At 33.5% G+C, this 137,558-nt stretch overlaps 3 protein-coding genes and 1 long non-coding RNA gene across 5 annotated transcripts in view; all 4 read right to left on the bottom strand.

The window, feature by feature from the left end:
- Positions 1–30,888: 30,888 nt before the first annotated feature.
- Positions 30,889–70,842, bottom strand: LOC140441215 (UMP-CMP kinase 2, mitochondrial-like). The gene is made up of 6 exons (XM_072531798.1): positions 70,655–70,842; positions 49,188–49,261; positions 48,945–49,077; positions 44,106–44,304; positions 37,895–38,140; positions 30,889–31,107 (listed from the first exon to the last, which is right to left on the bottom strand). Exons 1-6 carry the CDS (start codon positions 70,743–70,745, stop codon positions 30,987–30,989), a joined length of 864 nt encoding a protein of 287 aa, XP_072387899.1. The 5' UTR covers positions 70,746–70,842; the 3' UTR covers positions 30,889–30,986.
- A 4,641-nt stretch (positions 70,843–75,483) lies between these two features.
- Positions 75,484–76,202, bottom strand: LOC140440581 (uncharacterized). The gene is made up of 3 exons (XR_011950872.1): positions 76,047–76,202; positions 75,943–75,990; positions 75,484–75,887 (listed from the first exon to the last, which is right to left on the bottom strand). It is a non-coding gene; the product is annotated as an uncharacterized lncRNA (long non-coding RNA).
- Positions 76,203–77,228: 1,026 nt separating this feature from the next.
- On the bottom strand, positions 77,229–107,757 carry LOC140441216 (UMP-CMP kinase 2, mitochondrial-like). Its single transcript, XM_072531799.1, has 6 exons — positions 107,595–107,757; positions 96,961–97,034; positions 96,710–96,842; positions 95,785–95,983; positions 86,638–86,883; positions 77,229–77,434 (listed from the first exon to the last, which is right to left on the bottom strand). The coding sequence occupies exons 1-6, from the start codon at positions 107,680–107,682 to the stop codon at positions 77,314–77,316; spliced, it is 861 nt and encodes a 286-aa protein (XP_072387900.1). The 5' UTR covers positions 107,683–107,757; the 3' UTR covers positions 77,229–77,313.
- An 11,008-nt stretch (positions 107,758–118,765) lies between these two features.
- Positions 118,766–137,558, bottom strand: part of LOC140440579 (outer dynein arm-docking complex subunit 4-like) — a 53,146-nt gene continuing 34,353 nt past the window's right edge. The window contains exons 6-8 of one of the 2 annotated variants that reach the window (XM_072530957.1): positions 137,171–137,486; positions 131,657–131,945; positions 118,766–118,886 (exon numbers count right to left, since the gene is read on the bottom strand). In XM_072530957.1, coding sequence (XP_072387058.1) covers positions 118,819–118,886; positions 131,657–131,945; positions 137,171–137,486 — 673 coding nt within the window. In that variant the 3' untranslated portion in view covers positions 118,766–118,818. Of the gene's footprint in view, positions 118,887–131,656; positions 131,946–134,237; positions 134,481–137,170; positions 137,487–137,558 lie in introns of those variants that run through there. The other variant, XR_011950871.1, reaches the window with a different exon arrangement.

Here is a 137,558-nt window from a genome sequence, read left to right as displayed (position 1 = left end):
GGAACTCCGTTTCAATTCCGACCCACAGAAAGCCGTAAAACTAGTTTTTGTCGAGCGAGTGCCCATCAACAATAGTTCATTTACATTGGCGTTTCTTAGGGTAGGGTATGTGTTGCATTTTGTGAATATATTTTATGCGATAAGTTTGTGTTATTGATAAAATGTGTTATTGATAATACGAGTGTTATAGTTTGTCGTTTTATAGTAAATTTTAAGTTATATTCTGTGATTATTTGGTTTGAGTTTTATTGGAGTTGGACGAAAAACCGAGTTGTTCCAAGAGAAGACAGCAAAATTCTGATGTTGATTCCAAAAATGAAAAGCCGCAACAGAGACGGAAAATGTTAACGTCCGAAGAGAAGGTAATGATACGAAACGTTTATGAAGGAATTGTCGGCAGAAAAATGGCATTAAATGTTAGCCAAGCGGTCGACATTTGTAGCAGTTTAACAAAAGTATCCGTTAGCTGTATTTATCGTGTACTTAAAAATACATCGGAAAATAAAAAGCAAGAAAAAGGTAAAACTAGATGTAGGAAAAGCATTGTTTTGGATGACGAGACAAGGAATATTATACGTCGAAAAATTCATTCATTTTATTTTCGGAGTGAAATTCCAACACTGAAAAATATTTCTCAAGAGCTCGAAAACGATGACTCCTTACCCAAGATATCTCGTAGAGTCTTAATCAAGACCATGCGCGAAATGAACTTTCGATATGTAAAATTCAACAGAAAAAGTATGCCATTAGAAAAAAATAAAATTATTGTGTGGAGAAAAAAATATTTAGAAGAAATACGCAAAATTCGCAGCACTGGACGCAAAATATGTTATTTGGATGAAACCTGGATTAACGAAGGTCATACAGTTGGAAAAGTTTGGCAAGATTTAAATGTCAAAAGTAAACGCAAAGCATTTATAAAAGGCTGATCTACAGGATTAAAAGCTCCATCAGGAAAGGGACGGCGTTTAATCATCACCCATATAGGAAGTGATACAGGGTTTCTTGATGATGGTTTTCTTCAATTTGAGTCAAAACAAACAGGTGATTATGAAAGAAATTGAAAGGAAGGATTCAAGAATAGCTTACAGAAAAGGGGATTGCATACGAAGAATCAATGCCCAAAATTTAGATACTTGACATTGCACGGTTAAGGAAAAGTGAATATCTTAAATATGCTGTAGATGAAACTGCAAAAGAATATAGTGTCAAAGTTCTGCGTCTACCACCTTATTATTGCGAACTTAATCCCATTGAACTTATATGGGTGCAAGTGAAAGGAGAAGTAGCACGCAATAACAAAACGTTCAAATTAAACGAAATTAAGAAACTTTTGATTCAAGCAATCCTCCATGTAACTCCAGAGAAATGAGCTAAATGTATAGGCCACATAATTAAAGAAGAACATCGTATGTGGGAACTTGACACTCATATCGAAGTTTTACTAGAGCCAATTATAATTACACCAGGTGGTGAAGATAATGACAGCGATAGCAGCACTGCATCTTCAGATTTAGACAGCGAATAATATTTTCTAATAGTTTAATAAGAACATCAGCATAAAAAAAACAAAAAACAAAAAAAAACGAGAAGAATATAGTAAGTGTGTATAGTGATTGTGTTTAAATAGAATAGTACAATGTTTTGTTACATCAAACATTATTTTTATTTTGTTTTTATAGAATTTTATTTTGTTTTATAGGATTTTATTTTGTTTTGTTTTATACTGTTTAAGTGTTTTGTTCATTTTATTTAATAAGACAATATGGCTCTTGGCGAACACCCATTTAAAAAAAGTAACGCACCACAAGACATACCTCTCCATTTTTTGTCTAAATAATATGTATATTAATTCACAACTAAATCGAACCGCAAATGCCGTTCAGGTTAACCGGTTCCATCACAATATTGCAAAATGACAAAAAATATTTGGTTTTTTATTATGTAAGTTATCAGAAAATTGTAATTGAATTTCGTATACATTGATTTGACAGCACTGATAAAATTAATGGTTTTTATAAAAAGGTAATAAAAAAGCAAGCACTAAAATCTTTTACGACGGCATTACGGTTGAATCCGGTTCTGCATACAATTTAGAGGGACAGGCACGTTTCACAACGGTTTTCCTCTTCCATATATAAAATAGAGGTCGAGCCAGCAGCAATTTCATCTAATCCTTCATATAATGAGGACGAAAGTTCTCGTACAGATATCGAACTGTTTGTCCTTTCGCCTTTTGACAGAAGGCGTATTACAGTTGAGGTATCAAAGACGATACAAGAAATATTTCTATAAAATAGAAAATGATCGCAGTAAAATATCAATTTAATATCTGTAACTGAAATCAGTAAAAAGTTTTCATCCTAAAACAAAACCAGCGCAAGTCTTGCAATCGTTTACGGAATACTAGGTATAACATAAACAAACTAAATATCTACTCGGTATGAATTGAAATTCTTTACGAACAAATAAAAATATAATATTAGAAACAAGAAGAAAAACAAATGTAATTGAGAAGTTTGCTGTAAGAAGGACGCAGCTCCATATTTGGTAATTGTTGGGAAATTGAAAAAAAAAAACTGTTTTTTAATAAAAGTATTTATTTTAACCCGAAACACATAATATCAATCGATGACAAACAGATTTAGTCATTACTTGAGACTATTTTCAAGTAGATAATTTTTGAAAAAATAAGAAAAAAAATTGAAAAAAAGTGGGATCTGCATCTTTCTTGCACTAAACACGTGAAATAATGCTCCTTTACCATCATTTTTGAGAAAAAAAAACAAATTCCCAACAAAAACTCTTATTCGGTTACAATAATCAAACGACTATGGTTTTCCTACACCACAAATACGAAAAAATCTGTAAAAAGAAACAGGTTGGCGTCAAAAAAATAGCATTCACAAAAAAAAAATAAAACATTAAACACACGGGCAAACACAACCTTCATTCATCTACCTGGTCGTCATTATCGGTTCCAGATGATTCGGTTTTCTGGTTCTCTGCCATGGCTACATCACTTGTGAGACGGGTGTAAAAAGCCATTTGGTCCATAGGAACGAATCGTGTTGCCAACTGCATTACATCTGCATATTTGGCTTTTTTGACAAGTATAGGATTGCAATAGACAGGAATATCAGAAGAAACTAGGAGGTCGCTGTCAAGGTTTCTCAAGATTTGGAATAAGTGAAAACTCGGAAGGCCAGTAGATATACTGACTTTAATACCATCTAAATGTTCATTGCTGTACTGGACAATTCGGTATTTGGAAATCTGGAATCTTTGCTTTTCCCGATCTGACATAACTTCTTTAAAATGTCCTTCATAGTAATCACTAAAGTTCAGGATCATCTTTTGTTTTACCAGAATGGACATAAACTGTTTGAATGATTGTTTAACAAAATCAGCATATTGTTGGGGGCTAAAAACGTAGTCCTTCTTCCTTAAAAACTTTTCAATTCTCCAAAGCAGCGATCACAGGGAAGAAAGCTATGTCCTGGATCAGGAAAGCGGTGCTTTATCTTGTCAATAGACCTAGTTCTCACCAGCAAATAAACAAACTGAATCATTACTGAGTTTTTGTTTTGCGCAGCAGCGTTATCGGGGAAAAGGTACAAAACTTTAACATTTTTAGGGAGTATATTTTTTATATAGTGGTACAAAAATGACACTACATCGTTTGGTGACATTCGAGGCATAGTTTCATCATACATATAAAAGTGTGCTTGATTTGTCTTACCAGAATGGACGCAGAAGTTGTATGTCCACAACTGGGGTTCGTCAGAACCTTCACTTCGTTGGTGTTCTTGTATAATGTGGTTTTCTCCTTCAGATCATTGAAAAACAAATCAGCCTTAATTTCATGCCACTTGTTTTCCGCTGATAAAACTTTTTGTTCTATTTCGTCGAGGGTCACATCTTTGAGTTTGTTATCTAAGACATCACATATTTTGCACGTATCTGATCGAGGTAAGCCAAACCTCTAGTTGAAGTTTTCTTTGAAGTATCGATAGTAGAAATCATAGGAAACTTTGGGGTTATATTTAGGATTGCTAACACTTTCTGGTTCGTAAAGTTCCAAACAGAGTTGATGCACCTTCTCTACATTTAGATCTGGAGATAAATAGAATCGACGGGATTTGTTTCTACTATAATGCAATTCACGCCTTGGAAAGCTCTGGATGTGCATGTTCACATTTTTGAGTGTTTCGATAGATTTTCGGTTGGGTCTATTTGTATGCTTTCCTTTGTTACTAGGTAGCGCTGCAATATCTCTGTCACGAAAAGTTTGAGCAATGAGATCTACACGTTTCATTGATATGCTATGGATTGAACCAAAAGCATGTCTACAAACTTATCCAGTTTTATTAAGTATTTGTGGGAACAAGTGCGGTCTTGCCTTTCATTAGTCTTTTTTCGAGTTCTTTGAATAGTAGTAGTTTGTATCAACCCTCCAAAATGGGTATTTTGCAAATCTTTGTCATCTATTTTGTTAAACTTTTGTAAGACAACTTTTTTCTTCGTCCACATTCTCAAAACACTTGTACCTGCAGTTGCAGTTCGATCCAGTTAATCTCGGTCCCTTCTGTATTCTTTTCTAGTTCGTATACATTTTTCCTTCTGCAATAGCTTGTTTTTCATATTTCTTTTCTAGAGAGTGGGGTTGGAACTTTTTCTATTTTTGGTTACAGGAACAACAGGCTCTTCATTGGGCTCCATGTTGACAACAGATTCAATGTGTTGTTTTTTTACAGAGGTACGTTTCTTCTTTGGATAATTTCTCTTAGCTGAAGGTCCTGCGACATCACTATTAAAACAAATTTAATCTGAACTTGTAGGTTCATAGTCTGACTCACTAGCGCTAAATGGATCTGACTAAATGATTGCAGCTAACAAGTCAAAACAAATCAGCTGCTCTGCTGGCCCAGCGCCAACAGAAGATGACCTTGCATTCCACGAAAATCACCGAGCATTCACCATCGTTTAGTGCAAAAAGGATGCAGGTCCGGAGCTGCACCCTTCTTGCACTAAATGAGTGAGGAGGCAGATCCATAAAGACGTATAATTCCTTTATTTATTATCGGATCTGCATCGTTCTTATACCAGTCAATTCGCCAATTTTTTTTTAATTATGGCATATTTTTTCACACAAAATGGTCTAAATATGGATCTGCATCCTTCTTACAGCAAACTAATTAATTGGAATGCAATATATGAAAAACAAACAAAATATACTGACAAAGATATAATTTTTTTACATTTTAAATTCGGGCTCGTCTGGAATTTAATATTTTCTGCCTTTCTTTTAAATTGTTCTGCTTATTAGCATATCTTCATGTTTTACAGGGATATTAGTTATAGACATCCTAGTTAGAAATCATTTTTCTATCGGTCCTCCAGATTTATTCATACGGCTCTCACTCCTCACTTAATTACTTAAAGATGCCAAGAAAATAGCTTCAAAACAATATCACTCCTTTAAGTGGAGAACTCACTCATCCCAGATACTTACGGTATCAAAAGGAGTGAGATCTATTAGGGCTCTTTTCATGTTATCCAGCCCTAGGTGACTTGGTGTGCTGAAGTGTCACCCAAAAATTTTCGTACACATCTGGACGTCGAGGGTAGCACAGCTTTCGGCATGGTCTTATAGAGATGTTCATTCAGACCCAGATTTTTTATGTTTTCTAGGTGGTTCTTCGGGATGACTCCCGTAAAAACAATATTAGGTGTCATCTGGGTAATTTTCATTCTCCATTGTTTCTTTTTTGTATTTCTAGATCTCTGTACTTGGCGATCTATTCGTTGGATTTAACACGCAGATTATTGTTGTTAGGTATTGCCACATCGTTTAGTGGTGTTTGCTTGTTAGTTTATTAATTATGACGAGATCTGGTCTATTGTGTACTAATGTTTGGTCTGTGAGCATAGTGTGGTCCCAGTATAGCTTAAAGTTGTCATTTTCCAGCAATCTCTCTGGGACGTATTGATAATATGGGAGAAGTTCCAGTTGATAGCTACTTCTCGATGAAAGATTTTTTTCTACTGAATCATGCCATATCGGCATTTGTTGTTTTGGACTTGAAAGACTTTGAAGATATATTTAAGGTAATTTTTTATTCATATGACCTGATCCCGATCGCATTAGGGAGCCACTTGTCTGTGGTTACTCAATAGTTCGACGCTATATTGTCAACATAGTCTTGACTGACTTGATTGGGATGTCGTCCTTGTAGAGGTATACCCATCCAGGTGCGCATTTTTTCATCCTTAGTAAGATGGTCTATGGACATTTCTGGTTTCCTCATTTTGATTGTTGTTGTATCATCTACTGCGCAAATCGCGTGATGTAGAGTAGATATCTTAGCCTGCATCCAAAAATAAGTTCTTAAATTAGTAATTCGTTTTTCTAATTGAGTACTTATATCCATAAGTACTTGTCCTATATACCGCGGTTATGTCGTTCTTTCTACTGCACTTTAAGGATGGTGTTTTTATGCCTTTAGTTTTTGCACTGACTTCAGGCCACGACTTTATGTAATTTGTCACTGCATTTGACACAAAGTTTTCAAAGAAAATAAAAAGTATATTATGAAATGAAAAAGACAGAAAAGATTTGATTTCACGTTCAAAGCGTCTATGTATCTATTGATACGTATTTCGACTTAATAAGTCTCATCAGAATAGATATTCATAGCCGTTCTTAACGTGAAAAATAATCTTCTCTGTCTTATTAGGCTATGAAGGATTTTTTTTAGCCCTTTTTCTATCCGAATTGTCGAATAAAGGCCTCTCCCATTTCTCGCCATTCATCCCTGTTGTGTGCTAGGCGTTTCCACATTGGTCCTGTGACTCTTTTGATATCGTCGCTCCAGCGCATTTGAGGTCTTCCTCTTGGTCTCTTCGCATCGTACGGTCGCCAGTTTCCGACTTCTTTGTTCCATCTACCATCTTCGAGACGTTCGTTGTGTCCAGCCCATTTCCATTATAATTTAGCTGCTTGTTTCGCGGCGTCCTTTATTTTTGTTTTGTTCCGGATTGCTTCGTTCGTTTGCCGATCTATTAGTAAGATACCAAGCATCTGTCGTTCCATGACTCGCTGAGTTTTTTTGAATCTTGTCCATGTTTTTTTTTGTGAATGTCCAGGTTTGAGCTCCGTAAGTGAGAACGGGAAGGATACAAGAATCGAACACTTTGGTTCGAAGGTTTTGGGGTATCTTTTTGTCTTTCAGTATGTATGAGATTTCCAAATGCGGCCCATCCCATTCTTACTCGTCTGCTTATTTCGGTAGTTTGGTTTTCTTTGTTTACTCTGTATGAGTACAAGAAACAAATTCGTTCAGGATTTCTGCTTAGTTGAATAGACATGTCGTGGAATGCAAATTTTAGATTCCCCATGTCTCTATTAACATCTTTATCAACGTCTGGCCATGCCTTGCAATTTTTAGAAGGCTCCAGATTAAAGCAGAAATCTGAATTTGTTTCGAAACTATCTTACCGAAAAAGTATATTCTTGAATAACTTGACCTTTGCCTCTTTTCTCGTGCTCTTTTCCAACTTTCAGATTCTTTTCTTTTCTTCCTGGCTGAGCCAGGACACTCTACATCCCTACATAAAGCTGACCCTCTGACACAGAACCGCAGCCAATGGAAACAGCAAGCTAACGGTATTTAGAGTGTCCTGACAAGGACTCAAGGAATAAGAAGAGATAGTATAATTTCATTTTATATTTTTGATATGTGATGTATATTATTACTATATAATCACATTTTATACTATAATTTCAATAATATTTTAAAATTGACTGTATAAAATTAATCTGTTTATTATTAAAACAATAATGTTTACATTTTACGAAAAATCTATTTGTCATTCATTGTCATATTGCATTCTCTAATTAATTTAAATGACAACAAACATATAATTTGGAACAACTGTTAAAATTAAAAATAATCATACATTATTGTAATCACCAGCACATTAATATCAAATAAAATTAAAATTAACTGAAAATAGTAATTTGTGTAAATAACACGATAATAACATCAGTGAAAAAAGCCACATTATGCATATGTTATACAGTGCGATCCATATTTATAAAAAATATCGTTTATTGTTTTTATTATTAACTATTGAGAAATATCCGTAGATTATATAAGTAGATTTTTTTATTTTTAAAAAGAAATTGTATGAATAAAATTCAACTCCATTTTGTTATAAAAATTACAGTATTTTTTCCTACCAATCTTTTCTAAGAAATATATCACTTACAATCATCATACAAACATCATAATACTTTAGTGATATAGTAGAGTAAATAGACTGGCAAAAGGCTTCTAGAATAGATTTTCGTGGGCACTTTGTTGCTAAAATGCAAAACCCTTTTTTTTGGTTTCTAATATTTTTGTAATGCAAAATCACTTGGTCGTCCAAAAATCATATTGGGAGGGGAGTGGTGGGGAGCCTTACAAAAAAAATGCAATTTTTTTTTCATCGTTTTTCGGATAAACAATATCCGAAAATTCATTCCTCAAATTTGCATACCTATCCGGACATTAGAAATATTCTTTTTTTATTTATAAAAATACGTTAAACCATTGTTGTATACGGAGCGCCTTCATGCAAAATCACTTGCCCTGAAAACCCATATTTTTAAAATCGTTTACCTCACTCTACCTCGAAAAATATTGGGTTTAGCAAAAAATGGCTTCCTATAAACGTTATACACCAAACATCAGAGAACATGTGGGTTTTTTTAAAATGTTGATTGGATAATTAGTTTAAAAAAAAATTAAATAAATCGATTCTCATTCCCTTCACAAAATTTATTTTGACAAATCAAAAAGAAAAGTACAATCCGAGGAAAATAAACTGAGCATCATAGAAAAGGATCAGAATCTTAATAATAACATAAGATATCGTAACGTGGCATGGTGCATTTGCAAAATGAGGGACTCTATTAGGGATGAAACCGTTATCCCACAGTGGTCAGGATTTCATAAACGGACTGTGGATAAATCACATATAACGACCTATGGCTACTTACCTGTGCTACCCCATGTCTCGTCAGAATATGATACCGTTTGGACTGTTATCATAAAGTGCAATGAAATTGCTAAGAAGCTAAATAACAGATACACCGTACTGACGTTGGATCAAGCGATATATTATAAAGATAAAGAGCTCCAATGGTCCCAGCCAGAAGACACAAAAAACGTAGTCATTCGTCTAGGTGGATTTCACATGGTTATGAACTTCCTCAAAATAATTGGTCAGTTCATGACAGATTCTGGACTTGCTGATGTATGGTTGGACAGTGGTCTCTATGCTCAGTCCACAATTGATGGTATTTTATCTGGCAAAAAATACAATAAAGCTATACGAGCCCATAAGTTAAAGTACGAAGCTCTGTCAAGATTATTAATAAATCTTTATAAGAAGTGGCTTTTAGAGTGTGGCAGTCCTTCTGTACATTATATTAACTTAATTCATCTTTGTACATCGGAAATCATCGATACTTTCAGGAGAAAAGAAGACGTTATGCAACTCTCCGATAAAATCTCAACTTTAACACGTGAACTTTTGACAAAGTTTCCAGAATTCATTACAGCTCAAACTGCCACAGGCAAATAGTGGAATGCATACTTGGAAATGGTAGATATTCTATTAGGATTTGCCATTTTAGATATGTATATCCCAAGCTTTTGAAATTTAACCACTTTACTACGTCCTTAGTAAGCTTTATAATAATAACAATAATCTGTAAGAACTTTTTTGGGGATACGGGATACTCCTACATACCAAGTCACCTAGGGCTCGATAACACGGAAAGAGTCCCACCAGAGCTCAATCCTTTTGATATCATAAGTATCTGAGATAAGTGAATTTTCCCCTTTGAGGGAGTGCGAGCCGTATGGCTAAATCTGGATAATATTAATAATTTAATAATAATAAGTATACAACCTTAAAGATATACAACAATACCTATTATGATAATATAAATACTCAAATACAGTATTTTAAAACTGTTAATAATCTGACAACAAAACGAGCCAAAGAAGTCACTATTTACGCTAGAGTATTCATCCTCCTTAAAATCAGCATCACAATGAAAAAACGACCATAACAACATCGCCATCAGTAGAGTCGATTTGCGGTTGACTATGGCATAGGAATCTCGCCCTTCCTCGCATCTCTGCGTTCAGCACTGTCCGTCGTGACATGCCGTTCGATTTATTTAATTTTTTCTTAAACTAATTATCCAATCAATATTCTAAAAAAACCAGCATGTTCTCTGATTTTTGGCCTATAACGTTTATAAAAAGCAATTTTTTGCTAAACCCAATATTTTTCGAGGTAAAGCGAGGTAAACGATTTTAAAAATATGGGTTTTCAGGACAAGTGATTTTGTATGAAGGCATTTTGTTCGTATACAATAATGGTATGACGTATTTTTAAAAATAAAAAAAATATATTTCTAATGTCTTGATGGGTATGCAAATTTGACGAATGAATTTTCGGATATTGTACATCCGAAAAACGATGAAAAAAAATTGCATTTTTTTTTGTAAGGCACCCCACCGCTCCCCTCCCACTACGATTTTTGGACGACCAAGTGATTTTGTCTTACAAAAATATTAGAAACCAAAAAAACTGGGTTTTACATTTTAGCAACAAAGTGCCCACGGGATAGCACAATAGGATCCTATTTAAACTATACTAATAATACCGTTATAAAATTTGAAGTAAAAAATAGTTTTGTATTTAGGTAACTATAAGGTTTAAGAAATATGTATTAAAAATTTTGTTAATAAAATGTATCAAAGTGCTTGCTTTATAAAAACAACATTATCCATTTACGCTGACCCTAGCTACAGTACATTCAACTAATTTACACCTCTAAACGATTAACGGGATTCTCAGATAACCTTCCGTTGTAGGAAAAGGCATGGTAAACTGCACTGGTGTTCTCCATAATGTTTAACACTTTACCAAATTTTAGGTATAAAATAAATGGGCGACCAGTAACTCCCCTACGCTACCTAGATTTTAATGGGTTCAGTTTTATAGTAGGAATGAAAGCGACTACGAACTGCCCCACGCTACCTAGGTACTTAGATAATATTTTTGTGAACATATATAGTTTTTATTTTACTTTATTGTATTCAAAAAGGAACCCAATTCCCAAAGCATGAGCGAAAATTTTAATTGATTAAATACTGAAACTATAACAATATAATCGAATTAAGTTTATTTATAAATCTACATTAACTTATATATAATAACAAAAACTACAGTTACACAATAACAATGCTTAATTCTAATGTCTGATTAGTGATAAAAATAAGTAAGAGTGAACACTATACTTTAAATTTTAAAAGTTAGCTGCAAACTGATCTAATGAAGTCTAATTTAGTAATGTTTTGATTAACGTAATATTCATTTAGCCTATTTTCAATGAAATCAACTTTTCTTTTTGCCGTTTTATCAAGTTTTTTTTTCGAATCTATGTGGAGTTCTAATTTTCACATAATATACTTCTTCTTGAAAATTTAACAAAATATCTGTAAATCTAGATATGTCAGGATGTGATTTATAAAAACATTCGTTAAATTTCGAGTGAAATGTTTCACATGCGTTTCTAGTAAATATAAGAGATAATGAATTTGAAGCCCATATGTAAGGTGGAAATGTTAAATCTTGCGTTAAATAATTATCAACTAGGTAATCACAAAATTGCAAATCTCTGTCATCTTCTGTTATAATATTAAAAAGTTCATCAGAAAAAAAGTCACCAACATCATTTGGATCTACATAAGGAATGCCGAAAAAGAATTTTAAAAAGTTTCCAATAACAGTTTGATTTTTATATTCCAAGGACTGTCGTCGTAGCTAGAGTGGACCTATGAACTTATCCACTCTGCTATACGCTCTGCTCTAGGATATTTCGTGAAGTCGGTGTGCAAAACACCCTGGGCACTTATCCCTTATTCAAGTTGGGACGTTGAATTGTTCTTTTCGAAGGATAAAATAAAACTAATCCGTAGAAAGCGAAGACAAAGCCTCAGAGTCTAAGGTAGGTGAAGCAGAGCCCCGCTAGTCGGCTCCCTAGAGTTTAGGGCTCTAGGAGAGACCGAGGTAGACTGTCCTTTGGTTTGGAAATCAATTAATATTTATACATAGTATTTTACAAGATTCCGAACTAAAAGACTAATGAAAAAATTGGAAAAGGAAGGAAGGCGGGGCGATGCGCGCCAAGAGTGCTCATTGGTCACTCTTGACCGAGCACTTGGCGACATCATCCCTCCTTTCGAGACTCTGAGGCTGTAAAAAATTTTATTGAAAATTTTAAAATATTACAAGTTTAAGAAATGCGAAAAAAATATATAGAAAAATGAATACAGTAATTTAAAAGTGTGCAAAATAAATTCAAAAAGTTCGTAACTCACATACAACACTTATCTTGAACCTAGGGGGTCCAGATGTTACTGCATCTCCCTCTGCGGCATGCTCCATCCACGGTCGGTGTACCATTCCTCCCAGCGGATTCGTCTTCTTCTCTGCTATCCGGCTTCCATCCGCTTATCCTGGGGTCTCGTAGGCTAGTTTGCCTGGGGCTCGGTGGTGACGCGGACCACATATCTGGAGAGCAGGCAGGGACTGTGGCTACTCCAGGATTTTCGTAGCTTCCGGGGCTTCAAAACGTCGAAGAAGGCTGGCTCGCTGAGACACCTGGTACACTGAAGGCATCAGGATTGCTGCAAAGCTCGATGGCGGAGTGTTAGAATATAACTTTCTAACACTCCGTGGCTCTCCCCACTGTTCACTTGACTTTAACCCATGTTAAAGTCAATGGAGTGTTGCCTTCTGTGGGTCAGGAACTGGGTCGTAGGTTCGGATTTTAATCCATTTGTTGGGCGCCATGTCGTCGTAGCTAGAGTGAACCTATGAACTTATCCACTCTGCTATATGCTCTGCTCTAGGATATTTCGTGAAGTCGGTGTGCAAAACACCCTAGGCACTTATCCCTTATTCAAGTTGGGACGTTGAATTGTTCTTTTCGAAGGATAAAATAAAACTAATTCGTAGAAAGCGAAGGCAAAGCCACAGAGTCTAAGGTAGGTGGAGCAGAGCCCCGCTAGTCGGCTCCCTAGAGTTTAGGGCTCTAAGAGTGACCGAGGTAGACTGTCCTTTGGTTTGGAAATCAATTAATATTTATACATAATATTTTACAAGATTCCGAACCAAAAGACTAATGAAAAAATTGGAAAAGGAAGGAAAGCAGGGCGATGCGCGCCAAGAGTGCTCATTGGTCACTCTTGACCGAGCACTTGGCGACAGGACAAACCTAAATTTTTAATTTTTCGGTACCAATTTTGTGTTAAATGAAATTTGCAACAAAAAATAATAATGTCGTGCCACACTAACATGGCTGCATTTTGAATTGCTATTTCAAAATCAGAAATTATTCGCTTCGGTTTGAAATTTAAATTCAAATCTGTACGTATTTGTACATCTGTACCTTTGTGTACACTTTTTGTTGACACCCTTTTTTAATGCATCGCCATCTAACTTTTCCATCTTTGGAGACATGGGCCTTTGAATATTTATTTTCATTTATTATTAATAAAACACCAGCTATCCGACTATCAAAAACAAAAGTAACTGAAGCTATGAAAAAACAAAGGGAGCTTAATTTCGGTTCACAAATAACGACAAGTTAAATCTACAAATAAATTTATAACATGAAATCGAGACTCAAGAAAATGACTGATGTTAATAGAACTGAAAATAAGAAAATTGCTCCAAAGTATTGGAAAAAGATTTTGTTGGAAATCAAGGAAGGCGATACAAATCCAGTACTTACAAAGATACCTGTAATATTTATAAATAAAACTATCGATTAACCTCTAGTTACCTTTGAAATTTTGTCAGAAAAGGACAACACCAAAAAGGTATGTGTATTCTTACATCATACTAAAGTAAGGTTATATTTATAATCATCGGCTAAGGATTCGGCTGTCGGTAATTGACACCTGGGGGAAGATTTTATGAAATATGTTAAAACATACGTAAAAATTGTTTTTAAAGCAACTAGAATGTAGTTCTAGTTGCTTTAAAATAAAAACATTTTTTTCTTGTAACGAACACATGATATAAATAATTAATGATATAAAAAGCTAGCCCAACTATATTTAATTTACAAAGTTACTTAGAACCAAAAGATATATTTCTGTTGAAGTCTAGGTCACTTTATGTTACAATTTTATTTTAGGAGCATTGTCTGTCGGTACAGAACAAACAGACCCAAGACAAGACAGTAGCATGAAGCTAAAATCCGACCTTCTGTTTGTGCAACGTGTTCCAGAAATGATGATATTACTATTGAAGTATATCCACTTAAAAAAAAACCTATTAATATTAGTCCTCTTGAAAAATACGGGACAAACGATACCAAACGACTTTCAAATACCGAACTACAAAGACTAGTTTTGTTAAAACAATTGAAAGTTTTGGAAATGAAGGAGCAAATACTATAGGGGGAGCTAAATCCTGATTTAAGTAAACAATCTACTTCAAATAATAATGATATTTTTGTTGACCGTGAAAACGGAAAACCTTACGTTAATATATAATATCTAGTTTTTTTTTAACTGTTGCATAATAAAACATGTTAGTTGTAAGAAAAAATATTAACGATAAAAATTATAAATGTTTTGTTTTGTATTTCGACTTTTACTTACCTCAAGTTAGAGCAAGAACTATTTCTATTAATTCAGATCGCCTTCGCTGCCCACATTGTCTAATGAAATTTTCATCTTCTACTGGACACGGATCTGGAATACCTTGTATTTGGAGCTCTTTTGGATCGACTTCATCATTTAAATATTTAGCTACATTGTGTAACATAAAACAACATATAACAAGTTTCGGAACATTGTCTATCGACACCCAAACTTTGTATTGAAGCATCGGAAATCATTGTTTAGTTGTACAAAACATCTTTCAATTATTGTTGTACACGCTCCTTTGTAAATAATTTGTTATAAGCAAGCTCTGCAGGAGTATTTGGATTTCTAAAGGGCACCACCATTATCTACGGTGCTACGCCATAACCTTCATCTCCCAAAATTATTGCATTTGACCTCCTAAACTCATTTTTAGCAATGTTACAAATTTGTGAGTTACTCCATATACGTGAATTATGGACAAATCCTGGCCATAATGCGTCTACGATTGTAAACCACTCATCTGCATTGCACGTGGCTTGAACGTTGATACTGTGATAACCTTTGCGATTGATATATTTATCATTATGATCTTTTTATTTTTATGTGGGTGTAATCGATCACACACATCAGGAGGAAGAACATGGAGAAAATATATATTTTGGCGTGGAACTACCGGCAGAGAACCAAAAATAGATGAAACATTGCAAGCAATTAACAATTTGAAGAACGAAAAAGCTCCAAGCTCTGACAATATACTGGCTGAATTCCTTAAGTACGGAGGAGAAACTCTACATAGACAAATACACAAACTAATAACACTTTTATGGAACGAAGAGAAAATACCAACAAAATGGCACAAAAGTGTAATAATCCCCATTCATAAAAAGGGAGACAAAAACTAAGTGCTATAATTATAGAGGCATCTCCTTACTTAATACAGCATATAAAATCTTATCGAACATCCTATTAAGTAGGCTGACACCGTTTGTAGAAAATTTCATGGGAGAATATCAAGCGGGCTTCAGAAAACATAGATTGACCATAGATCAGATCTTTACGCTAAGACAGCTGCTTGAAAAAGAATGGTAATCAATAGAACTAGCCATAATCTTTTCATAGATTTCCAGCAAGCGTACGACAGCATTAAACAGGATCAGGTGTGGAATACAATGGCAGAACTTTCAGTTCCAAAAAAACTTATCCAGCTTGTTAAGTAATGTGTGAATAGCTGTATATCCAGAGTACGAATAGATAACAAAGTCTAAGAACCTTTCGAAATAAGCAGTGGCCCGAAATAAGGAGATGCGCTGTCACTTCTCCTCTTCGATATCATCCTGGAGAAAGTAGTACGAGCAGCACAACTTAAAACAGACTTACTGACAGTAAATGGACCAAAATTACTACTAGCATACGCAGATGATATTGACATTGTGGAAAACACTGTCACCAATGTGAAGGAGACTTTTAATAAATTGGAGGCAGAGGCAAAGAAAACTGGTTTAAGGGTAAACGAAGAGAAAACCAAATACATGTGCATCAACGGACATAAGGGACGAGATATAATAGGGCAAAATGTTACAATAGACCCATATAACTTTGAAAGAGTGGAGAGTTTTAAATATCTCGGAGCAACAATCACTGCAGATAACGATATCGCGGAAGAGATTAAAGGAAGGATTCAGGTAGCAAACAGATATGTGTACAGCCTCTATAATACTATTAAATCTAAAAGCCTAACACGAACATATATAAAACGGTGATTAGACCGGTGTTCATGTATGGATGTGAGACATGGACCCTGACCAAAGAAACTGAAAGAAAACTTAGATGTTTTGAAAGGAAAATCCTCAGAAGAATCTTAGGGCCTTATTACGACATTAATAGCAACCAATACCGAATAAGAACAAATGCTGAGGTTAAGCAGATGTATCGAGCGAGCGATCAAGAGATAAAATCCCAACGTTTAAGATGGGCTGGCCATGTCCATAGACTCCCTAATAACCGCCTTGCCAAGTTAATATGGGAGAAAGCCCCCACAAGAAGAAGGCCCTTAGGACGTCCACGAATGCGATAGAGAGACAATATATGGTCAGATCTAAGAAAAATGGGGCTACCCACTGACCCAACTGTTATGAACGACCGTTCAAGATGAAAGCAAGTTGTGCAGTCAGCCAAAACCCACCCCGGGTTGTAGTGTTACGAGAAGAAGAAGAAGAAGAATGAATCACATCCACTGCACACGGAAAAGTCTACTTTGTTTGTCATCTTTCTTTAGTTTCTATTATATCCGCCAAAGTGTAAGGAAATGTTATCTAACGTGCACATTTTTCTATTATCTGGTCAGCAACTTGCGTCACAACCTTAAACACAGTAGTTTCATAAACACCGATATCTTCTTTTACTCCTGTTTGAAACCCCGGATCACCTACATATATTAAAAGTATTTTCATTTCATTGAAGTTACATATAGCCTCACGTCTTGTTTCTTCTGATTCTTTACTCAAAAAGTTATTTAAAAGTTACTTAACATTTTCTTTATTAAATTGATATAATACTATAAAGTTATGATCACATGTACTTTTTCTTCGTATATAATATTTTTTGAACGTAAATTAAACATGAACTCAGCCATAGCTTTGCCACAATGAAACTGAAGTCGGGTAACTATTAGACTTCAAATTTATGAAGTAGATTCTCATCCTAAAGAGTAGAAAAGATATTTTTATTTATATCAAAAATGAGAACATTCTTACAACAAACTGTACATAAGAGTACCTACTCAAGCCGGGTATCTACTTCTGTTTTTTATTTATTCCACGTGGAGTATTTACTACAAACTTTGTGGTATAAACTAAATTCTCATATTTATTCATAATCCCCAATATTTTATGATTATTCGTGTTAACACAGTAAAGGCGGTCGACTTCTGATCTATGCTTTCTAAATTGTAATATTAATTTCTCTGCATATTAAGATTTTTATCTAAATTACTTTTTTTATTACTTTTTCATAGAATCCAATAACAATAATGTTAAATATTTGTTCGAATTATTGTTCATTTTAACATTCCTTATCATTTCAATAGTCCTTCTGAAGTTTATGAATGAATGATTATTACGATAGACGTAGAAAGCAATGTAATAAACTGAACTAATATCTCTTTATTATTCGAACCGTATTACTAAAAGAAAAACACTGACATCTCGGTAGTGCTTGTAAATTTATACGGTAAGAAAATATTGCAAGCCGAGTATAGAAAAACAAACCTATACGATACTATTTATTGTAAAACTTGTGACAGTTATTGAATCCATAACATTTCTGACCAGAGGCAGAAGTTTAACTTTCTAATCCTTTTAGTTTTAGTTAAGGGATATACGAATATTGGGAAAACCTTATCTTGAAAATAAATGTCAACTTGAAAAAGAGCAGTAATTTCGGTGTTTTTACTTGACTCGATTCCTATAAACGAGAACTAAAAACAGAGTTGTTCTCCAAATACTACAACAAATAAATATTGCTCATTCAAATATATGATTTTATCATCTCGGTGAAATAATTCCTACAGGATAAAGTGGTTACTAACGCTTTTTATTATATTTTAATTTTATCAATTTTACAATTTTATTCTACACCTGAAACCGATTTTATAATTTATTTGTGCGATAAGACTACCAAAGAGATACCAATGTGTAACGATAAGACTACCAAAGAGAATTAAAATACTATTATAAAAATAATACCTCAATCAACCATGGGAGCTTATCGTCTATGCTTTGCCTAGCTCAGTATCTCAATTGTGAATTCGTCTTGTCTTAAACTAGGAATTAAAATATGAACCCTTAGCTGATAGCAAATAAAACAATTACTAAACTAATCATATTTATAAAAAATAAGAAATAATCAACCCTGCCAATGCTTTACAATAAATAGATTTGGCGATACTTATGACCTCGATGGGTGATTGTGTGGCCTCCCAATTGGATGGTTAGACCCTCCTGACAGTTGCAGTTATGTCCTCCAGAGCATGTTGTTCCATATATTTGTGTGGCCTCCCAATTAGGTGGTTAGGTCCTCCAATAAAGTCAATAAATTCTCCAATAATACAACCAATAAAATCTTGAAAACAACCAATAAAACAGCTAATAAACTAAAATATAAGGAACAGCTTGTATTAGAGACATATCAAAGGAGGTTTAATTTCTTTGCCATTTTACAAAATTACAATTAAACAAATAGCAGATGGCAAGGATAAAAGAAATATAATTATTATTAAACGCTAAATTGTGTTATGATTCCTACTGCACAAAATTGAAAAACGTGACTTTGAAAGAAGTAAAGGTTATGAATACTGAAAATGCTGTCAGAATTACAGAATATATATTGCAATGAAAGTATTCACCCTAAGAGAATTCCGCAGACCATAAAATGAAGCTTATAATAATTTTTGCCTTCTTTTATCAATTTCAGAAACAGGCAAAAAATTATATTCCCACTACGTTAGAAAAGTTGATTGACAGAAAGTAGGGAGCTAAAATGAAGTTTGCACAGATGACATAGGACGTATGCCTATGATGTAATTAGCTCTTCTGTCAACGTCGAACAGAATATTTACTCTACCAGATAGAAAGAGAAGGGAAATAATAATTCTACGGGACAGAAAGAGAAGGAAAAGAAAGACAGAGGGCGCCTACTACTTGTTGTAGAAAAAATAGTAAAAAAAAACTAAAGGTAAAGGAATTAAAAAAATAAAAAAGAAATTTAAATAAAATAATTATTTAAATATAAATTAATAAAAATGTGACGTTTATAACGTTACATATTAATAATAATTACAAAGCCAATAAACTGTTGCTGTCGATATAAAAATATATGTTTTTTTCGTTAAAAAACTTATTAGTGTGAAGAATATGGCAATTTCCAGTGACAAGAAAATAAAGGTGGGGATTCATAAAATAAGTTTCTTACAAAGATTTAATTCAACGATTTTTTTTGCTACCGTTTCGGCCTACTAAGGACGACGAATATTTGTTCATCTTTCTCATGACTGAGTTTTCCTTCTCTGCTAGTAGATTTCCATTTTAATGGAATGTTCCTTTTCCACTTGCTAGCTGAGCGAGGAGTTGGGATAGGGACAGGGATAATGTTTTTAGTGGATTTCACTTTATCTTAAAGACCTTGACGATCTTGGATCTTGTTACCAGGTGGAATTTTCACTCGTTGCAAATATTTTTCAACCTGGCTGGCCCATTTAAAATTAGATTATGATTGTTTACGCTAATAGTGTCTGAAGCAGCGACTAAGTGCGCGAGTGAAGCTCATGTGTTTTTTACTACTCTCTACTTTTCCTAGGGACTACCAGCAAAAGAGTTATAGAAAGCAGACATTCGAGTTCAAACTTTAAACGTTAATACACATAAACTTCTTATTTTTTTAACCTCTGTTAATTCTAAGTTTATTTTTGTACTCAATAAAGTTTAAATTTAAACTTATTAACGAGTGTAGTGATTACATAAACCCTATCTGCTGCATCATTATCATCAACCTATGCGTTCACTGCTGGACATAGGTCTCCCTCAACTCTTTCCATCTGTCACTGTCTTGTGTGGCTTGCATCCAGTTATTTCTAACATGCTTCAGGTCGTCAGTCCATTTAGTTGATGGGCGTCCTCTGCTCTATAATGCTTCTTGTCTTGGTCTCCATTCTAAAATACGTTTTATCCATCGGTTGACTGATAATCTGACGACGTGTCTTGTCTGATTCCAATTTAGCGACGCGATTTTTTTGCGTCTCTCAGAGAGACACCCAACATATGGCGCTCCATAGCCCTCTGAGTCAGGCGAATCTTATTCACTACCTTTTTCGTGAGTGTTAATGTTTCCGCTCCATAAGTGAGTACAGACAACACACATTGATCAATGATTTTCCTTTTGAGGCATATGGGTAGATCCAATTTAAATATATAGTTTAATTTACCAAACGCTGCCCAGGCTAATATTATGCGACGTAGGAGCTCCCATGTCTGGTTATCTCTGCTCAACCGAATTACATGTCCTTAGTACTTATACGATGTAGTCTGCACCATATTCCTTTCATTAACAGCAATATTTTGATTTAGCATCAGATTAATCAATATTTGCTTCTAGTTTATATTAACTTTTTAGTCCGAGCTCCAAGGAAGCGGGATATAATGTTTCAAACAATAATATTGCATCATCCATACAATCGGATATAAGAACGATGTCATCTGCAAATCTCAAATAATTGAGCTTCTCTTCATTTATGTTGTTGATAATATGCTCGTTCAGATGTATCTTCTAACAAGCATGTTCTAAAAGCGTCGTGAATAACTTTGGAAAGACGGTGTCTCCTTGCCGTACTTTTCGCTGTATACAGAATTTATTTGTTTCTTTATCTACTACTTACAACAATTATTATTTACCACTTTTTACACAGAAGAATAAAGTATCTATGACATACGACAAATAGTTTTGTATAGTGTCCAACGTAATTTATAGTAAGTGTTACATACTATAATTTACTTTTTATGTTGGTCAACGTAAACTATCGAAAGTGATTTTTCTCGAAAACAAGAAATAATTTTAGTTCAAGTACTACAGAGGATTATTACCCAACTATTTCGTAATTAATATGCAAATTTTCAAATATATTGATTGTTCCCTCACTTAACAATCATTAATAAACAATGAGAGAACCTATAAACAGCTGTACTGTAAAGTTGACCGAATGCACTTACGATATTATACGTAGGAGGTGTCGATGTCGATGAAAATAAAAAATGACGAAAAATTGACGTAGCTCAAATTGAGTAACGTAGTTGAAAGGCTTTTTATATGCACTTTTAATATTATTTTACCCTAAAATATTGATTTAATACAATAAAAATAAAAATATTTAAAAAACATCGTTTTTGCATTTTAAGGGCCATAAAAAAATTATAACGGTTTGGAGCTGTACGCACTTGGAGATTACTTCAGGCATTGCCTGCAATAAAGCTGGGCTTGTTTCAAAAAAATACTAATGAATGCACGTTTTTTTTTTCTAAAATATGGGCTATAACGAATGGAGAGGTTCGCTGAGGGAGCCCAGGTCTCGAAGAGAGAGAAAGAGAGAGAGAGAGAGAGAGAGAGAGAGAAATTTATTGTTTTTTAAAATAAGTTTACTTTTATAAAACACAACATGGTATAGTACAAACAAGGTACAAGATACATTAAAATACTAATTATAAAATTTCCATAATTAAAAAAATATATATTATATCAATTAGTGCAACTGTCCTCAAAAAATTCCTCTCTACTATAGTAACATTTAGATAATAAAAACTTCTTGATTGCTCTTCGGAATACAAAAATATTGCTTGAGGATCTTATATCGAGTGGTAGGTGATTAAGCACTTTCTTACCAGTGTAAATAAATGATTTTTTAATTAATGTAGAAGAGGGAATTGGAAGTGGAATAACATAAGAGGAATCTGCCCAAATATCCTCTTTATGTTTTTTAAAAATTAAGCACCCTAATTCAAGGATATACATGCAAGGAAGTATCAAGATACCATGTTTCCGGAACAGAGACCTGCATGATGTACCAAACTCGACCTTGCATAAATATCTGAGCGCTCTCTTTTATAGCATAAAATTTCTACTGAAATGATGAAGAGAACAGATATACCAAAAGGCAATACCGTATCTCAAATTAGATTCAATCAGGACCACATAAACACTTTTTGCAATCTAGAAATCTAAATGGTGAGCAACTGATTTGACCGCAAAGCAACCCGATGATACATTTTTGCTTAAACATACAGTGTGTTGCTCAAATTTAAGTTTATTGTCAATATAGAGACCTAAAAATTTGTTTACGGTGTCAGAACAAATGCCTTCATTGCCCAGAGTAATGTTGTTTAGATCATTCTTAAAAGAAATTAATTTGGTTTTTGAAAAATTAAATGTCAGATGATTAGCTTTGCACCACTCTAAGATTTTTAGCATATCACTACTAATAATCTGGTTTAGTACCTTAGAGTCCTGGTTTTCCCATAAAATTGTGGTGTCATCTGCAAATATAGTAAACCGGTCATTAATGTCGAGATCAGTTATGTCGTTAAAATATATCAAAAAAAAAATAGGACCCAAGACAGAGCCTTGAGGTACACCGCAATTAATAAAGATATTAGTAGATTAGCGCTCATTGACCGATACAGACTAGCATCTGTCTTCCAAGTATGAACTTAACCAGTTTAGGGCAGTGCCTCTAAAACCATACCTTTCCAGTTTATTCAGAAGTATTTGGTAATTAACACAGTCAAAGACTTTAGATAGATCACAGAAAACTGCGGCAGCAACATAATCGTTATTTAAGTCCAAGTATAGTTTTTCCATGAATTTGAAGATGGCATCATATGTACTTTTTAATGACTGAAAACTGAATTGGAAGGAAGAAAGTAAATTGTGTTTTTGTAAGAAAGTTATCATTTGGATTTTTACCAATTTTTCTACAACCTTTGACAGCGACGGTAACAAAGAGGTAGGACGATAATTAGCAGGTAAATCGTGGTCACTACCTTTATACAGAGGAATATCATCCAAGCCTGCAGCCATAGGATTTTTTATTTCAGTCGAGTTAGTGAGAAGAAAATAAAAGAAATTTGTAATGTTTACTCCATTTAAAAAATGCATTGGATCAGAAGAAGAATTAATTTTTCCAGCGAGTTCTAGACATACCTGGCAGTAATATTTATTCAGCTCACTAGGGTCTAAGACTATATCAGTACTTTGGGGAGCTTTAACTCTAAGATTATTAACTATACGCCAAGATTCCTTTTGTTTATTATTGTCATTTTCCATTCTAGATTTAAAAGATATACCTTTGTCTAATTTAGTAACCTTCCTATAAATGGACCTATATTTATAAAAATATATCAAAAATTCATTATTGCATATTATATATTTTTTAATGTAATTTAATGATCTTAAATTTTTGCAGGAAATTCTAATTCTTTAATGACCCAAGATTTCTTACTTTTCGATTTAAGAATTCTTTTTTAAAATGCTAAATTAAAAATCTTCATGAGAGTGTAATGAAATTGATGAAGCAAATCAGGAGAGCAAAAAATATTATTCCAATCTTCCTGATTACATAATTTGATAAACCTGTCAAAATTACTTTTGTTGAAAATCCTACCCCATCTAGCTGTATAAGGTGGATTCTTAAGGAGAAATTTACATAGAATGGGATCATGATCTGATGGAAAATTAGAAATCACTCTGCACACAGCCATATCTGGATGTAGATTAGTACAAATATGATCCAATATGCTGTTATCTCTGGTTGGATCGGTAACCCGCATTCTCATATTAAAACTATTAAGTAAATTTGTAATGGTAATAAAATGTCTGTGTCATGAATCCAGATAATCAATATTAAAGTCACCTGCCATATAATAAAAGCACTTTGTGGAATTTTTTCTAGCAAGGATTTAAATCTTTGAAAGAATAACTGAATAATATACTTAGGGGGTCTGTACACCTATGAAAGTAATAGAGAATTCAAATTCAGATTCAATGCAGAGGTGGTTAAATTTATTGTAGTCAACAAAATTGAATTTATACTGAAACGTTGTATTAATTACAAAAAACGTGCCTCCATGGATGCTTTCAGATCTGCAAAATTTGGATATTATGGAGTAATTATTAATACAGAGTATTTTCAGAGGATACAACCAGTGCTCAGTTAATGGCACAAGATCTGGCCAATCATTTTCGCTAAGAAATACTTCCAGTCCCTCAACTTTATTGCGTACAGAACATATGTTGTATTGTCATCGAATGCCATAGTCTGTGGACTATGGCCCCGCCTCGAATTTTCCCATTGGCTCTTGACCTGGAAATCCCTATTTATCGCTCGAACAGCGCATATAAATATTGGCGATTTTCAGGTCAGCCAGGTCAGTTCCTCACGGGCTCTCCGAGAGCTTAGTGCTCTCGGGGCTCTGCTCCTGTTCTATTTTCCATACTCTGTGGCTGAGAGTTATTTTCAACTTTAACTTGGTGTTTTTATTTCGACAATCCTTTGTCATGTAAGAAAATATCTTGTCTTTCTCAAGACAAGCCATCGGAAGACCACAACCTAATGTACCATTTTCGACGAGGAATTTGTTGTGTAAGAAATATCTTGCCTTTTTCAAGGCAAGACACCGAAATATTTACGGTTAAGTCCATAACCCGAAAATGGACTTAAAGTAGAGGAGCTCTCAACGTTAACTCCGAAGCACTCTACAGAGCACCCGGGGATTTCAGAAGGTGGTTAGACCCGTAATTGTTCCCCCGAGGTGACAGTATAAATAAATAGAAAATTTATTAACGATATTAGATTTAGATATACTGGTATCCAGTTTATCACCTACCACACTTACAATGTTATTTGTGTGCCCTGTATTGTCAAAGATTCTATTTGATCCTGATTGGGAGATACTAATTCCTTTCTTATCTGGGAAGGCCTTCAAAAATCCTTATTGTTACGTTGGTTGTGGAATTTTTTGAAGTCGAAATGTTTAAAACCGATTCGTTTGAGCCACTTAGATTGTTTGTAGATTTGATCTTCGTATTTTTCGCTAATCCCAAACATAAAAAATACTTATTACGATTTTCTTCAGTCGGCAGTTCCTTTACAAGAACATCCGCGTCGGAGAATCATTCGTGATTTTTTACGAACTCTTGGATATTTCCAGATGATACATGCCGCTTAATTCTATAAAGGTATAACCATGTAACTTAACGCTCGGCACCAAAATCACCAGACTCCTCATTTTGTCCAATATTCTTCTTCATAATTCTATTTCTTTCTCTTTTCTTATAATGCACTGTTGTGAAATCACTCAAATCCTGCACATATTGTTGGGCATCGGGACATTTAGAGTCCTGTCCCATAGGCAAAGCGAGATTAATTATTTCATCCATTTTATTATTTTGATATTCACTTTCCACCTGTAGCTTAGGTGTGTTTGTTGACAAGTTATTTGTTTTGTACACAAAATTTTCGACATCTGTTTGAATCGGTTGTTTATATTTATTTTCAATGTTTTTATTTTGTGGGTCATTAAGTTTAATTGGTATTTTATTTTTATCTTTGGTGTAATAGTTCTTTAACTCCGTCTTCAATAAATCGAGTTTTTCTTGCAGCAAATAGTTATTAGATTTTGAAAGTATTGTGAATCGCTAAAAAACTCCTTTCTGTCCTCTTTCTAATAAGAAGAAGAGAACTGACAGATAGATAGACAGAATGTTAATGTTAAGAGATGGGAATTTGAATTTGTACTTTGTAGTAATCTAATATAATCGGTGGAAATAAAACTTAAATATGAAAGCAGTTTATTTTATTATATAGCCAGACTGATGATTAAAGAAAACAAAAGGTTATGGGCGCAGTTCACGGATGAAAAATAATAATAAGGTATTAAAAAGCGAATATAGGTTATATACACATGTACACGATGGAACAAAGAAAAATGTATAATATTGAGGCCCTAACAGGTGAGAGTTACTTATCATGGAAGTTTCGGATGGAAATAATATTGGCAGAAAATGAAGTATTAGAGTGTGTAAAAGGCGAAACAATCACAACAGGTTTAAGCGAGAACGAGATGAAAAAATTCCAAAAAATGAACAATAAAGCCAAATCAATAATTGTTCAATGTGTTTCCGATGCACAATTAGAGATATTGCGGGACAAAGAACAGGCGTACCATATGTGGAAAAGTTTAGAAGAAAAATATGAGAAAAAGGGTCTACCAGGACAACTGTTCCTAAAAAGAAAGTTGCTGTCCATGAAATTGAAAGAAGGTGAGTCATTGGAACGATTTATTGGTGAATTTGAGGAAATCCTTAGACAGTTAAGAGCCACTGGGGTAAAAATTGAAGATCAAGATATAATATGTAATTTGCTGTTAACTTTGCCAAAATCCTATGAAACAGTAGTAACAGTTATCGAAAATTTAGCGTCTGGTGTACTATCATATGAAGAGGTAAAGAAAAGGTTATTGAGTGAAGAAGAAAAGAGGTGCCTGGGTGCAAGAGCAAGTCGAGTAGTTGGTGCTAAACAAGTTGCTTTCAATGTTGACACATCTTGTTATAGGTGTGGAAAAGGAGGCCATTATAAAAGAGAATGTCGAGCAAGACTATCCACAAGTTATCAAAGAGGTTTTCAGGATGATTTTAGAGGAAATGGGTCATATAGAGGTAGCAATTACAGATCAAATTTTCGGAGTCAAAGAGGTTTTCAGGATGATTTTAGAGGAAATGGATCAAATAGAGGTAACAGTTATAGAGGTACGAGAAACTTACAACACAACAGAGGAGTGCATAGAAGCAACTTCACCCAACAGCAGGATAGGTCACATGAGATTGATGATATAACTGATGAAGTGTCTAAGGTATGTTTTATAACTGAAATAGGTAAAAATGTAGTTAATAGTGAAACAGTGAATAACTTAGAATTTGTGATTGATTCAGGATGTACTGATCACTTACTAAATGATAAAAGTATATTTACAGATTTGGTAATTTTGGATAAACCTATAGATATAGCATTAGCAAAAAATGGTAACTATTTACCTGCAGTTGGTATTGGAAATATTAATGTTTTTAGCAATGTATGTGGTAGACAAGTAGAATGTAAAATTGAAAATGCTTTTTATGTACCACAGTTACGAAAAAATTTACTTTCTGTAAAACGATTGGAAATGTCTCAGATTACTGTAATTTTTGAAAATGGTGTTGTAAAATTAATTAAGAACGGTTGTTTAATAGGATTAGGTAAAAGAGATGGTTTATACAAAATAAATTTTGAAGTAGTTCAACAAAAATGTTACTCTGTCCAAAATGACCAAAATAAAGAATTTATTAGATGGCATGAAAGGTTTTCACATTTAAATTTTAAATCACTAGAAAAATTAATTAAAAAGAATTTAGTTGATGGAATAAACAAAGACATACATATTGGCGGAGTGAATTTTTGTGAACCATGTATACAGGGAAAGTTTTCAAGGTTACCTTTTTCAACCAGGACAAAAAGTAATAGAATTTTAGAAATAATACATTCTGACGTGTGCGGGCCAATCAGTCCACAAACAATTGATGGTTGTAAGTATTTTGTCACTTTTATAGATGGTTTTTCAAATTTTACTATGCTTTTTTTAATTAAAAATAAAAGTGAGGTTTTCAGTAAATTTAAGGAATATTTGAGGTTTGTAGAAGCAAAATTTAATTCAAAGGTTTCTAAATTAAGATGTGATAATGGGGGTGAATATGTTTCAAATGAATATAGAGAGTTTTGTAAAGAAAATGGCATTCTATTAGATTATACAGTACCATACACACCTCAACAAAATGGTAAGGCAGAGAGGATGAACCGTACTTTGGTGGAAAGAGCTAGATGCATTATGAATGCTTCAATGGTTCCTAAGTCTTTTTGGGGAGAAGCTATAAGGGCATCATGTTATGTGATAAATAGGTCACCTTCGGAAAGCCTGGATGGAGATGTTACACCAGCTGAAATATGGAACAATAAAAAACCAGATGTTAGAAATTTAAAAGTTTTTGGAAGTACTTGTTATGCTCACATTTCCGACGAATTAAGGAGTAAGTTTGATGATAAGGCAGGAAAATGTGTAATGTTGGGCTATGCACCTACAGGTTATAGGTTGTGGAATACAACTAAAAACAAAATTATTATTGCCAGGGATGTAAGGTTTAATGAAAATGAATTTTATTTTAAAGGATTGGCAACACTAGATGAAGGCAGAGAAGTTAGGAGTAAACGTGATGAAGGTATGGATAGAGTAGACAACATTGCAAAAAAGGAAATAAACCGCAGAAATGAAATAGATCAAGTTAATATTAATGAAGAACAGAGCACAGGTCGAGCAGAAAGTAGAGGAAATAGAAATATAAAGCCACCAAAATGGTTAGAAGATTATGAGACTTATATGGCTCTATGTGCCATGAATTTGGTTGAAGATGTGCCACAGTCATTTGAAGAAGTAAAAGAAAGGGTTGATAAAGATTGCTGGGTTAAGGCGATGGAAAGGGAGATTGATTCGATAAATAAAAATGGTACCTGGGACATAGTTGATAAAAAACCCGTTGGAAGGAATATTTTGGATACGAAATGGGTATATACTTTTAAACCTTTTGAAGAGAGCAAATGTGATAAATATAAGGCTCGATTAGTAGTTCGAGGATTTGCACAAGAAAAGGGAACAGATTATGAAGAAATTTATTCTCCAGTAGCGAAAATGACCACCATTAGAACGATCTTGGCTATTGGAAATCAATTTTCATTTTATTTCAGACAACTAGATATTAAGTCAGCATTTTTGAATGGAACTTTGGAAGAAGAAGTCTATATATATTCGCCAGAGGGAGTAGAATGTAAAAATGAAGTATATAGATTGAATAAAGCATTGTATGGGTTAAAACAATCATCAAAATGTTGGAACATAGAAATTAACACTTATTTACTTGAAATTGGATTTATAAGGTCCGAGAATGATTTTTGTTTATATATTACAAGTAATGATAATTTTGCAACATATCTTTTAATTTATGTAGATGATATAATAATTTGTGGTCCTGATAATGATTTTATAAACTATATTGTAAAGCAGTTAATGGAAAAGTTTGAATTGAAGGATAAGGGTAAACTTGAATATTTTCTTGGTTTAGAAATAAACTATGATAGAGATAAAGGTATTTTACATATTAGTCAGACAAGATATATTAAACAGATCTTAAGAAAGTTTGGTATGGATTCTTGCAATCCTACTTCTATACCAATAGATCCAAAATTGAATTTGACATGCAGTGATAATAATAATTCAAATAAACCTGTGAGACAATTAATAGGTTGCTTAATGTATCTTATGTTAGGTAGTCGACCTGACATATGTTTCGCTCTTAATTATTTCTCTAGATACCAAGACAAGGCATCAGATGAAATATGGATTCATTTAAAAAGGGTATTGAGATATTTAAAGGGATCTGAAAATGTGGGTTTGGAATATTGTAGGAAAAATGAACAGCCAATAGTAAGTTTTGTAGATTCTGATTGGGGAAGTGACCGAATTGATCGAAAATCAGTTACTGGTTATGTAATAAAGTTATTTGGAAATGTAGTATCATGGGTAACAAGAAAACAAAACTGTATAACGTTATCAACAACGGAAGCTGAACTAGTAGCTTTATGTGTTTGTGTTACAGAAAATTTATTTATGAGAAAATTATTAATTGATTTAAATATTGAAGTAAAACAAATAACAATTTTTGAAGATAACCAAGGGTGTTTAGCACTTGTGAAAAATCAGGGAAATAACAAGAGAGTGAAGCATATGGATTTAAAGTATCGATTTATTACTGAGTGTGTAGAGAAGGGAATTTTAGATTTAAGGTATGTTAGTTCTAAAGAGCAACAAGCTGATGGGCTTACAAAAGGCCTACCTGTAATGAGTTTCTCTACATTTAAGAATTTTCTATGCTTGAAAGGTTTTTAACGAGGGAGGGTATTGTGAATCGCTAAAAAACTCCTTTCTGTCCTCTTTCTAATAAGAAGAAGAGAACTGACAGATAGATAGACAGAATGTTAATGTTAAGAGATGGGAATTTGAATTTGTACTTTGTAGTAATCTAATATAATCGGTGGAAATAAAACTTAAATATGAAAGCAGTTTATTTTATTATATAGCCAGACTGATGATTAAAGAAAACAAAAGAAAGTTCATTATTATTTAACAGTAATTTATACTTATCTTCTTTTTCCTCCAATAAGTGCCTTAGTATTTTATTTTCTAACTGCAATAGATTCATGGGTTCAGTAACATCAGATTGTTTTTCACAACACACCATACGCGTGTCACATATTTTAGAACATTTTAACTTGCTTTTAATGGCACAGGAAATATGATAACTTTTTCCGCACACCTCACATACTATCGCTTTATTTGGCTTAGTATTACAACATTTAAATGTTTTATCTTTAAATGTTCCCTTATCTATTTGAGAGAGAAGTGACGGCACATTTACTGGGTCCGCCATGTTGAATGATGTATTGTTGTAGAGCCATATGATGGATGGATATATAAAGATTTATATTAATTTATTGTTATATTTTATTAAAAAATAATAAACACAGTTATAAATAAATAAATTTTTTTAGTCTTAAATAGAACTATAGAGAACCTAAAGTTTCATGTATTTTTTTACTCTGGAGTAAACGTCGTCCATAACTTCTGGAATTGAAACGTTGGAGTTTATTACAATAACTCCTGGGTTTTGCATATTTTTGTATGCTATTAATATGCTAAAATAAAAAGAGTAACATATAGAATAAGTATACAGTTTAGATAATCGTTTTTGAAAAATATTTTATGTGTTAATTTACAAATTTACTTAAAAATAATCAATAAAAGTTTTATAAATTGTGTCTCAACTCCATTTGTATTAGATTAGGATGTGTTCATTTTATTATTGTTCTGAAGCTATTTTCTTATGGAATTTTATTACTATTTACTATTTTTATTAGAAAATTGCCACAGTTTTAGTTTAAAAAACGTTTATTGTGACGTTTTGATTTCCACTTCGGAAATCGTTTTCAACATACGAGTTGAACAAATGATTTCTATTGTTACCTGGTATTACAAAAAATTCATCTAATGGTTTAATTTTATCTGCCTCCTTTATATTGACAATTTAAACATATGTTAGGGGAGAGTGAGGCAAAAGGGTCCTTCTAACATTTTTTTAGGCTAGAAATAACAAAAATCGAAATAATTAAGTAAAGTTTAATGAGACAGTTACTGGGGTATAGCAGAGCATATTTCTTTAAAAAAATTTTAACTAAATATACAGTTAAAAGAAAAATAACATTTTTTAAAAAGCTCTAAAGCAGCGGTTCTCAACCTTTTAGCACTGGCTCCCCCTTTGATCACTGAAGATAGCTCACGTCTCCCCTCCAGTCAATAATTGGTCGGTTCAAGTTAGAACTCTACGTTAGCAAAAGCTGGGATGCACAATAAAAATCCAGATATATTTAAATACGAAAGTTTATTTGATGTCTCATTAAACTTAACATTGTTTATTTATTTGAGAAAAAAATAATCAAAAAATCAAATATGCATATATAGTTGAAAGTCTTATATGGGTGTTTTTGCACTTTCAATGAGAGGGTTGGCATTGTCTGTTCTTGACAAGTTTTTCGATATTCGGTTGAAACTGTGTCAGGGCACACCTCAAGCCACTTTCAACGTTTAGCCTTGAACGGTATTTTAATTTTATATACGCCAATGCAGAAAACCAGATTCGCAAAGATATGTGGATGAAAACTGGACTAATAACTTCGCAGATACTAAAGCCACTTCTGGGTAAACAGGATAACCAAAATTTTTCCAAGTCCATGTTTGCAAAATCTGCTTTTGCCTGTGAATTACATTTTAGGTCAATCGCCTGCTCTTGAATGTTAACTGGAAGAATGTCAACTTCGATATGAAAAGGATCTCTTGTCAACTTAAATTCCCAGTTTTCCGAGCTAACATCTGGAAAGTACTTTCGAATTTGATTTTTCAGTTCTTCCAAATGCCGTGATATGACGTCTTTCAAATCCGAAACTAGATGTAGTGGAAGGGTTTGAATATCATCGAGGAGGTCGTTCAGTTTAGAAAAAGAGAAAAAGTTTGGCTTGGAACTGTGAAGGCGGCGTTGCCAAAGCGATATTTTTTTCTATAAACCCCTTAATTGCATCATAAGTGTTTAAGAGGTTTTTACAGCCTTAAAGCTTCAGATTCAGGACATTAAGTGACTCGAAAAAGTCAGACAAATAAGCCAAGTAAAAGATATTTTTATCATCTGTAAATCTTCTGTGAAGATTTTCGTGTTTTGAAGTCATTAACAAAATTTTAACTTCTGACTTTAAATTGAATAATCTTGCAAGCATATTTTCTTTGTATAACCACCGGACTTCTGTGTTAAACAGGAGGGTTTCCTGATCACTATTCAGTTCTTGACATAGTGCCTGAAAGAGCCTAGTGTTTAATGCGCTGGATTTAATGTGGTTAACTATTTTAATTGCTAAGTTTAATGTGACGTTGAGAGGTTCAGGTAAAGTCTGATTAGCTAAAGCTTGTCTGTGAATAATGCAGTGACAACCAATTATCCTAGGGTTCTTCTTTTTTGCCAATTATACGAATCCAGATCGACATCCTGTCATGGCTTGGGCCCCATCAGTATATATGCCAATTACTTTCTCCCATGGAAGTTCATTGATTACTAAAAAATCTTCAAGAGCAGAAAATGTGTCAATGGCTTTAGTTGTTGTTTCAAGAGATGTTGAAAACAATATTTCCTCCAGGAACCGTTTTCTGCCAATAAATCGATAGTAAAACAATAACTGTGCATGCTTTGAAATATTAGTTGTTTCGTCACACTGCAAAAAAAACGGTGAACCTTTTAATTTTTGCAATAGTTGATTTTTCAAATCCAGAGTCATGTCATCAGTTCTACGTTTTACTATGTCGTTTGAGAGAAAAATTTTTTCTACTTTCTTACAACTGTCTTCACTAAGTACGGTACTACAAGCAGTAAGTAAACAGGAATTAATTAGTGACTCACCAATAGTATGTGATTTCTTGTCTTTAACTATCAAAAGTGCTATTTTGTATGATGCTTCCACAGCTTTCTCATTTTCAACACGAAAATTTGCCGTAGAGTCAAGTTTCATACATTTTAGGCTGCTTCTTTTGGCAATAAAAAAATTATGGGCCTTTATCTTTCAAAGAAGAATGGTTTGTAATGAGATGCCGCTCCAAACGTCCGGGGCGCATTGCATCATTACTAAGAAGAGCATGGCAGTTGACACACTGAGGTAAATGACTGCCGTTTTTCTCCATAAAGGTAAAACCATACTTGATATAATCGTCTGAATACAATCTTTTCTTTGGAAGTGACTTAGCCATTTTCAAAGCTGTTACACAACACTATTAAATAATTCACAAACAATCACTCTGTTATTAAATAACGATTACACTCATTGCTACAAATAGCACACAGACGCTCTCGACTGAGACTGACACGTGAGTCGAAGTCACTGAACTGGAGCCAGGAGTACTTGCAATACAGTGTTTGAGTAAAACGATTTTAATCACATCATAAAATCATGAATTAATCACGTTTTTAATGAATCAGATTTTAATCACGTTTAAATAACGAAATATTTCTAAATAAAATAAAAATACGAAAAAAAAAATGTTTTGGTTTTTAACAAAGTATATATTTTCTAATTTTTATTTTTTTTTCGTTGTACCCTTACGCCTCCACTCAAATTCTCTCACGCCCTCTCAGCGGAACGCGCCCCCCAGGTTGAGAACCACTGCTCTAAAGGGACCGTTTTACACCATGGTTATTGTGAGGTCCGTGAGGTAAAATGGCCCATATAGTTTTTTTGTACAAAAAAAGTAACTTTTACATTTTTATTTACAAAAATCGCAAATATACAATTTTTGCTCTCCAGTTACAACCGCACACAATAAATAACACCATTTGTTGCACAAATTGCACTTAATCCAAATCTCCTTCGCGTGCGATTTACTGAATAATTCCAAGCAAAATATCATCAAATCTCTTATTTTCGTGTGTTTTTTCTAAACATATTTCTGTTTACAGCTTTTCTAGCTGCTTGTGAAGTTAGCTTGGGTGTTTTTTGTTTTGCTCTCATCAAAATATACTTTGGTGTACATGTGAACACAGTCGATCCTTGCGAAGGTCTTAAACTTATTGCCTGAGGAGGTGCCTGAGGTAGTGGAGATAAATAATATGAAGTTACAAAAGTATCCTCCAGTCATAATGAAATTTCATTCCTTTTAGCGCCACCATTCTGTTCTGATGTGCTAACTTCGGAAATTGGGATTGAAGTACCAACTGCAGAGCTTGAACTAATTGAAGCAGAAATTGAACGTAAAGTAACGAAAGACTGAGGGTGACTATTCGTTATAGCATTAAGGGAGTACAGTCATTTTGTGCTTGATATTGGCCCAGTCTCTTAATCTGGGGAATTCCATCCAAATTATCTTGCAACGGATATTATGTATAAATTGTCAATATGAAGAAGGCAGGTAAAATTTTATTATTAAAAGGTTTTCTTGTATTACCAAGAAACAAAACAAAATAGTTTGTTTAATTTGCATTTTGAGAACGATTTCCCAAATGGAACACCTCAAAATTAACGTATTTCAAATTAAAATTGTGGTTTGCCCCCAATAAAAATATTAAATAAGTTTATCGTATTATTTTTAAGTTCTGGTAGGTAAAGAGTCAAGATAAATACTTTAATTATTTCTTGTAATTTGTAGTTGATAATAATATCCATAACCTCAGTACATTGTGTATTCCTTTGAAACTCTAACCGATGACTTTTCTATCGATAATCAGTTTTAACAATCACCATCTTAGCATCATCAGATAATAAGTAAAACATCTTATGCAAAACTGGTCTATTTCAGAAATCATGAATTCAGTTTGGTTTTATGGTAGATGGTGCAATATGTCAATAGTCCAGTAGGGATGTCATTTGACCTTGTATGACTACCATTCCTAATTTTATTATTCTAACTTTTAGGAAGGGGATCAATAGTAGCGTAAATTTAAAATCTCTACTGAATTCCACCACCGTGTTAGTCTCTATCTTGAATTTAAATCAAAACCTTTTCTGCTCAATATCTCCGTTATTTTTAACTTTTAGACCAAAAATTATAAGTACTGAAATTGATGCAAATGCAATTTTGTACAATTTCTCTTTTAAAATTTTTTTCACGTGCTTATATTTTCCGAGTTAAGGCAGATAATGCTGACAACGCATAATTATAAAATTATCTCGTTCATTATTAACTTTATGACATGAATGTATGTCGTAAAGTTAATAAAAAACGAAACAAAAAAAAATGGAGAGAATTATATTTCATACAATTTTGATCTCTTTAATGTTGTTGATAATAATGATAATTAAGATGTGTGGGCGCTTCTTCTCCGTGACAATTCCGCTTGGCATAACTTTTCTGGTACGTTTGATGCATGACCAGGCTGCAAATATTTTCAAGCATACACTTGTGTTCTTCATCACCACGAGTAATGCTTGATGATAAAAGAGTTTGAACACCACGTTTTTTCACTGTTATAACAATATTTTTGGTTGTAGCTTCTTCACACACAAAGACTGTTTCATTGTGATTGCAATACGTCTAGGCCGAAGAACGTCGATCGAAAAAATGAGCTTTTACGAGACAAACTCGTTCTTATTTATGGCCTGCTAATAATAACGTCCATGTCAAGGGTTTCTTAATCACTCGTGTCAGGCTTTTAACCATTTTTTCGAAAAGTTGAAAATGGCGGAGATATTGAGCAAAAATGGTTCTTTAAATTCAAGATAGCGGCTAACATGGCGGCGAAATTCAGTCACAATTTTAAATTTGACTACTACTGACCCTCTAAAAGTTAGAATAATTTGGGGTAGCTCTCCATGCAAGGTTAGACCATTTTCTCGTCTAAACCGACTGCACTACAATATTTATGTCAGATTTCTGATGAATTTGATAACCGCAAATCTAATAAAAGGATTCGCTTAATAAACTGAGATAATAAAGTGTTCTAGAATCTAGAGTATGTGTCGTGCATAAGGAAGCGCAAGGACATTAATTAGCTAATTTGTAGACAAAACAAGGCTAGAGAGAAACTGTTAAAGATCCATAACCATTCTGCAGCAGTACAAAACATGCTCTAAAATGTATTGTTCAAAAGTAGCTAGACATCCATAGACAGAGCAAAATCATATACAGGACTCTACCCAAAATCTTAAAACAACTTATACAGGGTTAGTTGTAACTATTAAGGTTTAGGTTATTTTATACAAAATATGGTTATTGGTCCAAATTATATTTAATAAAATATTGCCTTGGAAAAAGATACAGTGTGTTGAAGTCTTTTTTTATTATTTTATTTATTTTAACAAAAATGTTGGTAAATAATGGTAAAAAGTATGCGTAAGTATACGAATGTGAAACGTGGCAATTAACTGAGAGAAACCGCAGAAAGATAGAAGCCACGGAAATGGATGTAAGAAGGCAAACGCCTCCGAAATGGAAGTATTTCGACAGATGAAAGAATAATAAATGGGGAAATCATACAGGAAGACAGAAGAGGACAGAGGAGAGAAAACCAGAAGGAAAAACCGTATATTTATAGATTATTATTAAAATCGACATAGAGACAATTTGTAGGAAACAAATTAAATTTTATTAATTACATTTTTTTATAGGCGAAGTTTACTTCAGGATAACAAAAAAATTGCAAGGCACTGTCTCAGATAGTCTTTTGAAACTAGGCTATGGCAGCAGTCTCGGAGCTAGAGGGACAGAGGTTTCTAAGAATCTCCGGAGTCGACCAGGCTACTTTTTCAACCGATAACGTTAAGGAATATGGTTTATAGCAACATATTGATGAAGGACGAAACACTTGGGGATCTTAAAAAACGAACTGAAGCATATAAAATAGAATATACTTAAATTCTTTAAAGTATAGTTTAATCTTCAAAAGTTTTTGTAAAGAACCAAACAAACTAATATATTTATTACAGTCAAGAAAAAAACTAACTGGAAATGAATTAGCCATACTTTGTGGAAAGATCGAAATAACATAGCAAGACAAGTACTTGAATGCTAACCAGAACGAAAAATGAGGAAAAGCCCAGATAACAACTGGAAAGGACGGAATGGAACTAGAGAAAAAAAGGGTTGCACAAATTGATGCTAAAATGGAAGAGCATAGAATAAGATGGTTAGATCATGTTTAACGTCGGTTTGGTAGACATCCAATATGAATAATTTCTGAATTGGAAGTTCCTGTGTGACATTTTGTGAAGAGAATTGATGTATAATGGAAGATATGTAAGTACTTATTATAATTATAATAACGTATATTTGATATGCATGTGCTATTTCGGTTATTTTTATAAACATCCCCATGTTTTTTTCAGCATTGGCGTTGATCCAAGAACCTACAATAAGTGTCTAATACGATACATAAAGATAACTAAAAATAGTTCTTACTTATTTCTAAAATCTGTAAGATTGTGTAATACAACTTCAGCGTCAGTAATATTCTTTATTTCACTTCTACCAAATATCCTTTTCATTCTTACAGTTTCATCGACATCTAACAAAAATACTTGATCGGGCTTAAGCAAGTCTTCGGGCCACGTATAAATTTTATTTCCTTTGGGAGGCATCTTGTATTGGTTTGGTTTGGTTTGTACTGCATAAGATATCCAATACGATGCAGACGAATGCCAGAACCTAAAATAGATTAGTAAATAAGTAAAAAATATATTGATGTTGTTTGCAAATTTTTAAACACCTTGTGCTTTTGTTGTGTAAAAGAATAAGAAACCTGACAGCTCACTAAGAGAATGGAACAAAAAATCCTTGTTCTGGAAATGATATTTTGGCGCAGATCAGCAGGCGTATCCAGAATGGTGCACGTAAGAAATAGAATAATTAGACAAATCATTAACAAACGAACCACCGTGTTAGAGGAAAAACAGCAAATACAGCTAATTTGGTACTGACATTTACAGAGAATGATAGACCATCACCTACCGAAGGAAATATTGTACTGGCAGCCACCTGAGCAAAAAAAACGGAGAAGAACTAAAACAACATGGCTTGATGGTTGAAAAAGTAATGTCAGAGAGATATCTACGACCAGAAGTCTGAGCCGATAGACTTAAATGGAGACTGTTAACCGGTCGGCGCAGGACGCTATAAACTGGACATTATACAGGGTGTCTAGAAACTCTCCTGACAAACGAATACCGGAGATTTCTCAGATAATTTTAAAACAATTTAACCAAATTCACCTAGTCCGAAAATGCTTCCTAAGGTAGCTAGAACTCTTTGAAGATGACGCCTTCTAATTAGTTTTTTTTTATAATTTCCAGAACGCTTCTATTTAGAAAAACGAAAACTGGTACGATTATTTAACCTCCAGAATTGAATTGATTTCACAAATTTGTAATTTCTAATACCGATCATAGGCGTCTGTTTTGGGTAGGTGAATGGTTATTTTAACGATAACTTTTTTGTCTTTATCTTTTCGTAAAGCATTCGTGATACTAGATTATTAAATTTTCAGGTATTTTAGTACTCAAAGGTACTCCTACTCTAAGTCGATAGGATACACCGTTGTCCAGAAAAATCGATTTGACAATTTTTCGTTTTTTAGTCAAGAAAGTTAAATTGATATTTATTGCACTAGTTGGCTTTGACCTGTCAACAAAAGTATAACCTACGTTTTTCATTGTTAAATTGTGATTGGTTAGCGAAGTTTATATTTTAGTTTTTTCTTTTTGGCATTCAAATATAATAATTCTAATTCCACAAAAATTGTTTTTACTACTTAGGCTGATATGCTTTACGCTAATATGCTTTAGTTTATAACAAAATGAGGTGTAAAGGTGGGTACACATATGCGAGCCAAACGGTATACTTACCGTAAGCGTACAGATCCTTGAAAAATATTCTACATCGTACTGATCGCATACTTATCTCGATCCATGGAAAGCGACAAACCAACAACGAACACACATGTGCGAAATGATTCATTTTATTTATAATTTGGGTACTGATTTATGTTTCTGTTTTTGCTTGTTTAACAAAAATAAAAATATGTACAATAATCAGTTTGCTGTTTTCTCACGTCTCTCTAGAAAGGAATACGTCATTCACACAATATCGATTTGATGAGACAATAAAAATGTTCGCTGCGTCTAGTAAGCGCCATCCAAACTGAAAGACGAGCTTCCTTTGAAGTCGTGGAATAAACCGCAACAATTTGGTTCGCGACGAGTCACGATGAAACAGTACGCAAGCGGTTTTTTCTGCCGTACACATTAACGAATATAGCGTTCGCATACCGTATGCATACCGTTTGGCTCGTATATGTGTACCGACCTTAAAAGCGGCAGGAGCAGCACAACGTAGATACCCTGAAAAATTTCCCAATCGTGATCTCACTTACTCAATATTTACAGCTTTTCATCAACGATTAAGAGACATAGGCTTAGTGGTCCCAAAAAATAATGAGGACGACATGATTATGTGACAGCAGCAAATGAAGATGTTATTTTAATGAAAGCTGAGGAAAATACCGAAACTAGCGTTCGAAGACTATCTGTCAAGTATCCCACAATTTTAAAATCTTCCGTAGGAAATATCTTACACAACGAAAATGTATATCCTTTTCGTTTTACAAAGGTATGAGTACTGCTACAAGATTGTTTTGCTCGTGAAAATTTCCAGTGAGCCTGTGGTATTATGAAGGTTAAATAAAACTCGTTTTAAATGTACTTGAGAAAATAAAAATATATTTTCCCGCCAAATGGTTAATAACTGTAAAAACCGTTAAAAGAAAAAATCTAAATTTAGTGTACAGAAAACGCTTTTTAGAGAATAAAGCTCACAACAAATATACAAGCATTATGTATCATATTTAACTTTTTATTTACATTTCTGTCCGTAACTGTTAAAAAAGTTGGACTTTAAAGTGTATTTGTTAAAAAATAAACATAAATTAAAAAGTTCATGCACAAGTCAAGTTTGGTGCAACGTTCCATCTCTACGTAATGTGTAAATATACTGAGAATATATTTTTTATATTTTTGCAAATGTTTAACATGTATTAAGGACATTCTATTATTTTTCATTATACACAACGAATCATAAGTCCTACAAGAGGGTAGTTGTGCACAAACTGTAATGCACTAGTTACAATAAGTATATTATCTGTAGTTATAAAAACTAATTGACCCAAATAAAACTGATTAGCAACATTCTTACACCGTCGCGCGTCGGCAGCAACCTAACTTTTAACAATTCGGGGATCCGTTCGGCTAAAGGTACGGTCATAGTCGCGGCACTGGTTTTACACAATTTACACATTACGCATATATGTTTTGGTTGACGCCGTTTATAATGCTTCTGCTCGTTTTTTAAATATATTGTGTTTCTCATATCGTTCCTTACTAATAATTCCAGTTGTGGCCATTCTTCTCTTCTTCCTCGTTTTCTAAGAGATACTTAAAAAGTCACTGTCATTTATTTTGGCGTTGATCAGTCAACTAAACGACTTAAGGTACGGTTGCGTTGGTGCGGCTCACGACTGCAATTAAGTCGCGGCACTTTTTTTATACAACTTACTCATGTACGTCTTGGTTGATGCCGTTCGGTCGCAGGCCGGAACGATTGGGCCGCAGCAGTTGCGATTCCACTGCTAGGTGAACCAGTCAAATCGCAGTCGTTCAGTAAAAATGGCAAAATTCAATGCAAATAAGGATGAGATATTGGTGGAAGAAATTCAGTAATATCCCTCGATTTCTGATTACGATCATGAAAACTATGAAAATGTTATAATCAAAGAGAATGTTTGAAAAAAGATAGCATGTCCAGTTGGATAATAAGTATATCGTGTTTCTCAGATGGTTCCTTTTATAATAATTCCAGTTGTAAACATTCTTTTTCTTCCTCTTCTTTTAAGAGACTTTTGCTTAAAAGATCACTGATATTCATGTTGTCGGTACCAGTCAACGTAACGACTGAAATCATACAACAAAATCTTTTAAACTAATTCAAATCGCAATCGCATAAAATTATAGAGACGCACAAAATAAAACACTATATTGCGCACTATAAGCCGCTCGAGCCGCACCAAAGAAAACGTACGTTTTGATGAATTGTGACGCCGAATATATGGGCGTGCATGATTTGGACGCTAAATTTAAAATTCGACACTGAAAAATAAAATTACCTGTTTCTGCATACATGATTTGGACGCTGGGTGTAATTGAAATGTAAATGGAAAGTCAGGTAATAAAATTCTAGAGATTAAGCTTGATAGGGTTTATTTGTCACTTTGAAATAAATACGACATACATTTTACGAAATGGAATCGATCGATACAGTTAGTTTGATACTCATGTATCCTATTTCTAACGAACATAATTTTTTTTCTACTCTTTGGATCTTTAAGTCTATTACTTTCACTATTACAGACACTATTAATTTTAATGTAAGTTTCAGTTTGAAAATTTTTTAAAACATCAATAAAATGGAAAATATTTGGATGAGCATGGTAAAAATTATCATTAAAACGCGAGTGGAACGATTCACAAGCATTAGTTGCTAATTGTAAACTCTCACTCATCGCAGCCCACATCTCCGACGGAAATGTGGCGTGGTCGCCAATGTAGTTGTCCAATAAGTAGTCGGAAAACTTTTCAATTTTTGAATCCTTTGGTTGAACAGCCATAAAATCATATATGAAAGATTCTTTGATTTCTGAGGGAGGTAAAAATGGCAGCCCAAAAATATATTTCAGCCATTTAGATATTTCACTGTCTGCCAATTTATATTCCCGAATTAAGCCACAACCACCGATATTACGATACCAAGCTTGCATAAGATGAAAACGGCACCCTTTAATGTGCACATTTGGAAATTCAAAACGCGCAGCATTGTGGATAGCAATTTCAAAATCGGAGAAAATGATTTTTGGATTGAATTTTAGACCAATTACTTCACATTTGCGTTTCAAAACATTAAATAGTTTTATATAGGTTTGTTCCGATTTGTCGGGAAGTAAACAATAACTCAATGGTATATAATGTCCATTGATAAATACATGTATGGTAAAAAATTGCTTGAAATATTGAGCACAGTAACTAAATCTACCGTCCATATAAATCGTTTCACTGCCGCACAGAAAACGCATGTTAGTGTTACACGAGAAGATGATAATGTTAGAACTTAGTTCAACCGTAAATATAAAATTCTCGTCTTTAAGTGTTTTGATATTCATAATATTTACGCAGCAATAGTTTCTTCTTGACTTTTGGGCAGTTTTGGTTGAGCCATTCGCCGTTCACTGTATATTTGATTTCGTATTAAATTAACGTCTTTAACAGACATGTGGCTCAAGTAATCTACATTTTCTTTCAACGCACTATGTATGATTTTGGACGGCCTTTCGGTCAAATTATCCTTAGCCTTCCTTTTGGCACTGCTACGCACAATATGTCTATTAAGCGTCTTGATATCACACTTGTGATTATGTTCTAGATTACTTCGGATCACTAACTTTTCTGGCCCTTTCGTGAATATCTTCGCTTTACACGACCGTTTTACGCACCTCCAATACGTTTCTCCCGATTTTAGTACTTTATCTTGAGAAAAAGTAAAACTGTTCACTTTGAGCAAAATTTTACCACGATTACTTACTAACGTTGAAATTTCCATGTTCACTTTTCACTATTCTCTGACAAACTAATAACTAGTAACTAAGTAAATTTTAATGACCATCATTAAACCCTAATTATATCTAATATCTGGTACCTGCGATAATCCTTCCGGCAGCGTCCAAAACAAGGGTCCTTTTAAGACCCGCAGGTACTTCAGCGTCGAAAACATGCCCGCCCGAATATATAAATAAGCTGCGAGAGGAGCACAACTCGTCCAACTTTCCGTGTACGAATTATTGTTATCAATCAACGTTATATCTATATGCCCTACGTCTTCAGACATTCAGGTACAAACTCATAGACGGAAAGCCAGTGAATTGTCCTGTATTTTTCACTTCTCGAGTGATAAGCTGCAAAAAGGCTTCACCTATTTTGGTAACCTTAAACAAAAACGACTGTCGTTTTCTGTCTTTTTACGCTGTACGAAATGTGCACAAGATATAGCAGGATAATTTGCTGACTTTCCGTGTATGAGTTTCTATCTACCCGACTGTCTGAAGATGTAGGGCATACAGAAATAACGTTATAACAGTTTACTGATGCCAATTCATCCACGGAAAGTTTAACGAATTGTACTCCTTTCGTCGTTTATTCATATTATCATATCAAAGCTTTCGCTTGAATTTGTAAATCTTTTACACATTTCGTACAGCTCAAGAAGACAGAAAATGACGTCGAAAATGAAAGTCGTTTTTGTTTAAGGCTACTAAAATAGATGGCGCTCATTGCAGCTTACCAAACTAGTAGCCAAAAAATTATTAATAAAAAAACAACTTAAGATTGTGAGTATTACCTTATCTCCTATACATTAATATTATGGACTGACATTGGCAACCTTTTCATTATTTGGACATTACTAAATTTGGATAAAAGGTGAACAATAACGCAAACAGAGAATTGCTAAACACTGACATTAATTTCTTTACTATTTTAAATTTTACGTACTTAAAGCAGTAAGCAATACTTACCTGTCCATGACAACTGGTGATGATTTTAGAAAAACTTTTACCTCAAGCGCGGTGATGTAGTGACTCATAGCGTTAAATGCAGACTCTTTAAAGTGATCATCTTGAAAAAACGGTTTTAAGGAGTAAATACTACTTGAAGGTGAATGAACTTGGACTCCATTTAGTTTGGATGCTAAAAGTTGTCCTATTGTTGTTTTGCCTAAAGAAAAAACAAAAAAGGAGTTAATGCTTCATGCAGTCAAATAGGAAAAGTTTAAAAGCATATAGTGATAACATAACGCAGGAGTTTCAGTAAATTATAAAAATCGTGCTATCTAATGCCATTAATATCATAAATAGACAATTGTGTGAGTCTTTTTATATATATTTTTTTAATTAACATCCAATGTTTATTGCAATCTGTCTCATTATAAACAATAAGCAATATGTATAATTTATGTACAATAACATAGTAGGAAGCTGCCCAGTGGTGAGCACCCAGGTAAAATAAAATATAAATATAATCTATGACATAACGAATAATTTAAACTTTCACTTAACAAACAGGTTTTATACAGGTAATCATCACTGACACACATATGAGAATTACAAGGCTAAAAACACAAATTAAGGAAAGATTTTAAAAACACCAGAATAGAAACTTGTTATTTCACCGCACCATGACACTATGCTCTATTTTTCCTGATTAACTAGAGGTCCAAAGGATCTGGTCGTTTTAATCTTCTTACGTGTGAAATGTTGAGCAGATCCGTGGCCAGCGGATTTGGATGGCAGGATAGTCTGTTCTTGTATACAGAGTTTACAGCAGATATTGCTTCGCAAACTGTTGGTAGCTGTAAATCGTGGTGTAGTCTGTGGTTCGTGATATACCAAGGGACATTACAGATCTGGCGCAGTATTTTCGATTGGAAACGTTGAAGTTTTTGTATGTTTGTGCTGCATATTGCCATACCTGTTTTAAAATACATTTATATATCAGAAGTTTGTTCTCCAGGCTAAGATTTGATTTTCGACTCATGTACCAATACATTTTCCTGTAGATTAAGCTAAGTTGAAGGCGTTTCTTCCAGATATGGATGCCCCAATTAAGTTTGCTATCCAAATGGATTCCTAAGTATTTAACGACGGTATTAACTGGTAGTGGAGTGTTGTTTATAGAAACTGGTGGCGCGACACCTTTTTTTAAAGTAAACGTTATTTGTGTTGATTTTAAACTGTTAACTTGGACTCGCCACAGCTTAAGCCAGATTTCTAGTTTAAGTAGGTGATTTTGTAATACCTGGGCTACTTCAGCTGCTGTAGAATTTGAAGCCATGGTAACTGTGTCATCGGTATATGTAGCGATTGTTGTATTGGTCGTCGTTGGGAGATATGATGTGTATATTAAGTAGAGGGTGGGTCCTAGTATGCTTCCTTGTGGAACGCCAGAACAAATTGGAAACAGGTTAGTGATTTCCCCACCTCTTTTGATTTGAAAGAATCGATCTGTCAGGTAGTATCTTAAAAGTGAACTTATGGGATAAGGAAATATAGATTTAATTTTGAAGATAAGACCTACATGCCAATCTTTGTCGAATGCTTGAGAGACATCTAGAAATGCAGCAGTACAGTAATTTTTTTGTTCAAGCGAATTTCTGATAGTCTTTACCACCCTATGAATTTGCTCGATAGTACCATGTTGTTTCCTAAACCCAAACTGATAATTCGGTAAAACATTACTGTCATATAAAATAAGCTCCAGTCTTCTCAGAAAAAGCCGTTCAAATTTTTATATTTTTTTATATAAGTCAATCACATTACTCTTTAAAAAAAACTCCAACTGTAGATATTTGTCTGAGGATTTGTTAGTAAATAAAATGTATATATAAGTTATTTTTACAAATGTATCAAATACAGGTTTCAGATGTGTATTGGTCAGTTTTCAAACATGAATACAATCTCAAGTTTGGTCTCCCACGAAATAATACATGTGCCACATGTGATAGTTATAAACTTAAAATTCAGTTGATAAATTTAGAAGAAGCAAACGTATTAAATTAAAACTGAGCACAAACTACATTTGAAGAAGGTTAAAAAGTTTACTGAAATTAAAATAAAACTAAATCAATATGCCCAACAAAAATGTTGCTCACCTTTGATTATATGCAAAACCAAAATTTGGCATATGTACGTACCAATGATGTTTTTTATTGTCCCAGGTGTGGATGTTTGTATTTGGAATTCATGATCTTGGAAAAAATAATGTCGTTTTAAACAGTTATTTAGAAACAGAGGACAAGAGAGGCCAAAATAATGTCACAACATTATTACTCAAATATTTAAATCACAATGAAATATGTTCCAGAAATTTAGTATTCATAAGTGATGGATGCTCAGGACAAAACAAGAATATTATGGTTTTTTCTGTACTGCTTGGTACATTCTATCGGTCTCTTTGACTATCATCATCCAGCCCCATTTTCACATCCATTGTTGGATATAGGCCTCCTCCAAACGTCTCCAGTTCTCTCTATCTCTAGCTGCTGCAATCCAGTTTGTTTCTATTCTCCTTAGGTCGTCGGGCCATCGGGTGGGTGGTCTGCCTCGACTTCACTTGTCGGCTCTTGGTCTCCACTCCAATAATCTCTTCGTCCATCTTCCGTCTTCCATTCTAGCAACATGTCCAGCCCACCTCCACTTTTGTTTATTGATTTGCAGTATAATATCGTCTACGAGAGTTCGTCGGCGTATCTCCCCATTTGTCACGCGATCTTTCAAGGTCAGGCCCAGCATTGATCTCTCCATTCGCCTTTGTGTTACCCTCAGTATTTCGGCAGTAGCTTTCGTTAAAGTTAGGGTCTCTGCTCCGTGGGTCAAGACTGGTAAGATGCATTAGTTAAATGCCTTCCTTTTCAGGTGAACACAATTGGAGGGATGACACAATCTGGAAGAACAGATACCTAAGACAAGACACAAAAACAAGAGTCTATAAAGCAGCAATTAGACCTATATTAACATACACGGCGGAGACAAGACCTGACACATTTAAAACGAGACGACTACTAGAAACAACAGATGAAAATGCTCCGACGAATATCAGGTAAAAGTCTGTTGGATAAAGAGAGAACCGAAAATATAAGAAGAGTATGCAATATAGAAGACATAAATGGATGGGTGACAAAACGGAAACAGGAGTGAAATAAATACATTAGTAGAATGGCAGAAGATAGGATAGTACGAATAGCACGAGATAAGTTACCAAATGGTCGAAGAAGTATTGGCAGACCAAGAAAAGAGTGCGATAATTTAAACAATTTATTAGGCTAATATTGAAGAAACGGGCTTTAAAGCCTACAAAAGAGAAGGAAGAAGAAGATATAAAGCTTATGGCATGGTCTTGTCTAAAAGCAGTTATTGAAAATGTTCTCGGAGTTTACTGATTTGAAAATTGACGGTAATAATTAAAGCACGCTCAATGCTTTTCCATGTAGAAATATTTAAAGAAAAATCACCAAATGATTTCGAAGAACATGGTAAAATGGCGTTTTCATCAATTAAAGGCAAGGCTTGGACGCTGGAACAGCATCAAAAAGCTAGATGCCCTTTTGGGTGACATATGTTGGAATTTGCAAAAAGAAGGCGATCACGTTTCATAATAAGGCAATTATATTAAGAATATGATAAATTAATGGATAAGTTTGTTTTTCTAAAGAAGCAAATTATAGAACAAAAACGAAAAGAACTATTGAAAAGAACATCGAAAGGCTTACTCTAAGAGATAAGTTTAAACCAAAAGAAGTTAAAAAAACTGAACCAAAGTACCTAACATTAATATCTACATTAAAAAAGAAGAGACACTGCTACATGTAAATGACATAGATGCCGACTTTAACGTAGAGGAAGTTAAAGGAAATATTATCAAAATTAATCCAAATATATCTGAGGGTCGCCTACGATACGGTTATTAAAACCCAATGGCAATCAAACGGCTATGCTTGTTGTTATCAAATAAGATTGCAATAGATCTGTTTGGATCAGGTACGGTTAAAATTGAACAACTGTAGAATTGGAGCCATATTACCGCTAATAAAATGCTATTGCTGCCTTGATTGAAAAAGTGTGAGGGTCTGGACATAAGTGATAAATGCCTGAACTGTGGTGAGAAAGATCACAAAGGCAAGAGTTACAAAGCAAATCCTTTTTGTAATGTGAGCAAATAAAGAGATCACAGATCTGATACAAATAATTGTCCAAAGTTCTAAGACTTGATTAAGGAAGTGGACTCGCAAGTTAATGAATCAAAGCCCAAATATTAAAATCGTTTAAATACATCTAGGGAGAACCAGGACCAGGGCCAGAGCCTAGGTAGAAGGCAGGGAGAAGGTGGTACAGGAAGAAATAAGGCGCATCATGCTCACTAAAGAAAACAAGAAAATTCAAAGGCAACGCGACTTAGCTAACTGAGAAAGAAACAGAGACAGTCAAAGGTATCTGAATTTACGCCAAAAACGATATTTCCTGATGTCTAATACGTGGCGAAAAAGGGAAGATTTATGAGTATGATAGTCCAATGAGTTCCACACTACTTGTGGTATAGACCATCAGGTGTGTGTGGTAGGCTATATTTTAAATAACTAAAATAAATAATTAAAATTGTACTAATTTGAATTTTTTTGCTAATTTTTTAAATGGAAATTTTAAATAGAAATTTAAATAGAGATTTACTCGAAAGCGCGAATTTTTAAAAAAGATTAACATTAATGATTTAGGATCCAGTGTCCTCGAATTTAGCTTTACCCACTAGGTCCGCAACTTGAAGTATTTTACGACTGTATGAGATAAATATAAAAACGTGTTTACCTGATCCAGCCAGACCTTCTATCACGAACAAGGGATGCCTTTTACCTTGACTAGTTATGTTAAGTCCATCAGTCTTAACTTTTTGTTGGTGATAAATGTTCAAAAGTTCACGTACGCCGGGCGTAAATCTGTACTAAAAATAAAGACTTAGTAAAATGGAAAAGCTAACCAAATTCATAAAGATATTTAATCTAATAGCTATAATTTTTTAACAATGTGTATTGTAATGCAATAAAAACTTACTTGTGGATCTTCGAAGAACTTCAAAATAGATTTTAAGTCATTATAAAAGTATGGGGGCGCTAGATCAGTATACTCTAAAACAAGAAACAGTTTAAATAAGATTACTACATCATAATACAAAAATATTAAAACATCTTTTGCGGCTACCACACGCTGAATTTTAACACATAAATCCGTGTCTAAATCCGAGACTAGCTTAATACAATAATAAGTAGATATAAGAACTATCTTGTCCTGCAGACTAGATACAATATTAGCAGAAGCGAAGTCGAACAAGATGAAGACTGTAAATCTGAGCTATCCAACACTTCACCTTCGAGGAGTCAAGGAGAGCTGAACAAATCTTGTTAGACTTATAAAAATGTTATGTCCAACGCCAAATAATATGGCGTTGGAGCACAAATTAGTCAAAACTTTTGCGTTTGAATTGGTATCAATAGAGCAATATAACTGTTATTTCGGTGTGACCAAATATTTAGTTACCCGGGCTGATACAAATTCAAACTCATTATTTTAATTCATCAGTGCAATAGCAAGCTTCTGCTGAAAGTTTTTAATCGTTCGCACATTTCGATAGACCATAGGGACATAAAACGATTTTATTAAATCGTTTCGTACATCGCTATCAAAGTAGCTGGCAGCTCTTTGTGCTAACCACTGAAGTGGAAAGTATTTTGGAGACATTAGCTTGACTTTATGAGTTTATATCAACCCGATTGACTGAAGAGGACGGATTCACTACAACATTATTTATTTATATCTCGTATGTATTATATATTTTTATTTGATGTTTATAATCAAACAATATATACAATGGTACAATTTGTCAAATACTTCGTGTATGAATTGGTATCATTAGGATCTTATAACGTCTATTCGAAGAATGAAGAGTTTACACTTCAACAAAATCTTTGCTATCGCTATGATGAATTGAAAGAAAATACATATGACGCAACAGTATAATTCATCAAAAATTCCGCATATAAATTGGTATCATTAGGATCTTATAACGTTATTTCTGCATATATCCTGCTTCATAAGAGATCCGGGAAAGTTCCGGAATCCGAAAAGTTGTAAATGAATTGATAAGTGAATATGGACACGAAGTGCTCAGATTGCCACCGTATCACCCAGATTTTAATGCTTACGAATTGGTATGGGCAGATTGCAAGACTTACTATAATACATATATTGCCAGAGATGAACATGTTTTAACTATGTGGAAGGAAGCAATTCCAAAGTGTAGGGATGTCACCTGGGCAAAATGTGCAGAACATACTAATAAATTGATTGAACTGTTGTTTATTAGAAAGGAAAATATGTGTAATATTAAAATCGAACCTGTAATAATAAACATTGGAGATAGAATTTTACTGTTAACTATTACATCAATACATTGTAAATATTATTGTGTATTTAATTATATATTTTTTTAATTGTTTATTTATCTATTACTTTCTTCTTCTTCTTCTTCTTCTTCTTAGCCTTCTGTTTGGACATAGGCCTCTCCCAACTCCTTCTATCGGTCTCTATCCTGAGCAACATACTTCCTTTGTTCCGGTTATTCTTTTAATGTCATCAACCCATCTCATCTGTGGTCTTCCTCTCGGTCGTTTACTTTCATAAGGTCTCCAATGTTGTATTGTAGTATTCCAACGTTGGTCTTTTTGTCTAGCAGTGTGGCCCGCGAAGCTTCATTTAAGTTTGTCAATTTTTGTTGCTATGTCGACTTTTGTTCTGGATCTTACCCAGTCGTTCCTCTTTTTATCTGACAGTCGTATACCTAACATTGTTCTTTCCATTGTTCTTTCTGTTGTGGCTAGTTTATTCATGTTTGCCTTGGTTAGGGTCCAGGTTTGACATCCATATGTCATGATAGGAAGAATGCATTGGTTGAACACTTTGCTCCTCAAGTATTGGGGTATTTTGCGGTTCTAAGTATCCAACTAAGTTTTCCAAATCCTGCCCATATTAGTCTTGCTCTTCTAGTAATTTCCGCACTTTGGTTCTCTTTGTCAAGTCTCAGGATTTGGCCTAGGTAGATATATTTCTGGATTTGTTCTATCTCACTGCCATTTATAGTTATACGTCTGGGGTCATCTGTGTTTGTCATTATTTTTGTTTTTTTTTTCATATTCATCTTTAGGCCGACGTATTGGGAGCTGGCTGCTAGTTCCCCCATAATAATTTGCAGTTCCTCGAATGTGCTCGCTATAGTCACCATGTCGTCAGCGAATCTGAGGTGGTTTAACTTGTTGCCATTAACGTTAATGCCATAGATTGACCAATTTGTAGTTTTAAAGACGTCTTCTACGGCTAGGTTGAAAAGCTTTGGTGATATTACGTCTCCTTGTCTCACTCCTCTCTTAATGGGGATGGGATTTGTATTATCTATTACTTACTCCTGATATTAAAAGAATTTTTTAAGCTACTTCAAATGTAGCTGTAATTCTGCACCAATATTTTAAAGCAAAACTAACATTTTAAATTCCATTTATTTGATAACAGCAAATTTTATAATATAATCTGTGATCAGAGCAGTAGCCATTTTCTGTCAGTTGCTGTTGCGTGGGGTAAGTTTCCGACGTATTCCATTTGCTTTAAATGATGCCGCACGAGTAAAGAACCAAGGACTCAACTGTACATACATATTTTTATCTTCATTTTAAAATACTTAAAGTTTCCATTGTTTTCTAAAATTACTCGTCTGATTATTATAAATTGTTAAATATCATTATTATTATTAATCATTATGCTTTTAAAATTATGTTTATATCTGTCGTTATCTTTATATTTATGCTATCAAAACAAAATATTTGATTAGAAATAATTCTTTTAGAACTATTCCTTAATATAGGTTTACGGTTACCAAAAAATAAAGATTTTTATTAGAAGAAAAAAATATTAATAAGCCTATTTTGAAAAATATAATGATACAAAATCATTAAAGTTCAATCACATATGTGGTTTTTCCATGTAATTTTTTACGATGATAACTAGAAGTAAACTTCAGGGAATTATCGCTATCTACACTGTAGATGACTAATTGCCCGTTTTAAGAAATAATACTATGAAACGATAAAAATAATATTGCTCTCAGTTTCGTAGTTTTTTCATCTATACAGTACGTAACCTGTGAGTATTACTTTATAATGGTAAAATAATAATAACTAAGAGTAATTTCCTTTTTTCATCAATCACTGTAAAAAGATATTTGGATAATTAGACCAGGCATTATCTGTTTTGGGTTGGGTAAATCGTATACGACTCTAATTTTTTACTTTAGTCACTTTAAAATATTATTAGAAATAATAATCTAACTATGCTGACACTTCAAGGGGTGTGCTAAATTTTTTAATAAACAAATTATGAAAATAATTCAATGTTTCTCTTTTCGTTGCTGTATCTCGGCAGCTATGCATTTTAGAACAATTTTGTGTAGACAAAAAAGCTTTGCAATTAAATTTTCTTTAAGATAAAATTAATTGCAAATTAAAAAAAATTAATTTTCAATAATCTTTTTCAACTATTTAAAAGCCACATAGAACATTCAAAATCTATCCAGATAATCTGTTTAATACAGGGTGGTCCTTAAGTAATTGTACAAAAAGAAACCGTAGATTCTGCACTTTAAAATATTACGATTTAAGTCAACCTGCTTTAATAAAATGTTGATTAAGAAAGATACAGGGTGTTAAAATGGAAATTAAAAATTTTATTTTTCGCTATAACTTTCACATTTGTAAATATTTATAGATAAAAATTTACAATTGGATTCATTTGAGTAGGAGAAATTATAATTTTATACAAACTTTGATCAAGCTGATAGAGGGCGCCACATATGCTACGTATATGGCATACATTTGCGCTTAACCTTTTTGCTCTTTAAGTTAGCTCTATTTGTGTTAAAAAATATTAAAGACACATTACTCCTGATCATGAAGATGAAGTAATGGTTCGCGTTAACGATGCGAAAGCATTTTCATCCTACCCATTTTACATGTGAGCAAAATCTATCGTCAGCAAATTTACCTTTAACATGTAGATTTGCAAATGATATCCGAAACAGGTAAAATCTTGACCACTCCTTCGTCGATAGAATATTTTTACGAACGAAGCTACATTTACACACCACGGTCTTTTTAATTTAAAGAAAAATCATTCCTGAGATACTGATTATCCTCATATTAAGAGAGAAAGATATTTTCAACCTGAATTTTAAAAAGACGTTTCGGTTTGGAACTATTGGTAATCATTTTTTACAGACATGCGAATTACCTTGTAATTTAAATGGTGAGATTTACATTTTTTTAAAAATGATTTTATTGATTTATTGGAAGAATTGTCATCGAACTTAAGGAGAAATATGTGGTTTATACAAGATGGTACACCACCGCATTATAGAGAGAGGGCAGTGAGAACGTACTTAAATACCAACTTTTCTTAACGTTGGATTGTTCGTGGTAGTCATATTCCTTGGTCATGTGGTGAGATATTAATATAATTATTTAATTCATAAAAAATCCGAAAAGGGTACTATTATTATATGTACTTATAATAAATACTGCAGCAGTTTCTTTAGAACCAGTGATGCTATTTAATATGTGACAATCTTTTATGGAATGTATTGACAAATGAATTAAAAAAAAATGGTGGACGTATCGAACAATTACTTTGACCAAAAGTTTAATGTTATTTGGTTTAACTATTTCTTAATTTGGTTTGTAAATAACATGTTTGGATTATGACTTTAATTTAATATAAAACGTAAAATGTTTTATGTAAAATCCAATTATTCTGTTATTTTGTCAAATCCTATTACAAATTATCCTGCTGCTATATTTATTTAATTTAATATTTCGTTAACTAATAATTTTATTAAAGGTATTTCATACCAAAATTCATAAGTATTGATGTTTTTGTCTATTTTTCTTTCGTTGCCTGGAGTAATTGCGTTAAATCAGAATTATGCAGTAACTGTTAAGTTTTGAAGTTATTAATAAATATATTTTTTTTTGTTAAAATAATGTATCTTTAATATTTTTTTGTCACAAATACCTATAACGTGAAGAGCAAAAAAGTTAAGCGCAAATTTATGCCACATATGTGGCATATGTGGCGCCCTCTATCAGCTATATCAAAGTATGCATCAAATTATAATTTCTCGTATTTAATAGTACCCAGTTGTAAATTTTTATACCTAAATGGTCACAAACATGAAAGTTATAGCGAAAAATAAACTTTTAAATTTCCACTTTAACACCGTGTATCTTTCTTAATATTAACATTTTATAAAAGCAATTTGGCTTAAATCGTAATATTTTAAAGTATAGAATCTACGGTTTCATTTTGTACAATTACTTAAGGACCACCCTGTATAAAGAACACCACATAAAAATTCAATACGATTGATCTAGTAGTTTTCGCAAAATAAGTTTGCAGTTTAAATTAAAAAAAAAAGATAATAATTTTCAAAATTGTGCAGACATATTTTTAACATATAAAAGGACATTCAAGCTTTCAAATAAAATTAAATCATTAAAAGCCGTTGAATACTAGAGCCTATGAAATTTCTATACAACTTAATCATTTTTAAGCTAATATATAAATAGAATAACTTTTTCAATTTTCAATTAACATTTTTTTTTCTAAAATTGTATCGAAAGTTTAGCGAAAGACGTATTTACAAAATAAACGAACGAAATAAAATTTTTGTTCAAAAATTAATTACTATATTAATTAAAAATATTTGCGGCCATTTTTTGACTCTCAACCTATTATTAATGTATTCTTCTAATTTTAAATGTAAGTAAAATGTGGGTTTGATTAACTACGTTATGAACGTAGAGGAGAGGTGGGACAGTTGATCCCGATGGGAAACTTGATCCCCATTTAAATTTGGCGCTCAATGATATCCTATTACTGTTTTGTTGACCCACTTGGGTAGAGGCCATACTGTTTACTTTGTTTTGACAAATGGCTGCTACTTCAGAACACGCTTGACATTTTAATCAAGATTATTTTATTTTGTGACATTAAAAGTTTATTTTACGCGTGCGAGGTAAGTTATAACAACTTTAATTCGTCTAGTTTATAATTATACTGCCCAAATAGGTGAAACATTTGTACTTTTATCCACTAAATACTAAAACATTATTATTTAAATTGTAACTGTTTTAACCTGAAACTTGCACTTGTTAGAAAAATGTCATTGCAGGGATAGTTGATCCTATTAAATGGGGGATACTTGATCCCAGGATCAAGTATCCCACTTTGTGTTTCTTTTAATCTCATGTATAATGTAATTAATTTTATTCATGTTTATTTTTTCAGATGCCACGTAAGTACTCAACTAAAATATGAGCAACGAAGAGAGTTCCACCTGATGGAGAAAATATTAAAGCGGCTGTAAATGCGGTAGAAAATGGAGGAAGCTACAAAGCATCCGCTAGGCAGTTCGGAATAAATGTCATGACATTGAAGAGGTTGTGCAGAAAAAACATGATATCTCTCCCAGGCTACAAGATACGCCAGGTTTTTTCACTTGACCAGGAAAAAGAACTTGGTATATTTTCAAAAGACATGTCTAAGATGTACCGAGGTTTTCTTGATGGAAACCTTACGCTGTCATTAAGGACACCAGAAGCCACAAGCTTGGCACGAAGCTCGGCTTTTAACCGTCACACAGTTGGTACATTCTTTAATCAATTAACAAATGTTTATACACGGTACCAGTTTTCTTCTGAACGTATATGGAATATTGACGAAACTGGCCTCACTGCAGTACACAAACCTGCTAAAATAATTGCTGTGAAAGGGTCAAAGCAGGTGGGTAAAATTACATCTGCAGAACGAGGCGAACTGGTTACGGTGTGTACTAGCATCAATTCTGCAGGTGGCCACATGCCTCCTTACATGATATTTTCCAGAAAAAACTGGCAGGACAGGTTTCTTAGCAATGCACCTCCTGGCAGCAATGCAACAACATATCCCAGTGGATGGATGACTTGCTCTCGTTTTCTTAAGTTTTTGGAACACTTAATTCGTTTCGCTCAGTCAAGCCTAGATTGGAAACATTTAATTTTTATGGACAACCATGAGAGCCACTGCTCCTTGGAGGCTGTAAATTGTGCGAGAGACAACGGCATCGTATTTCTTACAATTCCGCTGCACACCTCTCATAAGTTGCAGCCATTGGACCGCTTGGTTTTTGGTCCACTAAAGACTTACTACTTCCAAGAAGCTTCCAATTTTATGTCAAATTTCCCGGGAGAACTATTATCATTTACGACAATGCAGAACTGCTTAGAGATGCGTTCCGCCGAGCCACGGCTCCTTCAAATATCATAAGTGGGTTCAAAGTATCTGGAATATGGCCGATAAATCCAAACATATTTACTGACGACGAAATTATGACCAGCGCTGTCATGGACCGTCCAGACGAAACTTTGATTCAGAAATCAGTTCTGCATCCAATACAGCCAACGTCTAGTGTTAGTACATCAATTTCTATAGAACCAACGTTGTCTGGGGCCCTAAAACCTTGCACTCTAACATCGGATATAATGTCTGTGAAACATTTTTCTCCACAAGACATCATGCCCTATCCCAAGGCAGCACACAATCTTCTCGAGGTAGAAAACGGGGGCGCTTTCGCATCCTAACTGATACACTTGAAAAAGCTGGAATTAAAGAACTTGCTCATAAGAAAGCCGCAATCAATAAGAAAAGAGCAGAAAAGCTTCCAACACTTAGAAACACTGAACTTTTCGATTCGACCGATGAAGAGGAGGATGATCTTCCCAGCCTTCCAGATAGAAGCGGTGGCTCTGATTTCCTTTTAGATAATGAGCTTATTAATGACACGGTTTCTGAGCCAGACAACTACGTTTTAGTCAAGTTTTGTACTAAAAAAAACAGTGAAGTTTTATGCTGGAAAAATTTTTTGCCTGAAAAAAAAAATACATTGGAAGTTAAATTTTTAAGGCGGAAGGGACTAGAAGGAAGCTGTTTTACTTTTCCAACAGTAGAGGACGTCAGCGAAGTGGACCTGACAGACGTACAAAAGCTGCCGCAGCCGTCCGTCAGCAGAACGGCCAGGACTGCTGACATTATATAATTTAACCATATATTTGATGCCAATGTTTTTTAAATAATTATTCTTTTTTTTCTCAATTTATTTTTGTATTTTATGTTTTTTATTTAATAAAGTATGTAGTTTAATTTGTTTCATTGTTTAATTTAATTACCTTTCATAATTGGCAATAATTACTTATGTTATGCATCATAGGTGGGATACTTTATACCAGGGATCAAGTAGCCTCCTCACGGGGATCAAGTATCCCTCATGGACAGAGTTTCGTGAACCGCACCAGTGTTACAAGAACTGATCTACCTAATTTGTTCTACAAGAAAGAGATTCTAGGTGAACACCCAGTGGAAGCAGATAATCACATTATGAACCTGTTTAATAAAATTAAGAAAATAACTATTCTGGCTGAAATAATCTTTAAACACTAAAACAGGGATCAACCGTCCCACCTCTACCCTAGTGATCCTGCAGTGGGATCTTGTACTATTATGATCTATTAAAAATACATACTATACGAACAAACACCTTAGGGTGCCAAGTACTTAGTAAATATAAATTTCCCTTTTTTTCTTTTGTTCAACCTGGTTAAAATGTTGATTTAAAACTTTAAAAATACAGAAAAATCGATGACAGGCAGTAATGGGAATAGCAATTTCAGCCGTTTTAAAAGTGAAATCACGCGTTCAAAATAGCGAAGTAATTTTTTTCAATTCTCAATTTTAACTCTCTAAATTCAATTATTTTAGCTTTTAGTAGACAAACTGTGATTATTTTTTTAACTGGGTTTCCGTGTGTTATAACTTTCAAATATAATACTTTTCAAAGCGTATAATTATTTATTTTCCAAAATTTTACGTATTAATTAATATTCACTTGCAAAATTACGTCATTTTTTTATTTTTTTTTTTGTTCTGTAAAGTTATAATATCAATGTTAACTGTAGTATATTGTATCAAATAATTTAATATAAAATACTTTTATTATTATTTAATTAATTTTAATTAAATATTAATTTAATAAATAAACTTAAAAAAATCATTTAATAAACAATTAATTAAAAAAATCCTGGATCGATCCCTTATTAAGTCATTTTATATAAACTATTTAAATGAAAAAAATATTATATATTTATATAATTTTATTTATGAAATGCAAAAAATTACAAAATGTACAGTTGTTTAAAACATTCCCTAGGCTCCCTTATTAGGGACACTAGGCTCCCCTATTATTTAAAAAGTAGTAAAAACTTTGTTAATGGTTCTACATAGTTTTAAACATTTTTTTTTTTCAAAAATTTAGATCGCAAACTTATTTTGCAAAAACTACATGATGGTTTATGCTGAAAGTTTCTGTAGTGTTTTTTTTTTGTATTAAAAAGATAGATTTTTTGGGTAAATTTTGAAGGTTCTAACATCTAAAAAACATTGATGTTGGATCCTTTTTTAACTCTTTCTTTACCAGACCTGATCAGCGACGCAGTGCCACCGTTCCCAGGTTTTTTGAAGTGCCAGCAGTACCAGCGACGTATATATATACAGTTGCCTAAATTTTAGAAAATGCTCTTTAATGTTCAACAAAATATGAAACGAAAGTATTTTTAATAATTAACTATAAACTAAATATGAAATGAATACGAAAGTAGTCATAAGAATTGTTCCTGGGTATGGTAAATGCCAAAGCAAGGATGTGCGCAGAGACCCACGTCACATTCCCGACACATGTACCTTGATTCGCGCCGTTTCTTTGCTTGAGTCATTGTTGTTGAGCAAACAGTGCATCTACGAACTTTGTTGTTGGGGACAGTATCACGAAAATGTCTACCTACAAGACGAAAAACGTTTCGTTCAGACACTAATGTTGTATGTTTTGGTAAATGATACCTAAAAATAACATCTCATTGTAACAAGATAATTTTAAGATTAGATCCAAATACCTGTCTAGAACCTGACGAATAAGATTCAAGTGAAACTGAGCCAATAGTGTTTTCTCTGGGTGTTGTATAAGGTATACTGCATGTGCATTTAGAATAGAAAGGTCCAATATGTGAAAGAAGAGCTTTTTATACCATTTGACGGTTTTCCTGACACTTTCTGTGGAACTTAGTAACATCTTAGTCCTGTCCATTGCTCCCGTATTCATATTGTAATCTATTACACAAGCTGGTTTTTAATGAATTCGTTTGTCTTTCTGTCTTTTTTAGCCAATTCTACCATTTTGTCTTGGTGCATGGTAGTAAGCATAATGACCTCTCTTCGATCCTTCCATTTTAGTGCCAACATATTGCAACTCGACATTGAGGAAGTTGCACCTTTTTGTAGTTTTTCTGCTAAATTAGGCATGTGTTTTTTGTTGACCCTGACTGTTCCACAAGAGTTAGTTTTATGGTCAAATAGGTAACTTGACAAACTAGGAGACGTGTACCAGTTATCAGTAAAGAGCGAGTGACCTTTGTCCAAGTAAAGTTTTATAAGAGTGGCAACCACAGATCCTGAGAGGCCGATATCCTCATAATGATTTATTTCGATGTTTTCGGTGAACAGAAGAAACAATTTTATTCCGAATCGATGGAGTTTGGTTCTTATAAACCGTTTAAACTGCAGCCGTCCTTTAAATAGAAACAAATTTTCGTTGATTACCAGATTTTGGAATGGCGTAAAATTATTAGTAAATTAGTTTTTTACCTACAAAAAACGCTTCGCACCTCGTAATAAGAATACGCTTGAGGTTGATCAGCATTTTCAGCGAAGTGTAACATTCTCAGTATAGACTGAAAGCGATTCCGGGACATTACACTAGAAAATATGGGTGTATATAAGAAATCATTTGTTGACCAATTTTCTGTAAGTTTGGCTTTTCTATGGCGTGCTGCGAGCAACAGCACAGCGATAAATGCAAAAAATTTATTTTCTGTAAGTGGCGACGAAGAAATCTTTTTATTTTTGCAATCTTCCGCTGCAGCAAAATTATTTGTTTCATGTAGAATTAAATTAACGGTACCTGGATTTAGAACAGAAAAAAAAACAATCTATTTGCCTAACAGGATTCTCAATATTGTCTAAATTGGCACCTGAATTTGTGTCATCAAACTCATACACGACAGGAACAAATTGCTGTTTATCCCACTGTATACTAAAATCATCCGCTAAAGCTCTTTTGCTTTCATTTTTCGATGTATTTGTAACCATAACTTCGGCTGCATCCTTATCAGCACCACAGCAACAGTGGCACTTTTCCCCAAACCGTCGCTGGTAAAAAAGAGTTAACGGTTTTGCTAATTTTGCAATGATAGTAATTATTTTTTAAATTTTAAATAAAATTCATCTCCAAGAAAATTTAATTTCAAAACTTTTTTGGCTTCATAAAAGTCTTTGTAATACTTAGCTGCCGAGATATAGCAAAGAAAAGAAGAAATAAAATAAATTTTTTTTTTACAAATTGTTTAATAAAAAAAATTTGGAATGGTCCGCATAGCAAAATAAGTAAAAATGTGATTTTTGATGATTTAATAGATGTGTCTAAGTCTAGGAAGCAAAGAAAAGAAAGAAATTTCTGTAGCAAAGAAAAAAGTAAGAACATTCAATGTTTCAAAATATGTGAAAATAAAAGACTTCGTATTTTTAAAAGTTTCTGGAACCTAACATGGAATAAAAAGAAAATCTATGTTTAAAAAAACTTAAAAAAACAACTAAAATAGCCAGGCATAGGAAAACTGAAGTTGAAGTTGAAGATAGCAGAAGGAACTATTCACTACAGTATTTTCTCGATATTAAGCAACACAAAAGAATTAGAGTATTTATGACCATGTTTTACAACAATTACAAAGTGGTTAAGTGACAACAGGGAAGTTAGACAAAAGAAAGCTAGTAAATAAAACAAACCAGACACTGGAAGGAATCTGAAGAGTCCAGATAGAAAATAGGATGTGCAATTGTTTTTCAGATATTTACCAAAATTAGAATCTTATTATTGTCGTAAATCTACGATAAAAATTGTACTTTGAGCGCCAATTCAAGACCAAATCAGAAGTCTACAGATTTTATATAGAGAACTGGTGAAAAAAGCTCCTTGAACAGTAAGTCTTACTCTTTTTTTTGTTCTTGAAGAATTACACCTTTCCATATTTTCTCCAAGAAAATGAAGTAATCATTGTATAGGATATAGAACTAAAAGTGTCCAAAAAGACAAATATGATATTTGAGTTTTTACTGTTGATATGCAACCGGTTTTACTGTGTCCGAAATTAAATGTTTCGCACTTTATTATAAAACAAAATTAACTGTTTATAATTTTACCATATTTGATGTACATCAAATAGTAATTATATTTTATAGCGATGTTTGTTTTGCCCAAAACCCCAATGCGTTACTATTTAATGCTCTTTTGAAATTTGCGATGGAAAATGATCTATGCATTATGCAGAAGTATTTAAAAATAGAGCAAACTCAAATGGAGCGCGACTCAATGCATTCCATTATAGAAAGAAAATTGCGAAATACAGTGATTAATGTACCTGCTGATTATTTACAACTAGGCAATACATTGTGAAATACTTACAACATGGTTTTTTAAAGAGTTTTCTGGATTAACCGATTATGACCTCGCGTTACATTATGTAACGTTTGTAGACCCGTACAAAATTCTCTTGTGCTACCTTAGTTAGGCTATTAGCAGGTAGATGGTATGATAGTTCAGTTGTCAAAAGCTAGTTCTGTTGTTAGAAGTAAGCTGTGTGTAATAACTTTGAATATATTGTTGGCTTTATATGAGTCATTTTTGGTGCACATGACAGATTCAATGGAAACCGGAGTACGATTTGAGTAAGTATTATAAAACCAATTTTTTTTACTAATTCAACATTATATATGTATTTGTTTAGATAATAGTTGTGTTTACATGTTAGGTTAGGTATTTTCCAAAACGAATGTGAATAGGCTTACGCAAAACCGGTGTTTTGTTTATGTTACAAATATGTAACTCTAGGTTATTATGAAGTAATTATTAAAGGTAGTGATTCGGAAGTGATGCCGGCCTTACAGCGGCCATTCATGACAGAGGAGGGTCTGGTTTAGCAGGTAGGCGTTCGGCGTAGACTCGGCGACGAGAGGGCATTTTAAAGTACCTCGGGAACTATCGCCGGGAGTACGAAGAACGAATCCTGCACTAAAGTTAGTCAGGCGGCGCCCTGGACTAAGATGTCTTTTGAAGATTCCAGACCCCCCCTCTATAAAGACGAAAAAAAAAAAAAAAAAGGTTATTATGAAGACTGTATATAAACGGCTGTATTAATACAAGATCTATGCAAATATGCGCATATGCGGATATGCGGAACAAAAGGGAATTAAGCCAAAAAGTTATAGAACTGAAACGAAAAGCTGCTAAGTTTGGTCTATATATAAATGAAAGCAAAACAAAATATATGGAGTGCACAAAATCGAATGAACATGAGAATCTGAAGGTAGACAACCATACCTACAAATATGCCTCCACTTTTCCCTACCTAGGCTCAATAATAAATGACAACAACAACATCAGTCAAGAAATACAAGCACGGATTCTTAGCGGTAATAAGTGCTTTTATGCATACAAAGACTTAATGAAAAGTAAGTTACTGAATCGTGAGTCTAAGCTGAGAATCTACAAAACAGTAATTAGACCAGTGGTCACATATGGATGTGAAACGTGGACCCTCTCAACCACTGATGAAAATCAACTGAAAATATTTGAGCGCAAAATACTAAGGAAGATATTTGGACCAACCCAATGCAGCGATAGTTCGTGGAGAATTAAAATGAACCACGAGCTGGATGAACTAATGCAGAGCGCAGATATTGTCAGATTTGTAAAATCACAAAGACTAAACTGGCTTGGTCACCTAGAAAGAATGCCAGATAATCGAGCTGTAAAAGTAGTCCAGAGATGGAAGCCCCAAGGAAACAGAACAAGAGGAAGGCCCCGTAAAAGATGAATAGACGACGTAGAGAGGGATCCTAAAATCCATGAACATCAGGCAGTGGCGAAGGAAAGTATCCGACAGGGCAGAATGGAAGAACATTGTTAAGCAGGCCAAGACTCACAAAGGGTTGTAGCGCCATTAGAAGAAGAAGAAGAAGAAGGTTATTATGAAGCAAAAAAAAAACGATTAACTGTATGGATATATGTATACTAAGTATAGATTGATGATTTTATTTTTATTTTTCGTTATATAAATATATAATTACTACAAATATAAAAAAGAAAATTAATATTGTTTATTGACAATTTTAATCTCATTTGTTGTTTTACTTTCAGAAGGAATTTTGCTCTTCGGGAAGCGTTAAAAATGGCATAGATTGATTATGCAGAAGCTCTTTTTTCACTTAAAATACTGATACAAAGATGCCTGGACGTCCATCAAGATATATACGCATGTTTTATTGACTACAATAAAGCATTCGATAAAGTACGACATAAACAATTAATAAATGTCCTGAAATCAAAGAAGATTGACTACAACGACCTCAGGATCATATTAAATTCATACTATAAACAGCGAGCAAAAGTACGTGTTAACAAACAGCTGACAGAAAAAATTGAAATTAGACGCGTATTGTCGCGAATCTTTTTAATGCCTACTCCGAAGACATCTTGAAAAACGCTCTTGAGGGTTAAATAGCTGGAATAAAGGTAAATGGAGTTCCCATTAACAACATTAGATATGTGGATGACACTGTGATCTTAACCGAAAATATTGAAGATCTTCAGAGACTAGTGACCAGAATAGCGGAGTATAGAAAAGAGTACGGTCTAACAATGAACGTCAAGAAGACGAAATTTATGAGAATATCGAATACTCAAAGAAATAACGAGAATCTTCTAATAAGCGGAACCAACGTTGAACAAGTGGACAAATATGCATATCTGGCAACAATGATTAACTCCACAAATGATTACATTCAGGAGATTAAAATCAGAATAGAAAAAGCTAGAGCAAATTTCAACAAAATGAGAAGAGTGCTATGTACAAAGAATTTTAAATTTGAACTTAGAGTTAGGTTGGAGAGGTGCTATGTTTTTTCGACTTTGTTTTATGGAATGAAATCTTGGACCTTGAATGCGACAACAATGAAAAAACTAATCATTCGAGCTGTGGGTGTATAGAAGAATTCTGAAAATATCGTGGACAGAACACGTCACAAACAAAGAGGTCCTGAGAAGGATGAATAAAGAAATAGAAATTTTAAATACAATTAAAACAAGAAAATTGGAAAATCTCAGACTTATTACACGTGGAGAGAAATACACCTTGCTCCAACTGATTATGCAGAGAAAGATCCAAGGAAAGAGAAGCATAGGGAGGCGTAGAATGTTATGGCTGCGCAACTTGAGAGAGTGGTACGGATGTACATCAAATGAACTTTTCAGACTAGCCGTCTCAAAAGAACGAATAGTTATGATGTTGGCCAACCTCCACCGCGGAGATGGCACTTAAAGAAGAAGAATATTATGCAGAGGGGATGTTCATAGAACCACTGGAAAGTCGTGTTTTGACAGACGAAGATTCTACAAACAAGGATACTGAAGGAACTGTGGATAAAATAATTATCAGGCTGGCAATTGAAAGCACAGGTCGAAATTAAACAAGAATCCCACATTTAACAAGAATTTTTTTACACTCTACTTTACATAAACCAACTTGCAGTATATCTGATGAGAATTTTACCATGGAGCAAGTAACGAATGAGCATGTGCAAACATTAACATTTATACGATCAGATAAAACTCAAAGATAGTCTAAAAATAAGCTTAGATAGGGATATAGATAATTACGCCTTACTTTCTCCACTGCCAAATTAAGAAAAATTTTGTGAAATTTCTATGTGTATATGTTTGAAAAATTTTTGCTTATATATACATGCCTCTTAGATCCAGCTGTAAAGAACTCTTGGATTTTGTACAGAAAGCACCACAACATATCTCAGCTACAGTTTCGCAGAACTATAGCACAGGCTTACCTAAAAATGTACCAAAATCATCCCAAAGGAGATGGAAGGCCATATATTTTAAGGTCCAGTATTTCTTTGAATAGAATTTCAGACGAACTTTGTTATGATGAGATGAACCTTCCCTCAACTATCATTCCTGATAAGAAGCGGATACGTTGTACTGAAAAAGATTGTTCTTCCAGTACGAGAAATATGTGCAGTAAATGTGATATTGGCATTTGTTTGGAATGTAACATAATATTTCTTACAAACTCTCATTAAGGTCTACTTAAGATCCTAGTGTACATATATATATATATATATATATATATATATATATATATATATATATATATATAATATATATATATATATATATATAATATATATATCTATATATATATATATATATATATATATATATATATATATATATATATATATATATATATATATATATATATACCTTTTTTTGTAGTAAAAAAAGTTTTTTTAAACCACTATTTTTATATATTTCTACCACGAATACACAAAATACACAAAAAAATAATTCCAAAATGGGTTAACGTTAAAAGTCCTGGATTTAAAATTGGAGATCCTACTGTACAAAACATTAGGGTTTTTAAATATAATAGTGATGGATCAATTCACTATAAGCTTCGTCACTAAGACGATTTTAAACCATTGCCCACAAGACAAATGAAGGGAGTCAAGGTGATTCCATTTAATGATTTACGCAGGTTATACAAAGGTTTATTGAAAATTAAAAAGCAAAATATGAAAACCTTCAGTTTTTAAAAAAGACGATGAACAGGACTATCATAGAATCTATGATAGTCTTCACTAGGAATAATAATTAGTGTTTATAAAAAATGACTTAACTCGTTATTAATGATATTTTTAGTTTTGTTTTTGTCATTCTTTTATTTTAAGTAATCCTATTCTATTGTATTATATTGTTGTATTTTATATTGGAGTACTAAATAAAAATTGCATAATTCCAAAATCTTTTCTTATTTCAAAAGTGAAAGTTACCTAACTCCCTTTTTAAGGTAATTTTATTTCGAAGTTTTTTTTTCGTCTCCTGTAAAATTTGTTAATTTGGACTTGGGCAGTTTTCATATGAGGCCGACGATGGGGAAATTATCATTACTAATCATATTACAAAGCAATTAAAGCATAAAAATAGGATCATATACGATTAACCCAAATGAGCGTATTTTCGAACATATACTGCCTGGACTAAATTAATTTGTGTCAAAAACAATATTTTATTAAAAACTGTTGAAGTCCTTTCTGCAAAAAGCACTTCATATGTATATGGATTATATATCTAAAAGGCTGTATACAGATGGACAACAACAAGCATTAGAACCAGGAATGCCAGAAATAAAAACAACAAACGGAGAAGTTAATATAAATACGTAGGGAGTTTAAAACACACTTGAAACACAATACACTACGGAAAAATGGTGAACTAGTGAGCTTATCCTACGAGCAACCAGAAAACTGACGAGGTATTTAAGGTATTAGGAAACGTTTTTATTTAAAGGGTAAATATTTTAGTTTATATGATATTACTCACTATTTTTTAATTTTGTTGTTATATATATATATATATATATATATATATATATATATATATATATATATATATATATATATATATAAGAATAAGAAAAAAGAAGTACTTGTGACTCGTTTGGAAAAATATATAACTGTTTTGGATGGTTTGGAGTCAATAAAAGGACCATTGGTTAACTATTTTTTTATATCTCGAGCTTTCAATTGTGTTTACAATTATTATCAAGAGCTAAAAAAGACAAAATATCTTACAAGGATGAATTAGAAAGAAAAAACAATTTTTGTTAACTTACCAAATAAAAATTAGTTTAGTAAATAAAAATTGCTGCTAATACATCTTAAAAATAATTAATATAAAAATGTCCTAATCTAATAAATGCTTCTCTGAAAATTTTTAGTATAATTTTGAAAACATTTTTTTTTAATACAAAAACAATTGAATTTATAAATAAGTTAAAATAGCAACCAATTACAAATAAGCCTCAATGTCATAAATGCCAACTTAACATTTTTATTTTTGATAATTATATTGCCAAAAATAAAATTTTGTTTATACATTCTTTTTTGTTTAGTAACAAAAAAGAAGAAGATTTATTCACCGTTGACAGATGTCTGAAAAAATGTAACAGATATATGGAGAATTAAATATGACATTTTACAAGTTTTATATATAAATCATAAAGAAAGAATATAATTATAAATTTTGCTTAGATTTTGAATTTCTGATCTTTTGTTTAAATTATTATCACTTCTGCTAACACAAACCATTTCCAAAAAAGTCCTTTTAAATTTATTACTTTCACTACATAAAATTTTAATGTTATCAAAATCCATAATATGGTCTTTATCGATTACATGCTCTGCCAATGCACAAGATGGTTTTTTAATTCTGCAATCCCTTTTGTGAGAAATAATGCGATTTGAAAGATTTCTTTCGGTCTCACCAACATATTTAGCCTCACACTGAGTACAACTAATGCTGTATACTAAATTCGTTTTTTCAAATTTGTCTATAGGATATTTAGTTTTGGAATATAAAGATGAAATAGTTTTGATGTTCTTTGTTGCTATTTTTATATTGTCAATAACCTTTAGTGTTTGTATTAATTTAGGTGTTAATGATGGTATAAAAGGTAGTGAATGATAATAGATGTTCTGATTGTTAGATACAATGTTTTGAGATTTAGCAAAAAATGGTGTTAAGTTATTTATATTACCAATATTAGAAAAAAGCATTCTATGTAGCATATCTGGAGGATAAGAGTTTTCAATTAGAATATTTTTTAACAATTGAAGATCTTCTTGTAGATAATCTGGATGAGAAAGTTTTAAAACACGTTCTTTTTTTCCTGTTATAAGGTTCATTTTCATCTTATTTGGATGATGAGAGTAATAGCTTATAAATCTATTACTACATATGGGTTTTCTGAACCATCTGGTTTTCAACATATTGTCTGTATTTCTTACAATTCTCATGTCAAGGAATGGTAGAGAATTATCTACCTCTTCCTCAACTGTAAATTGTATATATTGATTATGACTGTTGAAAATGTTGACTATTTCATGAATTTTGTGTTTAGGAAGTGTCAAAACTAAATCATTTACATATCTTTTAATAAAAGGAATAAAAAAAGTGCAATTACTGATACAATCACTGATAACATCATCCATGACATAGCTACTTAGAATGGGTGAAAGACTGGATCCCATAGGACTACCAAAAATTTGTTTATAAAAGACACCATTAAATATAAAAATATTAGAATCAAAAACAAAGTTGATAAGTGTTTTGAAATGTAATAAGTCAATATTAGTGTGTTGCGAAATCTCATTCCAACGTTTTTCAACACTACTTATGATTAAATTAGTAAAAAGAGATGTTACATCAAAACTAACTAAAACATAATTTTGTGGTAATTGGAAATTATTAATGAAAGAACTAAAATCAAATGAATCTTTAATGTAAAAATTGTAAATTTTATTATATATATACAAGAATTACTGGATATTGGTGACTGTCGAAATATACAAACAACACAGTTTATTAGGGTCACACATCGAGTTCAGAGACAAGGGACTAAAAAAGCTGAGATCTATATTACAAGAGAACTCCTATCCTATAGGGCTGTTAAATAAACTCATTTTCGGTTCTCCTTTTCCTTCGCATTTTTCTGACAACCAAAATTTTCATAACAATGAGGTCCGACAATTGACATTGACACAGAACACATCAGTGATACCATCTAAAATAACTTATGGTTGCCTACCCTACATTCCAGTTCTGACACCGAGGCTAATGAACATTTTCAAAAATGTTAGTGGTTTAAAAATTACAACCAAAAATGTGAAAACGGTATAGAAATTATACACAAAAACAAAAGATCCTTTCACAATACAGGAGTCATCGAATATTGTTTATTCTATACCTTGTAATAATTGAAACAAAATATATATAGGAGAATCATCTCGTAATTTTCACAGTAGGGTGATCTCACATCGTCGCGATATAAAAACCAAAAAAATAAATGCATGTGCATTGACAGAACATGCAAAAACGTTGAAACATGAATTTAATTTCGAGGATTCCTGTATTTTAGCAAAGGAAAAGAACCATTCAAAACGTGTTTTCTTGGAAATGTGTTCCATAAAATCTAGTACATCTTGCATCAATAGAAAGTCAGACATAGATAAACTGAGCAACATTTATTGTTACTTACTGGAAAAACATCCAAAATAAAATTAATATCTACCTGTATCCACACAAATTACACTTATATGCATAAAATGTTGCATACCATTAAGACAGGTTTAAAAATTAAAATTACCTAAGATGGGCCTCTAGTATTTCTTAAAAAGAAATATAATATTAAGTACACCCAATTACTTTTTAATCATAGGATTTTTTCTTTTTGTTCTCTATGTGTCAGAGTTAAAACACAAAAGTAAAAGATGACAAACTAAATTTTTACTATCTGTAACTAAATTTTAAAGAATTTTAGAATGTGTTTTGTCCACTATTTTATATTTTATATGTGTTATTAATGTTGAGTGTCTATGCTTTTACAAATAATCTCAACGACTAGTAAGTTGCACTGAAGATTTGTGATATTTTACAAATATTTACATTTTGTTTCTTACTACAGTGTCTTGAAAAAGGAATAAAACCATTCCGAAAGCTAGACAAAAAGTCATAAGAGTGTTTCATTAACATCCGGGCCAATTTTCTAACTGCAACCCTAATAAACTGTGTTGTTTGTATATATATATATATATATATATATATATATATATATATATATATATATATATATACATATATATATATATATATCTTCTCTTACTGTGGTCAAAATATATCCAGAATATTCGATAGTATCAAAATCCGATGTCAGATGATTTACCTCCAGAGGGTATTTTAACGTATTTATTTATATTGGTGCCTGGTCTGGCTCCTCCGTATTCACATATCTACAAATCATTCTTTTATTACTTATTTTTATACACATATTCCATCATATTGTGCAATATCGTTTTATTTTTGTGAATATCGTGCTTTTATTTTCATTCAATATTTTCTCTAACATTGGCAGTTCCTTAATACAAGTAATTAATACAGCTAAATGTTCGTGCTTTATTTTTGCAGCCATCTTCAGTTGATATGTCTTCAGATCTTAGATAAGGAAGTCAGATAATATTTTAGATTTTTGATTGATTTTTTTTTTCCTTTGGTTATTGATGTTTGCATTTTTCCGTTAAGACTAATTAAATTCTTTTATAATTATTGTCTGTAGTCAAATATATAAATTTAAACAAATACACTAGTTACATACCTAATTCATTTGAAAAAGCTTTGTCACCATAAACACACAAACAAAAATAATTTAAAACACAACAAAGTATGAACGATACGCGAGGCAACATTTTGTTTATAATAACACGCTGAGCACGTACCGTTAAAGTTTCTTTATGAATCAATTTTTAAAAGTATGAGAGTAGTACTATTTGACGATTAACTTAATTGACTGGTAATGACATTGTGATAGCTGAGGTCAAAAAGTTATTTCAGCGGCGGGTAAGACCATTTTGATTCATGCAATTAAATTCTCTTCTAAATTATTCTATATAAATATGTAGCTGTAACATAGAATATTTATATCCATATAAAAATGGACTGGAAAATCTAGAAAAGACCGAATATTTAACAACAGAGCAAGAACCAGTGAGAAACTTGGAAATGGACGATAATAGGGAAATTAACGGCACTGACAAATTCAAATATTTAGGATTTATACTCTCAAAAAATGGAACCACCGAGCAAGAGATAACCAGCAGATTAGCACAGACGAGAACATGTATTAAACCAATGAACGGGGTACTGTGGGATAGACAGATTACCAGAAATACAAAGAAGAGAATTTATAACACCTTGGTACGCAGTATAATGATCTATGGAGCAGAGAATTTCGTAATAAATAAACGAAACAGGTCCAAAATTACAGCAACTGAAATGGAGTTCATGAGAAGCTGCAGAGTAACAAAACTTGATCGCATCAGAAATGAGGAGATAAAACGAAGAATGGCAGTAGAACAAGAAATACTCAGCTACATCGAAGAAAAATGTTTAATTTGGTATGGACATGTGAGAAAAACAGATCATACAAGGTGGATAGCAAAGATTTCGGATTGGAGCCCAATAGGAAGGAGGAAAACAGGTAGACCCCGAAGATCATGAAGGGATGAAGTGGACGAGGCCATGGAAAGACGAGACCTTAGAGATGGAGAATGGCGGAACAGAAGGGACTGGAGACGTTGGCTAAAAGAAGGAAGGCGGCGACAGCTGTAAAAATCCTTATATAGAGAGATTATCTCAAATAACCTAACACATTTTTAACGATAACTGCATTAAGTTGAGTTACTGTAATATTTGCTACATAATCATCATATTTTTTAAACAATATTTGTTGTATATTGAGTTACTACATTTTTCTTTGCAAAATGTCTATATAGTCTGCGTCTTCCTTGAGTTACTATTGACTTGTTTGCATTTTCGTGAATAACTTTTTAAGGTTATGCACCTACATAAAGGTTCACAAAGAGGTTTTTGTATATTCATTGTAATGCCCTAGTTGGTGTACTCCTTTTCCAGGTTTCTAAACATATAGTCTATATGAATTTCGTCTTTAGCTAGAATTGCTTGGTCGTCAGTCGAAGTATATCGTATACAATCTCTCGTCTTCGATAGGGATGCCCATATTGCAGCATTTCATGTATTCTACACACTGAGAACGCCTCATTCAGATATATTATGAAAAGTGTAGCTGCTATACACTAGTTTTGATTTAGAACCTTACTAATAGGAATTTCTCTAGTAAATTTGTTTCCAGTTTTAATGTTTACCGTAATATTTTTGTAAAGCTGTTGTACCCCTTTTATATATTTTTTATTTATTCCTTGTTTTTCGATTGCTATTCAAAGCATCAAAACTGTACTACATGACATAAAAGGTTATGAGTTAATCTTTTCTCAATAACCTCAGCCCCATTTTCACATCCATTGCTGGATATAGGCCTCCTCAAAATGTCTCCAGTTCTCTCTATCTCTAGCTGCTGCAATCCAGTTTGTTTCTATTCTTCTTAGGTCGTCGGTCCATCGGGTGGGTGGTGTGCCTCGACTTCGCTTGTCGGATTTTGGTCTCCACTCCAATAATCTCTTCGTCCATCTTCCGTCTTCCATTCTGCAACATGTCCAGCCCACCTCCACTTTTGTTTATTGATTCAGAGTATAATATCGTCTACGCCAGATCGTCGGCGTATCTCCTCATTTCTCACGCGATCTTTCAAGGTCAGGCCCAGCATTGATCTCTCCATTCGCCTTTGTGTTACCCTCAGTTTTTCGGCAGTAGTTTTCGTTAAAGTTAGGGTCTCTGCTCCATAGGTCAAGACTGGTAAGATGCATTGGTTAAATGCCTTCCTTTTCAGGTGAATTGGGATATTTGTTTTAAAAATGTCTCTCATCCTTCCATATGCCGCCCATCCCAACGTGATTCGTCTATTTAGCTCGCAGGTTTGGTTATCTCTGGTTATTCTAATTTCATGACCCAAGTATGTGTCATTATTTTGGTTTTCTCGAAATTTATCTCCAGCCCAGATTCTTGCAGTATGTCATTCAGTTCTTGGAGCATGTCTTTGATCTCTCCCAGATTATCTGACAGTAACCTACTCAATAACCTATTTTGGATAAAATATGCTGTCTATGCAGGATCTGTCTATACGATAGCTATTTTATTCTTCTACTTCGGTCATTCTTTTTACAATTTTATTTTTTATTTTTCCATATAATCTTGTGAGGTAATTTATGACACTTAGCCCCCTGTAGTTTAAATCATTTTTACCTTTTGAATCTCATTTTTTGTAGATGTTGTTGGTATATGCTTTTGTCCACTCCAGTGGTAAGTCATGTCATTTTGATCTTACCATATTGTGGTCAGGTTCGCGCTCCAGTTCTCTTAATACTCTTACGCCCGATTTCATAATCAATTTAAAGTAAACTTTAAATTAAAGACCACTTTAAAGTGTAAATTTCAGTTTCATAATACTGTAACCTTACTTTAAAGTTCACATTAAGTTAAATGGTAGAAATCTGTTAATTAACTCCTTAAAGTCCACTTTTACTAAACCAATAGACAGTTTAACCTCAAAATTCTTATATCGTCTTGGTCTTGTTTCAAGTTTGTTTACATTTTTTTTTTCAAATTTAAAATAAATTTTTCTACAAGTTCAGATTGTTCTGAAGATGAATTTATATATGTCCGCCGCCCTAAAGTTTATGGGGAAAGAATAAATTATATAAACCAATATGATGATGTAAGTTTCTATGAAAGATTTAGATTGACAAAAGAAACAGTTATGTCCTTACTGGAACAAATCGAACCTTTAATAAAACTTCCAACAAATAGGTAAGTAATACCATTAAGATATAATAACATTTATGATCACATTAACATTGGTGGATACACAAATCATTAAAAAGTAAAACCAACAATGTTAAAATGTGTATAGAGAAATATATTAATGAAAACATATTTTTAGGGGAGGAGCTGTTACACCACTCCAACAATTATTATTGACCTTAAGAGTTTTTGCTTCTGGAAGCATGCAAGTATCAGTAGCTGACTACATGGGTATATCAAGGGCAACAGCGTCTAGAATTATCAAAAGAGTTTCTGCAGCAATTGCATCATTAAGCAGACAGTACATTAAAATGTATGAAACAAATGATGAAATGGTCCAAGCTGCGGAAGAGTTTTATGCCATTACATGATTTCCAAGATGCATAGGTGCAATTGATTGCACTTTAATACGAATCGATTCTCCTGAAGGTGTAGATGTAGAAATATATCGCTCAAGAAAAGGATTTTTTGCGTTAAATGTCCAAACAATCAGTGACTCTACTTTAAAAATCAGAAATATTGTTGCACAATGGCCTGGTTCTGTGCACGATCAAACAATATTTAACAATAGTGGCATAAAACAAAGATTTGAAGCTGGAAACTTTGGTAGATTTGTACTAGTTGGTGATAGTGGTTATGGTTTAAAATCATATTTAATGACCCAGCTACATGATGCTAGAACAGAAGCAGAAAATCTTTACAATGAATCTCTCATAAGATCTAGGAATGTTGTGGAAAGGCAATGTTTCCAATTTTAAGAAACGGAATGAGATTGAATTTGGATGTAACTATGAATGTAATAGTAGCTACAGCAGTACTGCATAACATAGCCATAGAAAATGGAGACTTGTTTCCTGTAGATCTTAATCTAGATCAACAAGAAGATAATTTGCCTCAGTTTCAGGGAAATTTAGATAATGGAAGACATTATCGTGAATTATTTATTAGACAGCATTTTTCAGAATTATAGATTTAAAATTATAAAATTTAAATTAGTTTTATACTTAAGTACTATATTATTGTGTATAAATGTATTACATTAATTTTTAGTTTTACCTTTTTTAAGATAAATTTTATAAGATGATTCTCAATTTCAGTAAATTTACACTTGTATAATTGTACGTATATTTTTATGTATAAATGTATTAGATTTATTTTTATTTTCATTTTTATTGAGATAAACTTTATAGGATATTATGATGCTCAAATTTTAGTAATTTACATTTTTATTATTGTAGGTATATATTATTATGTTTAAATGTATTAGTTTTATTTTCACCTTTGTTGAGATAAATTTTATATTTATTTCAATAATTGATATTTTAATAATTGTACCTATACATTATATATAAATGCATTATGTTATTTTTACTTTCACCTTTGTCAAGAAATTTTATAGGATATTATGATGCTCAATTTCAGTAATTTACATTTTTATAATTGTAGCTATTTATGTTATTATGTATAAATGTATTAGTTCTATTTTTACTTTTGTCAAGAATAAATTTTATAAAATATGATGGTTAATTTTAGTAATTTACATATTAATAATTTTTGTACATATTTATTAATTCAGCAATTTCTGTACTGTGTTCTTAAATGTTTTGAATAGTTTCAATTTACTTGTGGAATATAAGGGACATTAAAACACAACACTTTTTGTACACTATATTTATTGTAAATTTTGTTGAGCCAAAATTTTTTGTTTTAATTTTAATTCCATTTCTAATATTTTAATTTTTAAATCCTGTTACCTTATATCTCTCTCATGTTTAGCCTTTTCCCTCTCTTCCTTTTCCTTTTGCCTTTGATTTTCTTCAATTAATACTTCCAGCTTGTGTTCATAATATTTTTTCTTTGCCTCAATGGCAGGATTTAAAACTTTAGGCCTCAGCTTTTGATGGGCTGTTTTTTTTAATTTTTTCGGAACATACTTGTTCCAGTTTTTTCTGGGTGAATCCTAAAAACAAGAATTATTTAATTACAACTGTACATTTTTATTACATCTTTACTACCTGTTCAACTACTTCTAAAGAAATGTTGGAGTCTGTATTGTTATCACTATGTTCAAATTCATCTTTTGATGTTGTTGATGATTCTTCAACAATTAAAATCTAAAAAAAAATGTGTTAGAAAAGATGTATACAACCTTTATATAAATATGCATACGTTATTGACATCCATTTCAAATAATTCTCCAACATCATTTTGTATATCCTAAAATAATTGAAATTAATAATTATGTTATAAAAAAACCTGTTTAAACTTAGTACTTTATTGATTTCAATAGAATCAGAATCAAATTCTGCATTCAAACCCATTACTGTCTTTAAATTCATCAAATCCAGTACAGCATCTGTACTGGTGTCTAAATTAAAACTGGAACATGGGCCGCCACCAGTCCCCCCTTGGTAGCACCTTAACTTGGCAACTTCCTTTGTTGCCTTGCTCTTTATGTTATCATATTTGGCCCGTACTTGATCCAGTGTCCTGGCATGAAAGTTTTTTGCGTTAAAATTAGCCACAATTTTTTTCCAGGCATTTTCCTGCAAATGTAATTTTTATTTTTCATATATAAACAAAAATATATATAATAAAAACTAACCTGCTCATTCCAATTTAGTTCATTTGTTGTTTTACACTCTATGATTGATTTATATTTAGAGACTTCCTCAATGAGTAAAAGTTCCTCCTCTTTCGTGAAATTCACAGAACGACTTCTTTTCGCTGCAGACATAATTATCAACAAACTTTTAACACCTAACTTTACAAACAAATAACAACTAACTTTTAATACCTAACTTTACAAACAATTAACAACTAACTTTACAAACAATTAACAACTAACTTTAACATTATAAACAATTAACAACTTTTACAAACAATTTAAGATACAAAAGATATACCACGTTATTTCGATTTCGACAAAAACCCGGCAAAATTGACATAAACACGATTACCAACCTACCAAATTAAACACTAAAGTTTACTTTTACTAATGAAAAGAGCTGTAGGTATTATGAAACCGGGTGCAACATTAAAGTGCACTTTAGTGTAAAGTGAACATTAGCTAAAGTGTACTTTAGGTTGCCATTATGAAATCGGGCGTTAAGTCTTCTACTTGTATGACTGTTTTTTGTTTTGTGGGAACATAATTTATAATTGACTTAATGTTTCACGTTGCTTGGACCCAGGTATACGTATATGTATGTTTTTATGTTGGTACAATCAGTTTTGGTTTTCCAGAGAGTGCTGTTCGCAGAATTCGATTAACTGTGCCCCATTTTAATTTTGGGTCTGTTAGACTTGGCGCCACAACTGGCGTTCACATATGGGGCGCCACTACTGACCTTTCTATATGGAGCGCCACTACTGGCGTTCCCATATGGGCACCGCTGCAGGGTAAATTCCGACTTTTTTCGATGGCTTTAAATATATAAATAATTGTATTAATTTATTGTTATATTTTTTATTAAAAAATAATAAACACAGTAATAAATAAATAATTTTTTTTAAACTTAAAATAGAACTGTAGAGAACTTAAATGTTCATGTATCTTTTTACTCTGGAGTAAACGTCGTCCAAAACGTCTGGAACTGAACCAGTAGAGTTTATTACAATAACTCCTGGATTTTGCATATTTTTGTAAGCCACTAATATGCTAAAATAAAAAGAGAAATATGTAGAATAAGAATACAGTTTAGACAATCGTTTTTGGAATATATGTGTTGATTTACTAAAAATAATCAATAAAAGTTTTATAAAGTGTCTCATAATGCCTTTTATATTAAATCACGATATGTTCATCTTTTTATTACCCTAAAGCTTTTTTGTGTAAGTTTGATATTATCTACAATTTTTATTGGGACCTAACCACAATTTCAGTTTAAAATACGTTTAATTTTAATCGATTTTCACTTCAAAAATCGTTCTCAACATACAAATTAAACGAATTATTTCGCTGTTGGACGTAAAAAACGCGACGTGAAGTCAATATTTGGTGAAAACGGGATGAAACCAAGTATAAGTTAAAAAAAAGTACGTTTTAATTGTAGATAAAAGGGGACAAATAGCTGTATTTGTGTGTTAGGTTGATTGTTCTAAAAGAGACAATTACAAAATAGTACATATAGTTTAGTGAAAAAAGGGATATGTTAACAAATCCCTTTTAGTACTGCCTATATCAGTATTTCGATTAGTAAATAATGAGACAATTTGACTGCCCGCTTATTCACGGTTAGCTTGTAATGTAACGGGCCACCAACTCAACATATATTACCTATAAATTGGTATGTAGCATATTATTATTGTTGTGATTATTAATACAAAAGAATTTTTTTTAATTCTATTTATAAAAATATAATGAGATGAAATATGAGTGAATATTTTTAATAAATGCTTAATTGAAGGCCAAACGATTCCAGACGATTGGAATTTGGCCCACATTAGCCCCATTTATAAAAAGGGAGACAGAAAAGAATGCGGAAATTATAGAGGCATTAGCGTAACTAGCTCGCTGGGAAGGTTATATGGTCGTATATTGAAAATAAGAATAGAAGAGGAGTATAAAGAAATTGAAGAACAAAGCGGCTTCAGAGCAGGAAGATCGTGCGTGGACAACACATTTACCCTTCAACAAGTAATTGAAAAACGAACAGCGCGAAACCTCCCTACGCATCTGGTATTTATAGATCTGGAGAAGGCTTATGATACAGTTCCTCTAAAACTTTTATTTAGTGTCTTGACGAAAACGGACCTTAGTACAACATATCTAAAAGCAATACTGAACATCTATAAATGTCCTCAAAGCACTGTAAAAACAGGAAATACTTTCTCAAGGGTATTTACAGTAACAAAAGGCTTGAGACAAGGATGTTGTCTTTCCCCCACCCTATTCAAAATATATATCCAAGAAGCACTGCACCAGTGGAGACAAAAATGTGCGGGAATGGGGTTGAAGCTTAACAACCATTATCTGACAACGCTGTTCTTTGCAGATGATCAAGTACTAATTGCAAGCTGTGAAGAAGATGCAGATTATATGCTTAGAAAGCTCAAAGATGAATACGAAAAATGGGGGATGAGTATGAATATGTCTAAAACAGAATATATGCGAATAGGCAATGAAGACGAAGACCCGGATTTGGAAATTAGACAAATGAAAAGGTGCTACGAATACAAATATTTGGGAAGTATTATCTGCAGTAAAGGAACAACGGAACGAGATATAGACTATAGAGTGCAACAAGGCAGGAAGAGTGTTCAAATTCTGAATTCGATACCTTGGTCCAACAAAGCTACTATGAGAACTAAAATGACTATCTACAAAGTAATTGTAGAGCCCATTCTTACATATGGAGCAGAATGTTGGCAAATGACAGTAAAAGGAAAGAAAAAAGTTGACACGGTTGAAATGGACTACCTAAGAAGAGCTTGCCGTATATCAAGAGTAGAACGTATACCTAATTCTGAAATTAGAAGAAAAACAGATAGAGTACATACAACTTCTGAAAGAATAGAAACTAGACAGTTAATATGGTATGGACACGTACAGAGGATGGACGACAACAGATGGCCAAAAAGAGCTATGGAATACAATCCAAGTAATAGAAGGAAACGAGGAAGACCAGCCAAGTCTTGGATACAAGGTGTTATGGACACCATGAAAGATAGAGCCATTGATGAAGACACCTGGAGAGATAGAAAAAGATGGCGATCGAAATGCGGGAAGCGGCAGAAGCTGTAGGATCCCCGCTTATATATATATATATATATATATATATATATATATAATGAGATGAAAATTGAAAAATGTCTAGACGACAAGTTGTCTGCAAGTTGATATTGGCAATATCATTTTAAAGTCGTCTTCTTTAAAATGTATAATATATGTCTGAATTGTCAATATAAATGAGTCGGATAAAATTAAATTATTAGAAAATTTTTCACGAAGTAACAAAAAACAAAATTTGTTTAATTTACTAATGTTTGTATTTTGAGAATGATTTCCGAAGTGGAAATTGAAACATCAATAAGCTTACTTTAACCTTTAATTGTGGCTTATTCTCATTTAAATAGTAATTACTTTAAAAAACCACAAGAAAATAGCTTTAGATCAATATAACTGATTCTCACGGAAACATCATCTTGGACAAACAGAGTAAAATAAGAACGTGGAAAGAATATCTAGAAAAACTATTTGAAGACCAAAGAGATAACACCTTTGAGCTAGAAGAAGAGGTAAATAATGAACCAAGAATATTACAGCAGTAAGTTTATTCCGCAATAACACAGTTAAAGGATGGCAAAGCGGCAGGCCCTGATAATTTAAAAGCATAACTACTCAAACTAATGGACAACGAATCAATAGCAATAATCGCAAAGATATGCAACAACATAATAACTCTGGAGAAATACCAACAGAATGGCTAAAATCTAAAACAAAATCACGTATTACAGTCAACAATATGGACTCAATATAAACGTTAAGAAGATGAAGCTTATGATAATTAGCAAGAAAAGGACAGAAGGTCAACTTTACGTCAACCAATCCCCTGTAGAAAAAGTGACGCACTACAACTACCTCTGCACCATATTAAATGAAGAATGGACCAACAATCAAGAGATTAGAGCACGCATCAGAAAAGCTAGATCCACCTTCAATCGGATGGGGGCTTTTTTCAAGAGTCATAACCTCTCTCTTAATACAATAGTAAGAATGTTGCGATGCTACGTCTTCTCTGTGCTTTTTTATGGTGTTAAATCATGGACCTTGAACGAAGATATGTGCAGAAAACTGGAAGCATTTGAGATGTGGCTCTATCGTAGAATACTTAAGATCCCGTGGACTGACCGAGTCACAAATGAGGAGGTCCTCAGAAGAATGAATAAAAACCGAGAGGTACTAACCACCTTCAAATCTCGAAAGTTACAATTCTTCGAGCATATTATGCGAAATGAATGCAGTTATGCTCTCTTCAAGCCATCCTGCAAAGAAAAATATTTGGGAAAACGAGGTCCATCAAGAAGAAAAACATCTTGGTTAAAGAACCTCAGAATCTGGTTCAATACAACATCTGTGCAGCTTTTTCGCGCTGCTGCAGATAAGATAAAGATTGCCATGATGATCACCAACATTTGTAACGGATAGGCATATTAAGAAGAAGAACAACCTTACAGCTGTTATGAAGCCTCTTGGAACAATGTACAATTCTGTCAGTGCATCTAGACAAATTCCAGCCCACATCATAATTGAGTCCCCTTGATAGCCTACCCTAGGAGTGAAGGTACATTCTGCAAAACGTTCATGTGGTCTTCGTTATACTCTCTCACGGCAATCTGGAGACTGCAAGGTAAACCTGGACTCATTGGTAAATAAAACGTGCCTCTCGATATTTACAGTAAAATGAACATTGTTTCTGGCAAACTGAAGCCGTCCAACTCGATGGCACCTGAGAAGTTGTAGGCCTGTTGCAGGTGTGCGACTGCTTAAATTTGCTTTTTCAAGCCTTCGTCTAATTGATCGTTCACTTACGTTAGTATTCCTGACGTACTGAAGTTGATTTTGGATTTGTACAGCTGTGGCACGACGATCTCGTAGACTCTGTAAGAGGATTCAGCGATCATCACGGGCACTAGTTCTTCGTTGGGGACCGGTTCCAGGTCGTCTAGTGTAAACTGCGAATGCCAAGAAACGTGTAAAAATACGGTGCATAGTACCATTGTTTAAATAGGACATAGTACTATTGGATATTTGATACTTTTGAGCAACATATCGCTCACTTCTTCCGTCTTGGAGCAACGCAACAATAGCAGCCGCTGTTTCGGGATTTACAACCATAATGTTTGAGATTAAATTAACGCAATTCAACTTAAAATTGTGTTTGATACTTGATTCGACATGACAGTTTACTCACATCAACAAGAAAAAAGAATAATAGAATACCAACAGCAATTTTTAGGCATGTTTTTTTGGATAAGCTCTTAAGTTTTATTAGAAATTACTTAAAACAATTTGTTTCGTTTGTGTTTACGGTACTATAATAATAAAAGTTTAAAGATAATTAAAATTTAAAGTTTTTATTTTAAAAATGCAAGTGCTGTTTATCGTGCCGGGGAGTGTATTTTACAAAACTTTTCAATAAACGTCAACCTATTGTTAGTTTTATGAATGTCAAATGTTTTATGTCAAAATCAGAACATTCTACAATCTACAGGGTGTCCAGAAACTCTTCAAGAAAGCTCTTTGAAGATGGCGCCTTGTAAGTAGTTTTTTTCGAATACCTCCAGAAACTGGTACGATTATTTATCCTTCAGAGCTAAATCGATTCCCTTAATTGAAAGTTTCTAGTACCGTTCATAGGCGTCCGTTTTGGGTAGGTTAACTGTTATTTTAACGCTTAACTTTTTTGTCTTTAACTTTTAATCATTTGTGATACTAGATTATTAAATTTTTATGTATTCCAGTACTAAAAGATACTCCTACTTTAAGTTCGTAATATACACCGATTTCTAGAAAAATCGATTTGAAAATTTTTCGGTTTTTCGTCATAAAAGTTAAATTAATATGTACCTTAATTAATTTTATAAATTACCTTCTGTTTCAATTAATGTTACACACAATTCGTAAAAAAAGTTTTGGAACGGAAGCAAAAAAACAATTTGAATTTGAAACAAAATTTTATTTAAAGGTTTTTAAAAACAAAGTATTAAACAAACGAGTAACACAAAAGAACAATTAAAAAAGGTAGATAGTAACAAGAGATGCTTAATGAAATGACCGTTAGTCTCTTTTATATATTCTCAAATACAATAATCGCAAAGATTCAAATCTGGCGACCTTGCTGGCCAAGCAATTGGACCGCCTTTTCCAATCCAGTGGCTTTCGTACCTAGTTATTGCCAAGAAATTCTCGCACATTCCTGCTAAAGTTGCCGGACAGCAGTCATGTAGACACCGTTTTGCCAAATATTGAAAGGCACATAATTTAACCAATCAGGTAAAATATTTTGCAAGAAATGTAAATAATCAGCACGATTTAAACGAGCATGCTATTTCACGGGTCCAAGTAGATAGTTGTCAACTACTCCTAGATAGACGTTTATGCTAAACCTATGCTGATGCTCTTAAACAACGTGAGGATTATCACCAACGTACGAATAATAATGTACATTATGTACATTAAAAATTCCATTTTTTGTGAATGTAGCTTCGTCGCAGTAAAAATGTATCTGGAAAATCTTTATTTTGATTTTTCTGATTTTGTAACGACTTAATATAGTGACTTCTTTACGAGCAGGAAAATCTCCTTGTAGCAGTGTTTGTTTCTTTGTTAAATAAAAAGGATATAAATTTTTGTTGTATAAGATATTTCCTGTGGAAGATTTTGAAATTGTGGGATACATGGCAGATAGTCTTGGAATGCTAGATTTTAAACTTTCATTAAAATAACATCTTCATGTGCTGCTGTTACATCATATGTCGCCCTGTTTTATAATTTTTTGGAAACACTGAACGTGTTTCTCTCAATCAGGAAAATTTTCAGCGTATCTACGTTGCAGCTTGAGCGTTACACCTCATTTCGCAATAAACTAAATGCACATCAGCGTATTCCTCATTAGTAAAAACCATTTTCGTTGAATTGAAATTGTGTTTAAATGCCACAAAGTAAAAACTGAAAGGAAAACTTTACGAACTGACAACAATTTGACAATGAAAAGCATAGGTTATACTTCTGTTGGCATTTCAAAGCCAACGAATGCAAAAAAATATTAATCTAACTGTTATTATGAAAAAACGAAAAATTTTCAGTAGTAATATCCCTAGGACATTGATAACAGACGAGATAATTTCATGACAATCGAAAGCTCGTTCCTTGGTAACAGCACGAAGCCGAAGGCTGAGTGCTGTTACCAAGCAACGAGCTTGAGAAATTTGTCATGAAATTATGAGGTATTCATCAATGTCCGAGGGATATTCGGCGGATAATTTTTCGAAAAAATAACTCAACATAATGAAACATTTATTTATTAAAAGTACAGTTAGTGAAAGTACAATTATTCAAATTTAAGTTAACATTAGATTCGTTGCTGTTCTCTACTATAGAAGATCTATTACCACGCATTATTTATAATCTTGTTGTGGTGTTCTTGATCAAGATTCAAGTATGGTTTTATAGAATTCTGATTGCCATGACCAGTAATTTTTAGCAATTGTTGTTCTTCTACACCACTTTTTGCTAATTCGCTAACAGCAGTTGATCTATTCGAGTGATTTGTTATCTTTTTCTCCTTAACATTCAAGCCAATTGCTTCAGCAGAAGATTTAGTCTATCCATCCATTGTATTTCTTCCAACAGGTACCAGGTTTCCAGTGTCGATTTGGTTTTAAGAACAGTCGTGGTGAGGTAATATTGTCGCCTCGTTTTGATATCAGTTTATGAAAAAGACGTACAGGGCATCTTTGTCTCTCACTATTGATAACCAACCATTTACTACTTGCACAGCTTTTAGAACCACCTTGGCACGTTTTACTGAATATACCGGATTATATTCAATGCAAATTGTTGGAGTGTCATCGTTATTTTTCTCGATTTGAAAAAAATCCACCAGACAAGCAACTGGCTCTCCTTCTCGCCACGCTAATTCTACAGCAGCAATATGGTAAAATTTACGCATAAGACCTTCAGTGGTATCTTCATCCCAAAGCAATATTATTTTGTTAATTTCAGACCAATTTAACGAAACTGAACTGGAATTACGTTTACATGGATCTGATTGTAGTTTCTTCCTGATTGCATCGTGGGCATCTCGGGCTGGTTTAAACACTATATTGTTAAACGGGTCAATCATAATATTATAGTCATTATAGTATTTTTCTTGCAATAGTTTGCACGAAACGTTCCACATTGTCTTCACCGTTGCCTCTTTGAATTCGTTCCCGTTTTTCTTTCTCATATTGATGGCCCAATCTTTTAGTATCAACGCCAATTCTTCTAAGCCATGTTCATTTAACTCATATTCTCGTCCGCAGCAAAATTCCATGAATATTCCCCAAATATATTTGTGACTGTAGGTTGTATTTCTGAGAATTTTTTTTTTTTGATTAGCGTATTTATACTTTGAACATTTTCATTGCCGAAACGTGACATTTTGAAATTTATTTGGATGAAGTTGTCAAACTCGATCGTGTTGTCATAGGGATTGAAAATTGCTGTGAATGCAATTATCAGTATAATGTTGACATGATTGGGTGAAATTTTTCCACATGACACAAAATGACGAAATTTGAATGGTTGTTAGAACAGTCGAAAAATTATCAGTCTAATGTTGACATGATTGGGTGAAATTGTTCCACATGACACAAAATGACGAAATTTGAATGGTTGTTAGAACAGTCGAAAAATTATCAGTCTAATGTTGACATGATTGGGTGAAATTGTTCCACATGACACAAAATGACGAAATTTGAATGGTTGTTAGAACAGTCGAAAAATTATCAGTCTAATGTTGACATGATTGGGTGAAATTGTTCCACATGACACAAAATAACGAAATTTGAATGGTTGTTAGAACAGTCGAAAAATTATCAGTCTAATGTTGACATGATTGGGTGAAATTGTTCCACATGACACAAAATGACGAAATTTGAATGGTTGTTAGAACAGTCGAAAAATTATCAAATAAATTTTTCTCGAAAACGGTGTATTCTACCGACTTAAAATAACAGTACTTTTTAGTACTAGAATACCTGGAAATATAATAATCTAGTATTACAAATGCTTAAAAAATAAAAACAAAAAAGTTATGCGGTAAAATAACCATTGACCTACCAAAACGACGCCTATGACCGGTACTGGAAATTAGCAATTAAAGAAATCGATTCAATTCTAGTGAATAAATAAATTTATCAGTTTTCGTTTTTCTAAATAGAAGCGTTCTGGAGATATTTAAAAAAATTAATTGCAAGCAGCCATCTTCAAAGAGCTCTAGCTCCCTTAGGAAGCATTTTCGGACAAGGTGAATTGGGTTAAATTATCCTAAAATTATCTTAGGAATCTCCGGTTGTCGTTTGTAAGGAGAGTTTCTGGACACGCTGTATATTAACTAAGTTATTTTTGGAGGTTTAAAGTATATGGCACTAAGGGAGTTTACTTATTTAATACCATCGTGACTAGATAAAATACCAAGTGTTACATATGGTTAAACTCGTATTCACGCTATTATATGGTGTAAAAGCCTGGAATCTCAAGCAGAACAATATAAAAAATATTGAAAGTTTTGAGATGTGGTGCTACCGTCGAATGCTGAAGATAAGTTGGGTTGAAAGAGTATTTCTCAAATTTTGAAGTAATGTGAAGGATAGGAAAAGACCCAGAAATTTTGTCAACGATCAAACAAAGAAAACTCGAATATCTGGATCACCTGATGAGAGGACATAAATACGCATTACTTTAAAATATAATGCAAGGAAAAATAGAAGGAAAACGGAATCCAGACCGTAGAAGAATGTCATGGCTGCGTAATTTGAGAGAGTGGTTTGGCTGTACTACTAATGAACTCTTTAGGTCAGCTGTAAACAAGGTCAGGATAGCCTTGATGATTTCCAATCTCCGATAGGAGTGGCACAAGAAGAAGAAGAAGATACTCATATTGATGTGAGAATCCCCGAAGTCTCAAATTTGAAATCAACATATTGCAGAATAGGCATATTCCGGTTTCTAGACTGTAGTCCACTCTGTAGATATTTTTAGACATTCCCAGGTTTTTTCAGCATTGGCATCGATCTAAGAACTAATATTATGTGCCTGACACAATACATAGTCAATTAAAAATATTATTAAAGATAACTGAAAATAGTTCTTACTTATTTCTAAAATCTGTAATATTGTGTAATATAACATCAATATCAGTTAAATTGTTTATTTTACTTCTATCAAATATCCTTTCTTTTCTTTTAGTTTCATCGACATCTAACAAAAATACTTGATCGGGCTTAAGCAAGTCTTCGGGCCATGTATAAATTCTATCACCTTTTGGAGGCATCGTATATTGTTTTGGTTTGGTTTGTATTGCATAAGATATCCAATACGAGGCCGATGAATGCCAGAACCTAAAACATACTATCGTAAATATCTAAAAAATAAATATTATTGATATTTACATTTTTTTATTATTAATAAAAATGGAAGCAATAAGTAAATAAAATGTTTATAGTAGTTAGAGAAAGAATTTGTCCACTGACATTATTCCGTATTTGATTTGTCGTTTGAGTACTTGTTCCTGTTATCAGTCGTTCGATGGCTTTTTCTGTCTTGTAAAACACGTCTTGTAAAAGTTTTCTTTGTTGATTTATTAATGCCGGTTGGGTGGATTCATTTATCACTTAACCAAGCCCTCCTCGTTTGATTCGGTCTAATCCTGCTGGTATGTTGCTTACAAAGCAACAGACTGGCCATTGCTGGTTAAATGTTCGTGCTTAAAAAATAATTGATCTGAAGTTATTTTCTTGTGGCATGTTAAAGTAATTATTATTTAAATGGGAATAAACCACAATTAAAGGTAAAGTTCGTTTTCGACAACCTTTAATTGTGGCTTTTTCACATTTAAATAGTAAAAAATAATTAAAAAAAAAAACGTAATGTAAGTATAAAAAGGACATATTTGCAAACATAAAATATACTATATATATACTATATACATACTAAATTAGGTCATGAAATAAAGCCCCAACGAGAAGAACGTAGACCCCGTGAGAGAAAAGAAGCCGGTACTTGCACTCATTCATCATCATCATCATCATTTTTGCTTTACAACCCTGTGTGGGTCCTAGTCTCCCCAAGAATTTTTCTCCAGTCGTCCCTATCCATCGCCTTCCTCCGCCAAGCACGTATTTCCATATTTCTCATGTCTTCATCGTTGTATCGTCTTCTCCAGACACCATTTTCATTTACCGCTCCATAGATGCGCCTTAGTATTTTTCTTTCGAAACATCCTAACATGTTTTCATTGCTTTTTGTTAAAGTCCAGGTTTCTGAACCATATGTTAGGACTGGGCGTATTATTGTTTTGTAGAGTTTTACTTTTGTATTTCTTGATATAACTGTAGATTTAAAAAGGAGATTAAGCCCAAAATAGCATCTATTAGCCGTGCAAATTCTGTGGTTTATCTCTGCGGTAGTGTCATTTTCAGTATTGATGAGCGTTCCCAGGTATACAAATTCGTTAACTGCTTCGATGGCGTCATTTTCTATAACAAGTGGCCGTAGTGTTTGTGGTTGCGTACCTATTTTCATGTATTTTGTTTCACTCATTTTCACTCATTCATCACACATCAAAAATTCTCATAAACCTTAATACTAAAACTTCATAAAATAACTATGAATATAAATGCTATCTTGAATACCCTTAGTGATAAAAGTGCAGATGTCAACGATTAATGGTGCCATGCAAACAGTTTCCCCAGGATATCGGAAGTACATGGTCTAAAAGAATCTAGGCTCAGTATATAGCTCCATTTTATTGGCGTCGGCCATACTTAAAGGTTCAGAACCTTTTCAGCTGATAGTAATGTCTGCGACAAATACTTGATTACCCTACTGCGCGACAAGTTAAGGTATTTTCAGAGTCCCATCTTGGCACCTTATTCTAGGCTCTACATATCCACCCTTTCTTTTCAGCTACTTTTTGAAAACATGTAATGAGCTGGTCATGTCTCGCTACGTTCGCATCCCATTCAGCTTGTGGTGGGTTTGGCAAGATACCTCCAGTTGGCAGTAGATTTCCTCTCAGCTAAATCGCCTTGATATAATCTCTCCCCGACCAGTAAGGCGGTGGATCCGTTATCCAGGCAGAGCTTTCGAAGTGTGAAGCGCTTTGACAAAAAGCGTTATCGTTATCGCCCACTTTAAACTTCTGGCTCAACTTATGTGCAATCGGTGGTGCACTGCCTGCTTTTTTTTAGGTCTATTTCAAGATTTTCTCCCAGAAACCTGACATGTATGGTAGAGAGAGGGTAATTGTGGTAGCTTTGGTTGCTGAGCTTATCAATTTAGTCACTCTCCTGCTCATGATAGCCGGGATGTGTATGGTCATGGTTATGACGCTGAGACCCTCTTTTGGGGGAATATGTATGTAGGCATCTTCACACGTTTGATTGGGGGACAGATTTTCCGTACGGCTATGCGTACGGCCCTGCCAACACTCTTTAGCGTTTTCATCGTGATCGAAGAACTTTGCAGCTTGTCAAAATATCTCGCTAGTAGGTAAGACTTCAGGACAAGCAGTTTCTCTGCTGGTTTCAGCCTCGCTCATTAAATACGATTAAGCTGGATCTGCAGCTCATTGAAGGCTACCTTGGTCTGTCTGAGTGCATTGAAGCTTCGATCTAGATATCCAACCAGCTTACCCTATTGCAGCTGAGAAAAACTGTCGTTGCCGACAGAGAAGAGAGAACGCGTTACACAGTAAAAGTGCATATTCCAGCATTGGGATCGTCCTACCATCTGCAATCGGAAAGCTAGGTATGTCTTTCTCGAGCTTGCATATCAGCTCATCGACCACTATTTTGGAAAGGTAGTTTGTTTAACGGCTCTACGCAATTTGATGTTTTTAGTAAACCTACTATTGTACGACAGTTCATGTACGAGTCCATTACGTACCGCTTAAATGTCGCATTTACCCCGAAGCCATTCATTGCCCTTTCAATGGATCGCTGAGAGACTGTGACAAAAGCTTTTTGAAGATCAATCGATATGATATTATATGGACGAAGGCCTCTTCTCCTCTCTCTGATAACTGTTAGAAGCGTTTAATTATTCAACAAAACGCCATCTATCTCCTAAATCCTCTCTGGTTTCGTGATAATCTAGTACCGCAAGCGTCTTGCCAAGTATACGTTGGATCACCCTTATCATTACCGAAGAAATGGTGATAGAACTCCAATTACCTACCTTCAGCGGATCGCTACCCTATAGTGTCAAGGTGGTCCTGTAATCCTTTAATACCTCCGGAGTGACTCCAAACTGGAGCATGGTATTATAGACGAAGACCAATTTCTGAACGGGAACCTTGCGCTTCTCCTTGATCTTAATAAAATCAGGACCGGCTGCTTGAGATTTCATGTAAGGCCGAAAACATGTTAAGTGCGGGTTGCATTAGTGCATTTTGGAAATCATAGTGGTAAGGAAATTAAACTTAATATCCATTATTTACGATTATATACATTATATTACGATTCAGGTAATATCCCAGAGGAATGGCTATTGTCAACATTTGTAACGCTACCAAAAAAACGATCTGCGAAAACGTGCGAAGATTTCCGAACTATCAGTCTTATGAGTCATGCACTTAAAATTTTTCTTAAAATCATACATGCCAGAATTTACAAGAAATGCGAAGAAAATGTCGGTGAAATGCAATTCGGATTCCGCAATTCTATGGGTACACGTTAAGCACTTTTCACCTTACAAGTCCTACTTCAGAGATGCCGCGATGTCAGTTGTGATGTCTATATTTGTTTTATTGACTACGCCAAGGCATTTGACCGTTGTCAGCACCAGAAGATGGTCACCGCACTACAAAGAGTTGGATTGGATGAGAAGGACATTCGGATCATCATGAATTTATACTGGAACCAGCGTGCTCAAGTCAAGGTCGAAGACCAGCTGACCGACCAAGTGAAGATCATGCGAGGAGTAAGACAAGGATGTGTGCTATCGCCGACTCTTTTCAATATATACTCTGAGGAGATTTTTAATGAAGCCCTCACAAACCTAGACATGGGAATCCGAGTGAACGGTGAATACATCAATAATATCCGCTACGCCGATGACACTGTGTTACTAGCAACCAGCCTAAACGATCTGCAGGCCTTACTAGACCGAGTGCGAACTGTGAGCGTAACATACGGACTGAACCTTAATATTAAGAAAACTAAATTCATGGTTGTCAGCCGTACAAATTTAGATCCCGGGGCACTAATGGCAGGTAGCGAAGAGATCCAGAGAGTCGACAGATTCACTTACCTCGGAACTACCCTCAACGTACAATGGGACTACGCTCAAGAGATTAGATCCAGAATTGAAATGGCACGGTCTACATTTATTAAGTTGAGATCCTTGCTGTGCTGCAGTGATCTCAGTTTGGGAACCAAGATGCGAATAGTGAGGTGCTACGTTCTTCCAGTGTTACTGTATGGAGTTGAAGCCTGGACACTGACGCAAGCCACTGAAAAACGAATCGAAGCCTTCGAGATGTGGATATACAGAAGGATACTAAAAATATCTTATGTGGACCATGTCACCAACGTTGAGGTCCTACAGCGCATGACAAAAGAAAAAGAAGTGCTTAATTTAATTAAACAACGCAAGCTTGAGTACCTCGGCCACGTGATGCGGAACGAAGAAAAATATCGAATTCTTCAACTTGTTATGCAGGGTAAAGTATTTGGCAGAAGAGGACCGGGACGCCGTCGTATCTCGTGGTTGAAAAATCTCCGACAATGGTTTGGGATGACCTCAGCGGAGCTGTTTCGCAGAGCAGTCAACAAAACCATGATAGCCTTGATGATCGCCAACATCCGGACCGGATAAGGCACTGAAGAAGAAGAAGAATCCATTATTTCCATTAGTTGTGCCATCTTGTTTTCGAAACTGGTAAATAATAAATCATAAACCAGTTTTCTACGGAAGGGAAAATGCGCATCTTGAGGGATAAACCCCTACATAGGACACATCCCAATGAATTCAGCCAAGACTGCGTTAACAATATAGCGTCGAATTTTCGGTTAATATCAGGAGATATGTTTCCCGAAACAAATGGTTTTCTACTGGCCATTTAGGACTATTTAAGTTATTCTAACCAAAAACTAACTGAAATATATTTTAAAAAATTTTAATATACAAAACGACAAATGTGGATATAAGTGCCAAGCCCAAGTTTATTTAAAGGTTTATCGGGTTGCTGTCAGGGGTTTTTTGGAACACATTATAAAAAACGGCCGGCATGACTCAACAAAAATTTTTCACCAAGAACTAGACAAAAAACTGAAACTTCTCTAAACCAATCCTTTCCGTTATTATCAATACGTACGTGACAGTATGTTTGAAAAAACAACTACAAGCTATACCGCGACCCAGAATAAGATTTAGAAGAATATAAGAAGTATTTGCCCATGTTGATTTACTGTGCGGCAACGGTAATTCCTAATGTTATAAGAATGAACATCAGAAAACAACGTGGTCGAATTTCGGAAGAAGTGATCTCAAATAACCTCCATAAAAAAGCGATGTCGCGAACTTGTCGCATCTTCATGAATGCTTAGTTATATTAATCAATCATGGATCAGTGTTGGATAAAGGTAATTCCCAACATAAACTACCTGAAATATACTATTATAACCATGCAGTACATGTCGATATCGATTCAAACCCACTAAACCTTCTAACATCTTACTGCAGGTTCTCTGGAATTTATAAATACTAATTTTAAAGAATGACATGACTCAGTAGTAAACATACTTCATCTACTATCATTCGGAAAAACTTGCTAGAGAATATAAATCAGCTGGATTTTGGTGAGTATCTTAATAAAGCGGTACTGCCCCTAACGTCTAGATAGATAGAAAAACTTTTGAGTGATACTTGAACATACCAGGTCCCCTTAGAGTTCAATCCTTTTGATCTTTTAGGCATAAGTGAGTTTTTCCCCTTAGAAAAAGTCACTAAAGGATATATATATATATATATATATATATATATATATATATATATATATATATATATATATATATATATATATATATATATATATATATATTATAATGGATATACACCCCAGTGTGGGGTTAAACCGCAAATGCTTTCTAGATCCGATATCTTAAGTGGATCAGTCTTTTTTGTTTATCTTATCTTCTTGACAATATCTCTCCATTTTTTCCTGTCTCTAGTTCTTCCTCTCCATTCTCTGACTCCTGCCCTTTGGAGGTCTTCTTCAACTTCTTGCAGCCACTTTGATCTCGGTCTTCCCCTTCTTTTTTTTCCTCCTGGATTCCATTCTATCATTGCGTATGTCACTGCCTCATCGCCTGCTCGCCAAATGTGACCTAACCATCTAACTCTGCATTGCTTTATTTTAGTTACGATGTCTTCCTTAAGTTCTTCCTTAATTTCTGCATTTGTTCTGCTTCTATATTCATTTTGCTCTGTTCTGATTGGTCCTAGTATGGTTCTCATAATCTTTCTCTCTGCTATTCTTAAGTCTTCTTCATCTTTTTTAACCATTGTCATTGTTTCTCCTGCATATAATAATATTGGCCTAATTATGGTGTTATAAATGCTCATCTTACTTTTTTTAGTCAGTGTTTTGCTTTTAAGTAATGTTTTGTTTGCAAAATAACCTTTATTCGCTGCTAATATTTTTTCTTTTGTTTCGGATTTCCATTCTCCGGATTTACTTATTGTAACTCCTAGGTATTTGAAGTATTCTACTTCTTTAAACACAGAACTTCCTATTTCGATTTTTTCTTTCATTGCTTTTTTCCCTAATCTTAATATTTTTGTCTTTTCTTGATTTAATCTTAGCCCCATTACCTCCCCTTTCTCTCTTATTTCTTCTAGCATTTCTTTCATTATTTTTCTGTTCTGTGCAATAATCTCAATATCGTCTGCATATGCAATTATTTGACCACCTCTTGTTCTGAGATTTCCTTTATTTATATTTCGTAGTACATATTCTAATGCTAGATTAAATAGCGTTGTTGATAAGGCATCTCCTTGTTTCATCCCTTTATTTATAATGAATTCCTCTGTCTCTCCTCTTTGTGTCTTTATGCTTATTTTTGTAGTTCTCATTGTCATTTCTATTAATTTTCTGAGTTTATGTGGAATTTTTAATTTTTTAAGTGCTATCATTAATCCGTTCCTTTTAATTGAATCAAATGCCTGTTTGAAGTCTATGAATAACATTTCCAATTCTAATTTATACTCGTTTGCTTTTTCCATTATTTGTTTTATTGTGTGTATTGCATCTATTGTAGATCTTCCTTCTGTGAATCCACATTGGTACTGTCCTACTGTCTTCTTTGTGATCTTTGATAACCTCTTTTTTATTATTGATGTCAATATTTTATATGTTGTATTTAGTAACGTTATTCCTCTATAATTTTCACAGATTTGTTGGTCTCCCTTTTTATGTACTGTTATGATCTGCCCTACCTCCCAGTCCCCTGGCATTTTCTCTTCTTTCCATATGTTTTTCAATAGTGCCAGTATTTTTCCTCTTAGTTCCCTTCCCCCGTATTTTATTAGTTCCATATTAATGCCATCTTTACCAGGGGCTTTTCCATTTTTGCTTCTCTGTATTACTTCATCCAATTTCTCTTATGTTGGTTCTTTTAAAATTTCGATATCTACTTCATCTTCTTCTTCTTCGTGCACCGTTTCCTCCTCGTTATGCATTTCTTCTTCTGTTGTTTCCTCCGTCAAGAGCTCTCTGTAGTAATCTCTCCATACTTGTTTGTATTCTTGGTCCTCTATTATCACTATTCCCTCTCTATTTTTTATTCCGTTTGTTTTACCCTTGTATTTTTTATTTTGTTCTTTAATCTTTTTGTAAAAACTTTTCGTATTTCTGTTTGTTCTTTCCTGCTCTATTTCCTGCATTTTTTTGTCTACCCATCTTCTTTTATTTTGCCTTATCACTTTCTTAGCATTCCTTCTTAATTTTTCATATTCTTCTCTGTCTTCCTCTTTATCTGTTTTTAGCCATTTATTTCTGGCTTGCACTTTTTTTCCTGTTATTTCTCTACATTCTTGGTTATACCATTCGTTTTTTGTTTTAGCCTGACTTTTACCTATCTGCATATTTGCACCTTCTTCTATTGATTTTTTGATCGTCTCCCATTCTGTGTTTATATCTTCTGCTTTATATTTCTCTTTTATTTGAACTGTTACTGCCTCTTCATATTTTTTTCTTACTTCTTCATTACTCATTTTATTGACATTCCACTTTTTATGTTGGTTTTTTTGCTTTGTTTCAATTTTAACTTTTTGTCTTATAGTGGCTGTGACCATGTAGTGGTCTGAATCTGCACACGCACCTCTGTACGTTCTTACATCTTTTATTGACGATTGCTTTCGTTTATTAATCATTATGTGATCAATTTGACACTAAAGGATATTAAACATAAAAAATGTTGTGCTTGAAGTACTTAAAAAATAGTGGTTTCATTTTTAAAAGTTGTAGTTATTATTTATATATTTTTTTGTTTATTTTACCTAATATCTACTTTATATAATAAATTCAATAATTATTTTAAGATATGCTCTTAAGAAGAGCTGAGCTGAGAGATACAAAAATGTTTCTTATAATTTATTCTTGCAAAATACTGTATAACATTTATTACAAAAATAAATATATCATCTTTCCAACGTTAGCACCCAGTACTTGTTTAAAATAACGATATTTTTGATCACTAAAGTATTTTTTTTCCTTTAAACGTTCTCCTACAATACTTGGGCTAGTTGTTCGGATTCATGTAACTCTTGGTTAATCAATACTTTTGTTTGATCTACCCAACGGCTTGAAAATCTTCCCCTAGGTCTCTTTCCTTCAACTCTACCCTCGACTATCAGTTTTTCCATTGTACCTGTTCTTCTAGCAATGTGTCCAAAATACTGCAAATACTGTTGTATTTGTTTAAGCATGTATCCTTTACTTTAAGTTGTTCTAATATCGATACGTTAGTGCGATGATCAATCCAGGATATTCTTAACATGCGGCGGTATACCCACATTTCAAAAGCGTCTAGTTTATTTTTATTCGCTTTCTTTAAGGTCCACGTTTCGGATGCATATGTGGTTATGGGAAAAATGAGTTCCCTTACCAGCCTTAATAATATTACTAAACTTTGATAAAAATGTAAAAAATAATGCAAGCTGACATGCTGAACACTGAATTCATTCTCTTTACTTTTTCAAACTGTACGTACTCAAAAGCAATAAGCAATATTTACCTGTCCATGATAACTGGTGATGATTTTAGAAAAACTTTTACCTCAAGCGCGGTGATGTAGTGACACATAGCGTTATATGCAGACTCTCTTAGGTGATCCCCGTGAAATAACGGTTTTAAGGAGTAAATACTATATGAAGGTGAATGAACTTTGACTCCATTCAGCTTAGATGCTAAAAGTTGTCCAATTGTTGTTTTGCCTTAAAAAAAAATAAAAAAATTGAATTAGTCCTTCATGCTACCAAATAAGAAAACATTAAAAGCATATATTTCTGACCTAACGCAAGAGTTTAATATATTATAAAAATCGTACTATCTAATGCCATTAATATCATAAATAAAATTGCAGATTACAGATCTGATTTAAATAATTATCCAATGTTCCAAGATTTGATTAAGGACGCGGACACGCAGCATAACCAAGCAAAAGCCAAATATTAAAATCCTTTAAACAAACCTAGGGAGATCCAGGGTCTAGGCAGAAGGCAAGTGGAAGGTGGTACAAAAAGCAATAATGTGCATCATGCTGACTAAAGAAAACGAGGAAAGACAAAGATAACGCGACTCAACTATGTAACTGCAATGGCAACAAAATGTATCTGAAGTTACTTCAGAAATGATTTTTCCGGATGCCTACTACTTGGCGAAAAAGAGGAATATTGGTGGGTATGACAAGCCCGTGAGCACTAGTTGTATAAACTAGTTGTGTAAAGTAAATTTTTTAAATAGCTTCTATCGTGTTTTTTGTTTAAAACAAATATTTAAAAAATAATTAAAATTTTAGTAATTTGAATTTTCTCGCAAAAGTTTTTTATATGGAAATTACTCAAAAAAGCTATTTTTTTAAAACGGTTAGGTTTAATGGATTCAGCGTTCTCAGCGTATTTACGACTAGCCTATCAAAGTGAATAAAAAAATATATTTACCTGATCCAGGCAGACCTTCTATCACGAACAAAGGATGTCTTTTACCTTGACCAGTTGTGTTAAGTCTATCAGTCTTAACTTTTTGTTGGTGATAACTTTTCAAAAGTTCACGTACGCCGGGTGTAAATCTGTACTAAAAATACAGACCTAGTAAAATGAAAAAAATAACCAAATCCTTAGAGATATTTGATCTAATATGTAGCTATAAATATTTTTTGTGTAATATTTATTGTAATGCGATAAATACTTACTTGGGGATCTTCGAAGAACTTTAAAACGGATTGTAAGTCCTTATAAAAGTATGGAGGTTCTAGATAAGTATTCTCTAAAAAAGAAACAATTTAAATAAGGTGACGCTGAGACTAACTAATAATATGAAAATAACAAAATACATATTGCAGTAACAGCACCCAAAATTATCTAGGCAATAACCATACATTTAAGTATCTGACAGGAGATTAGCTTAAAACCAAGTATGTTTAAAAAATAATCTTGTCTCACAGACTAAATACAATATCATTAGAAGCGATGTAGAACAAGTTATTTATAATCAGCAGATAGTGGTAGATCAAGTCCCTGCTGAAAACCTATGCAGATTGCTGAGCTCAAAATATAAGGCCGCTTTTATGCGGTACCCTCAGACGTTTTATAAGTGCGTTAAATTGAATTGGTGCTTTTATGTCGCAAATGCTTTGATAGGTACTTAATTTGCTAGCGTGCAGCCGTATGTCTGTAGACGTAGGTCTGTAATTGTTTTTAAAAGTAATTCACAATAGAATACATAAGAAGTTAGATGAAGTCATAATTAGAGGTAGTAGAACAGATAAAAAAGAATGCAGTAGGTTAACGCTAATAGCCCCAGAATTATGGGTCGAATATTATGAACAAATGCTGACAGAAGATCGAACAGAATTCCAAGATATTGGCTACCAAAAATATGATACTTCCTACCGCGAAGAAACTGAAATAACACCAGAAGAAATTAAAAAACACGCCAACGCTATGAAAAATGGAAAGGCTCCAGGACCGGGGGGAGTACCCATTGAACTGATTAAATATGGCCCTGACAAACTATTTCAGCTATTGGCTTTTAATTACTTTTAATTTATTCTTGAGAGGAGAAGAGCTACCCCCAGAATGGAAAACTGCATATATCAGCAATCTATACAAAAATAAAGGTGACAGAAAAGATTGTAAGAACTACCGAGGGCTTAGTGTAACTAACTCAATCTGTAGAGTCTACGGAAAGATAATTAAAAGCCAAATTGAAGATTGCTGGGAAGACGCTGAAGATCAGAGTGGCTTTCGTACTGGTCGTTCTTGTATAGACAATGTGTTCTGCCTAAAACAAACAATAGAAAAGCGTTTGGAACATAATATGGAGACACACATGGTATTTATTGATCTCCAAAAAGCGTATGACAGTGTCCCATTAGCCAAGCTATGGCAGGTTCTAGAAGACAAGAATATTCCACCGATTTACATTAATGCTGTAAGGGAGTTGTACGATGATATGACGAGTGTAATAAAGATTGGACAAAAAGTGACAAAAAAGATAAAAGTGACCAAAGGACTTCGCCAAGGCTGCTGCATTGCACCTACACTCTTTAAGATTTATTTGGAGGAGGTTTTGGATATTTGGAAAAGAAAATGTGAACCTATGGGTGTTAAAATTGGAGACCATACACTGTACAGCTTGCATTTTGGTGATGACCAAGTAATACTTGCAGAAGATCAAGATGATATCCACTACATGTTACGAAAAATAGATGAAGAATATACTAAGTGGGGCTTATCAATTAATCCATCAAAAACAGACTACGTAGTAGTGGGAGGTGAAGGAAAGCACTTAGAACTAGGATGCAAACAAATTCAAAATACTGATAGCTATAAATATCTCGGTGTAAACATTACAAACAATGGTCGTAATACAAAAGAAATAGCTACTAGAATTGGTCAAGGAAATTCAGCAATACATCAACTGAATAGTATACTTTGGAATATCCACATCACCCGAAACACAAAAATTTGGATATACAAAAGTATCATAGAAAGCATTGCTACATATGGTTCAGAACTTTGGGTAATAAATAAAAATGACGCATCCAAAATAAAAGCAATGGAAATGAATTATTGGAGAAGATGTTGCCAATTCACTAGAAGAGATAGAGTAAGGAATACTGAAATCAGAGAGCGTATGGGCATAGACATTGACGCCCTGGAAACTATGGAATGCAAAAGGCTGAAATGGTATAGCCATGTAGAAAGGATGAATGATCAACGATGGCCAAAGAGAATGTTACAGTGGATCCCCACCAACCGCAGGAAAAAGGGAAGACCAAAAAGATCGTGAAGACAAGAAATAAAAGGTGCAATGGAAGATAGGGGCCTACAAGTAGATGACTGGAACGATCGCAAGCTTTGGAAGCTAGGTTGCGAGAAACAGCGGCAGAGGTAATAAACTCTTATATATATATATATATATATATATATATATATATATATATATATATATATATATATATATATATATATATATATATATATATATATATAGGCATAAGTAATACACAAATGGGATTTAGGAAAAGACTGGAAACACGAAATGCACTGTTTGCAGTAAGTGTTCTTTCGCAGAGATGCTTAGATATAAATCAGGAAGTATATGCCTGTTTCATTGATTTTAAGAAGGCATTTGACAGAGTGCAGCATAATCGGCTTAAAGAAATTTTATTAAATAAAAACATAGACAGTAGAGACATTAGAATCATATGTAACCTCTATTGGAACCAAACAGCAAAAGTGAAACTTGAAAATGAACTGACCGAGGATATCCAGATTCGCCATGGAGCCCGCCAAAGGTGTATTTTATCACCCTTGTTATTCAATTTATACAGTGAAACCATCTCAGAATTAGCGCTTGCCGAGGTCAGAGAGGGCCTTATAATAAACGGTGAGCCACTTAATAACATAAGATATGCTGACGATACCGTCCTTCTGACAGGAATACTAGAAGAACTGCAACACCTTGCTGAACAACTAAATATATATTACGATTATGGACTAAAAATAAATTTGAATAAAACCAAGTTCATGGTATTTCCAAAGCACAAAATATCAAAGTTAAGCTAGTACTAGATAATACAAAAATTGAACAAATATCTTCGTACAAATACTTTGGAGCATGGATCACATCAGACAAAAGAAATAAAATGCCACATTGAAATTGCACGGTCAACGTTAAATAGAATGAAAAAACTTTTTTGTAATCGCGATATCAATATATCGCTCCGAATAAGAATGCTTCGATGTTATATTTTCTCTACCCTTTTGTATGGAGTTTGGACACTTGGAAAATCCAACATTAAAAACCTAGAAACATTCGAAATACGATGTTACCGACGGGTTTTGAAAATATCATGGATGGAACGCAAAACAAACAAACAGTTTTTCGAACAACTAGGAAAACAATGTGAAGTTTTAAATTCCATAAAAATCAGGAAATTGGAATACTTGGGGCACATTATAAGAGGTGAAAAATACGAACTACTAAGGAATATAATGCAGGGTAAAATCAAAGGCAGCAGAAGAGTAGGAAGACGTAAAATCTCGTGGCTACCCAATCTCCGTGAATGGTTTGGATTCAGTTCAATTGAACTATTCAGGCGCGTAACTAACAAAATTATAATTGGCAGAATGATTTCCAATCTCCGATAGGAGCGGAACTTGAAGAAGAAGAAGACGTATGTCATAACATATGTTTGAAGACTTACGTTGTTGCCATGGACTACCTCAATGGTAAACTATTTATCGATGAAATTGAAAGACGGCCATCTTTGTGGAATCCATCATTAGATGATTACAAAAACCATTGTATTAATTCTTCATGTATTGTATATGCACTTGAGGATTCTTGCATTATTTATAGCGTAAATAATTATATGTTTGTATACCAAGTATCTAACACATGGATCTATTTTTATCAATACACACTTCCTTATTACATAGTACGGTTATCATTTATCTATTTAAAAAATTTTGTCTGAAAGCAATACGTGGCAAAAAACGGTAAACAAAAAGTTCCATTTTATTTCATATACAAAAACGCATTTTTTGTCACCAGACGACAGGCGATGTAAAACGTGTGCATAAAAGGCCTTAGTGGGCGACCTCTTGAACCTTATTTTGGGATATCTCATGAAAGTGATTATGCAAAAAATCTGATGGAAATTTTTCCGAACGAACTTTATTAATTTTAATATTTATCGATTCAAAGTAAAATTAGCCTACTCCCTTCACCTATATGTACAGTTAAACTGGCTTAATGATAATAATCTTCTTCTTCTTCTTCTTGACTGGCTCTACAACTCGAGGTATTCTACAACATTCCAATCATAGATAAATCAGCTTCAACTTCATCCTTTCATCTTTTTCTGGGACGGCCTACTGATCTTCTACCGTCTGGCTTCTCAAAAAACACTGTCTTTAGTACTGATAATGATAATGATAATAATGAACTCCCTAAAGGCTATAGCGGGATAGGATGGTCAAAATTGCACCATACTAGATTCAGTTTTGGGTCTTGCTATTCGAAAGGACATAATTAAAAACCTACTCAGTTAAATTTTCAAGTCCCTAGGTGCCTCTGGGGGTTCGCTATGGGAAAAAACGTATTTAAAAAAAATTGTTTTTAGACGCTGTATTGCTGCAAAAATTTGAAAAAATTCATGAAAGCGTATTTTAATACTACAAAACTGCCTGATTTTTTTCAGATTTGTAGCTTGAAAATTGAGCCCAGAAAAAATATTTGAAATTTTCAGTGATATTTTAGGTTGTGTCGGAAAATTTTGGCCAACTTTAAAACAATGTTTTTTTATGGGTTTTTCCCGTTATTTCAAATGGCATAAGTATTATTATCATTATCAACGTGGAAAATGACTAAAAATCGAAAAAACTGCTTTTTTTGGCATTTTTCTGAAGTTTTTGACTTATAACCTCAACAACATACACCTAAATTATTGATATTTCATATTTTTATATGTATTCTTACTTTTACAATCGAAATAAGCTATTAAAACTATTATTTTTTTCCTACAGCATGCTCCAAAAACCGACCACATCTTAATACAAGAGGAATTCGCTAATTTAATAACAAATGTGAAAACGTGCAGAGGGGCTGACGTAGCCTCTGACCATTTTTTTTATAATTAATATGAGAGACCCAATAATTAAAAAGCATAAACGGAAAAGAAAGTGCAACATAACTTTAATTTTGAAAAACTGCGAAAATCTGAGGTAGCGCAGGATTATCAAAAATATATACAATAAATCTACGTCAAACAAGATAGTGCTACTGTGAATAACATACAAAAAAGTTCTTGAAAATGACAAACACTATAAAGGAGCAACGTCGAAGAGAACAGAAATAAAAAAGATCAGATTTGAGATTAAAAAGTTTGCGATCGCAAAACAAGACGACCTAGAAAGATATGCCAAACAACGAGAAAAAGTAAAGAAAATCCTAAGAGCGCGGAAAAGAAAGTATATGGATGATAAAGTAAAGAATATTGAAGAAAAACAAGAAAAATAAAATAAATTTTTTTTACAAAGATACAAAATACATTAAAACTGGGTATCAATCAATCCGAATAGAGAGAAGGGATTAAAAAATATTATAAATCATTATATTTTTAAAATTATGTCTGTATCTCACTTTATGTGTACTCTTTCAATATAGAAAATTTTTTCAGATATAATTATCTTAGAAATTATCAATAATATTGGCTTACGATTACCTAAGAATAAAGATTTGTTCTAAGAATAAATTGTTGTTTGTTTGATTATCGTTCTAAGAATAAATATAAATATATGATATTTTGAAAAAGATAATTATTGTCTTCCCATTTAATTATTACAAGGAAGTACTCGAAATAAATATTAGTGTCTCGAAAATATAGTAATCTATAATTTACATGACACATTGCCCGTTTTACGAATAATGTTATATATATTGTAAAATCACAAATAATTTATTACTCACAGAAAAAATGTCGATATAAAATGTTTTTTTAATTTATATGGTACGAAATGGTATATCGGGAGATGTATCCAAGATTTTATTTTACAGCATAACTAATAAACCAAGTATAAAAGTTATACTCAGAATAAACCAGGTATAGGCAAAATCACTAACAATAAATATGGAATAACTTAGATATAAGTTATACTTGGTATAAGAATTTATTCCACGATTATACCGACCCACACCCTTGTTTAAGTCTAGTATAACCTATTTTATAAATGTCAAAGTCTTCAGTGACAAGAATATATTATTTTTTTGTACTGTTTTGTGAGTAGCTATATAATAAAAAAAATGTGTTTAAGAGGTGTTGCGGTTGTCGAGGAAGTTGATAATTTAATTAACATGATGGAAAATACACAAAAAAGAAAAACTTTCAAAGAAAGAATTACAATTTTTGTAATTTTTTGCCACTTTTTGCAACTTTTTGCAATTTTAAATTACTCAAACTCAACATATAAGATAAAAAATAAAGAAAAAGATATATTTGGTGTCAGTTGTCAGTTTCAAAGAAAGATCAAAATTGACATATTTCACTTAATATTTCGTTGTTCTATGTATTTGTGCAAAAGATTGCGACATTGCCAAATGTGCGGAATACTTATAACTAACATATACCGAGTTTATTTGTAACAAATTATTTTAGTATTATATTTACCTTATACTTAGGATAACTATTCTAGCTACAGTCGGTTCACAATTTGTTGATAGCTCACTACAAGTTTAACCCTAATTAGAAAACTGAAATACAGAGAGGATAGGTAATACGATATATTAGTAAAAACTAACCTAAAACTGACGGTTTAAGACGTTTTCGACTAACCCACCTTATATCTGAAGGAATACAATACCTTATAATCCTATTACGGGGGTATTTTGAATGGTTAGAGATGAAATTAATGGAAAAAATGGAACCAAAGATTTTATCAGACAGACTCTTTCTTACCGTTCACCCCAACTGGAAGGATGGATCTGGGTTCAAAAACTGTCCACTTGGAATCAACACCGTATGTAAGTGGACAAAACTGTCAGCTGAAAAAATTGGAAAAGAAGACAAAATAACATAAAATAACAAACCATTCTCATCGATCTTGAGCTGTGTTAGCCCTGTTCAAGCAAGGTTTTTTTAAATAGAAGTTAATTAAATTAACGGGTCACTCAAATGTCTCTCTAAAACTATATCTGCAGCTAGATTCCAGTCACCACCAGAAGTTGATCGACAAACCAACAAATGAAGTTGGACCTTCGAGCTCCCAAATGATACAGGTCAATAAGAAACAAAATCATGCTTTGGTAGAAAAGAATGAGCAAACTACTATAGCTTATAATAATTGTACATTTAATATTTTCAACAAATAAATAAAGATTATGTTTCGTTGATATGGTGCAGTCTCGTGAAATAGTCTTGTGGAATATCATTCGAGAAAAAATTATTTACCGGCAAAATTTTCTTCTGGTTTTATTCAAGTTTGTTACCTTTTGGGAATTTTCGCTTATGACATTTTGACAAAATCACTCGATTAACTGTTAAAATTTAATTCACAAAAATTGCCAGGCAACAAACTTTTATACCAGTCGAAAATATTGCCGGCAAAATTTTCTCTCTTCTTCTTCTTAAGGTGCCTTCTCCATTACTGAAGGTTGGCTATAACTACAGCAAATTGCTCTCTATCTTGAGCTGTTCTTAATATCGAATGTGTGTCCATGCCTGTCCAGTCTCTTACATTCTTCAACCAGGAGCATTTTCTTCTTCCTGGACCTCTTCTTCCTTTCACATTCTCTTCCAATATTCGTAGGAAGTTGTATTTTTCTCCTCTGTAAATATGTACTAGACAACTCGTTTTTCTGGTTTTTACAATATTTAGGAGTTCTCTCTCAGTACCCATTCTTCTTAGCACCTCGTTGTTGGTCATGTGCTCTGTCCAAGAGATCTTCAGCATCCTTCGAAAAACCCACATCACAAAAGCTTCTATACGCCTCATACTTGGAATTCCGAGAGTCCATGTTTCCACTCCGTATAACAATATGGAATAAATAAACGTTTTTACAAATTGGTATCGGATATCCTACGATAACATAGAGTTTATTAGAAATTTTTTCATTCGTTGAAATGCGGACCTAGCATATTCTATACGAGCACGTATTTCGACCTCGTTTGTTATCCAGCAACCAAGATACTGGAATCTTTGTACTGGTTCTATATGTTTGTTATAGATACAAATATTAATGTCGACATTTGGTGCACGTGTAACAGCCATTACTTTTGTTTTATTTGTGTTTATATTTAGTCCCAAGCTATCTCCCTCTCTGGTTATGACATTCAAAAGTCGTTATAAATCCTCAGCACTGTCCGCAATAATGACGGTGTCGTCTGCATATCTTAAGTTGTTTACGTATTCTCCGTTGATTTTTATTCCTTCTTCAATATTTTCGAGGGCATTTTAGAAGGTCTTTTCGGAATATATATTGAATAACAGTGGAGAAAGTACACAGCCCTGACGAACTCCTCTTTTTATTGGCAATTCTGCTGTCAGACGATTGTCTATTTTGATCGACGCCATTTAATGCCAATATAGTTTTTTAATAAGTACTGCAGTGTTATGGTCTATAATCTCTCTATAATCTGTAATTTCTCTCTTAATATACAAAAAATCGACAAGCAAATTATATGAACTTGAGCGTTTTATGGAGTGACGTTATTGGAAGACAAGTTTCTAGATCAACATGTCACCGAGAGGCCCACAAATTAGGATTTGGTACTTCAAAAGTAGTAAGTTTTATAGTTGAAAAAATTAACACGAATTGTTTTTAATAAATTTCATTTTATTTTGGACTAAGCAAAAGCCACTTTTTACATTACAACAAAAGAAAATAGACTAAGGTGTTCAAAAGCATAAATGTTGGACTCAGTCGCAATGGTATTCAATACAATGGAGTGATGAGTTCATATTTAAAGTGTTTGTTGAAGATAGTAGGAGTCACGTCATTGGCAGGAAAAATGAAGATCTCTATCCCGACTGTCTGAAGAGAAAAGTCCAATTTCCTGCATCTCTCATAATCTGACGCAGCATGTCGTCTAAAGGTGTGGACAAGTTACATTTTATTGATGGGATTGTAAACACGGACAAATATTTTAATATTTTAGAAGAATCTCTTTTAGCTATTATGGAACACCGTTTAACAACAGCGAAAGATTTTGTCTTCCAACAGGTTGGCGCAGGTTGTCATACCTCAAAAAAGAATTTAAAATAGATTGAAGACCATGGCATACCACTTCTCGAATAGGTTTCTAACAGTTCCGAGTTGTCCTCGATAGAGACTTTGTGGTGCGAAATAAAAAAAGTTTTGAGAAACATCCTACCAGGTCCGTCAACGAATTGATGGAAAAATTGCAAGAAATATGGGATTTATTTACATTAGAATTTTGTCAGAACTTTGCAAAAACTAAGGCTTATAGAATTGTGGATGTCATTAAAAAAAAGGGGATGCAAACTAAGTGGTAAACTTTCTCATTTTTCAGATCAGATTAACTGTTATTACTGGTTGTATATTGCTTAGAAAAAGTATGAGAAAAATGTTTCAAACATTATTGGAAGTGCTATTAATGGAAGTACAACCCTATTGGCTTTCGAGTGTGTCGGTAGTATTAATTTCTTCTGATCTTGAACGGAAGTATAAATATTTCCAACTGTACTTTTCACATTCATTCAAAAGATTAAGATTTCCAATTGTTTGAATAAAGCTTTTAAAATATTTGTTGGTAATAATTTATTCATATTTTATTTATTTGACATTACAAGTTATGTACTCCTGTCAGGTGAGATAAAAATATTTAAAACTGTTGATGTTGCCATGGTAACTTTAAAACTCGCGCGTTTTTGAAAGTTGAATTTAAACACGCTACGGCGTACTTTAAATAAACGAAATTAGGCTACCAATAAAAAAAAAATTTCTGTAATTAGGAAATTCCAAAATGTTGTTCGATGCATTAAACCTTTCAAAATTTACGCTGCGCTTTTATTTTTGTTCCCTAAAATTTAATTTTTTTATCAATCTAACGTTGGGCCAACTGATATGGGAAGGGGCTCGTAGAAGTAAACACAAACGAAGAAGTAAATATAAATACTTAGGAAGTTCAAAACACAATAAAACTCAAAAAATAATATGTCAATTGTCGGGCTGGGTATAAGTCGCGGGAATACATTATTTCTCTGGAATATTGCTGGTTTTTATTAAAATGATGAATATTTTAGGTTACAAGATATATCTCTCTAAATATTATCTCTTTGGTTTTATATTTACGAATTCATCTCCTACTGTGGTGAAAAGATCAATATCTGAAATGATTTCTGCCTGGCGTATTTTCAGAATATTTTAATACATAGTACCAACATCCGATCCGTCAGGTTATTCATCTCTAGAAGTTCTCTTATCGTTCTTTTATTGTTGGCTAAATTTAGTGTTTTACGTAGTTTGTGGCTATGTTTATCCCCAATCTTTCTTATTTTTATATATTTCATCAAATTGTTTACTGCGGCTTATTTTTGTAAATCTTGTAGGTTTGTGTTGATTTAATATTTTCTTTAAATTTTTGTGCTTTATTTCTTTTGTAAGATAATGTTAATTGCAGCCATCTTCAGTTCGGCTGTCTTAAGATACTGCATAAATAATAGAAATATTTTAGATTTTTGTTAATGTTTCTTTTTTCTTTGTTTATTTATGTTTGGACTAAGTAGATTTTTTTATTTATAATTATTTGTAGTCAAATATATAAACTTAAACAGAATAAATACACTAGTTACATACCTAACTCATTTGAAAAAGCTTCGTCACCATAAACACTTAAGCAAAAACAATTTAAAACACAAAGTATGAACGATACACAAAGTAACATTTTGGTTATAATAACACGATAAGCATGTACTATCAAACACTTTCCTTATGCATCAATTTTTGAAAATAAAAGAGTACTATTTTACCATTATACCATTAACTCAATCGGCTGATAGTGGCGTTGTGATAACCGAGGTCAAATAATTGTTTCAGGGGCGGGTTTTAAGGCAATTTGTTAAAATAATTGGCCAACCTCTGTAAAACGGAGTGGTATGGCAACGGTGATTAGATACATATATATATATATTATATATATATATATATATATATATATATATATCATCATCATCATCATCATCAGCCCATAGTCGTTCACTGTTACACATAGGCCTCCTCCAAAAACATCCATTCAGATCTATCTTGCGCTGCTGCAATCCAGGTGGTACAAATCCTCTTTATGTCATCAGTCCATCTTGTGGGTGGTGTTCCCGGGTTTCGTCTTTTCGCTCTCAAGGTCTAAGGTCAGGCAAGACACACTGATTAAAGGCTCTTCTTTTTAAGCTGATAGATATATCACCTTTAAAAATATCACGCAGTCTTCCATATACTGCCCATCCCAGTGTTATGCTTCTTAGCAGCTCAGCAGTTTGATTATCTCTGCTTAGCGTATGTCCAACAATATGTAGCTGTCAATAATTTCAATTTAGACGTTTTCTACTCTTAAAGGATGGCTCGGAACTAAATTAGTCATAATTTTTGTCTTTTGGTAGTTAATATTTAGACCTACTTTACGTGCTGCATCGCTGAGTTCATTCAACATATCTCTGGCAGCCTTTAGGTCATCTGAAATCAGAACAATATCATCTGCGAATCGTAGATGAGTAAGCATCTCACCATCAATATTTATTTCTTTATTTTCCCATTCCAGTGACTTCAAAGCATGTTCAAGTACAGTAATGAACAACTTAGGCGACATAGTATCTCTGTCGAATACCTCTCCTGATATGTATCTTATTGATAGAACCGTGCAGATTTATAGCTGTTGTAGCATTTCTGTATATATTTTCTATAATATTGTTGTACCTATGATCAATTCGACACTCTTCCAATGCCTTTAGAAGTGCGGGTAGTTCGATAGTATCAAACCCTTTATGGAAGCCTATAAATGTTAGAACTAGAGTACATTTGTACCGTAGTTGGGGCGAAAACCGGCCTGTTCTCTTGGCTGATATAGCTCAAATTTAGCTTCCAATCGATTGGCTATTATTCTGGTGTACAGTTTGTATAAATGGTTGAGTAGAGAAATTGGCCTGTAATTCTCTAGGTTCATGTTGTCACCATTTTTATGCAGAAGAATTGTAATGGAGTTATTCCAAACTATAGGAATTTTTTGACTATACAAGCAGAGATTGAAGAGGATTGTATTTTTTTCAGAAGATAAGTTGCGCCAAGTTTTATGGCTTCTGTAACTATTCCATCATCTCCTGGCGCCTTGTTGTTTTTCATTTTTTTGAGTGCATTAATTTCTGGAATGTCCTCAGATTCCTGGTTTTGAACCTTTTGTCTACCGTCTTCATTTACGTTATTGTTAATTTGGTTTGTGTATAATATAGCGTAGAATTCTTCGACTATTTGAAGTATTTTCTGTCTGTCTGTTGTTACTTCACCCTCTTTATTCCTAAGCTGGAAAATTTCTTTTCTACTTGTCGCCATTTTTCGTCTCATTACCTTCATGCTCCTGTTTTACTCTATAGTCTGTACGATTTTTTTATGTTATATATATATATATATATATATATATATATATATATATATATATATATATATATATATATATATATAATTCCATTTATGTTTTTTTAAATGAACAAGATTTTAATTTTTTTAATCTCCCTGGTGGTAAATACTATTCGTAGTGACAAATTTTTGAGACATTCAGCTACCAAAACAAAAATTCAGTTATCAACCAAGAGTCTGACCGTAATGTTTTTATTTAGGCAAATTGCGTCTAGTTGAGTTAAATTTGAAAAACTTGGTTCAGTACAAAACCAGTATTTATTTTGAATACATGTTTCTGAAAATAAACTTTTAAGTAAATTAAAAAATTTAGCGCTCGGTAACCGGAATATGAGAAGAATAGTTTGGCAATTGAAAAGGAGTTTACAATTACCCTGTCATGACACCTAGTCGGTGCAACTGTGGACGGTGATACCGGGGCAACTGTGGTTTTAACAGTTTTGGGGTTAGTTTGTTTACAACGTATTCTTTGGATGCAAATATGCCAAGAAAATATATTAAAAATACTATCAATCGTAATATCGGAACTAGGTACTCGCAAGAAGCATTAGAACTGGCAATAAGAGATCGGGAAAATATTTACTAAAGAAGGCTGTACCAAAGGCTGCATTTCGTTCCAAAATTTACACTTGGATTAAAAGTGAATGGGCGGAAAGGACGACTAGCGGCAGAATATGCACAAGTTAATAATAAAATTAGGTGAAATTCTATTTAAACAGGTGTGGCTGAAGGTATTAAAACTACCTTTTCTAAAGAAGATGAAGTCATTTCAGACAAATCGAAGTTCGGACTTACTCGCAAAGAAAGACTCAACACTGTACTGTATTTGTTTAGCAAAATAATCTGCAACCATCATTTAAAAGGGAAAACCTGGTGAAGATTGGTTTCTGAATTTTTCCAAACGCAACCGACTTTCTATGACGAAACCTGAGATAATTGAAGCATCACGTGTAAAACTAATTTGTTATTTACGATGTCCATAATCAACTGGAATTTATTATAAATAATTTGGAACTTCATCAATACCTTACTAGGATATAAAATGCAGATGAAACGGATTTTAATTATAGCCCCAGCTGTACAACGGGTCCATATTGCCACCTATCATACTCCACGACGGCAAAAGTTTATGGGACAATATGTTCGGTACAGATGAGTATCCAGAGACATCTTACTACGTATAGGAAATTGGTTGGATAAGTAAACGGATGGAAGTATTTTTTCTATGGTTTAAAAATGTTTTTTTTAAATACATTGAAAGGTCTGCTGTTTTAATTTACGATATACATTTATCGAACATTCCACCAGAAACTAATTGCGTTTAGCTATGGCAGAATATGGGACTATTCTTGAATTACTGCTACATACTTATGCAATATTACAGTCTTTGGACGTATCTATCTTTAAGGGGATTAAGTCTTCATGGGCTTCTTTGTTAACAGGTTGACAGCGCAAAAATTTAGGAAAACAACAAAATGCGAATTTTCCAAACTTTTGTAAAAACTTAGCCCAGTATTCGAGAACCTGTTGTGATGGATGGCTTTAGAAAAACATATTTTCCTCTGAACCAAATTTAATTTGCAAAGAAAAGCTTAATTTCGAAAAGTTAAGCAAACTCCGATCCCATGAATACAGAAAGCCAGAATTGCATTGCATCATCTTCTGTTGCATCCCAGGAGAACGTTCTACTAACAATAGTAAAACCTTCTCCGAAGCTAGAACAAAGGAAGAGGAACAGAATAAATTTTGCTAAGATGATAACAACTAAAACCTATTAAGAACGCCCAGTTATCAAAAACTAAGACAAAACCTTCGAAGAATACATTTAAGAAAAAATCATTTAATTATTTAATTTTAATAAAAATCATTTTAAAAAAAGAGCGAAGAAAATTAAAAGGTAGAAATGACAACGAACACAAAAAATTGCATAAGAATTTACTAAAGAAGATAAAAGGAGCAAAAGAAGCATGGCTGATGGAGAAATGTATGGAAGTTGAAATACTACAACGCAAACATGATGATTTCCATATGCACAAAAATATTAAAGAGGTACAGAATACCAGAAAACAACGCAATACAGACATAGTTGTAGAAATTGAAGACCAAATTTTGACTACCATTGAAGATAAATTACGAAGATGGAAATAATATATCGTCGGTATACTACGAAAACCAGGTAAATGACAAATTTTAAAATATTGAGTTAAGTATACCAAAATTCTCAGCTTTTTCCGCTCTACATACAGGTAAAACCCAATAAATGATACGACTTACCATTCAGCAGATAATTTGTGTAATAAACAAATAAGTTACACCTAATCAACTTTTCATTTTCAAATAAAACAATATATCGCTACTTACTTCCATAAAATTAAAGTTCTGTTGCATGTAAAACAAAGTAAGCCCACATATATTATTATGCCGGACAACAATATATTTCTACTACTGCAAACCATATTCAGTAAAAAGGTGATAAGTGTCTTTAATACATTTTACGTGTATGATTTATTAAAATTTCTCTTTCATATCGACTAGTAAAAACCTTTAAGTACACTTACTTCATTCTACCTGAAAACGGGTTGAGTTAAAATTTAGAAATGGTTACTAAGCTAAACCCATAAATGATCTTTATAACACATACACAGATAGAATAACTGAAGACAGCAGTTCAATTCTTGATGATTCTGAGAACAATATAGTCTCAATGATGGAATCCATTTTTGATAGTGACTTTTCAGATGTAGACCCCACATATCAGCCAAGTGAAGAGGGATCGCTCTCTCTAGGAAGTCTATATGATTTACACACTTTGATAGCCTAAATGATGAGAAAAAAGATACTGAAATAGGTGCACCCACGAACAATTTAGTGTCAACTGAAATAGCTAGTTGGATATTAAATCTTCTTCTTGACAAAGTATGGAAAGACGTACGTCCACTTAAACGTTGGAGAAAAGCTCAAAGATTGGGTAGTAAATGTCGCAAAAAGGAGGCGTGCTGAGGGTTTGCCTTATAAGATAAAAAAAAGACCATAGACCAGCAATGCCAAAACCAGTTAATTGTTCAGAGTGCTTTTACAAATGTGCCAGTTATTTTAGCGAAGATTACAGACAAAGACTATGTCGTGATTATTGAAAGTTAGAATATATAGGCCAGAAACATTTTCTTATTGCACGTATTAAAACAGAGCCACCAAAGAGAGTCGTTGCAGTTCGTTGAAGTTTAAAAAACCACGTGAATTTTCCAAAAAGTGTTACTTTTCTTTGAATGGTCAAGACATACAGGTATGTGAGAAATTTCTTTGTAAGACACTTTGTATATCAGCGTCTTTAATACAAGATGTTGTAAGAAAAACTGGTATTCAAGGCTGTTATGCAGATACTGATAAAAGAGGCAAGCATACACCGCCAAATAAAACAAGCAGTAAAACCCGAAAAATCGTGAAGGCTCATATTGAATCTTTTCCAACCATGGGCCCTCATTATATTTGCCAAAGTTCAAAGCGTAGATATTTGGACAAATATTTAAGTATAAGAAAAATGTACCAACTTTTTATAAATGACTATGAGCAGAAGAAACTGGAAGGTGTTAGCGAAATTACATATCGAAGAATATTTTCTAACGACTATAATTTAAGCTTTTTTGTTGCTAAAAAAGATCAATGTTTAGTTTGTAATAAATATGATAGGGCTAATCCAACTGACAAATCGGATTTAGAAGACAGTTACAGAGAACATCAGAAAAGAAAAGAAGTATGTAATCTTAAAACACAAAATGATAAGAAAATATCTAATGACAACGGGATTTTCAGTTACTTTCGATCTCCAGGCCGTACTACAAATTCCAAGTGGATTGACTGGAAAACTATATTATTCTCGAAAATTATGTGTCTACAATTTGTGTGTACATTACCAAATGCAGCTTACTGTTTTGACTGGTCAGAAATTAACGGTAGACAAGGAAGTTCTGAAATAGAAAGCATTATACTCTACTACTTATCAAAATGTGTTCCAGAATATGTAAGTGAAATAAGTTTATTTTCTGATACCTGCAGAGGACAGAATCCGTTTAAATATTATTGAACGCAAATTTTTAGAGTCTGGACATTCCTATATGGAAGTTGACTCTATGCAGAGTAGTAACGAAACCGCTAAAAAACACAGATCTATCTATGGGATGCCAGATTACTTGTCTGTTTTTCAAAATGCAAGAGGAAATAAAAATATCAAGGTTGATGATAAAAAAGTATGTATAGAACCATACAAATGTAAAGAATTTAAATACTACGACTTTTATAATTTAAAAAACTTATCACACACTTTAATTAAAAACCGGACAAAAGACCAAAACTGCGAAAAAATAATGTGGTTGAAGATAAAAAGAATGAGATTGGTGAAAGAAGAGACAAACAGGATCTATTTGAATTATGACATATCAACAAGCTTCAATTATTTCCTTACTAATACTGCACGGCAGTCAACAAGAAAAAAGCACGCTGTTATCAACTAATTCAAGCAATCTTGAAGAACTTAAGCGACTTTATGATGCACATTTGCCAATTAGCATAGCAAAAAAGAGAGATTTGGTACAGCTACGTGATAAGGGAGTAATACCGGAGGAATATCACGGGTGGTATCGTAATTTGAAAACGGGAAATGATGTAACAGACATCTTGTCAGAGCCTGCTTTCAGTGACGAATCGGACGAGGAAGCCTCATAATAATAATATTGTTATTATTATATTTGAAATAAATTTGATTTTTTCTATAAAACTGCCTGTCATTCATATAAATAATAACTATAACTACACACAGCTGTTAATAAAATTTTCAGGGAAAACCAGTTAAATGTCCTACCTACCTATTACCTAGTAAAAGCCTCATATCTCGATCACAAAACTGGACAATATTATACTTGGTTTATTATATTTGTGTTAAATATGTTATTTGAAGAGTAATTGATTTATTTAGATTTACAGGTAAAACCAGGTAAGTGATAGCATTTCCAACTTAAATTTAGGATTAGTCAGATAGGTGTCTCAACTTTTTCAAACTAATGATAGAATATCATTTCAGATATATGCATCTTTCACTAGAATACCTAATATCAAAAACAAGCTGACTGCTTAATTCACAATATAAAACTAAACTTTAAAAACGTTTTTTCTCGATTTCGATATTCCGACATTTACCTGGTTTTCGCAGTATACCGACGATATGCAAGAATTATTCGAAGATGCAGCACGAAGTTCGACTGAAATAAACAATCCCTACGGCCCAGAAATAACAAACAAAGAAGTAAATATGGCCATTAATCGGATTAAAGATAGAAAATCACCAGGACCTGATGAAGTGCACGGTGAAATTTTAAAGCTATTAGAGGCACACCAAAGCACAGCTCTTATGAAGCTATTCAACAACATCTATGAGACTGGTTACTTACCAAAAGACTGGCTACTATCAATATTCACTCCACTTCCTAAAAAAGCCAACGCCAGAAAATGTAAAGAACATAAATTAATTAGTTTGATGAGCCATGTACTTAAAGTACTCTTTACTATAATTCACTTGTGCATATACATCAAATTAGAAGAATACCTGAGTGAAGTTTAATTTGGATTCAGAGCAGGACTCCGAACGAGGGAAGCACTTTTTAGTTTAAAAGTTCTAATACAGAGAGCCAGGGATATCAACTGCGATGGGTATGCATGTTTCATTGATTTCGAGGAGTCGTTTGATAAAGTCCCACATGGACAACTAATCGATATCCTAAAAACTTCAGGACCCGATGGTAAGGATATAAGACTGATCTCAAACTTATATCTCCAACAAAAAGCAACAGTACGATTAGAAAATGAACTGTCCGAGATCTACACAGTCAAAAAAGGAGTTAGACAGAGTTGCATATTGTCACCGGTATTATTTAACATATACTCTGAAAACGTCTTTAAAGAGGCCTTGGACGAATCAGATGTGATTGCTGTAAATGGTCAACTTATAAACAATATTAGATATGCAGAAGGTACAGTGTTACTGACAGATAGTGCGCAGAGGCTCCAAAGGATGATGGATAACGTTGTAGAAGCATGTAAGAAATACGACCTAAAACTAAATTGCAAGAAGACAAAAATAATGATCATTAGTAATAACACCGGCATAAACGCCCAAATTAGAATTAACGATATACCGTTAAAAAGAGTGGAAAAAATATACTATTTGGGCTGCAATATTAAGGATACTTGGGATCAGAGCTACGAAATAAAAACTCGTATTGAAGAAGCTCTTTCAACAGCCTTAGGAAGATTCTCTGCAACTTTCTCATCTTTAAGTATCAATATAGTAATACGCATAATAATTCTTAGATGTTTCATCTTTAGTGTCCTCTTCTATGGAGTAGAAAGCTAAAGCCTTACAGAAGATGCCATAAAACGATTGGAGGCATATGAAAGTGGTGCTACCGACGTATGTTGAGGGTCTCATATATACACCACACAAGTAACATAACTACTATTCTCCAGAGGCTACGAAAAGACAAAGAAATTATTAACACCATAAAAAACAGAAAATTTGCTTACTTCGGCCACATCTTGCGTAATGATAAATATCGAATTCTACGGTTGATTCTACAGGGCAAGATTGAGAGTAAGAGAGGCCCTGGACGTAGACGTATATCCTGGCTGGTTAATCTTAGGAATTGGACTGGTCTAACGTCAACTCATTTATTTCGAGCTGCTGAGAATAGAATAAGATGGGTCAATGTGATCGCCAACATCTTTAGAAGATAGGCACATTTAGAAGAAGATAAAAAAGTTAAGTGGTGACGTTACAAATTCCAAAGAAGGTTTTTTTTGCAGAGAGTCATGACTCGTATGAAGTTTCAAATGACAATATAAAAGAAAGTGTGGAACCTCAAGTTCAAGAACCCACTGATGATACCAGGAAAATACATCATGGTACGAATAATTTTCTGAGGAAAACGAGTATTGTTTATTCAATTATATATTATATATATATATATATATATATATATATATATATATATATATATATATTATAATTATTCAATTATTTAAGATATTATGAATACTGGGAAAATAAAATCAGGAGATGAAAACAGCGTTACGTTTTGCAAGGATTTAAGGAGATTCAAAAATATTGCCCAGTTTGCTGTTTTATGATTTTTAATAAAAAATTTTATTTCTGCATTTTTAATGTTGCTTTTATTGTTAACCACCATTTAGAAAATTAAATATAACAACATTAAAACAATTTTAAATTTATTTCAGAAAGACTAGTTGAGTTAGTTGAGTTAAAAATTAATACCCAAAATTTTAAAACCACCCACATTCGATGGCCAAACAGCATGGGAAACTGATTATTTTCAATTCGAAGCTGCAGCTATAGCAAATGACCGGATTGGGAAAGAAATGTGTATCACTAGATCTTCTTTGGTAGTATCGCTTCGAAGACAGGCAGCAACCGTTTTGCAATTTCTTACACCTAATTGTACCTCCCTCGTTAATGCTTTAGAGACAAGATATGGTCAGCAGAATTTGAAGCAGGTTTTCTTGCAAGAATTTAAAGCCGATATTAAAAGACTATTGCATTTGGCGTGCCCCTAGGCACCTAAATATTTTCTGGAACAAATTGGAATACAGGCGTTTATATTGTAGCATTTGAAAATTCTTTGGATACGTATTGAAATCCACTCGTATTTGTTAAGATATCAAAGAATAATCTTAGTATATTTCTGTTTCCTATCGTACAAGTTAAAACACCGAATCTTTCAACTTTCTTTTATTTGCGTCGCTAGAGTTAATGAAAACCATTTTATAGTTTGTTTTAAATAAATATTCCAGTTTATATCTTTTGTTTATACCAAGATTGTGCGAATGAATTTTAAAAGTAAGTGTTTACTCTTGGTAAGGCCGGCCGCTGTGTACTAAACACACTAAAGGCGTGTTTAGTTTTATTGGAGTCCGAATTTATTTTCAAATTCGTATTCTTTTCGTTTTCCTTTTTTGTCATGGAAATATAATATAAAGTGACGGTAGCAGTTAAAATGTGTAGTATTGAGCAGTCAACAGTTGCAGTTTAAGTGAGGTTTGAAAGAATGGTTATCTCCATCCTCGTTTTGTTTCTCTCTGGTTGTCATCCCAGGCTTTTTGCAGTTTGGAGATGAATTTGTTCCTGTTCAGAAAATTCCAGTATGATTCCAGTTTCAACCCTCAGAAACTTTAATGCTTTTATTTTGGTGAAATCAGGTAACTTTTTGTGTTAAATTCCAAAGTCAAGATAGACAATTAAAAAATAATAATAATGATTGCTTTCATTATTTAAAAAGATAATTCTTTATTTGCCACAGTTTATAGCTCAGTAACATTTGTAAGTTTTGTAGCAATAGAGTTTGTAAACGAATAAGACATAATTATGTAAGTTTCTTCTTCTTTATTTATTTTTGTATGAATATCTGTAACTAATACTGTAATTTTTTTGCCATCTGTATTTTTGTAACTGTTTGTGGTGAGACACAAGAAATATTTAATTCTTAGTAAACCATTTTGTTTGTTTATCTTGACGAACCCCTTTTTTTAGTTTCATTTGAAAAGATATATTTTTTATGTTTAATAATTATTTCAATAGTTACAACTAGCTGTTGTAATGGTTATAATGTTTCACCTCGAAGCGGCGTCCTTTTTAAATTGCTAGAGGTATTTCCTGTTTCCTTTTGTTTCGTTTGTCCCAAGAGATTAACTTTAATACCCCTTTGTTTCATTTTTTGTAGTTGCCCTAATCCAACCCCTTGCCATTCAACTTATTCACGACACAGCTCTCCAAATAAGCCCCGAGTGCCGTTCGCACAGTTTCGTTTATTTCGCTTGCCCTATCTTCACCCCAGTAACTTCTGTCCCAATTTTCAAACTCCTATAATTATACCCTATGTGGTAGGCAAAATATTTCGTTGCAATATATGGACTACAGGATGTTGAAATGCAACAAGCTCTCCGATTACAACATCACAAAACTCTAAATGGAGCACTAATTTTAGCCCACGAGTCTGAAATAACAATGAGAAATTTTAAGTCGATAGGAAATTTTAATCCTTTCTAAGAAATTTGGGTGCTTCATATTATTAATTCCATATCCATATTATTAATTTATTAAAATTATTGCCAAGTTTGAGCCAAGTAGATTTTAAATAATTTTGAAATTCATCGTCATTGGCTCATGGCGTTATGTTGGGCATTACCAGCTGTGTTGTTCTGAAGCTGTACAATCTATAATTTTCAATCGAAGTATAATAGCTAAAAATAAATGTATTAACCTTAAAAAATATATAAAAATATTACTTTGCCAATATTTTATTTTATAAATTATTCTACAATGATTTTTTAGAAAATTTTATACGTCAAACTCATTCAATTCCAAGTATTCACTTACACTCATTGTTTTCTTCAGCTTATAGGCATCTAGAAACAAATTAAATAAATAAGTTATTATTTATAAAATTTTCATATTATACAAATTATAAATTTAATTTAAAATATCTAAAGAAAAGGGGATATGAATAATAACTAAAAATATCACAGTAGAAATAAAACTAAAGGATCTTAAATTTTGTAGTTATATTTAGTATTTAGTTTTGTCGTTTTGTATTCACATTAATGCCAAACGTATTAGTGTGAATACAAAATAATAACCCAGACAGCATACAAACTCACACACACAAACACAAAATAGTAATCCTCGACTTGAATGAGACTTACATACCCGCAGAAATATTTAAGGATGAATAGTCCGAGCCCCATTACTCTCCAGGCACTCGTCCATAACAACCTCATAGTCACCTTGATGCGCTATGAGAGACTACTATCATACAAGGTGGTCCAGAATTATATACATTAACTTCTAGAGCTCATAGTACGTCCAAAAATAAGGGTACTTCTTTATGTACACTTTTTTATAAAACTGAATAATAAGGGAGATACAACCTTTTAAAGGGGTGAATTGAAATTCTTATTTTTTCAAATATCTTCCAAACGGTTTTAAATACGGAGTTCATATTTTGGGAGTGATTATAAGACATTAGGATAATTAATTTCATGTCACCACCTACCACATCCTATATTAATACAGGGCAGTTTTGGAGGGTAAGTGGGGGTGATTGCGTCACACGTTTTTTAATTTTTACATATTTTAAACAATTATTTTAAAAATTGTTTCCTTAGACTTTTCTACGCAAAAAAGGTGCTCTTGTAATATTTCGATAGATATCACCGTTTTCGATTTATTTAAACTCGAAGGTATACATGTATTTTATTGTAATCGTTACATTTCTTAATATTCATCAAGTATGCTTTGGAATTGACACTTGTGTTAGCAATATTATTACAAATTAATGGAAAACTTAATTAATACTTAACATTTAATTAATGGCGAAAATAATATTTCACAACAACTGTTCAAAATGTCGTCCATTTTGTTGAATACATAATCTAATTCTTTTATTTAGCGAACGCATTAATCCATTTAATGTTACTGGACCGTTTTGTAAATCGGTAAATACTTGTTCAATTTTGTCTCTTAACTCATTTACTGTATTAATTGGAGAAATACACTTTTGATTTTAAATAATTCCATACTGTAAAGTCCATTGGATTAAGATCACAATTACGAGCAGGCCAATGAATCGGTGCATCCGCACCCCGGCCTATCCACCTATCAGGGAAATGTTCATGTAACCACCTTCTACAAATTCTTGTGTAATGTGGCGTAGCACGATCATGCATGAAAAACATGTTTCTTCGTATTTGTAATGGAATATCTTCCAAAATATCATGTAAAATATTGTCTAGAAAATTGTAATACATTGTTCTGAAGCTATTTTCTTGTGGCATTTTAAATTAATTTATATTTAAATGGGAATAAGCCACATTAAAGGTTAAAATAAGTTTATTGACGTTTCAATTTCCACTTCGGATTTCCGAAGTGGAAATTGAAACGTCAATAAACGTATTTTAACCTTTAATGTGGCTTATTCCCATTTAAATATAAATTTATTGTAATACATGTTACCATTTAAATTTCCGGGAAAGATGTGGCATCCTATGAAACTATTTCCTAAAGTAGCTGTCCAAACGTTTATCTTGAACGTGTGTTGGAAGTGAGTTTCCATTGTAGCCCTTGGATTTTCTTCAGCCCAGAAGTGCATATTTCTAGAATTGAACATACCTTGTCTTGTAAATGTGGCCTCGTCTGTAAACAGAATGTTGCTTAAAAAATTTGGTGCAGTTTGAACTTTATTTTGCAATACTTCACAAAAATCAACTCTAAGTGGCATATCGTCAGGTAACAATTCCTGCACTTGTCGATAGTGGTAAGGATGTAATTGCTCTTCATGCAGAACTCTTAAAACACTTTGATGGGAAATATTCGTTCTTAATCCTAACCTGCGTGTATTTATTGTGGGGTCATTTATTACAGCATTCAATATTTGCTGTTCAACGCGAACATTTCTTGCTTCTCTACGATGACCAGCATCTGTATTCCTTCTTTGAAGACAACCGGTTTCTCTCAGTCGTCGTTCAGTACTTAAAAAAGTCCTGGCATTGGGAATATTTCTGTTCGGATACTTTTCTCTGTAGCGTCTTACAGTGGCAGCAGCATTTCTTGAACATTCCCCTAATACTAAAAGTATGTCTGTCATCTCAGAATTTGAATAGTGTGCCATATTGCGGGAAAACAAATTTAAAAATATAGCAAAAGAGACGTGTTAAACAAATTTCACTGTCGAGTACAATAAAAGTGTAGATAAAATAATTTAATTGTTATTAAACGTCAGTGACAATTCATAGACTACTTGAGATTAAAGTGTTGTTGCTAACACAAGTGTCAGTTCCAAAGCATACTTGATGAATATTAAGAAATGTAACGATTACAATAAAATACATGTATACCTTCGAGTTTAAATAAATCGAAAACGGTGATATCTATCGAAATATTACAAAAGCACCTTTTTTGCGTAGAAAAGTCTAAGGAAACAATTTTTAAAATATTTTTCTAAAATATGTAAAAATTAAAAAACATGTGACGCAATAACCCCCACTTACCCTCCAAAACTACCCTGTATTAATATAGGATATGGTAGGTGGTGACATGAAATTAATTATCCTAATGTCTTATAATCACTTCCAAAATATGAACTCCGTATTCAAAACCGTTTGGAAGATATTTGAAAAAATAAGAATTTCAATTCACCCCTTTAAAGGGTTGTATCTCCCTTATTATTCAGTTTTATAAAAAAGTGTACATAAAGAAGTACCCTTATTTTTGGACGTACTATGAGCTCTAGAAATTAATTTACATAATTCTACATACCACTTACATACCACCTTGTATATGTCAAAGTCTTGGAAAATAAGACCTTCGTGTAAAGTCTTCTCCGGGTAAAGCTGAGACCAGCATGCGGCGCTTTAGTCTCGTGGTTTTGTTTTTCTTGTCTTTATGTGTTTTGTGTGTCTGAGTATTAAGCTTTCTTAAGTGTGCTAAAGCCTCTAGGCTCACTCAGATGAGAAAATGAGCACCTTTAGTCCGTCTTTTAGAGATTTGTTAGTATTTTTTTGGATGGCATGTGTCATTAGTAGATATTTAAAGAGAGATCCCGACCACATATATAAGGGGAGATCCCTTAAACCCCGATCCCTAAAACGATTCATATCAGTACCTTGATACCATGTCGTGATCCCCTGATTTATATAAGTACTGAATATGTCTCATGTCGAACGCCGCGTTTTAGGATGTAAACTTTGAAACAAAACGTCAACGTGTAGAGAGCACATTCTGAGTTGAATGATACATACACGTCATGCGCCGAATGTCGCACCTTATGTTAAACGTCATATAAAATGTCGAATGTCGTATAAAACGTCATAAAAAACATCAAACGACGCATTAAACGTCATAAAAACCGTAGAACGACGCATAAAACGTCGTAAAAAACGTCAAACGACTCATAAAACGTCGTAGAAAACGTCGAACGACGCATAAAACGTCATACGTCAAATGTCACATAAATCTCATAGGTCATACGTTTGCACATTTGCTGGAAGTCTATGTCTGCCGGCAAGCACAGCAGGTCTATGTTTATCAGTGGAAGTTGCCACATGCAGTGAAGATACTGCATTTGGCTCCGTAAGGGCAAGAGGGGAGTTACTACTTATCGATATAACAGCTTTTTGATGTCACCTGAACGGGAATCGGCATGCCGATTCTGGATCACGATGAGGGCCAACGAATATGTACGTTGTGATACATTGGCATAAAACCCCCTGATATTTCCAGACCACGTTGGTCTAGAACCCTCTGACAGTTCCAGACTACGTTGGCCTAGAAACCTCTGAAATTTACAGGACACTGATATAAGGATATGTCCGGGATCTTACTGACAATTCCAGGATACTGTGATAAGGATATGTCCGGGATCTCTCTGACAATTCCAAGACACTGCAATAAGAATGTGGTCGGGATCTCTCGTAATGTGATGTGGTCGAGATCTCTCCTTATATATGTGGTCAAGATCTCTAGTACCAAGATGTGGTCGGGATTTCTCCTTATATAATATGTGGTCAGGATCTTTCGTACTATGATAAGGATGTGGTAGGAATCTTCCTTTATATATCTACTGTCATTTATTTGTAAGTTTTTGATGAACCTAGGCCTTTTTTATGTTTCTTATGATTTTTTTAGGAAGTTTAAGATGAGGATCGGCTAAGTCGATTAGTCGTTGCCAAGCAGTTGTAGTTTGGGTCTTCTATATTTTCACCCATGAAAGACATTATACCTTATGATCTCTAGCAGTATGTGTTTGTGATGGTCCAATAATCCTGCGAATTTTGTTGCTTGCTTTGTCGTCGATCGGGCCCAGTAGTCTGATCTATGTCTCCGAAAAGAAATATTTCGACCACTTATAAATGGACGTTTGCTGCTTGTCGTAGTGCTAAGTCGCCACAATAGGCCATAGTGGAAAAGAGTCATTAACAACAAAGACGTATATTAAAGATCCTGAGCTATTTAATACGATTTCTTTATTTGGAATATTTAAATTATTATTTTGAAACTTTTGAAAGAATTTTGCGTTTTGTGAATTCTTGTTTATTCTGCTTGTGTTCGAGGAAATTTAAACAATTATAATATGTATAATTATATACCACTACGCCTTTGTCCCACTGAGGCAGTCAAAAACAATAGACCTCTATTTACCACTTACTTCTCTGGCATCCAATACTTTCAACATATTTCTCACACATAAAAAACACACACAATGATAAATTGCATTCCACAGTTTCATTCTCTGCGTTTCTTTCAAACCCCACCGCTTTCGTTTTTTTACATTGACTATCACACCTAAAACTTAGACAAAACATTAATATTAGAGATACAACCGCTGGTATCAGTATCATCGGCAGGGGACGAATCATCACTGCAAGAATCAGCAGGACAGAACATACAAGATGCTGAAGGCTCAAATGCATTTGCTAAGCATAATTACGATACGACACCTAGAAAAGTGGCTAATACGTCATCAAGTTTTTCATTGTCTAGAAAAAAAACTCCGAAGCCACTCTAACAAATGATGTTCTGATATCTGTTAGAGAATATTTCAAATGTCCAGCTCCATCTCCTCCACCACCGAACCCACCTGACGATCGCTTTAAGTCTTTTTTTTTTTTTAAACAAAAGTAGGTTATCTACAGTGTTTTCTGAATTTAAAATGTCTCTAGTATTGTATGGTAAATAGTATTTAATTCTGTGACAATTAAACTGTTTTCCACTAGCCAGTAGTGTCCTCGACGCATCAAGGAATTTGGATATCGGTTAAAATACTTGGGAATTCCAAGGTTGGCCAAATCCAAATTTCTAATTGATTCGATGCAGGGAAATTCCACTTTCGCTACGTAAAACAAAGGATTTGTTTTATATAAAAGCAGGTAGATTTTCTCTCATCGGTCAGTCGAGCTTGCCTCTTCTTACTGTAGACCTAGTCGGTGCTTTATTGTATCAACTTGAGCTATTGTTTTATTTCTGATTTCCTGTGTACCTTTTTATTTTAGCATTTGTCGTATATTCAGACCTTTTCAGGTTAGAATATTACTATTGTTCATGTATTGATTTATTTACTATTTTATTTGATTATTTTTGATTCTTTATATTTCTTGTATTTGTGTCTAAGTAGTTCTTTCCGGTAAGTTAAAGAACTCTTAGAAATATTTTTCTGATATTTCACTTGTGTTTCATTGTGTGTCTAAGTCGTTCTTTTCCGGTAAGTCAAAAGAACACTTAGAAGTATTTCCATATTTGCACTCTTATTTCTGATATTTCGTATACTTGTCCCTGTTATTTTCATTTTCACGCTAAGTCGTTTCTTCCGTAAGTGAAGATACACTTAGCTATATTTCTATATCTTTTCCGCATTTTATTTTCTTATTTTCTATTAAGTTGTTTCTTCTGTAAGTCAAGAAACACTTGTAAATATTTGTATTCTTATTTTTGCATTTTATTTTTTTCTATTCTATATTACAAGTCGTTTCTTCCGTAAGTCAAGAAACACTTGTAAATATTTATATTCTTCTATTGCATATTTGATTCTCTTGTTGTTTTTCTGTTCTAAGTTGTTTCTTCCGTAAGTCAAGAAACACTTAGACATATTTTCACATATTGTTTTATATTTACTTATTTCATTTGTTTATATTCCTCTCTTAAGTTGTTTCTTCCGTAAGTCAAGAAACACTTCAGAACATTTCTGCATTCTTTTACCTTGTGTATTTTTACTCATATTTCTGCATTTTTCTATTCTTTGATCTTGTACATTTTTACTTTTCATTCTAAGTTGTTTCTTCCGTAAGTCAAGAAACACTTAGAAACATATTCTTTGCACTACATTTATCATACCATTTTATTTTATTGTTTACCAAGTTATTCCTTCCGTAAGTCAAGGAATACTTAGATTATTTTACCTGTTCTGTTTTCCATTTTTGATCTGTTATTTTGTAACTGTTCCTTGGAACCGTTACCTGTAACAGATACTTGTCGCTGTAACGGTTATTCTGTAACGGCAACAGTACTGACCCATTTCACTAGCGACAAACGAAGATGGTAAACACCCGTTCCAATTCCGGAGACAGGAAAAAGTCCGAAGAGCCGGCGATGGGTCCTACAGGCCCAAATGCCCCCTCTCGGCAACAGTAGCGCACCTAGAATTTGCCTCTGGGGGGTTTTGGTTGATCACCGAAATTTTTTTTATGATGTTACCTCCACTTTGAGTCCTTAAAATGTTTGAGTAACAGTGTCGAAATAGGGTCCTGGGGGTTTTAACTGCCAAAACCCCCCCCTGGGTGCAACACTGCCTCTAGCACATGTGCTAACGTAAGGGGTGCACCGCACTCATCACAAATTGGGCATTCTTCTTTGTTAAACAAATGTTTGTGAGAAAACTGGGTATGTCCAAGTCGTAAACGGGAAATAATTATCAGCTTTCGTCTGGATACCTCGGGTGGTTGCCATAGTCCAATCTTAATTTTTAAATACTGAAGCTTTGATGGTGTGGATTTTCATTTATTGTTCCAGTTTGTCGAACAGGTGCTTTATGAAAAAAAGCTAATGGATGCTGCGTGTATATTTTCCTGATTATTTGTAGTGATGACATAGAATCTGTCACGATTAATATTTTGTTCATCTTATTTGCATCTGCGTGTAGTACTACTACTACTAAGGATTTCCACAGTTTTCACTGTCTTCCTTCACTCAACCGTTTTCTCCAATTTTCCCTGTCATTCCAGTCTCCATCTCGCAGGGTTCTTTTCTCCATAGCCTCGTCGATTTCAACTCTGAATGACCTTCGGGGTCTTCCTCTCTTTCTTCTTCCAATCGGGCTCCATTCTGTGATTTTGTTTATCCAGCGTCCTTTGTCCGCTCTTCTGACGTGGCCGTACCAGGATAGTCTCTTCTCCTCTATATAGTCGATTATGTCTGATTGCACTCCCATTCTCCGCTTAATCTCTGCGTTTTCAATTCTGTCTCTTTTTGTAAGTCTACAGCTTCTCCTCAGGAACTCCATTTCTACTGCTCTTATTCTACCTCTATTTCTCTTGTTTATTGTCCAGTTTTCGGACCCATATGTCAGGATACTTCTTGTCAGGGTATTATATATTCTCTTTTTTGTCTTTATCGTAATGTTCTTATCCCACAACACTGAGTTTAGTTGTCTTATACAGTTTCTTGTTTGTCTCAGTCTGTTGTTTATATCTTCTTCTGTTGTTCCCTGGTTCGATATTATGGTTCCTAAATACTTGAATTTATCTGTTCCATTTATTTGTCTTCCCTCGTCTATCTCTAGGTTTCTCATATCCTTGTTTTCTGTTGTTAGGTATTCGGTTTTCTCTAAGTTTATTTCCATTCCGTTGTTTTTATATTCTTCTTCTAGTTTTCTGAGCATAAAGCTGAGATCTTCTTCATCTTGTGCGATGACTACTTGATCGTCGGCAAAACTTAAGGTGTATAGGTATTCGTCTCTTACTGGTATGCCCATTCCTACGCACTTTCTCCTCCATGGTTTGAGTGTCTTTTCCAAGAATATTTTAAACAGAGTAGGGGACGTAGCACAGCCTTGTAGAAGTCCTTTTGTCGTCTTAAATGGATTGTAGGCTTTATTTCCACATTTAATAGCGTGTAGTACTGCTTGGTAAATTGGATAGAGTTCTCCTGTTAATATAGTTGCAGTATCTGGAATTCTATGGGTTGATGCTATTTTTTTAGAATTGTAATAGACTGCAATTAACTATTGAGATTTTTATAATATAAGGTGAAGATGAAGATATGTCCGATACCGTCTCAGGACTTGCAACTTAATGTAGAGTCATATGTCGCCATGTTACCAATCCAACGGTAACTTTACCATCTTAATTTTAAATTAGACATAATGTAAACTAAATTTCATTTAGTAATTTTTAAAGGGTTTTTACCCCCATATTTAGTGGCTACATCCATGTATTAACCTGACACTGATGACGGAATACTTATTCCGAAAACGTTTTGTCAATTTAACATAGCCCAACTGGGTTTTTTATATATCTTTTATAAAGGATTTTATTCAAAATTTTTTTTAGAAAGTAAGTAGTTAATTGGTACATTTTCGCAATTAATACAACCCATTATATTCTATATTCGTTATTATTAATTTCGCCAGTTTAACAGATATGAAATATAAATATTTGTACTAGTTTATAAACAAAGTTTGTCGGAAAGTTATTTATTTCAAATAACTGTGTTATTTTAACGTTATCAAGGTCTTAGCTAATAATACTTCCTTTTTAAAAATGCGACCAAATTTGTATACCATATAGCAGCATAAATTATTATCAGGGGTTATGCATGCTTTTTATCTTTGTGTAAATATCTGACTGTTTGTTTTTTATTTTTAACTTATATTTCAAATAAATATGTATAATCAAAGAGTAGGTACATAAAAGATGCAACACAGTTACTAACTTAAATATTTCAGTTACGATTATTGACATTCATCACATTTTCGTATAAAACAAATGAAAATTTAGATCATACGGCAACGCACATTATTCTGCGTATTTTCATAACAGCGTACATATCAAAATGTTCCAAGACCTAAGCGGTAATATATAAAAACTGAACACACTATTGTGGCAAACTTACTGAAACAAGCCCAGTACTAAAGTTAACTGAATTCAAAAAATATTTGTGGTCCATTATGACGAAAAGCAAAATATTCTCATCAGATGGTTTTGAATAGAGGACAAAAAAAAATAGAATTTTGAATTTTGAATTTTGAATTTTGAATTTGAATAGAGGACAAAATTTTGAATAGAGGACATTAGCCTCACCATGAATATGACAAAATGTGAATATCTCTCAGTGGGAACAGATGAAATATGTGACCTAGTCTTGGAAGATGACAAAATCAAAGGCGTGCAATCCTGCAAATATTTGGGGGTCATTTTCAACAAGAAGGGAAATAGCGCAGATGAAATCAGGGAAAGAATAAACAAGGGCAGAGCAGCGACCCGTGCCTTAAACTCTCTTCTCTGGCAAAAAACAATTCGACGAGAAACCAAAAAACACATTTACGGTAGTATAGTCCAAAGTATTACACTTTACGGTTCGGAAGTATGGGACGTCACCAAAGCTAATAGAAACAAACTTATGACGACAAAAATGGATTATCTGAGACGAAGCTGCGGTAGATCGAAACTGGAGAGAGTTAGAAACGAACAAATAAGAAACGAAATGAAAATGGAGAGAAATATCAATGATGACATAGAAAGAAAACAATTAATCTGGTTCGGCCATGTTAAAAGAATGCCAGAGTACAGATGGCCTAGGAGAGTACTGGAATGGATCCCTCCTGAAAGAAGAAAGAGAGGACGACCACGGAGAAGTTGGCGCAACGACATTGATGAAGCAATGGCGGCAAGAGACTTAGAAGAGGCAACTGCATATGACAGAAAAAGATGGAAATTGGGGGCGGAGAAGCGGCGACAGCCGTAATAAATCCGTTATTATATATTTATATACATTAGCCTCACCTACGGATCTTTTATAAGGCGCCGAATTGTGAACATTGCAACTTCCGACTAATCATTTGGAAGACATGCAAAATGTATATTTTACGGTTAACGTCCGAAATCAGGTTAATCTCAATATTACCATGTTAATATCGAGATTCACCAGTCTAGTTGGTTAATATTTGAAGGTAAAACCAAAGAATAATCGCAAGATTAAGAAGAGAAATGATAGAGGCATACAACCAAATAGAACGAGCTGCACAAAATAGTGGTCTTAAAATCAATCAGACCAAAACAAAATATATGCAGGTAAGTAAAAACGCAGAAATAAGGCAGCCACAAAATATAACAATAGGAGAATACAACATAGAGGGGGTAAAAAACTTTATATACTTGGGATCCCTAGTCACGTCTGATAACGTAACGGAGGAAGTGAAGAGGCGAATATTTATTGCAAATAAATGTTACCATGCCTTAATTAGACAGACACCTAAGATCAGATAACGTCGCAAGAAAGACAAAATGCCAAATATATAAAACCCTAATAAGACCGGTACTCACATATGGCTCAGAAACCTGGACACTCACTAAAAGAGAGGAAACGTTGTTAGCCACCTTCGAAAGAAAAATCTTGCGACACATATATAAGGGCACAAAAGAAAACGGAATATGGCAAAGACGATACAACTCTGAACTATACAAAATATACCAGGATCCGGATATTATAACATTCATTAAAATAGGACGGCTGCGTTGGATAGGACATGTAGAAAGAATGGAAGAAGGCGAAATACCAAACAAAATATTCAAACAGATGCCAGTAGGAAAAAGAACAAGAGGAAGACCGAAACTGAGATACGTAGAACAAATAGAAAATGATATAACAACCTTAAAAATAAAAACCTGGAGAAAAAAAGCACGAAACAGATCAGAATGGAGAAGAATCCTGGAACAGGCCAAGACCCAAAAAGGGTTGTAGAGCCAGTGATGATGATGAAAACCAAAGAATATAAACGATCCTCAGCCTTTAGTCGGACATCAATCGACTAATCTCGACATTAACACAAGGAGAGTCTTGTCCACATATTTTTATTTTGTAATGACGTGGAAGTTGCGCAGCAAATATTGTCAATAATAAGTAAAAATTTAAGTATTTAATATGTCCAATAAATTTAACGACCGGTTTTACGAGTACCCTAAAAAACTTCTTTGTGCCGAAAATAACAGTTGGTCTATCGGATTCTATCTTTCCAAAGGACTGAATTAATCAAATAGATACAGAAGACAATCTTCAGCATTCATTTATTAGATGAGGTAAATAGTGTAGAAGGTGGCAATACAAATAACAAAGTTATTGGGAACAAATTCATCGGACTCTTATAACAGTGTTAACAGAAATACAGCTATATTGTAAAGCTATGGGTAGTAAATAATTGATATTTAATATTCGTTTTTTCTTATTAATTGCAGGTACAACTTTTATAATCAGTTGGAACACACCAAAAGAAAACAAAAAATTTAGTTTTTTGTAAGCATTTTTTGCTTAAAAAAATGGCCTTTAAGTACAGACAACCATTTTTGACTCATTTATTGTTCTGAAAAATATAGTTTCAATTTTGTAAAGATGATTGAGCATATTTTAAGGTTTTGTAAAACTATCAATTAGCTTAAAATAGCTGTATATTGAATTAAGTATTTATATAATATTTAACACTGGTTTTATTTATTTTTGCCATCTAGTGTTTACTTATGAAACTAAGTTGTTGCAAGTTTATAGTTTATACTTAGTGTTCATTTAAAAATGAATAAAGAGAAGTGGCTTATATTTGTTTAATAATCAATCATATTTTGAACAGAACTTTTTATACATTTGTTAAATATTTCCTCGGAATAAATAAAAATATTAAATAGGTGTGGGGATAAGATACACCCCTGACGGACACCTCTTTTGATCTGCACCCTTCCAGTGACTTCCCTTTCGCAGAATATCCATCAATTGTTTATGATTGATATTGTCAAATGCTTTTCTAAAATTCACAAAGCACAAATACACGTCCTTATCAACGTCTCTACACCGCTTTATAAGCACCTGGAGAGCGAAAACTGCTTCTCTAGTTCCAAGTGCTTTCCGAAAACCAAACTGCGATCTATCGATATTTGACTCACATTTATCATACATATATTCTTCTATGAATGATCTTAGTGAACGCTTTAGTGACAAATGATTGATCAAGCTTTTAAGCCGGTAGTCATCACAGATTTGGGCATTTGGTTTTTTCAGGATTGTAATAAATGTTGACTGTAGCCAGGTCTCCGGGATTTTACCGCTATTATATATGTACAAATTCTTCACATTCAACATAAAGGAGTTAAGCTTTCTTTGTTAGAATCTATGGAAATTAACAAATAAAAAAATACAGACGTAATTCTTTTTCAGTTAAAGACTATGAACTGTAAACACATGCAAAAACTAGATCACTTAAGAAAGGCACTCTACCGAAACAGCTTTAGTGATAATAAATTATAATAAATATTGTAAAATTTTTGAAAACAAAAGTTTTCAGTGTTTTAATGTTAAATAAAATAAATTTTTATCAAGTAACGGCCGAATTTATCAGTTTCAAACAAGATACGTTTCAGTAACTTACTCGGACTTGATCGTCTTGTTTTCACGCTTAATGAAGCTCTTCTTGGTGGCGGAGAACTTGCACTACCTGTTCCCCCAGAAGTAACTCTTCGTGGCTTGATTTCAACATCCATTCCAGGTACAAGTGTCATCCTTCTACCAGGTCTTTGCATTTTAATTTGCGAAAACAAGTGTTTGAATTCTTCTTTCATTTTATCGCTTTGCATAATTTTAAGAATATTGTTTTTACGTCTTTCTAGGACCCGTGGACCAAATATGTCAAATTCCATTTTGTCTATTACCTCCAAACACTACAAACACAAAGTTAAAGTTTAAATTCATTGGGCAATAAAAAGTAAGAAAAGCTTTTAAGCATTTACATAGATTTTGAAGAATCAACCTGTAACTATTCCTGTTGAGTTCACTCTAGCTCGCTTTAGCGATAAATACTATATCTTAACTATCAACCCGGTAACCGTCACACCTTAAATTCATTGAAATAAAATTCTAAAAATTCGTATGAGTGTTTTTTAAGTGACTATGAACGTAAATGAGAAACGTACTTTGCAGTCACGATCTTAGCATTGACCTTAGAGTTCGAATGACATCTTGCTACATCTTTCCTGTCCTGCTGTATGGAGTGGAAGCGTGGATTCTAACTGAGGCTATCCTTAGACGCTTGACAGCCTTTGAGATGTGGGTATACAGACGACTACTGAAAATTAGCTGGGTCGACAGAGTTAGAAATGAGGAGGTCCTTAGACGGATGAACCAAACAACACAACTGGTCAATCTAATAAAGAAACGCAAGCTGGAATACTTCGGTCACATTATGAGACACTCTGAAAAATATGATCTTTTACATCTGATCATTCAGGGGAAGATCCAAGGTAATCGTGGTCCTGGTAGAAGAAGAACATCATGGCTGAAAAGTCTAAGGCAATGGTATGGAAAATCAACTATATCGTTATTTAGAGCTGCTGTCAATAAAGTCACGATAGCGAATATGGTGGCCAACATGATATCCAACGATCGATAACGGTCATGGAACTAGAAGAAGAAGATGAACGTATTGGTGGTGTTGGCATATGCAATTTTTGTATAAAAAGTGGAGTTTGAAAATGTTGCCCTCAAGTAACATTGTCCATTAGTGGTATAATGAGAACGTTGCTCCAAAGCAACAATAATAGTTTGACGTTAAAATTTTTGTATTGTGTAAACTACTTTAAAGCTACAGATACACTATGAAGCATAAAACTGCAAATAAGTTAGTTTTTTTCTTTATTAAGACACGGCGACAGTATTGTGCATTTTGTGCATATTATATATGTTTTCCCTGTACAGCCTGGAAATTTGCATCTTGACGTAATGCTCTCATCTGCAATAGGGAAAACGATCAAACCCATCTTTACGAATGTCTGCTTGGGTTATTTCTTTAGTAAGTTTGTTTTTTCGTACATCTTCTGATGGCTACTATTTGACGGTCTTCCTACTCTGTTCTGCTTAGTTGGTTTTCACGCTTTGCATAGACCATCAGATATTGCCAGTTAGGTATCGAAAAGTGATAAATCAAATTTCTTTGCTCTTCTAGCTAATATCCACGGGTATCATATCAATAAAATGAAAAACTATTGGTAAATAATATTTCTTCGACCTGATTTTTATACGATAAAATCCTAACATGGAATAAAGGAGATCTACACCTTCCATGTAGTTGTTGTAACTGTAATAAGGGCACTCTTAGGACAAGGTATCATTTTAGGTGTATTTTTTGGTAAAAAAAATCTTTTTTCTACCTTTGTTTTTCTTCTAGCATATGTTGACATTGTAGAAATGAGTTCATTATCAAACCAGGACACTACACTGACATCCACATTGTCTATTTCTTTACCATATGATATCTGCCGCGCTTCTTTATGTATTTCTCAGCTGTCATCCAACCACGTTGCTGCTCATACTAAGATTTGCTCCTCGAGGTACAATGTTACCTTGGGAACCAGCAAACAAATCAAAGTCATAGCTGAATCCCGAAATACTACTCACTACAAAGTTTTTAAAGCCCCCCTTATTGGTTCTCTTTGGGTTATACTGCTTTAGCTAGCTTGACGCTTTTGTTGGCATAATCTATTCGCTACAGCTAGGAATTCCTCTTTCGGAACCATAAGTACAACTTCTTTGATTTGGCTCAAACAGGTCCGATTTTGAATAATCTGTCATATCCAGGCTGATTTTCAATCATGTCATTATTGTTATTAAAATACAAGAAACGTTTTTTTCATTCGAATATGTTACAGCTTATCACATCACTAACTGCTTGGTGACCAATATTGGCATTTCAATAGTGTCTTGTTAATGAAAGTTAAATTATCGACATGTAAATAGTAATTCCTATAAATTGTTCTATTCCATATTTTTTATATTATCTGGTTTATCTGGACGTTGTTGCACTGAGTATAAATTTGATTGTTCTGTGGTATGCTCTATAAGACCTTCAGGAAAGAGAAATTTAAAAAATTGGACCGGAGTTTCTAAATTTTAAGTCGAGAATGGTAAATTTTCAGAACCAGTAAATTTTGTATCATTTTCTAATGTTTTTACATTACCTTTCACCCAATTATGAGATTTTTTCTTTTATATCGCAGTACAAAGAGAATCTGAGGACGTGGCAGTAATGACAGTTTCATTGACATTTCTTGGTAAATCTTCAAGCTCCTAATTGTCACTATCTTGACACAATATCATCTCATTTGTGCCATCTTCATCGGAGAGCTCTGATTCTTTACTATTAGTACTAACTGGTATTCGAACTTCACTCATTATTTCATAAATGAGTTTCGGATCCATATCTACAAAAACAATCAATAAGTCCATAACTTCATAGTGTACCATATATAGGACAAACCCTTTGTGGAAGTTTCAAGAGACTTTTAACATTCATAATTTTTAGTAAGGACCTTACAATATATCTTATATCGCAATACAATGAATTTCCATTTTTCTCGCCGTAAAAAACGTTTTTACCATGACAAATAACATCAAACTTCGAACACTGTTTCACGTGGTTCAGAATTTCAACAAGTATGAACTTGAAACTGCGCAAGGCTGCCTATCTCGCCGTCAGAGCTAAGCCGCAGTACTCGCGAACACTATTAGTACGTGCCAGATATAGGTTGCCATACAGCTATGACAAAAATTGAGTTAAAACATTAAAAAATTTTTTTTTGGTTTGTGCCATTTAGTGGTAAATATTTTAGTTTTGTAGAGATTAGATTTAACTCGTGTTAAATACTTAAAGCTATTTTCATTCTTAATACAGTAGTCTCTCTCTCTATAACGATTCCCTATATAACGATAATTCCTCTATAACGATGAAAATAGTAAACGTTGGTTGGTTCGTCATAAGAACAATGTATTAATTCTTTCTCTATACCCATATCGTTCTCTCTTTATAGCGATAACTTTTTAGCGTTCAATAGTTGATGACAAATGTGTTATTGTGTTTAAAGTTCAGATTACCGGAGTCACGAGTGGCAAGGTGATTGTCCAGCGGTTGTTTTGTTTTGCGCTTAAGGAATGCGGCCACCCATTCTACTCTTTCTTATCAGAGAATTAAGTGACTCACGTTTATTGTTCGGGCGGCGTACCTAACTGTTATCACACAGATGTCATCTATTGACGACTTTTCATTTCCAGTTTGAAATGTGTCTTAGTGTGTCAACAGTCAACATGTTTTCGAAAAAGCGTAAAGTGCTCTCGGTGGAGGAAAAGTTATCGATAACTCGAGCAATAGAGAAAGGTGAAAAGCAATCGGATGTCGTTCGTCGGACGGGGCTGTCTCAGTCAACTGTGGCTACGATATTGAAGGACAGAAAAAAGTGGCTTAAAGCGGAGATGGAGGGCGGTAGCAGGAAGAAGTTGCGGAAACCTCAGCACGAAGATTTAGATCGCGTTATGCTTCAGTGGTTCCAGCAGCAGCGTATGAACCATATTCCACTTTCTGGGCCTGTGGTCAGGACAAAAGCTGAGTTTTTTTGCAACTGAACTTGGAAGTGAGAATATCAAGGCTGAGCATCTGAGGGTTGGCTCATCAAGTGGAAGCTACAACACACGATCAACTAGGGGCAAATCAGCGGAGAGGCCCGCGATGTTAACAAAAACGTAACGGATGATTGGCTAGAAAACGTGTGGCCTGGACTGAAGGCACGATATGCGTCAGACGATATTTTCAATGCGGATGAGACTGGAGATTGTTTTTTAAAATGACACCAAACAGAACTTTAAAATTTAAATTGGACAAATGCGCTGGCGGAAAGCTCTCTAAGGCACGCATTACGGTTTTAGTGGCCACTAACATGAGAGGTTCGGTGAAGCGAAAATTGTTAGTGATAGGGAAGTCGAAAAATCCGCGTTGCTTTAAAAACATAAAAAATCTACCGGTGACCTATAAAGCAAACAAGAGTCCGTGGATAACCTCGGAAATTTTTAAAGAAGCAATAAGAAAGTGGGATATCGAGCTTAAAGGGAAAAAATGCTTTTGCTTGTAGACAACTGTCCTGCTCATCCTGTATTGCGCGACCTTCAAAACATCGAACTCTGTTTTCTGCCAGCAAACATAACGAGTGTCCTTCAGCCCATGGACCAAAGTGTCATTAAGAGTTTGAAAAGCCATTACAGGAGAAGACTTTTGATGGAATTGGTTGAGAATAATGGCGATCTTAAACTAAACATTCTTGACGCCATCCTAATGATTAGTAAATCCTGGGACGAGGTGACGAGCAATACAATAAAACATTCCTTCAAACACGCAGGATGGCTGGAAAATCAAGGATTGACTGATGATGAAGATGACCTGTCATTAGATATTTGGGCCAGACAGTTTGAACTTACTATCACTTACGGACAGGAAGAGCTAACAGATTTTAAAAAAGTCGATGAAAATGTAGCTACAACATCTGGACTTGACGAGGACATCCTGCAAGCAGTTAGGGTAGAAGAAGAAAAAAACAGTGACTTGTAAGTGGAAGTAGAGCCAGAACCAGCTCCGACCCCTCAGCAGGCATTGGATGCAGCAAAAGTACTGCATCGATTCTTCATCCACCAGGAAGACGATATGAGTGCTGTGGAAGATTCCATGCGTCTTCAGGACAAGGTCAGGCCAGTTCTGTGGAAAGGAAAAAGAAGACAGACCAAGGTGACAGATTTTTTTGTTAATGTAGGCTAAATATATTTTACAGTAGCATATTATTTTTTTATTGTACAGTACACATGTTTTAATTGTACAGTCATAACATTGTATTCCACATAAATCTATGTGGAATACAATGTTAATTCATTTATATTCGTTTTGATATTTTTTTTAAATTAAAATAGGTTATTTAGTACAGTATTATTGATATTACTGTACCGAATTTTGTCTCTCTCTGTATAACGATCTCTCCTTATAACGATGAAAATTCCCGGTTTCTTGCATATCGTTATAGAGAGAGAGGACTTATATATATATATTTATTTTACATAATTTGTTTTGTTCACTTACCAATGTTAAATATTCCACTACTTTGTCATCCTTGTATTGTCTTGCAACATTTATAGCATTGTTTATATCATTTCTAGCATCGGGCTTAATTTTTTGTGCTATATCAATTTTAGCGAGTAAAACACATGCATTTACGCTCCATTCATATAATTCAGGATCTTTCGCTGCTTGCCTCTGACAATTAAACGCGTACGATCGGGCCATTTCATAATGCTTAGTACTTAAATAAAATCGTCCTAACTCGTGTGCACACCAACATATCTCTTCAGTGGTCTCTGCCTGTTCTATTTTGTGTTCGTATGTCTCTATACGTTTTCTAAAATTTACAAAATAGATATTAACAATTACGAAATACAAAATATCGTGCATATCACTCTGAGATAGCGCG

The sequence above is a fragment of the Diabrotica undecimpunctata genome, chromosome 5 (assembly GCF_040954645.1).
Source record: "Diabrotica undecimpunctata isolate CICGRU chromosome 5, icDiaUnde3, whole genome shotgun sequence".
Classification (NCBI taxonomy): domain Eukaryota; kingdom Metazoa; phylum Arthropoda; class Insecta; order Coleoptera; family Chrysomelidae; genus Diabrotica; species Diabrotica undecimpunctata.
The sequence above is the reverse complement of the archived record's forward strand: the minus strand, read 5'-3'. Positions and strand labels throughout refer to the sequence as shown.

Coding starts and splice junctions, on each gene's coding strand:
- LOC140441215 (XM_072531798.1), bottom strand. CDS start 70,745: ATGTTGCCTCGCGTATCGTTCATACTTTGTTGTGTTTTAAATTATTTT. Junction 49,078..49,187: donor AGTTCTTCGAAGATCCACAA/GTAAGTTTTTAT, acceptor CTTTATTTTTAG/TACAGATTTACGCCCGGCGT. Junction 31,108..37,894: donor CTTACAGATTTTAGAAATAA/GTAAGAACTATT, acceptor TTTTTATTTTAG/CATATTAATAGCATACAAAA.
- LOC140441216 (XM_072531799.1), bottom strand. CDS start 107,682: ATGTTACTTTGTGTATCGTTCATACTTTGTGTTTTAAATTGTTTTTGC. Junction 86,884..95,784: donor TCACCAGTTATCATGGACAG/GTAAATATTGCT, acceptor AGTATGTTTTAG/GTTCTGGCATTCATCGGCCT. Junction 77,435..86,637: donor ATTACAGATTTTAGAAATAA/GTAAGAACTATT, acceptor TTTTTATTTTAG/CATATTAGTGGCTTACAAAA.